We start from the raw sequence: 144,179 nt of genomic DNA on the forward strand, positions 1-144,179 counted from the left end.
AAGAGATTCTTTGAATCCTCCCAATACAGAACACTGTTTCCGTTTGGTTTTCTGTGGATTGCAATCAACATAATAATTTGACACTCACTTGGTCAACCGTGAAGGGTTATTGCCCTCCCTCAACAGCTGGTGCCGTGACTCGGATGTAATCATTGGATGCAGCTTGTATTGTAGGTCCCCCAAATACGACATATCTCTGCAGCTAGCCCCCACCCATGCTGCAGTTTTGCATTTGCTGCGTTTACAATGATCCCAACCTGCTGTTGTGGTATACTCCCCATGCCTATTCTCAGTATAGTGGAGAAATCCGAAGGACCATTCAGTAAAACAGACGCCACCTCCTGGTACTCGCGTCCATGTTCTATTTCCCCAGTTTGGGAGAGGGTGAATAGGGAAGAGTTCAGAGGACCCTGGGTCTCTCTGAATGGAGTATGAACCATGGCAGGGGCAGGTGGGGGTAATGGTTTATAATATCCACCGTCAGCGTTAAGTAATGGGCAGGTTTGTGCTACATTTCCGGGTTTGCATGCTCCACAATTATAGCACATCTTGCTCCATCCTGGATTAGTGGCCCAACACACATTACAGAGCCAACCATCTGGGTTATATGGTGGTGGCTGGCTATCAGTAGGAAGTGCAGGGTATTTAATCTCCTTGGGTATAAATTGCTCAGTTTCCGGATTTAGGGGCTGGGGTACTGCTACACTTGTGGGGGTAGGGGATGCTTCTTTAGGGGCTTTAGATTCGGGTTGTGGACACATAAGTTGGGAAAGGGGACCTACTTCCTCCTGTACTTTTTCCCCATCAGCCTCATTTTGTAGCACAAAACAACCAGTTTTTGTCACAGTGCTAGATAATTTGCCTTTCTTGACATAAAAGTAATTGAAATAACCAGGCTTCATCTCCTCCTCTATTTCAACATATCCTTCATCAGAAATCTCATGTGCCACTTTCCTAAAGTTTTCAGCATCTTCCAACAATCCACAATCAACTAATTTTCCTCTATTGTGGCGAATTCCTTCGTTCCGCAACGCAGGCTTCAGTCTGCCCTGCACGGGAAAGTTTAACACCTTAAATACTTTTGGTGCATGCTTAAATGATCTTTTCCCTTCTCGACTGATCATGATATTCATCACATTCTGCCCCTCCTGCGGGGAAGACAAATTCTTTCTGTTCCACGGAAACATTGATTAATCACTACTGCCGCTTCTCAACCAACAAAGATTCTTAATGCTTGTGCACAGCGGAGTTTGGCCAGACCTCCCAGTTGTTCCACTACTAACTTTTAATTCACCCCTCCCGTCGGGGAAATCGTACAAACGGCTAATGAAAGGAGGAACGCTTTTGCAGCTTTGCAGCCCTCCGGACATTCGATATATGTATATCTACTTGCATGTCCTACCCAATCTTCGATCACCTGCCGCGACTGAAACTAACAATGCTCAGTCTTTTAAGAATCTTTGTCAGAAGTTGAAGAAGGAAAGATTCACACAATATTCACTTGTCAATCCGAGGTGAATATAGTCTCACCTTTTACTATATCCAACCAGGATGTCCGGAGACACTGCAAACAACCACACACCACGTGGAAACCACGCCAAACGGTCAGTATCACTAGTAAAGAACTCGCGCACTTACCGTGGCTTTTTGTGGGAGATGATCAGTCCCAATTCCAGTGGGGGAGGCTGAAAGCAAGTCTCTCTTTGTGGACGTCCAGAGGTGGAGGGGCGTCCCTGGTTAGGGATCCGAGTCACGGCACCAGCTGTTGAGGAAGGGCAATAACCCTTCACGGTTGACCAAGTGAGTGTCAAATTATTATGTTGATTGCAATCCACAGAAAACCAAACGGAAACAGTGTTCTGTATTGGGAGGATTCAAAGAATCTCTGATCCCGTTTATTTTGCTTAGCATTTTATATTGTTTTGAGTATATCAATAGCCAAACAACTCTGCAGCCTTACTACAGTACTACAGGCTAACCAATGTTAGTACAATTATTACGGAAACACATATATGGTCATATTATCATTGTTAGTTCGAAGCACTATGGAAATTTACAAGGTCAATCCTGGCCTAAACTAGTTAGATAACAGGAGCGGAGTGTCTGACAAAATACAAAATGTTCTTGTGAGAACAGTTAGTGTGGGAAAGATGAAGTGACAGAAAAGAAGGAAAGAATGTATGTTATGCAAGGAGTGATAGTAACATGATTTTCTAACAAGTAGACAAAATGGAAGTGCTATAGCATGAATATCAATATGTCCTTTACCCAGGTCACAACACCTGAAAAAACACCATAGCATACGCATCACAGCTTCATGCGGCCCCAACCCTAGCCCTGCCATTCATTTCCACTGGTATCTTTGGATACCCAAAGGAGGATACGGCAAAAATAATAGTCGGGGCTATAAAGCAGTATATTGCCATGCATCCAGCTAAATTGAGAGAGATAAGACTCTTGGCCATCGACAGGATCCTTGTTGATTATGCCGCTCAATCAATCAAACCCACAATCAAACCCGATATCTGGTCTCCCCCAGTGTTCCCCTACCTCCAAGATCTCCCCACAATCAGTACTCATGCTTATTTCCCTCCACCTCCACCCCCTCTGGAGGAAGCGGACCAGAATACAAATACCAGACCACCCAAATACACCCCGTTTACCCCAACACAGACGGATACTCTGTGTAACCGTCTCCCGAACATTCCCCCATGGCTTTTTACAGAGCCATGGCCGCAAATAGAGATATATATTCAACAACAAGGCAAGATCTTTTACATCTGCTCCGTGTAAAAGCCAGTGAAGGATATTATCCGATGATAGAGACTGCTATCCCATATAACAGAACATTAGACTCCAATACGTATGAGAGTGGGGTTGACTTTTGTAAAGCCCTTAAAATATGGGCTCAGGATAAGTTGACTGATCAATCCACTACCCTCACAGATGTCACTCAAGAGAAGGGAGAGTCGGCTGAGAAGTTTTATGGGCGCCTTATGCAGGTCTATAAGGACCTTGGGTTTTCCTTGCATACTAAAACTCATTGCCAGCTGTTGGTATCCGCCTTTATCCAGGGGTTACGGGCTGAAATCAAGGACGCGATATTGGCTGTACGACCAGAAGTTGAGTCGGCCACCCCAGGAGATGCCCTAAAGGTAGCAAAAAGCTTCCAGAAAAGTGTCGTCCGGACCGCTTCTGCGGTTAAGTCTAAATCCAAACCCGCTGCAATGGTAGTTGCTGCACCCCCATTATCCATAGCACAGTATCCACCCTTGCCCCCCCAGTATCCTCCTCCTCCCTTACAGCCCCACTATTACCCCATGGCGGTACCTGATCAGCGAGTAATGTATCCCGAGAGAAGACCAGTAGTGAATTCCCGTCTTCAGTGTTGGAGGTGTGGCCGAGTAGGACACTTCCAAAGGGACTGTCACACCCCTGCTGGTCAGTGCACCACACATGCCCCCGTATCCAGAAATAGGAAGCCCCGGCCCACGGGACTTGTCACGAGAAAATGTCACCCAGGACCGCCCATTCTGAAATGAAGGCTAACCAGAGTCTGCCATCGTGATGCCGTAACCATCCCCGGGCTCTGTTCATCTGTAGTTCTCCCAGTGGGAGGGAATCCGGTGAAGTTCATGGTAGACACTGGGGCGGCCAACTCAATTTTAAAATCCACTGAACTGACCCAGGGTCTCCCAGTCCAATTTTCTAACGACAATCTAATATTGATCGGTGTAGATGGCAGACCTAACAAACACACTCTCACGAAACCTATTCCGATTGGCCCATTTCCAGAAGTAATGGCACAATTTGTCATATCCCCGACCTGCCCGGTAAATCTTTTAGGAGCAGACCTCTTGTCTAAATTCCGATCCCGAATTCAATTCCAGGACAATGGTCAGATGATCCTTACTTTAAAAGATCCAAACTCTGATGCACACATAGAGGAGGTCTGCATCTTAGGGCACTACCCACGGTTATGATTAACATATCAGATACCAATGGAAATCTCCCAAAAGATCCCAGGTTAGCTCCATACATAGAGGAAATCCTTTCCCATCTGTGGTCACAAGGCTCAGACGACATTGGGAGGTTGCCGGTAGAACCAATACAGGTGTACCTCAAGCCTGAAGCTCCCTTTCCCAAGGTTTGCCAGTACCCGCTCACACATGCACAAGAACAAGGTCTACACCAGCTATAGCTCGATTTACCCCACAACAATTATCAGAAGAAACAGATCATGTTGTACAATATGTGATTCAGCTTGCCAAAGCACTAGCTAACACCCATGCGTTAGTATCATCTTCTATTCCAGATCCAGCTAATGCAGAAGGTTGTCATACCCTCAAACCTACAACAGAGTACTGACCCTTTTAATAACAAGTTCATTACTCACCACCAGATTTTGGTACAAGAATTGAGACAATTAGAGAACAACCAGATCAGTGACTGTTGGATATGTACTCACTCACCAGTTTCAGCCGCTAGTATGCCCTTTCTGGCGGTCGCAGTCACTCTGGAAGAAATACTAAACTGGCCCAATTGTAGTGACGCCCTTGCTAATAATGCTACTATGTTTAGTAGATTATGGAACACCACTGTAGGTATACCAGTAGTTGGGTGGGTGGACCTCCCCTGGTGCCAAGGAAATCTTACTGCCACCAGTAAATACCTACAATTTCTTGCCCTTAATGGAAACATATGGGTGCCCAGAAACAAGTCTTCCTTGACTAATTTAGGCTTCATACCAACTGAAGGTTTACAAATTAGTTTTAATGCTACCTCTAGTATGGCAGATGCTTTTAAACCGTCATTGTTGGAAAGATACATTCATAATCACTCATGGGTACATGCAAATCTGTTTATAAAAGGTACCAATGACACATGTTATAAAATATCTGGTAATATCCCTTGTAATGAATCCTCTGAATATAAGCCTAGTGATCCAACATGTGGCAATCCGAATGTTGGATATTGTAGCCCCCTGGGACAAATGCCTTCATGGTGTATGTTATCAAATAACACAGTTTTTATCGATTTGGTACATAAATTAGTATTACAGCACTCTGCTTTATGGGATTTACCATCAGCCACATATTGGGTCTGTAGGAATAATGCGTATAAATGGCTCCCAGTCGGAGTAGGGGGGACTTGTACGTTGGCCCGGCTAACTACAGCCACTTATCTTATTCCCCATAGTAAAGTAGATATGAGAGCCATCCCTCTTCATACCATTTATATACGTGCAAAAGACAACACCCCAAGCCCATCAGGAAGACCTCATTTAGTACAAATGAGTATACCCAATAAGATAGCCAGTACTGTCTTCCTCTACCCTATGGTAACACAAATGTGGGATAAATTAGTGGAGGTCACTGATTACTTAGATGACCAGATTTGGAATATTTTGGAAGTAATTAATACTACTGTTGCGGTGCAGAATTGACGCGCCCCTGGGCCTGCTGTGTCGTGCGGCATCGCGCGCACGGGGGCTTACCCGGAGCCGGATCAGATGGGGGTAGTAGTCTCGTGGCGGTGACCCGGTCCGTGCCCAGGGAGTCAAACTGAGCGGCAGTCTTTAGCAGTAGATGTTAGAATGTTCGACTACGCCACCCGTTGAATGCGGCTATGAAGCCGCCGCTGCAGGGCAGACCGCTGAGGCCGGTGGTAAGGTTGTGCAGCGTAGCTGGTAGAACCCCCAACGGGAGGGGTATGACCTCAGGGCAGCAGATGTGAAAGATTGTGGTAGTGATGGTGCAGCAAGGAAGCTCAGAGACGTGTGGTGCAGTTCAAGGCTTTTACTCACAGGTGTTGCTCCGGTCACTTCGGCCAGCAGTGACCACCCGAGCCGTGCTGCGTCCACCAGGTGCGGGACTCGGCCAACCCCCAGGCAGTTCCAGAGCGTGGTCCCAAGCTCCCTTCTATTCCTTCCTACGGGCCGTCCTCACCAGGGACCCACCTTTGTCCGGCTCCCTCGGGTCTTTTGGTGGCGAAACCTTTCCCGGCTTCCCTGACCCTATGCGTGGTTTGCCTTCCTGGTGGATATGGTAAGGGGTCGCGCCAAAACTTGTCCACGACCTCCGGTTCCTGGCTAAGGATGTTTTGCCTCTACCAGTTTGGGATCCGGTACCCTCTTCTGCCAACCCTTCACCCGTCTTAATTCACTTGTGGGATCTCAGGGTTCCCTCTGCTTGTGTCCCTGGGCCTTTCACTGGGTTTTTCCTCTTCTTCCTCTTTCTCTGCTCTTCAGGCCTGGCCCTGGAGCTGGGCCCAGCCGGAGCCACAGCTCCCTGTCAGCCCTCTCTGGCTGAACTCTCCCTCAGAACAGACCCTGTCTCAAGATGGTGCCCACCTCTTATACTCCCTCTGACACCCGAGCCCAGGTGACTAGCACCCAATGGGCTCCTTCCTATGCCCAGAGTCCCTCCCCTGTCTGCTCCTACACTACTGGGATGTTCCTCCCCCCCTCCCACTCCAGCCAGGGACAGACGCTGTCGTACCTGCACATCTACCTAGTGGGAGTACCGTTGTTCTGTCCCCCGGAAATGGGATGAGTGTAGTGCATGCAGCTAACTGAGCCCGGTCCCACACTCCATCCTTACCCGGGAGTGGAATACCACACCTCTGGTTTGAGGTGCAATACCCCTGTAGCAGCCGAGTCCTCGGGGTGCTACAGAATCAGCTTATCATAGTGGCCAATCAACATACTTTAGTGCTGGACTATTTGACAGCAGCTCAAGGAGGGATGTGTCAGGTTATAGGCCCAGCCTGTTGTCACTATATTGATCCCGACTCTACCATACGGTTAAAGACTAAAATGGAAGACATTAGGAAACTCAGGGAAGAGTATAACAAACATAACAAATTGACCAAAGACAGTTGGTGGTCTGATACGTTCTCCTTTTTGAATCCTGCTAATTGGTTTAAAGGGATTGGTGGGTGGATTGCTGGAATATTACAAGGAGTGTTGCATATTGCTGCTTGCATCTTGTTAATATACGTCTTACTAAAACTAGTCTTTTATTGTATCCCATTTTGCATGAGGAAAACCTGCCAGTCTTCTGAGAGCAAGGAAGACGCTGTTAACCGACATCCAGTGCTACTGTACACGGACCTCCCAGATGTAACCAGCATTGAGGACCTGGATGACAAGGGAATGATGACCTTTACCCGCATGCCCCAACCAACCTCACATCTGAAGATCAGAGCTTTATGATTATATCAACTAACAAGGGGGGATGGACATGCCGCGACAGCCTCAATTGGTAACAAGGCACTAATTGAGTGAAGACCAATGTCCCTCAGGCTCAAAGCATGACCCTGGGATAGCACCTCTAATGTTAATAATAACATAATTTTTAGGGGGGAAAATGTAAAGGACATATTGATATTCATGCTATAGCAACTCCATTTTGTCTGCTTGTTTCAAAATCATGTTATTATCACTCCTTGCATAACATACATTCTTTCCTTCTTTTCTGTCGCTTCATCTTTCCCACACTAACTGTTCTCACAAGAACATTTCGTATTTTGTCAGACACAACTGTTATCTAACTAGTTTAAGCCAGGATTGACCTTGTAAATTTCCATAGTGCTTCGAACTAACAATGATAATATGACCATATATGTGTTTCCGTAATAATTGTACTAACATTGGTTAGCCTGTAGTACTGTAGTAAGGCTGCAAAGTTGATTGGCTATTGATATGCCCAAAACAATATAAAATGCTAAGCAAAATAAACGGGATCAGAGATTCTTTGAATCCTCCCAATACAGAACACTGTTTTCGTTTTGTTTTCTGTGGATTGCAATCAACATAATAATTTGACATTCACTTGGTCAACCGTGAAGGGTTATTGCCCTCCCTCAACAGTAGGACATTATACTGTGTATGGGAGGCTATAGGTGCATTATAGTGTGCATAGAGGCTTTTTGGCCATCATACTCTATAAAGGGACTATGGGCCATAATACTGTGCATAGCTGGGCTGTGGACTATCAAAGTGTCTATAGAGGGGCTATTGTCTATCATCATTTAAATAGTGGCTATGTTCTATCATACTGTGTATGGGAAGCTATAGGCTATAAATCTGTGTAATTAGGGGATATATGGCATCATACTGCATATGGGGGGGTTATAGAGGCATTATGTTGTGTATAGAGGCTTGTGGGCCATCATACTCTAAAAAGGGCTATGGGCAATCATATTGTGTATAGGTTCTTATTAGCTATCATACACTATAGAGGGGCTATGGGGCCATAATACTGTGTATAGCTGGGCTATGTGCTACCATATTGTATAGGGGACTATGGGCTATCATGTTGTGAATAGGCCTCTGCATCTCAATTCTAGACATGTGTGAGACATTTCAAATTTCTTATACCGGTGATCACCTTTCATCTCATCCATGACAGCACTAACACCCAGTGCTGTGTTGGGTAAGAGAGAAATAAATAGGTGAGTGATGGCCAGTTATTAATGGGTGGAGGAGGCTGGACTTTGTATTTTCATCAGCACATGTCTACAATATTTCCACCTTTATGGTACTTTATATAGATTTACACTCTGTATATAATACAGAAAAATACCGGTAATTGAATTTCCCCAAGACCATGAGAATGCATCATAGTTTTGGGGAAAAAGGTGAGTGTTGGCCGGCTATTTAGGGGTGGAGGAGGCCGGATTTTTTTTTTTTTTTTTTAGTTCAGTTTATAGAACATCACATACAATTTGAGAGTAAGCAGTGCACATAGCAGGAAAATTAACCCAGAAGTGGGCAAAAAAGGGCCGTAATTCTGTGTATAGCTGGGCTATGGACTATCAAACTGTCCATAGAGGGGCTATAGTCTATCATTATATATAGGAGCTATGTTCTATCATACTGTGTATAGAAAGCTATAGGCTATAAATCTGTGTAAATAGGGGATATGGAGAATCATACTGTGCATGGGGGCTATAGAGGCATTATACTGTGTATAGGCAGGTATGGGGACATTATACTGTGTATGGGGGACTATGGGTGCATTGTACTGTGTATAGGCAGGTACTAGTACATTATACTGTGTATGGGGGACTAAAGGTGCATTATATAGTCTATTGGCAGCTATGGGGACATTACTGTGTATAGGGGCTAATCGGACATCATACTGTGTATAGCTGGGCTTATGGGCCATAATAATGTGTATCTGGGCTATGGACTATCAAACTGTCCATAGAGGGGCTATAGTCTATCATTATATATAGGAGCTATGTTCTATCATACTGTGTATGGAAAGCTATAGGCTATTGACGCGCCCCCTGGGCCGTGGGGCACTCGGCAGCTGGGCCTCTGTGTACGCCGGCGGGGGATATCACGGTGGCTGGCCAGGTCCGTGACCCAGGGCGGTCAGTAAAAGGGGAAATTTATAGGGGATTTGGAAAGTTCGTGACGCCACCTGTGGAAAGCGGCAAAAGGGTGCCGCTGCTGCGGAGCAGTCCTCTGGAGCTGGTATTACGGCAGCAGGGATGGTGTGGCTCTCCACAGGTAGAGGTAGCTCCAGGGCAGTGTAGGTAGTGTAAGTTGCGCTGGGCGTTGTAGTGCCGGGAGGGAGAGCTGGCGTGGATGAAAGAAGGGACGGAGGCAGTGCGGTGCAGTCATCCGAGTTTTTACTCACAGTTCTTATGACAGTTCCACTGGTGCACTGTACAGGTGTCAGCCTCCCACGTCGCGCTGCGTTCACCAGGCAGGGGTTCAGTACTTCCTCAGGTAGGTTAGGAGAACCTGACAGAACCCCACTTTCTTGTGTTCCTAGCTAGACCGTCTTCACGCTGGGTCTTTCTCCCTCCTGCCCTGCGCTTCCCACTCTCAATCCCGCTCGGGTTCTCTGAAGTCCCTCCTGTCTCGTCGGAGTTCCCGGACCTGCTTGACCCTCACGGGGATTAGAATGAGGCTTCGGCAACTGACTATATAAGCCAGAAGCCTCCGGTTTTCCCAGCCGAGACTTAGAGTAACACGGCTGGACCAGGGACCGGTCCCCTTCTTGCGGCCTACGATCCCTCTGTCTTCTGGCAGATTCGGGGCGTACGGATGCCGTCCTGCACTCGCCGTACCCCCTGGGATTCCTTCCTTAGAATGGAGCCTACTCCTCTGCTCCACTCCTGGGCCTCTAGGACCTGGCCCTACTTAAGGAGCAGAGCTCCTAAAGAGCCTCTGCTCCCAGACTGACTTCCTGAACTGTTCTTCTGGACTGCATTGCCACCCTAAAATGGCCTCCCTTTTTATATCTCAGTCTATAGTGCTCCCCTTAACTGCTTCCTCCACCCACACCCACTACTGGTTCCCCCTACCTTTGGGTTCCCCCCACTCCAGCCAGGGACAGGGCTCAGCAGGAAAACACATTGCATCTTGCCCTTCCAGCCGGCCTGGAGCAGTGTAGTGTTGGATGCAGGTGTTGGGGTTCTGGGTAGCACTCCCTCCTTACCTGAGAGAAGGAGACACCACACCTCTGGGTGAGGCGCAGTATCTCTGTGGCGACTGAACCCTCAGGGGCGCCACACTATAAATCTGTGTAAATAGGGAATATGGAGAATCAAACTGTGTATGGGGGACTATAGGTACATTATACTGTGCATAGGCATGTATTAGGACATTATACTGTGTATGGGGGACTAAAGGTGCATTATACAGTTTATAGGCAGGTATGGGGACATTATACTGTGTATAGGGGCTAATCGGGCATCATACTGTGTATAGGGTCTTATGGGCCATAATAATGTGTATCTGGGGTATGGACTATCAAACTGTCCATAGAGGGGCTATAGTCTATCATTATATATAGGAGCTATGTTCTATCATACTGTGTATGGAAAGCTATAAGCTATAAATCTGTGTAAATAGGGGATATGGAGAATCATACTGTGTATGGGGGCTATAGAGGCATTATACTGTGTATAGGCAGGTATGGGGACATTATACTGTGTATGGGGAACTATAGGTGCATTATACTGTGCATAGGCAGGTATTAGGTCATTATATTGTGTATGGGGGGCTATAGGTGCATTATACTTTGTATAGGCAAATATGGGGACATTATACTGTGTAAAGGGGCTATTCTGGCATCATACTGTGTATAGCTGGGCTATGCACTATCAAACTGTCTATAGAGGGGCTATGGTTTATCATATTGTACATAGGGGGGCTATGTTCTAATATACTGTGTATGGGAAGCTATGGGCTATAAAACTGTGTAAAAAGGGGATATATGGCATCATACTGTGTATGGGGGGCTATAGAGGCATTATAGTGTGAATAGAGGCTTTTTGGCCATCATACTCTATAAAGGGACTATGGGCCATAATGCTGTGCATAGCTGGGCTGTGGACTATCAAAGTGTCTATAAAGGGGCTATTGTCTATCATCATTTATATAGGGGCTATGTTCTATCATACTGTGTATGGGAAGCTATAGGCTATAAATCTGTGTAAATAGGGGATATATGGCATCATACTGCATATGGGGGGGTTATAGAGGCATTATACTGTGTATAGAGGCTTGTGGGCCATCATACTCTATAAAGGGCTATGGACAATCATATTGTGTATAGGTTCTTATGAGCCATCATACACTATAGAGGGGCTATAGGGCCATAATACTGTGCATAGCTGGGCTATGGGCCACCATACTGCGTATAGCTGGGCTATGGGCCAAAATACTGTGTATATCTGGGCTATGCAAAAAAAAGAAGCATGGACCGCACCTCCAAAAATCATACATTTGATCTAATGCCTCTTGGCAAAAATATATATAACTGAACATGAGGTTCTTAGTTTAACATTCTGATCAGACTGTATGAAGCCCACTGCCACGTCACGGCAAACCTCGTAGTGGGTCCTAACATTTCCTACCTGAACGGGAGCGGAGCCGTGTGCCAACCACCGCCACGGTGACAATGCACCAGCAGGGCGGGCGGCCTGGTGCCTCACAGCACCCATGCTGCAAGACCGAGTCCCCATGACTCCAGGCCACGCCGCCCAGCAAGCACAAAACCACAGCAACAATGGCCGACACACTACACCAACACCACATGAAAGGAGCACTGTAGCTCACCTTCCTCAAGCTCTCAAGTGAGAGCAAAAATAGACTAGACCCTCTTTGCAGTCTCCTGCTAATTAAAATCGCCTGTGCCAAATGGGAGGAGTGCTGGTCCAAGAAAGGGGAAAGAATATGCAATGCAAAAAAAAGAAGCATGGACCGCACCTCCAAAAATCATACATTTGATCTAATGCCTCTCTGCAAAAAATAGGAATTATTCCTACCGTTAATTACGTTTCCAGGAGTCCATCATAATGGCACGACAGGAGTTAAGTCCTCTGTTCCTCTAGGGACAGGAAACACATGAGAGGTTAAAAGCCCCCCCCCACCATCACACCCTCAGTGTTTGTACTAATCACCAAACCAGGATGGATGCAACTCTATTTTATTATATACATATACCAATGTTACATTCACATTAGTGTCAAGAGTAGGGGCGGGAAATATGGCGCCGTTATGATGGACTCCTGGAAACGTAATTAACGGTAGGAATAATTCCTATTTTACCAGTACGTCCATCATAACGGCACGACAGGAGACATACCAAATCAAAAGAAATGGAACATTTAGGGCGGGACTACTGCCTGAAGGACTTTACAGCCATAGGAAATTGTTGACTGAACAATACATCCAATTTATAATGTTTACTAAATGTGGATATATTGGACCAGGTTGCTGCCTGGCAAATTTGGCCCACTGATGCTCCAGCTTTCTCCGCCCAAGAAGCGGAGATTGTCCGAGTAGAATGAGCTTTAAGGGAAATTGGTGGATCCTTCCCCTCAGATTCATACGCGAGGGCGATAGTCCTTGTCAACCACCTTGCTAGAGTCGGCTTAGAAGCTTTCTTGCCCTTATTCACACCCGAGAATTGCAGAAAAAGGTTTGAGTCTCTCCTCCAGGGGGCTGTGATTTCTATATACCGAATAATTGCCCTCCTGACGTCCAAGGTATGGAAGGATTTTTCCTTTTCATTTTTGGGAGACTGGCAGAAAGACGGCAGTATTATCTCTTGATTCAGGTTCGAACTGGACACCACCTTAGGGTGAAAGGAGGGATCCAGTTTAAGAACCAATCTGTCCTCCAGAATTTTAAGGTATGGGTCCAGAACTGAGAGAGCCTGGATCTCACCTACCCGCTTCGCTGTAGTAACTGCCACAAGAAAGGCTGATTTCATAGAGAGCAGGTCTACTGATGTTTATTCTAGGGGTTCAAAGGGGGACTTACATAAAGCCCTCAACACCAGGTTCAGATCCCACGGTGGTACTAGACTCCTTATCGTGGGTTTAAAACGAGAAGTTGCTTTTATGAACCTTGATATCCATGGGTGGTCTATTAAGGAGTAGTCCAAAAAAGCACTTAGGGCCGAGATATGAACTTTTAACGTATTTGGCCTCAGTCCCTTATCAAACCCCTCTTGGAGGAAATCCAGTATCTTTGGAATATTGGGACTAGACAAATTTCCCACAGACTGACCTGCAAAGCTACAGAACTGTTTCCAAATCCTAGAATAGATGGCTGACGTTACTGGTTTCCTACAGGCTTGTAGAGTTGTAATTACTCGATGAGAAAGGCCCTTAGAGGCTAGGATCCGCCTCTTAGGTTCCATGCTGTCAGTTGGAGGAATTGGACGTTCGGATGTAACAAGGGACCCTGCAATAGAAGATTTCTCCTGGCTGGGAGTCTGAATGGGAGATCCACCGACATCCGGTGTAGCAGAGGGAACCAGCTCTTTTTGGGCCAGTAGGGCGCTATCAGAATAAGAGCTCCCCTCTCCTGTTGGATTTTCCTTAGTACTCTTGAGATGAGAGGGACTGGAGGAAAGGCGTACACCAGTTTTGTTCCCCATGATTGAGAAAGGGCATCTATTCCTTCTGGGCTGTTGACTGGGTCCAAGGAAAAAAAGCGCTGCAGCTTACTGTTTTTTCTCGCTGCGAACAGGTCTATGAACGGGGTGCCCCATCGTTGAATGATTTGATGAAACACATCCGGATTCAGCTCCCAATCTGAGGGGCCAACTCTTGCTCTGCTGAGAAAATCTGCTAACACATTTTCGGACCCCCTTAGATGAATAGCCGATATTGAAAGAACATTTCTTTCCGCCCAGTAGAAAATTCTTGCCACCAAGGATTGTAACCATTTCCCTCTTGGACCTCCTTGCCGACGAAGAAAAGCGATGGTGGTGCTGTTGTCTGAGAAAATTTTTACGTGATTTCCTGACATCTTTGAAGAGTTTCCCAGACCGCCTTAAGCTCCCTGAAAATTGACGACCTGTGTTGTATCTCTTTGGGCCACATCCCTTGTAGATATCTGCTTCCTATGCTTGCTCCCCAGCCTTTTTCGCTGGCATCCGTATGGATCTGGATTGAAGGAAGAAGGATCCAGTCTACTGCATTTTCTAAGTTTGAAGGGTCTATCCACCAGGAAAGGGAGTTTTTTTGCTCTCTTGACAGTCTCATTTTCTTGTCTAATCCCGATGGTCGTCTGTTCCAAACTGACAGGATCGATTTCTGTAACGGCCTTGAACGAGCCTGTGCCCATTTCACGCTCGGAATGCATGAGGTCATCAGTCCTAAGATCCGCATGGCGTATCTGATTGAGATGGTCTTCCGTTTCTCGAAGTTGTAAATTTCCAGTTTTATTTTTTCTCTTTTCTCCTGGGGCAAGGAGGACTTTTGAAGACTGGAATCTAAGAGTACCCCTAGAAATACTTTTGTAGTACTTGGATGGAGGCTTGATTTTTCCCAATTGATGATACACCCCAAATATTCCAGGGTTTTAATCGTATGATCTTGTTGACTGAGAAGAACAGACTCTGACTCTGCCACTAACAATATATCGTCCAGGTAAGAGATGATTATAATCCCCTGTGTTCTTAAGAAGGCCGCTACTTCTGTCATAATCTTTGTGAATATTCGGGGGGCCGAGGACAGACCGAAGGGTAGGCAAGTGAATTGAAAGTGGTGTACTGTGTCCTCTTGCTCTAGAGCAAACCTTAGGTATTGCTGGTGACTTGTGTGAATTGGAACATGGTAATATGCATCCTTGAGGTCTAGGGTGCACATTACCGATCCCTTCTCTATCAATGGAATGCTGGTTTTTATAGTTTCCATTTTGAACCTTTTGTATTCCACCCACTGGTTTAGGGGCTTGAGGTTTATAACCGTACGGCGTTTGCCTGAGGGTTTTAACACCGAGAAGAGGGAGGAATAATGGCCTAAACCCTGCTCTGAAGGGGGGGGGGGCTGTTTTACCACGTGTAGGGATTGAAGGACTAATATATCCTGCCATAGACTCTTGAGATCTACGGGGGAGTGAGGACGAGTGATTTGGAAACGATGAGGAGGAGCATGGGAGAAGTCTATTTTGTAACCTTCCCCTAAGGAACGTAGGATCCATTGATTTTTTGTAATGGACGCCCACTTGTCCTGAAAGAAAAGAAGCCTGCCCCCTACTCCAATGGCATCATGGTCTAGCTGGGGCTCCAGAGGCGACCTGATCTGTTCTGTCCTTTCCTCCCTTCCGGTAAGACCATCTCCCCGTCTTACCCTTACCCCTGTAATCACGTTTAGGGGATCGACGGGGTCAACGAAAGGGCCGGTATCTTTTAACCCTATCCTCGGGGAATCCTTTTTTCTTGTCGTATGCTCTTTCTAGGATCTCGTCCAACACTGGACCAAAGACCCGAGCACCTGAAAAGGGAATTGAGCACAGTTTATTCTTTGAGTGGCTATCCCCCGACCACGTTTTTAGCCATATTGCCCGTCTAGCGGTATTAGATAATCCACTACATCTAGCTGCAAATCTGACTGATTCGGCCGAGGCATCAGCCATGAATTGCGTTGCCAGCTTTAACATGGGAAGAGAGTCTGATAGCATTTCCACAGGGGAGTCCGACCTAATTTGATCTGACAGCTCGTCCAACCAAAGGCACATGGATCTTGCCACTGAAGTGGCAGCGATATTTGATTTAATTATGGCTGCTGAGGCTTCCCAACTCCTCTTGAGCATGCTCTCTGCCTTCCTATCCATTGCGTCCTTGAGGCAAGACGAATCCTCAAAGGGGATGGAAGTTTTCTTAGCCACTTTCGCTATTGGAACATCTACTTTAGGGATTTCCTCCCAAAGTTTGATGTCCTCCGGATTGAAAGGAAGACGGGATTTAAAGTCTCTTGGCACAATGAGTCTTTTCTCCACTTCTTCCCATTCCTCCATAATCATTGATTTTAAATGCTCATTTACAGGGAACATTCTATTTCTCTGAGTTCTCAGACCTGCGAACATTTCATCTTGTCTGGAATGGGAGACCTGAGTGTCCTCCAAGTTCATAGTATGCCTAACGGACTTTAATAGTTCATCCGTATGTTCTGCAGAGAAGATATATTTCTTTCTCTCTTGTGAGGGTAACTGAGAGAAGCGATCCTCATCTTCTTCTAGACTGTGCTCTGATGCGGAGTCTGAATATTCTCCTTCCTCAGACACCTCTTCCATCTCCCACCTAGGTCTTTTCTGGCGAGGGGAGGGTTGAACTATTTGGGGTGACGGCTGTGTATGGGAAGGCATGAGGCTCAAGACTGTACTCTGGACCTCCTCACGGATCATAGATCTTATATCCGTCAAAAAGGAAGTTTTTTCTTCCTTTAAGACCTCGGCTATACATTTTTTTACACAGCCGCCTTTTATATGAGTCCTGAAGCTTCGTGTTACAGTCTACACATCGTCTTGATGTTTTGGAAGAAGATCCAGACCTCTGGGTTCCCCTCTCCTAATCCATAAAAAAATATAAAAGGACACCGGAGATTTACTATAAAGACCTGTCCTAGAATATTCTGATTTTATCAAGAGAAGGGCCTAAGGCTGTTACTCACACTGCCCAGGGACTCTGAAGGGGCTTCTGACCGTGAAGGATTAGCTTCCATGGTGTCAGAGTGTGTGTGGCTGAGGTGTACCCTTTTATAGGGTCTTACCTGATCCAGGTGGTAGCCACGCCCCCAACGATAACCGCCATTCTTAATGCCCTGGAGGCTCACCACCGACTCCGGACACCTGTGCGTTCTGGGCGCCAGCAGCCCCTCTTCCCAGTGTCGGAAGGAGAAGCCCATGTGCCGTGCGTTCCACCCTGGAGCGCACGCCGGCCAAAGCTGATGTCCGCTCTCCTGACTCCGCCTCCCGGCCGGAAGTCTCGCACAGCGCTCGGCGTGCGCTCCACCCTGGAACGCACGCCGGCCCCAAAGCGGATGTTCGCACTGATGACTCCGCCTCCCAACCGGAAGCCATACACAGCGATCCTCCGTGGAGCGCACGCTGGCCTTTCAGAGCAACGCTCAGAGCCCCCTGTCCGGGGGATACAGCGGCAAGTGGCGGTTTTCTGGCTGAGGGACCCCGCAGAGGGGTATCAGCATGGAGCCTCTGGACCGAAGGAAGGGGAGAGTTCTCAGACCCCCGATCCCCCTGGCTCTCAGGTAACTTCTATCTTCAGAGAACCTCTCCATAGCGTCCTGTCCTGCTAGGGACAGGAAAAACACTGAAGGTGTGATGGGGGGGGGGCTTTTAACCTCTCATGTGTTTCCTGTCCCTAGAGGAACAGAGGACTTAACTCCTGTCGTGCCGTTATGATGGACGTACTGGTAGATATATATAACTGAACATGAGGTTCTGTAACGGGTCTGGGAGGTGGAACCTCTGAGCTACTATACAAAGGGGCAGTCCTTGTAAGGAAGCGGGTGGCTCCCAGGGAAGGCGGGCAGGTAGACACGGCAAGTGACAGGAACAGTCTCTGGGTAGAAGGGCAGGAGGTCACGGCAAGTGACGGGGACAGTCTCTTGACAGGCGGGTGGTCACGGCAAGTGACGGCAGGGTAAGAGTCTCTAGACAGGCAGGAGGTCACGGCCAGTGACAGCAGGGTAAGAGTCTCTAGACAGGCAGGTGGTCACGGCAAGTGACGGCAGGGCCTCCAGGTAGGCTAGCTGGCGGGTAGCAGGTGAGCGCTCCCAGGTGAGCGGAAAGAGTCTCTCGGCTGGCTGGCAGGTGGTCACGGCAAGTGACGGCGGAGCCTCCAGGTAGGCTAGCTGGCGGGAAGCAGGTGAGCGCTCCCAGGTGAGCTGGCAGGTGGTCTCAGGCAGGTATCAAGCAGGTATCAGGCAGGTATCAGGCAGGTATCAGGCAGGTATCAGGCAGGTGCTTCCTGATCCGCAGGCGGACTGGTCCATAGACAGACTGGCGGATGCTGGTAGACAGACTGTCGGACCGCAGGGAATGCAAGCAGGTAGACAGAGCTGGAGAACAGACTGGCAATGGGACCTGAGGGCTGAAGCAGAGGTGATGTTGGTGCAGTGTGTCGGCCATTGTTGCTGTGGTTTTGTGCTTGTGGGGCGGCACGGCCTGGAGTCATGGGGACTCGGTCTTGCAGCATGGGTGCTGTGAGGCACCAGGCCGCCCACCCTGCTGGTGCATTGTCGCTGTGGCGGTGGTTGGCACACGGCTCCGCTCCCGTTCAGGTAGGAAATGTTAGGACCCACTACGAGGTTTGCCGTGACGTGGCAGTGGGCTTCATACAGTCTGATCAGAATGTTAAACTAAGAACCTCATGTTCAGTTTTATATATTTTTGCCGAGAGGCATTAGATCAAATGTATGATTTTTGGAGGTGCGGTCCATGCTTCTTCTTTTTTTTGCATTGCATATTCTTTCCCCTTTCTTGGACCAGCACTCCTCCCATTTTGCACAGGCGAATTTAATTAGCAGGAGACTGCAAAGAGGGTCTAGCCTATTTTTGCTCTCACTTGAGAGCTTGAGGAAGGTGAGCTACAGTGCTCCTTTCATGTGGTGTTGGTGCAGTGTGTCTGCCATTGTTGCTGTGGTTTTGTGCTTGTGGGGCGGCGCGGCGCGGCCTGGAGTCATGGGGACTCGGTCTTGCAGCATGGGTGCTGTGAGGCACCAGGCCGCCCACCCTGCTGGTGCATTGTCGCTGTGGCGGTGGTTGGCACACGGCTCCTCTCCCGTTCAGGTAGGAAATGTTAGGACCCACTACGAGGTTTGCCGTGACGTGGCAGTGGGCTTCATACAGTCTGATCAGAATGTTAAACTAAGAACCTCATGTTCAGTTATATATATTTTAGCCGAGAGGCATTCGATCAAATGTATGATTTTTGGAGGTGCGGTCCATGCTTCTTCTTTTTTTTTGCATATCTGAGCTATGGGCTATAATGCTGTGTATAGCTGGGCTATGGGCTATAATGCTGTGTATAGCTGGGCTATGGGCTACCATATTGTGTATGGGGAGCTATGGGCTATCATGTTGTGAATAGGCCTCTGCATCTCAATTATAGACATGTGTGAGACACTTTAAAATTTTTATACCGGTGATCACCTTTCATCTCATCCATGACAGCACTAACACCCAGTGCTGTGTTGGGTAAGAGAGAAATAAATAGGTGAGTAATGGCCAGCTATTAATGGCTGGAGGAGGCTGGACTTTGTATTTTCATCAGCACATGTCTACAATATTTCCATCTTTATTGTACTATATATAGATTTACACTCTGTATATAATACATAAAAATACCGGTAATTGAATTTCCCCAAGACCATGAGAATGCATCATAGTTTTGGGGAAAAGGTGAGTGTTGGCCGGCTATTTAGGGGTGGAGGAGGCCGGATTTTTTTTTTGTTATTCGGTTTAGAGAACATCACATACAATGTGAGCGTAAGCAGCGTACATAGCAGGAAAATTCACCAGAAATGGACAGAAATGGGGCATAATATTGTGTATAGCTGGGCTATGGACTAACAGACTGTCTATAGAGGAGCTATTGTCTATCATATTGTATATAGGGGGGCTATGCTCTATCTTACTGTGTAAATTGGGGATGTATGGCATCATACTGTGTATGGGGGGCTATAGGTGCATTATACTGTGTATAGGCAGGTGTGGGGACATTATACTGTGTATAGGGGCTTATGGGCCATAATACTGTGAAATCTGGGCTATGGACTATCAAACTGTCTATAGAGGGGTTATTGTCTATCATATTGTATATAGGGGGCTATATTCTACCCTACTGTGTATGGGAAGATATAGGCTATAAAACTGTGTAAATAGGGGATGTATTGCTTCATACTGTGTGTGTGGGGCTATAGGTGCATTATACTGTGTATAGGCAAGTATGGGGACATTATACTATGTATAGGGGCTATTCAAGCATCATACTATGTATAGCTGGGCTATGCACTATCAAACTGTCTATAGAGGGGCTATGGTTTATCATATTGTACATAGTGGGTCTATGTTCTAATATACTGTGTATGGGAAGCTATGGGCTATACAACTGTGTAAAAAGGGGATATATGGCATTATACTGTGTATGGGGGGCTATAGAGGCATTATAGTGTGTGTAGAGGCTTTTTGGCTATCATACTCTATAAATGGACTATGGGCCATAATACTGTGCATAGCTGGGCTGTGGACTATCAAAGTGTCTATAGAGGGGCTATCGTCTATCATATTGTATATAGGGGGTTATGCTCTATCATACTGTGTAAATGGGGTATGTAACTTGACGCGCCCCCTGGGCCGTGTGTGTGGGGGGATACCCGGAGCCGGGTCTCTGTGCAGTGCTAGGGGTTGTAGTCTCCGTGGCGGCGACACAGTCCCGTGGCTCAGGGTGGTCAAACCTGTGGCAGATCTGTTTCTTTGGTTTTGTAATGTTTAAATGTCCGACTACGCCACCTGTGGATTGCAGTCACTGAGAACCGCCGCTGCGGGGCAGACCGCTGAGGCCGATGTTGTGTGCGCAGCAGGGGGTAGTATAACTCTCCACGGGAGGAGTATAGCCTCAGGGCAGTGAGTGCAGATGGTGGGGGTGATGGTGCACGGGAGTAACAGTAATGACTCAGAGTCCAGTGATGCAGTCCAGGGTCTTTACTCACAGTTTTACACTCCAAGCCACTTCTGCAGGTAATGGCTGCCCACGTCGTACTGTGCTCACCAGGTGAGGGGCTCGGCCAACTCCCAGGTACCTTTTGGAATGCTTTTCAGGACCCCCTTCGTGTGTCCTTTCCCTGGCCTGTCGTGCCCCACAATTGACCACGTTTCTGTCCAGCTGCCTCGGGCCTTGGCGGGCAAACGTATGTTCCGTTTCCCTGGGTCCTATATGGTGCCTTCCTAACGGGTGTAGTGAGGGGCCGTACACTTGCAATGCCACGGCCTCCGGTTACTAGCTGAGGGTAGTTGCTCTCCTCCACTAGATGAGGGATCCGGTTCCCTTTCTTGGCCTGACTCCCCCCTACTCTGGTAGCGGCGGGCGTACGGTGGCGACTGGCCGGTCCGCACCCCTGGGGTCCCTTCACTCCACTCCTGGAGCCTTCTCCGTTCCTCTCCTCTCCTTTCTTCTCCTCCAGGCCCAGGCCTAAAGACTTGGCCTGCCTGCGGAGCAGGGCCCATACGAAGCCTCTGCTCCCAGCCTCCTTCTCTCTCTGCTCTTCTCTCTTTCTCTCTGACTCTAAGATGGTGCCCACCTCATATACTCCCTTTTACAGTGCACCCAGATCTACTCTCCCCACCCACACACTACCGGGTTCCCCCTTTCTAGGTGTTCCCTCCCCCCCACTCCAGCCAGGGACAGGGACAGTTGTGCTCACACTTGGGAGCATTGTCACCCTGTCCCCCGGAAATGTGGTGTAGTGCATGTGGGTGTTAGGGTCCTGAGCCACACTCCATGCTTACCTGGAAGTGAGATATCACACCTCTGGGTGAGATGCAATACCTCTGTAGCGACCGAACCCTCGGGGCGCTACAATGGCATCATACTTTGTATGGGGGGCTATAGGTGCATTATACTGTGTATAGGCAGGTGTGGGGACATTATACTGTGTATAGGGGCTATTCGGGCATCATACTATGTATAGGGGCTTATTGGCCATAATACTGTGTATCTGGGCTATGAACTATCAAACGGTCTATAGAGGGGCTATTGTCTATCATATTGTATATAGGGGGCTATGTTCTACCCTACTGTGTATGGGAAGATATAAGCTATAAAACTGTGTAAATAGGGGATGTATTGCTTCATACTGTGTGTGGGGGGGCTATAGGTGCATTATACTGTGTATAGGCAACTATGGGGACATTATACTGTGTATAGGGGCTATTCGGGCATCATACTATGTATAGGGGCTTATGGGCCATAATACTGTGTATCTGGGCTATGGACTATCAAACTGTCTATAGAGGGGGTATGGTTTATCATATTGTACATAGGGGGGTAATATTATAATATACTGTGTATGGGAAGCTATGGGCTATAAAACTGTGTAAAAATGGGATATATGGCATCATACTGTGTATGGGGGGGCTATAGAGGCATTATACTGTGTATAGAGGCTTGTAGGCCATCATACTCTATAAAGGGCTATGGGCAATCATATTGTGTAAAGGGGCTTATGAGCCATTATACACCATAGAGGGACTAAGAGCTATAATACTGTGTATAACTGGGCTATGGGCTACCATACTGGGAAAAGGGCTCTACATCTCAATTCTAGACATGTTTGAGACCTTTCAAAATTTTTAAACCGGTGATCACCTTTCATCTCATCCATGACAGCACTAACACCCAGTGCTGTGTTGGGTAAGAGAAATAAATAGGTGAGTGATGGCCAACTATTAATGGGGGGAGGAGACTGGACGTTTTTTTTTTTTTCAGCAGCACATGTCTACAATAATTCCACCTTTATGGTACTCTATATAGTTTTACATTCTGTATATAATACATAAACATACCGGTAATTGATTCCCCAAGACCATGAAATTGCATCATAATTTTGGGGAAAACGTGAGAGTTGGCCGGCTATTATGGGGTGGAGGAGGCCGGATTTTTTATTTTTTTATTTATTTCAGTTCATAGAACATAACATACAATTTTTGCATAAGCTGTGCACATAGCAGGAAAATTCACCCAGAAGTGGGCAACAAAATGCAACATATTATCAAAGCTGCTATACTGGGCCTTCAAATTTTGAGAATACAGATATGTTAGAACTCCTGTAAGACCGACGCCATAAAGCTTGTTCAACCACTGTTGGTAAGTGGAAGCACCAAAACATTGTGTTGTATCCTGGTACAAACAGGCAACGTGGCAAATCTGGCATATGCCATATGGGCCAATCTGTTAGAATATAGCTCCCTGGTAAAAGTTTTGCTATCACACTGTGTATGGGGACCTATTGGCCAGTGGTGGTGAACTTATGGCACGTGTGCCAGAGGGGGCACGCAGAGCCCTCCTAGTGGGCAAGCGAACCATCCCCTCAGCACTAGTGCTGCTACTGTTAGGGTGAACAGTTTATGTTCACTAGTTGCCTGCTCCTGGCCTAATGGATATGATCAAGTGCATGCAAGAAAGAATAACATCAGACACACACACAGTCGGATGTAAGCTCTCCTTGATCAGCTATGGCACAGCTCCAAGTGTCTTTATTCAACCCGAACATAGACTTATATAAACACTGTCTGTGGGCTCGGTTAGCCCAGAATGTGAAAAACCAGCTGTATTGATTGGTTAGTCCAGGGGGCGTGGTCCATGCGGTCATCAGGGGGGCGTGGTCCATGCGGTCATCAGGGGGGCGTGGTCCATGCGGTCATCAGGGGGGCGTGGTCCATGCGGTCATCAGGGGGGGCGTGGTCCATGCGGTCATCAGGGGGGGGCGTGGTCCATGCGGTCATCAGGGGGGGCGTGGTCCATGCGGTCATCAGGGGGGACGTGGTCCATGCGGTCATCGGGGGGGCGTGGTCCATGCGGTCATCGGGGGGGCGTGGTCCATGCGGTCATCGGGGGGGCGTGGTCCATGCGGTCATCAGGGGGGGCGTGGTCCATGCGGTCATCGGGGGGGCGTGGTCCATGCGGTCATCGGGGGGGCGTGGTCCATGCGGTCATCGGGGGGGCGTGGTCCATGCAGTCATCAGGGGGGCGTAGTCCATGCGGTCATCAGGGGGCGTGGTCCATGCGGTCATCAGGGGGGCGTAGTCCATGCGATGTGATGCTCTGTGGTTGGTTAGTCCTTCTATAGAATGCAGCTTCCTCCCAGAACAGAGCATGGTGTGATGAAACAGGAAATGGCAGCCATCTTTTGATCTAAGCAACCTTATGTAAGGTGAAATAATACACTTTGTGGGTCTTTCCTCTCAATCTCCTATGTCTGGAGGTTAATTAAGTATTTGAGCCTATCGCTCTCCTCAACAGTCCCCCCTAAATACTTTATTAACCTTCTGTCCCTACTGTGGTTCCCTCGCCCATCAGTGTTAAGTGTCACCCCTCTTGCTTCGGTGATTGTGACCTGTTGTCCTCCTACAAATGAGTATAGAATGGCACAACACACAAAGTAAAGGATATGCAACATTATGTAGAAGGTTTTGATGAAGGCAAGAACTTCTTGCAGTGGGAGGCGTATATCCACGTCAGTCTTCCTTCAAGTTTGACTAAAATAGGAGTGGTCAGGAGCACGTGGTAGGGACCCTCAAATCTCAACTCCAGGGATGTCTTTCTGGTGAACTTCTTTACCAGCATGCAGTCACCAGGTTGCAAAGTGTGAGTACCTTCACTAAAATCTGGATCTGGAATGGATGATAAAACTCGAGCATGTGTTACGGAGAATTCTTTAGTAAGGGCAATGACATAATTTACAAGAGTATCACTACCTAAGGCTAGCTGTTGTGGAAAATATTGACCCAACCTTGGAGGCCCCGCAAAAAGAATCTCATATGGTGTAAGTTTATTGGGACCCCTCGGAGTGTTTCTGACTGAATATAAGGCAATGGGCAAAATGTCTGTCCAAGGAAGTTTGACCTCCTGACTGGCTTTCAGTATTTTGTTTTTCAAGGTGCCATTTAGCCTTTCTAGTTTACCACTGCTCTGGGGGTGATATGGAGTATGTAAACCTAAATCGGCCCCTACTAATGTCCATAGTTCCTTAGTCAGTGCTGCAATGAATGCGGGTCCTTGGTCACTCTCAACTAGAGATGAGCGGTGTTCGACTAGAACTGTTCGCCAATCTCAAATTCGAGCTGTTTTGGGCGGTGTTCGAGTTGTTCGACGAACCCGAACGATTTGCAAAAAATTCGGCTGTTCGAGGTTATGTTCGATAACTGTTCGTGCACCAAAAGCGTGTCCTGCATGGCTGGCGCTATTTAGAGCACCAATCATGCAGGGATTGCCTGCCACTCACTGTAATGCCACAGCCATGGTGGTTGTGGCATTACAGTGATTGCCCAAATCGATGGGAACAGTGCCAACAGTGAAACATGAAAAGCGGCAATTCAGCAGCAGCATAGACCGGTACCCGACAATTTAGAACAGAAAGAATAGAGCATCACACATAGATTAGATAGATAGAAACAAGTCAGCCACATATATACGAAGTACAGTGACAGTGTTGCTCATTTAGTGTAAAGGATTTATCAAAAAAAATAATAGTGTTTTCATGCACCGTCTCTTTAAAAAAGCCGGCCGGCAATTCAGTGAAACATGAAAAGCGGCAATTCAGCAGCGGCATAGACCGGTACCTGACAATTTAGAACAGAAAGAATAGAGAATCACACATAGATTAGATAGATATAAACATATCAGTCACATATATGAAGTACAGTGACAGTGTTGCTTACTGTACTTGTCATTTAGTGTTAAAATAAAGGATTTATTTTAAAAAAAATTGGCGTGGGGGTCCCCATAATTTTAGGCTCTAGCGGAGGTTAAGCAGACGGCTGGGGCAGATGTTTGAAGCCTGGGAGGGGGGTAATACCCATGGAGCTTCCCAGGCTACTAATATCAGCCCCCAGCTGAATCCCTAGCCTTTACTAGCTATTAAAATGGGGGACCCCCCCAAAAAAATGACGTTGGGGCCCCCCTATTTTAATAGCTAGCAAAGGCTAGGCAAACAGCTGGGGGCTGATATTAATAGCCCAGGAAGGGTGCCATGAATATTGGCCCCCTCCCTGGCTAGAAATACCAGCCGTCAGCCGCCCCAGAACTGGCGCATCCATAGGATGCGCTAATTCTGGCACTTAGCCTCGCTCTTCCCACTGCCCTGTAGCGGTGGCAGTGGGGTAATGGGGCTGGGGTTGATGTCAGCTTATAATGCCAGCTGACATCAAGCCCAGGTTAGTAATGGAGAGGCGTCTATAAGACACCCCCATTACTAATCCCATAGTCAAAGTTAAAAGAAAACACAAACACCCAGAATAAACTCCTTTAATTGAAATAAAGACAGATTCCTTTATTGTTCTAAATTAAACCATACTTACCATCACGCCCATTCCAGCAGAAGCAAACGATCTCCTGCAATAAAAGTAAAATAATAAAGCAACATCATCCTTACCTTTCCATGGTTCCCACGACAGCTTCAGCTCTGCTACATCGAGATGACAGGCTGGACCGCAGCAGAACGCTGCCATCCAGCTTGCCATGCCGCGGACACTGAGAAGCGCAGGCATGCTTGCGCTCCTCAGTGTCTCGCTGTGACGGCATAAAGATGAGACGAGTTCATGTCCAATGAACTCAGCTCACCTCATGCACGTCACTGACAGCGTGGGAGAATTCTCCTGCACTCAGCGCTACAGCGTGAGAATTTTCCCACGCTGTCAGTGACGTGCATGAGGTGAGCTCATTCATGTCCAAGGATCTCAGCTCACCTCATGCACGTCACTGACAGCGCGGGAGAATTCTCCTGCACTCAGCGCTACAGCGTGAGAATTTTCCCACGCTGTCAGTGACGTGCATGAGGTGAGCTCATTCATGTCCAATGATCTCAGCTCACCTCATGCACGTCACTGACAGCGTGGGAGAATTCTCACGCTGTAGCGCTGAGTGCAGGAGAATTTTCCCACGCTGTCAGTGACGTGCATGAGGTGAGCTGAGTTCATTGGACATGAACTCGTCTCATCTTTATGCCGTCACAGCGAGACACTGAGGAGCGCAAGCATGCCTGCCCTTCTCAGTGTCTGCGGGATGACAGGCTGGATGGCAGCGTTCTGCTGCGGTCCAGCCTGTCATCTCGATGTAGCAGAGCTGAAGCTGTCGTGGGAACCATGGAAAGGTAAGGATGAGGTTGCTTTATTATTTTACTTTTATTGCAGAAGACATTGGCTTCAGCTGGAAAGGGCGTGATGGTAAGTATGGTTTAATTTAGAATAATAAAGAATTGTGTGTTTATTTCAATTAAAGGACTTTATTCTGGGTGTTGTGTTTTTTTTAAATACTTTACTAGAAATTCATGGCGGTCATGTCTAATATTGGCGTGACCCCATGAATTTCGGGCTTAGGGCCAGCTGATAATGCCAAGCTGGCCCTAACCCCTTTATTACCCAGTGAGCCACCGCACCAGGGCCCTGGATGAGTTGGGTACAGCGCCAGAAGATGGCACTTCTATGAACGCGCCATTTTCCGGGGTGACTGCGGACTGCAATTTGCAGCGGGGGGGACCCAGAAAGCTTGGGCCTCCCTGCGCTGCAGATTCCAGCCCCCAGCTGCCTAGTTGTACCTGGCTGGACACAAAAATAGGGCGAAGCCCCACGTATTTTTTTTTTAAATTATTTCATAAAATTCATGAAATAATTAAGAAAAAAAGGGCTTCCCTATATTGTTGTGTCCAACCAGGTACAAATAGGCAGCTGGTGGTTGGGGGCAGCCCGTTCCTGCCTGCTGTACCTGGCTGGACACAAATATAGTGCGAAGCCCCACGTCAATTTTTTTTTAAATTATTTCATGAAACTAGTTGGTGGCCCGATTCTAACGCATCGGGTATTCTAGAATATGTATGCGGCAGACCCGGCGCAATCAGCAGAGCGGTGTTTAAATTTGGCGCCAAAATCACTGACTGGTCACGGCCAGCAACCGCGACCAATCAGCAAAGCGGTGTTGAAATTTGGCGACTATATCGCTGATTGGTCACGGCCGGCGGTTGCGATTAATCAGCAAAGCGGTGTTTAAATTTTGCGCCAATAATGCTGATTGGTTGCGGTTGCGACCAATCAGCAAAGCGGTGTTTAAATTTGGCGCCAATAACGGTGATTGGTCATGACCGTGACCATTCAGCAGGGCGGGGTTTAAATTTGGCGCCAATAATGCTGATTGGTCGCGGCCGGCAACCGTGACCCATCAGCAGAGCGGTGTTTAAATTTGGCGCCAATAATGCTGATTAGTCGCGGCCGGCATCCGCGACCAATTAGCAGAGCGTTGTTTAAATTTGGCGCCAAGATCACTGATTGGTCGCGTGCGGAGAGCGCGACCAATCAGCGAATGGTATTGGTGAGGACCGGGGAGCGCCGCTGCCTGGTCGGATACTTCCGCTGCGAGAAGCCGGGAGATGAGCGACTGCTCGCAGCAGATGTATCCCGACCCGCAGCTCCGCTCCCCGGTCCTCCCTTGACACCCTAGCCGCCGATCTCCCCACAGTATCCGCATGGTGTTACAAAGATCCGGACATTTGTGTTAAAAATCGCTGATTGGTCGCTGGCGCTGCCCGCGACCAATCACCGATTTGGGCGCCAAATTTAAATATCGGCCGCAACCAATCACCAATCTTGGCTCCACATTTAAACACCGCTGTGCTGATTGGTCGCCGACGCTGGGCGCGACCAATCACCGATTTTGGCGCCACATTTAAATAGCGTCCGCGACCAATCAGTACAGCGGTGTTTAAATGTGGAGCCAAGATGGGTGATTGGTCGCGGCCGATATTTAAATTTGGCGCCCAAATCGGTGATTGGTCGCGGGCAGCGCCAGCGACCAATCAGCGATTTTTAACACAAATGTCCGGACCTTTGTAACACCATGCGGATACTGTGGGGACATCAGCGGTTAGGGTGTGAAGGGAGGACCGGGGAGCGGCGCTGCGGGTCGGGATACTTCTGCTCCGAGCGCCCGCTCATGTCCTGGGTTCTCGCAGCGGAAGTATCCGCACAGGCAGCGCCGCTGACATCCATGCGGCTAGGGCGTGAAGGGAGGATCGGGGAGCGGCGCTGACATCCAATTGGTCGCGGCCGCTATTTAAATGTGCCGCACAAATCGGTGATTGGTCGCCGTCTTGACCGCGACCAATCACTGATCTTGCCGCCAAAGTTAAACACTAATGTGCTGATTGGTCGCGGACGCTGCCCGCGACCAATCACCGATTTGTGCGCCAAATTTAAATATCAGCCTCATGCACGTCACTGACAGCGTGGGAAAATTCTCCTGCACTCAGCGCTTCAGCGTGAGAATTCTCCCACGCTGTCAGTGACGTGCATGAGGTGAGCCGAGCTCATTGGACATGACCTCGGCTCATCTTTATGCCATCACAGCCAGACACTGAGGAGCGCAAGCAAGCCTGCGCTTCTCAGTGTCTGCGGGATGACAGGCTGGATGGCAGCGTTCTGCTGCGGTCCAGCCTGTCATCTCGATGTAGCAGAGCTGAAGCTGTCGTGGGAACCATGGAAAGGTAAGGATGATGTTGGTTTATTATTTTACTTTTATTGCAGGAGATCGTTGGCTTCAGCTGGAATGGGCGTGATGGTAAGTATGGTTTAATTTAGAACAATAAAGAATTGTGTGTTTATTTCAATTAAAGGACTTTATTCTGGGTGTTTGTTTTTTTTTTTAACTTTGACTATGGGGTTAGTAATGGGGGTGTCTTATAGACGCCTCTCCATTACTAACCTGGGCTTGATGTCAGCTGGCATTATAAGCTGACATCAACCCCAGCCCTATTACCCCACTGCCACCGCTATAGGGCAGTGGGAAGAGCGAGGCTAAGTGCCAGAATAGGCGCATCCTATGGATGCGCCATTTCTGGGACGGCTGACGGCTGGTGTTTCTAGCCTGGGAGGGGGCCAATATTCATGGCACCCTTCCTGGGCTATTAATATCAGCCCCCAGCTGTCTGCTTAGCCTTTGCTAGCTATTTAAATAGGGGGGAACCCACGTCATTTTTTTGGGGGGGTCCCCCATTTTAATAGCTAGTAAAGGCTAGGTATTCAGCTGGGAGCTGATATTAGTAGCCTGGGAAGCTCCGTGGGTATTACCCCCTTCCCAGGCTTCAAACATCTGCCCCAGCCGTCTGCTTAACCTCCGCTAGAGAATAAAATTACGGGGAACCCCACGCCAATTTTTTTTTTAATAAATCCTTTATTTTAACACTAAATGACAAGTACAGTGATCAACACTATCACTGTACTTCTTATATATGTGACTGACATGTTTCTATCTATCTAATCTATGTGTGATGCTCTATCTTTCTGTTCTAAATTGTCGGGTACTGAGGCTGAATTGCCGGCCGGCTTTTTTAAAGAGGCGGTGCATGAAAACACTATTATTTTTTTAAATAAATCCTTTACACTAAATGACAAGTACAGTAACCAACACTGTCACTGTACTTATTATATATGTGATTGGCATGTTTATATCTATCTATGTGTGATGCTCTATTCTTTCTGTTATAAATTGTCGGGTACCGCTGCTGAATTGCCGGCCGGCTTTTTTAAAGAGACGGTGCACGAAAACACTATTATTTTTTTTAATAAATCCTTTACACTAAATGACAAGTACAGTAAGCAACACTGTCACTGTGCTTCTTATATGTGTGACTGACATGTTTCTATCTATCTAATCTATGTGTGATGCTCTATTCCTTCTTGTCTAAATTGTCGGGTACCGGTGTATGCCGCTGCTGAATTGCCGGCCGGCTTTTTTAAAGAGAGCGTCTTCTGAGCAGTTTGTCAGCTTTTGGACACCTTTGAAGGTGTTTTCTATGTGTTTCTATGTGTTTTTGTTTGCCTGCCATTGGTTTTAACGGTGTTCGACGGTGTTCTAAGGTGTTCGACGAACAGTTCCTCAAACATCCCGGTGTTCGACGAACCGAACCCGAACACTATGGGGGTGGCTCAACACTACTCTCAACTACCTCTGGGATTCCATATCTGCACACTTCCTCAGTCATCAGTCTCTTAACAGTCACTCTGGCAGTAATATTGGTTACTGGATAGGCTTCAGGCCATCCCGAGAACATGTCAGTCACTACCAGTACATACTCGTACTTCCCAACTTTTGTCATTTGAATATGATCGATTTGAATTTTTTGAAAGGGATAGAGTGGTTTAGCCAAATGTTTCTGAGTAACTTTCTGAGGCGGTGCTGGATTGCATGTTGCACATTCAAAGCAGGACTTGCAATATTTTTGGGTGACAGTAGAAATTCCAGGTGCCATATAGGTCTTCCAAATCAAGTCATTCATCTGATTCTTGCCTCTATGGGTGATTCCGTGTGCCCATTCTGTCACCGAGGGGTACAGATTATGAGGTAGACAGATCTTTTTGTTCTTCCTCCAGACTCCATCTTCATCCTTTTTAGCTCCTGCTTCTTGCCACGACTTCTTTTCATCCTCCGGTGTCTTGTCTTGATGTAAATGGATAAACTTCATAAGAGAGCTTTGAGGCCCTTCTTCAGTGTCTTGAGACACGTACACCGGTGCTTTCTCTTTCCTAAGTGAATCCTGGTCATGTGTAACCACGGCATATCCCGTATGGAATCTTCCTGTTTCATCTGCAAGTCTGGAAGTCGGTGAAGAACGTCAGGTCAGCATGCGGGAGTGGATCTTCAGACACATTTCTCTTGGAGGCAGCTTCTTCCGGCATCTATTCGAGACAATCATGATCCTCTGAGTGTGTAAAGACATCTTCATCTAGAGCATCAGTATCATCATCCACATCCCCCCTGGAAAGAGGAAGTAGCGTGGACGGGTTGAGGATGGTGCAGCGGACAAGAGGCAAGGGCCTGAGAGAAATGGCTTGGTGAGTTCTGTGCTCCTTGTGGTAAGACCATCCAGGTATATTGTGATCCGCTGTAAGTGAAGGCAAACAGATACCAATCTTCTAGATGTAGTGGTACGCTGAAGAAAGCATTGGCCAGATCGATGACAGTGAAACGTTTTGCATCTGATGGTATTTCTGACAACAATGTATGTGGATTGGGCACAATGGGACTTTCTAGTACAGTTGCAGCATTAACAGCTCGGAGATCTTGAACCATATGGTACTTCGGGGCTTCTCCCTTTAATGTCCTTTTCTTTACTGGAAACAAGGGCAAGTTAAAGCAAGAGTTACATTTGACTAGTGCCCCATTTTCCAGGAGAGCCTTGATTTGAGTGCCTAAAGACTCTTCCTGGGCAGATTTGAGTGGGTATTGGGGCACCCTAGGGAGTTTAGCTCCAGGTTTAAGAATGTACTGGAGGTACAGCAAGACATCCAATATCTTCAGGGCCAGTAGACCATAGAGTAGATGGGACCTGTGACATCACTTCTGGCGGAACACTTGAGGTGGTGTTAGCAGCTTCGTCCATCATCATGAGCAGAGGTGCGGCTTGAAGTTGACACTCTTCACTCGGATCGAGCCGGTCAGTGATTGTGATGGTGAGACCATCTGATGAATAGGCGATGGTCGCTCTTAACTTTTGAAGAAGGTCTGCTCCCAGAAGGTTAGTAGGACAAGTGGGGAACACCACAAGATGCATAAACACATCTTCGTATGGTCCAACCTGTATTTTGCGGGTGAGCTTGTTAGAAGTAGGCTTGCCATCTACTCCCACGCATGTCACGGCTTCAGAGGATATCAGGTCGGGAAAAGGCAGGTCTTGTAATCTGATAACACTTCTGGCTGCACCGGCGTCCACAAGGAACGGTAAGGGTTTGCCTTGAACGTTGATAGTTACTTTGGCAATTGGACCAGATATAAAAGCCAAAGTAGTAGACACGGGCTTGCCCTTGTCCTATTGGATATTTAGATACATCAGAGCAGCGGTGTGATTGTTATCTGGATGCATCCGAGCTTGTGGTGGTCGTTTGTAGTATTGGTCATTGCATCGAGCATAGTTGAATCTGCGATTATCCTCATTGCGGTTTCTGAATCTGCGTCCTTGAATAGGGGCCCTACAATCCCGTCTTTGGTGACCCGGATTGCCACAATTGAAACAGACATCTTTGGTACGAGATAATGGAGGTTTCTGGGTTTGGTGTTGCACATCAGTCCATAGAATATGGGTCTTTCTGTTTGAGGTTGTCATAGATTTCTCAGGGAGTGTTTTTTTTTAATCCCTTAGCTATCGTTAAGACATCCTTAGGATCCAATGTAGCATATTCAGGTCTAATTGCTTGAAATTGCTTCCTCAGAGCTTCCCGAAGGCCCTCAACAAAAGAGGAAACGAGCAGTGTCCGTTGAACTTTTATTTGGTTACTGAAGCCAAGGTCATTAAACATTTGCGTTAGACGAGCATGATATCTCTCCACCGATTCCCCTTGTTCTGGCGTGACGTCCTTGAAATATGTTGACTGATCAGTCAATTTATCCGAGGCCCATGTCTTAAGTTGTTGGCAGAACTGAACACCAGAGTCCCATGTAGTGTCACTGACAAGTGAGGAATCATTCAATGCAGTGTCCATAACAGGCCAATATGCATCGCCTGCTTTAAGATTTGCCAGGGAAATGAGATCTTGCCATGTGGCTGAGTAATTTCTTTGGATTTGAAGCATGCTTCTATAGAAAGGCATCAGGTGTTTTTCTGGATCTGGGAGTTGGTTCAGCAGAGTAGCAGCTTGCTGGGGTGTAAACTTGACATAAAGGGTGGGCTCCTCAGAAGTGGGCGTTGCCACTGTTGGTGGTGGCATCTGAGGCGGGAGTAGAGATGGCACCGGAAGTACAGGTGTAATTACTTGTGTATGAGGAGCAGGAGGAGGTAACAGTCCTGGAATGAGGGGCTCTATTTGGGCAGCTCCTATATCATGGGGTGGAGTCCAGGTGATGCAGGCAGTCTTAAAAGCTTTAACAGTCCTGTCTAGTGTTGAGCCACCCCCGTAGTGTTCGAGTTCGGTTCGGTTCGTCGAACACCCGTGTGTTCGCCGAACTGTTCGTCGAACTGTTCGTCGAACACCTTTGAACACCGTTAAAACCAATGGCAGGCAAACAAAAACACATAGAAACACATAGAAAACACCTTCAAAGGTGTCCAAAAGCTGACAAACTGCTCAGAAGACACAACTAACACATGGAAAAGTGACAAGTACATATAGTCATGCGAAAAGAAAAGAGGTGGAGGAGTAAAAGGAGGGGGAGACACAGATATAGGCATGTCATGCCCTTCTAAAATCCAAAAAGTGAGAAGCCGACACGGCCAGTCCGCTCCTGCCCGTGCCACCTCCGTGTCGCCGGGTTTGTGCCAGAGCCGCGGTGAACCCTGATGGCCAGCCCCCCTCTCCCAATACTGGTGCCTGTCCGCTGGTGGGTCGAGCGAGCCCCCCTGTGGTGGAGGCAGCTCTAAGCTTTTTAATTTAAATTGTCTCTCTAATTTGAATGAATACACTTTAAATCCATTTACAAGGATCTATTGGAGGGCAAGTCTCATGCCAGCAGCCGCGTAATTCCAGCTCCAGTAGCGTCCACTAAAGCTGCTGCAGTTAAAAAGCTTTTATAAGGATCGAGCTCGGCTGTCCACCGCAAGGCATCCTACTGCCAGTCCCAGCCCCTATGCCTTGGGGTGCCTCCTGATGCTCTTCACTGAGTATCCCATGGTCCCGAAGCATTTCCTTTGAAAAAATTAAGTGTCTAAACTACAGGTGGTGTAGCTTGCTTAACAGCCGGGATAATCCGCTGACTAGCAGACACTGCTACTAGGCACAAAGTATTTCCTGGGCTAGATGCAGTTAAAAATTTGTAATTAGATACTCTCGTTGGATGCTGAGAAAGCATTCCATAGAGTCTCCTGGCACGCCATATATGATTCTCTTAAAAAGCTTGGGGTAGGGGTCTAGGGGACCCTTTTATAGCCAAAATCACGGCCCTGTATCGCAATACGTCACCTAGGCTGAAGATAAATGGAACTGTAGCACCCTGAGGGCTCGGTTGCTACAGACGTATTGCACCTCACCCAGAGGTGTGATATCTCACTCTCAGGTAAGGATGGAGTGTGGATCAGGACCCGACACCTGCATGCATTACACCACATTGCCGTGGGGCAGGGCGACCAATATGCCCCTGAGATGGGCACGACAGTCCCTGTCCCTGGCTGGAGTGGGGGGAGGGAACACTGAGGAAGGGGAACCCTGTAGTGCAGGAGCAGGGAGGAAGCAGTTCCTGGGTGCATTGAGAAGGGAGTATAAAAGGTGGGCACCATCTTAGTTCAGTGCAGAGAAGTCTGAGCAGAAGTGGCAGGGAGCAGGGGCTCTGCATGAGCTCTGCTCCGGAGGCGGGCCTAGTAACAGAGGCCGAGGCCTGGAAGAGGGAGAAGGAAGGAAGAGGAGCGGAGAAGGCTCCAGGAACGAGGAATGAAGGGATCCCAGGGGTGCGGACGGGCGAGTCGCCACCGCACGCCCGAATCCACCTGCGTGGAGGGGTCAGGCCAAAGGGGGAGACTGGTCCCCGAACTAGTGGAGGCAGGAAACGACCCTCAGCTAGAAACCGGAGGCTCTGACATTTTATGTGGCGCAGCCCCTCGCTACACCCGCTAGGAAGGCACCACATAGGGTCAGGGAAACTGGCACCAAGTTTACCAAGAGGAGGCCCGAGGCAGCCGGACAGAAGTGTTGGTAAGAAAGGCCAGACAAAGGACACACAAAGGGGGTCCTGTGAAGTGCTCCAAAGTTATCTGGGAGTTGTCTGAGCCCCTCACCTGGTGAGCACAGTACGACGTGGGCAGCCGTTACCTGCAGACGTGGTCTGGATAATAAGAACTGTGAGTAAAGGCCCTGGACTGCATCACTGACTCCGTGTCGTTACTGCTGCTGCCCTGCACCATCACCCCCATCCTCCGCATACACTGCCCTGAGGCTATACTCCTCCCGTGGGGAGTTATGCTACGCTCTGCTGCACCCACAACACCAGCCTCAGCGGTCTGCCCTGTAGCGGCGGTTCACTCTGACCGCAATCCACGGGTGGCGTAGTCGGACATTTAAACATCAAAACCACATAAATAGTTCCGCCACTGGTTTGACCACCCTGAGCCGCGGAACCGGGTCGCCGCCACGAAGACTACAACCACCAGCATCCACCAAAAAGGGTCCGGCTCCGGGTGTCCCAAGGCCCAGGGGGTGCGTCAGAACATTTTCATCACCTTTCACAATCACCAATGGGACAAGGCAGGGATGTCCTCTGTCCCCTCTCTTATACATCCTAGTGACGGAGCACCTGCTCTCATCAATTCGCCATAACCCCAATATTAGGTGGATTGAGGTGGGAGGCACCGAGTACAAGTGCTCTCTATTTGCTGATGATGTCCTAGTATATATCACTCAATCACATATATCCATCCATGCTGTTATGGCTGAAATAGATCACTTTGTTACATGGTAAAATTTTAAAATCAATGCAGCGAAGTCTGAGGCCCTCGATGTCTCCCTCCCCAAATCCATATAGGATTCCATCCAGTCCAACTTTCCCTTTGCCTGGCCCTCACAGGGTATCAAATACTTAGGAATTCCTATTCATAGAGACCTCTCCCATCTATGTTATCTTAATTTTGGGCCCTTTATTGAACAATTCCATACAGACCACGGTTGGCAAGTTAGAACTGTAAGATTCACTACGTGAACCGCTGGTGTTTTGTGGAAAAGCACATGTACACCGCGTTCCAAATTATTATGCAAAAAGTGTTTAGGAGTGATAAGGGAAGAATTTGTTTGTTTGTCAGTTAAACTCATTGATGGTGATGTGTGTCAGGGCTCTTTATATCACTGTAAGCAATTGCAGACACCTGTGCTAATTAGTTTGGCAGGTGTGTCCAATGAAAGGTAAGACTACTTAAGAAGGCTCTCTCACATTATTAAGCAGCCTACATTTTCTGCCAAAATGGGAAAGAAAAAGGATGTGTCGGCTGCTGAGAAGCAACAAATTGTGGAGTGTTTAGGTCAAGGCATGACTACAATCAACATTGTGCGATGATCAGGATGAAGTGTCTTGGCAATCAAGAAGTATGTAGCTGATTCACAGTACACACGTGTGCGTGCTGATAAGGGCAAATTGAGGACTCTTTCCTACAGGCAATTACGTCAGGTTGAAAGAGCAGCGGCAAAAAAGCCTTGTCATAGCAGCAGACAAGTTTTTGAAGCTGCTTGTGCCTCCAACGTCCCCCGAACAACAAGATGCAGGGTCCTTCAGAGGTTTGCAGCTGTGCATACGCCATCCTGTCGACCTCCTCTATCCACTTCACACAAGCAGAAATGGCTCCAGTGGGCCAAACATTACATGAAGACTGATTTCAAAACTGTTTTGTTCACGGATGAGTGCCGTGCAGCGCTCGATGGTCCAGATGGATGAAGTGGAGGATGGCTGGTTGATGGACACCCCACGCAAACACGGCTACAGCGCCAACAAGGAGGAGGTGGAGTAATGTTTTGGGCTGGAATCATGGGGAGAGAGATTGTCGGCCCCTTTAGGATCCCTGAAGGCGCTAAAGATGAACTCCATAATGTATGTGGATTTTCTCAAACAGCACTTCCTGCCATGGTTCAAGAAGAAGAACCGTGTATTTCACAGCAAGATCATTTTTCTGCATGATAATGCACCATCTCATGCTGCACATAAAACATCTGCATCTCTGGCTGATATGGGCATAAAAGGGGACAAACTTATGGTGTGACCCCCATGCTCCCCTGACCTCTACCCCATTCCGAACCTTTGGAGCATCATTAAAAGGAGTGTCTATGATCGCGGGAGGCAGTTCACATCTAAGCAACAGCTCTGGGAGGGTATTCTGTCCTCATGCAAAACAATTGAAGCAGAAACCATCCAAAACCTGACAAATTCAATGGACGAGAGAGTTCAGAAGCTCCTTTCGAACAAGGGGTCCTATGTGAAAATGTAACATCACCTAGAATAAAGTTTTGAGTTGAAAACTGTTTGATTTCAGTTTCTAACAACCTGCTAATGCTTATAATTTCAAAAATGACCATTTTTTTGGTCTTTATTAAAATGAAAAGGTTGATCGAAAAGTTTGGGGGATCTAAGAGTGTGGCAACCCAGTAGTCATGATTACTTCGAATTCTGACAATATGAGGGTCATGCTGCAGGTAGTGCAGCAAGAAGGCACTTATGTGTCTTGCGCATCTCGGAGCCCCAAAATTATTTTCCGGGCTAGATGCAGCTAAAAATTATTTTTAATTTTAAATCTGGTGGAGCTTATTATAGATGGCCTAATAGGATCAGTGCTGCACACTGCTACAAAGCCCAAATTATTTTCCAGTCAAGATACAGATAAACATGATTAGTAATTTGAAAGCTTAAAACGTTTGGTAGGGTGATTTTAGCCAATCATCAAGCTTTTACTCTCCCCAGGATGACACAGGGGTAGAAAAGTCGTTTCGGATCCATGATTTGTTCATCTTTATGAACGTGAGTCTGTCTACATTATCAGTGGAGAGCCGCGTGCGCTTATCTGTCAGCACACCACCAGCAGCGCTGAACACACGTTCAGACAGAACGCTGGCTGCGGGGCATGACAAGATCTCCAAGGCGTAAGTGGCTAGCTCCGGCCATTTATCCAGATTGGAAGCCCAAAAAGAGCAAGGGTCCAGTGACACAGTCGTGGCTTCAATGTTTACTTGGAGATACTCCTGTACCATCGTCTCTAGGCGTTGACTATGTGTCAGACTTCTTGTCTCCTGTGGCCTTGCAAAGGATGGGCTAAAAAAGTGGTGAAATGATTCCGCAAAATTGATGTTACCAGCAGATACTGTGGTTCTGTTACGGTTTGAGTGCTGAACACTTGACGGTCCCACGGTTGGCAAGTTGGAACTGTGAGATTCACTACGTGCACCACTGGTATTTTGTGGAAAAGCACATGTAAGATTCTGCAACAGTCTCTGCTGATACTCCTGCATGCGTGCATCCCTTTCTATGGCAGGAATAATTTCTGCAAATTTACTTTTGTACCAGGGATCTAACAGTGTGGCAACCCAGTAGTCAGGATTATTTCTAATTCTCACAATTCGAGGGTCATGTTGCAGGTAGTGCAGCAAGAAGGCACTCATGTGTGTTGCGCATCCAGGAGCACCAAGTCCCTGTTGTGTTGGTGGCGAGGTAACAATCATGCTTCCTTCCTCTGTCCTCTCCCCCCAACCTCGCACAACAGAAATGTGATCAAGGTCTCCCTCATCTGATGAGTCTTCCATCAGTTCGTCCTCCACTTCTTCCTGGGCTCCTGCACCTTCCTCACTAGTTTGGCTGCTACCATGCGCCCTGGTAAAACCATCTCCCCCACCCTCACATGCCTGCCGCCTTGGTGCTGCCGACCTTCTGGACCTTGCAGATGTTAGCCCTTCCGCATACAACTCCTCCTCTACTTCCTCCACCTCCTCTTGTGCCACCACCTGACTCCGAATTCTGTTTAACATGTGCTCCAGCATGTAAATCACCGGAATAGTCATGCTGATAATGGCATCGTCAGCACTAAACATCTTCGTCGCCATTTCAAAACTGTGCAGAAGGGTGCATAGGTCCCTGATCTGAGACCACTCCTCCAGCGTGATTTGCCCCACCTCTGAATCTCGTTGGCCCAGGCTATACGTCAGAACGTATTGCACCAGGGCTTGTCGGTGCTGCCACAGTCACTGCAACATGTGCAGAGTTGAATTCCACCGGGTAGGCACATCGCATTTTAGCCGGTGAAGTGGCAGGCCCAACGACTTCTGTAGAGATGTAAGTCGCTGAGCTGCGGGATGCGAACGGCGGAAGTGAGCACACAGCGACCGTGCCCTCTGCAGAAGGCCATCTAGTCTGGGATAGTGGGCTAAAAATTGCTGGACAACCAGGTTCAACACGTGAGCCATACAAGGCACGTGTGTGACATTGCCCCGGCGAAGGGCCACACCCAGGTTTGCAGCATTGTCGCACACGGCCTTCCCTGGTTTCAGGTCCAGTGGAGACAACCATTCATGAAATTGGTTCTCCAGAGCTGACCACAACTCCTCAGCTGTGTGACTCACATTTCCCAGACATTTCAATGTAAAAACCGCCTGATGACGTTGAGCCCTACTGCCAGCATAGTAAGGAGGTGTGCAGGATCCCTTCTGCGCAGTTAGAAAGCTTGTGGCATGACCAGACAGGCTTTGGGTGCAGGTGGAAGACCGAGAGGAGGTTGAGGAGGCAGAAGCAGTGGAGGAACTTTGACATAAAGAGGATTGACGCACAACTCGTGGGGACGGCAAGACTTGGACAGCAGCCCCTTGTCCTGCTGTCACCATAGTTACCCAGTGCCCAGTCAGCGACATGTAACGCCCCTGTCCATGCCTACTCGTCCAAGTGTCTGTGGTGAAATGCACCCTGTCACACACAGAGTTTCTCAAAGAAGCGGTGATGTTGTGTGCGACATGCTGGTGGAGCGCAGGCACACCTTTCTTTGAGAAGTAGTGCCGACTGGGCATCTGGTACTGGGGCACTGCGACGGACATAAGGTCTCGAAAATCCTCTGTGTCCACCAGGCGGAAAGGCAGCATTTCTGTAGCCAAGAGCTTGCAGATGGTGAAATTCAACCTCTTAGCTTTCTCATGGCTAGGAGGAAATGGTCTTTTACTTGTCCACATCTGAGGGACCGAGGGCTGGCTATTGTGCTTAGACGGGGTTGATAAGGGTGTCCCCGGCAAACTGCCGGTCTGTGAGGAAGATGCAGGCGGACATGTTAGGTTGCCTTCATCCAAAGGTGGTGCTATCGATGTCGGACAGCGCTCAACACCAGCTGGTGTTACCACCTCCAAAGAAAATGATGACCTGCCAATCACGCTGGCTGTTGCGGGTAAAGAGGTGGCAGGTCTGCGCCCCAAAACAGGTGTGACTGCTGTCCCCCCAGTCACAGAGGATGAAGAGGCCGCGGATGCACAAGATATGGCAGACGGTGGTTGGCCCGGCCGGCTAGGCCGCATTGTAGCACACTGAGCTTCCCACTGCAACTTATGCTTCATGTCCATGTGCCGGTTCATGCATGAAGTACTCAAACTATGTATTTTTTGGCCTCTGCTTAGCTTTTGCTGACAAATGTTACAGATAACACGAGTTGGGTCATCTTTATCGATCTGAAAAAATGCCCAGGCTATGCAAGGCTTAGTACCCATGCGACCTGAAGAGCCACCACGACTTGTGGTGAGAGGCAGAGTTGTGTTTGAGGATGCAGTTGTTGACGTGCTTCCAGTACTACGTCTCTGTCCAGGAAGGCGCAACCTGACCTCGTCGTCACTAGCATCTTCCTCCACCTCCTCTGCTGACCTCATCTCTTGGCTGACTGTGGGTTGACAGTAAGTGGGATCTCCGACCTCATCATCATCACCCTGTGCGTTATCACACCCGTCGTCCTCAGAGCCAACCTGTTCCTGCCCTGACAAAAAACTAAAGTTGTCGCTCCAATCAGGTATTTGAGTCTTATCATCGTCTTCCTCATTGTCTCCACCAACAGGAGTTACAGTTTGGGAATGAGGGTCTACATTATGGTCAGAACCTTCTGCGTCTGGTCCTGGATCCGACTCATAAAGATTCTGGGCATCAGTGCAGATCATTTCCTCGTCTGGATTCACAGAAGCGCTGGAGTCGACCTCTGATTCCCAGGCTATAGTATGAGTAAACAGCTCTGCAGACTCAACCATCTGTTCTACCTCATACTCAGACGGGCAGCTGGAGATTTGGGAGCTGTGAGGAAGCAAGTGCGATTTGGGTGACACCTTTGAGGACTGGAGTATTTGTGATGTTGAAGTTGATGTGGAGGAGAGCCCACTTAAAGGAGCACTTGATATCCGTTGAAGCACCTGCTGTTTTTGTGCCTCATCTGGAATTTGTAGAGATTGGCGTGGCCGTAAGAAAGGGATCTTATCACATTGTCCGCTAAAAGAAGTAGACATTTTAGTTTGGCTGGAAGATGGTCTTTCTTCTGCAGATGTTACTGTTGCTTTAACACCTACCCCACGGACACAACCTTTTTTCCCCTTCCCAACACGCCTATTCCCCTTTCCACCAGCAGCAGGCCTTTTTCCACTCATTTTGGTGGTTAACTAATTCACAACTCTGGAGTTGTTTGCACAAAAAAACAATGGATGGTAACCGAGCAGAGCTGAGTGGCCAAACTGTGGTATTAGGCCAAAACTATTGGCTGGGTTAGATGCAGAAAAAAATTATTTTGAATTTGCAACCTGATGGAGGTCAGTATAGATGGACTAATAGAGAAAGTCCGACACACTACTAGAAGGCCAAATATTTTTTCAGAGGTAGATGCAGAAAAAAATATATTCAGTTTGCAACCTGATGGAGGTCAGTATAGATGGATTAATAGAACAAGACCCACACACAGCTAGAAGCCCAATATTTTTTCAGAGGTAGATGCAGAAAAAACTATATTCAGTTTGCAACCTGATGGAGGTCAGTATAGATGGACTAATAGAACAAGTCCCACACACTGCTAGAAGCCCAAATATTTTTTCAGAGGTACTGTAGATGCAGATAAAAATTAGTTTTAATTTGCAACCTGATGGAGGTCAGTATAGATGGACTAATAGAGAAAGTCCGACACACTACTAGAAGGCCAAATATTTTTTCAGAGGTAGATGCAGAAAAAAATATATTCAGTTTGCAACCTGATGGAGGTCAGTATAGATGGATTAATAGAACAAGACCCACACACAGCTAGAAGCCCAATATTTTTTCAGAGGTAGATGCAGAAAAAAATATATTCAGTTTGCAACCTGATGGAGGTCAGTATAGATGGACTAATAGAACAAGTCCCACACACTGCTAGAAGCCCAAATATTTTTTCAGAGGTACTGTAGATGCAGATAAAAATTAGTTTTAATTTGCAACCTGATGGAGGTCAGTATAGATGGACTAATAGAGAAAGTCCGACACACTACTAGAAGGCCAAATATTTTTTCAGAGGTAGATGCAGAAAAAAATATATTCAGTTTGCAACCTGATGGAGGTCAGTATAGATGGACTAATACAACAAGTCCCGCACACAGCTAGAAGCCCAAATATTTTTTCAGAGGTACTGTAGATGCAGATAAAAATTATTTTTAATTTGCAACCTGATGGAGGTCAGTATAGATGGACTAATAGAGAAAGTCCGACACACTACTAGAAGGCCAAATATTTTTTCAGAGGTAGATGCAGAAAAAAATATATTCAGTTTGCAACCTGATGGAGGTCAGTATAGATGGACTAATACAACAAGTCCCACACACAGCTAGAAGCCCAAATATTTTTTCAGAGGTACTGTAGATGCAGATAAAAATTAGTTTTAATTTGCAACCTGATGGAGGTCAGTATAGATGGACTAATAGAGAAAGTCCGACACACTACTAGAAGGCCAAATATTTTTTCAGAGCTAGATGCAGAAAAAAATTATATTCAGTTTGCAACCTGATGGAGGTCAGTATAGATGGACTAATAGAGAAAGTCCGACACACTACTAGAAGGCCAAATATTTTTTCAGAGGTAGATGCAGAAAAAAATATATTCAGTTTGCAACCTGATGGAGGTCAGTATAGATGGATTAATAGAACAAGACCCACACACAGCTAGAAGCCCAATATTTTTTCAGAGGTAGATGCAGAAAAAACTATATTCAGTTTGCAACCTGATGGAGGTCAGTATAGATGGACTAATAGAACAAGTCCCACACACTGCTAGAAGCCCAAATATTTTTTCAGAGGTACTGTAGATGCAGATAAAAATTAGTTTTAATTTGCAACCTGATGGAGGTCAGTATAGATGGACTAATAGAGAAAGTCCGACACACTACTAGAAGGCCAAATATTTTTTCAGAGGTAGATGCAGAAAAAAATATATTCAGTTTGCAACCTGATGGAGGTCAGTATAGATGGATTAATAGAACAAGACCCACACACAGCTAGAAGCCCAATATTTTTTCAGAGGTAGATGCAGAAAAAAATATATTCAGTTTGCAACCTGATGGAGGTCAGTATAGATGGACTAATAGAACAAGTCCCACACACTGCTAGAAGCCCAAATATTTTTTCAGAGGTACTGTAGATGCAGATAAAAATTAGTTTTAATTTGCAACCTGATGGAGGTCAGTATAGATGGACTAATAGAAAAGTCCGACACACTACTAGAAGGCCAAATATTTTTTCAGAGGTAGATGCAGAAAAAAATATATTCAGTTTGCAACCTGATGGAGGTTAGTATAGATGGATTAATAGAACAAGACCCACACACAGCTAGAAGCCCAATATTTTTTCAGAGGTAGATGCAGAAAAAAATATATTCAGTTTGCAACCTGATGGAGGTCAGTATAGATGGACTAATAGAACAAGTCCCACACACTGCTAGAAGCCCAAATATTTTTTCAGAGGTACTGTAGATGCAGATAAAAATTAGTTTTAATTTGCAACCTGATGGAGGTCAGTATAGATGGACTAATAGAGAAAGTCCGACACACTACTAGAAGGCCAAATATTTTTTCAGAGGTAGATGCAGAAAAAAATATATTCAGTTTGCAACCTGATGGAGGTCAGTATAGATGGACTAATACAACAAGTCCCGCACACAGCTAGAAGCCCAAATATTTTTTCAGAGGTACTGTAGATGCAGATAAAAATTATTTTTAATTTGCAACCTGATGGAGGTCAGTATAGATGGACTAATAGAGAAAGTCCGACACACTACTAGAAGGCCAAATATTTTTTCAGAGGTAGATGCAGAAAAAAATATATTCAGTTTGCAACCTGATGGAGGTCTGTATAGATGGACTAATACAACAAGTCCCACACACAGCTAGAAGCCCAAATATTTTTTCAGAGGTACTGTAGATGCAGATAAAAATTAGTTTTAATTTGCAACCTGATGGAGGTCAGTATAGATGGACTAATAGAGAAAGTGACGCACCCCCTGGGCCATGTGCAAGGGATACCCGGAGCCGGATCTGGATAGGGGTAGTAGTCCTTGTGGCGGTGACCCGGTCCGTGCCCAGGGTGTCAAACTAAGTGGCAGTCTATGGCAGTAGATGTTAACCTGATTGTCGACTACGCCACCCGTTGATTTGCGGTCACAAGGCCGCCGCTGCAGAAGGGTCCGCTGAGGCTGGTGGTGTGTGTGCAGCTCTGGTAGTATAACCCCCAACGGGAGGGGTATAGCCTCAGGGGGTCAGATGTAGAGGATGGTGGTTGTGAAGGTGCAGGATGAATCAGCAAGAAGACTCAGAGTCGGGCTGTGCAGTTCAGGGGTCTTTACTTACGGGTGTTCTTATGGTCACTCTGGCCTGAAGCGACCACCCGAGCCGTGCTGCGTCCACCAGGTCCTGGACTCGGCTAACCCCCAGGCAGTTCTGGAGCGTGGTCCTGAGCTCCTGTCTGACTTTCCCTCTCTTCTGGCCGTTCTCACCAGGGATCCACCTATGTCCGGCTCCCTCGGGTCTCTTGGTGGGTACACCTCTTCTGGGTTCCCTGACCCTATACTTGGTCTGCCTTCCGGGTGGATTTGGTGAGGGTCGTGGCAGATCCTGCCCATGACCTCCGGTCTCTGGCTAAGGTGTGCTTTTCTCTCTCTGCCAGCTTGGGATCCGGTACCCTAGGTGCCAATCCTTCACCTTGTTGCTTGTATTCTGGGGTCTTGGGGTTCCTTCTCCTTCTCTCTGGGTCTTTCTGACTCCTCTCTCTCTCTTGGCCTTGGAGCTGGGCCCAGCCGGAACCACAACTCCCTGTCAGCCCTTCTGGCTGAGCTTCTCTGCTCTGCTCCTCAGGTTACACTCTGACAGACTGACCCTGATCTAAGATGGTGCCCACCTTATATACTCCCTCTATGTGTGAGCTCAGGTGACCAGCACCCAATGAGCTCCTAGCCTTACCCAGACTGCTCCCCCTATCTGCCCCTACACTACTGGGATGTTCCACCCCCCTCCCACTCCAGCCAGGGACAGACACTATCGTACCTGCACATAAACTGGTGGGAGTACCGTTGGTCTGTCCCCCGGAAATGGGATGTATGTAGTGTATGCAGCTAACTGAGCCCAGTTCCACACTCCATCCTTACCCGGGAGTGGAATACCACACCTCTGGCTTGAGGTGTAATACCCCTGTAGCAGCCGAATCCTCAGGGTTCTACATTCCCCCCTGGTAAATCACAGCACGTCCTCGGGCTGTAAGAGAACAAAAACATCCACAAACATACATTTTTTTTTCATAAAACATAAACATATAAAACAATATATATATCAGCATAAACTTTTCATAAATAACACTCTTGTTCTTCCGGCCACGGTGCAACTTGTGACCGGGTAAAGTGCGACAGTCTCTTCAAGAAAAACACAGTTTCCTATAAAACCGGTAGGGGGCGCCTTAGGAAGCGCAACTATATACAAGGGAAGGTATTAGGAAAGGAATGACCGCTCTCAGTCCTCGGTCAGTGGGATTAAGGGACACACGGGTTAACAGTTCACACTTGTCCCAACGGGGACATATTTAAAGCAGCAACAGTTCACTGTACCCCGACGGGTAACTATTTACAGTCTCTTTACCGTACTTTAACGACGGCGTCCTCCTGCTCCTTCTTTATCTTCAGACCCGTCCGGGTCCTCTTGCTCCTCCTCCGTCAGGCGATGCACATGGAGGGCGTAGGGTCCTTTGGCACACTTGTGCCGGGTGAACGTGACCTCGTCCCCTACGTACAGGTCACGACCTCTGTGTCCCTCCGGCAGATGGCTTTCTACGTCTCTGCGGGTTACAAAGACGTCGCCGGGGGTATGATGGTCTCTTATGAAGCCCCACCCATGCTGCAGGTTGAATTTAATCACAGTCCCGGTGGTACGGGGACCATGAGCTGCACGGGGGTTCCTCCTGGTCCGGCTCTTCTGCCCTGCGCTCTGTTCCTGCAGCCGCTGCTCACGGATCCGCCTCTCTTTCCGCTCTTGCTCAAAGGCTGCCAACTGCTGGCGGCAGCACTCCACTCGCTCTGCTGCAGCTGCCCGCGTTTCTTGAGTGAACCCCATGAGGTCTCCTCCGGTGGGGTCCCACTCGAATTGTGCTTCTTCTAGCGGGAGCGGGGTTCTCCTGACGGGCTTCGGAGCCGGAATCAGGGGCTCGCACAGGGGCCTTGCTCTTTGGAGTTCCAGTTGGTAGTACTCCTGGGGCCATACAAAGGGCTGCCCATCCGGGCACGTGTGCTGGGCAAATAGATCTTCGCCCAGGTGCGGCACTCGAGATGTTGAGGGCGCGTTGATGGTAGCGGCGCCCGGGTTCACTAGGCCTTGCGACCAGGCTTGGGGCACCCTGAAGGTAAAGGGCACCGTAAGGACGGCGGCGCCCGGGGGTACTAGACCTTGCGACCAGGCCGATGGTATTTCCTGTTTCGCCGCGCTCAGGGTCGAGGCGTATGACGTCACAGGGGTCGCGGCCGCGGCTTCTACTTGAGGCCTAGTCCGGCACGGTGACGATGCAGCGACGGGCACGGCAGGGGGAATTTCGGGCTCTGCGACGGGGAGCTGGGACAGGTACACGGTTTCTCGGCTCGGGGTAGAGACGTCCCCTTTACCTGCCTCCGTCCGTTCAGCTCCCTTCTCGGCGCCGTCTCTGGCCTTCACTCCTCCTGCACCATCCTCAGAGGCGGTCTGTCTCCTCGTCTCGGGTGGCGTGCTCCGCTGACGGGTTCCGGTCTGCTGGGCCATCTCACGGCTCCACTCCGTCAGCGTGTCTTGCTGCACCTGGGCTATCCTCCGTGCGAGGCCCTCCAGCGCGGTCTGTGCACGCTCCCGGTCTCGGGGGAGCTGTGCCAGGATCTCCACCAGGTCTTGTGGAGTGGTAGCTTGCATCAGGCTCCTGACCACAGGGTCGGTGCTGCCTGCCTCTCCCTCCATCTCCGGGTATGGCTCCTCCAGACTTCTCCAAGCTGCTCCCATCTTCTCTCTTTTGTTCTGTCTACGCCCACATTGAAGGTGGTCCCGGGGCAACTTTGTGATTGTCAGTTCCAGGGGCAGTTCTCTCACGCTGATGGACATTTCTAGCATCACAGTCTCTGTTGGTGGGGGCGGTTTCCGCTTTTGGCACCATTCCTTGACCTGGCCCACAATGGGAGGTGACCTCTTGCCACCCTCTGGCACGCCCATAATGGCGTCCGCTCTTCCAAGGCGGGAAATCTTCTGGAAATGGCGGGAATCGTCTCCCAGTGGCGGGAAACTCCGTGGATGGCGGGAAAAAGCTGCAGATGGCGGGCAACCGGCGGGAAACAATCCGTGATGGCGTCCCATGGCGGGGACCCTCTGGAACCGGCGGGAGACTTCTTCTTGAGGTAAATGTGAACTTTTCTTCAGGCACGCAGTACCCGGTGGTTGCGGGCACGTTATCCTGCCGACTACGCCAAAGTTGACGCACCCCCTGGGCCATGTGCAAGGGATACCCGGAGCCGGATCTGGATAGGGGTAGTAGTCCTTGTGGCGGTGACCCGGTCCGTGCCCAGGGTGTCAAACTAAGTGGCAGTCTATGGCAGTAGATGTTAACTTGATTGTCGACTACGCCACCCGTTGATTTGCGGTCACAAGGCCGCCGCTGCAGAAGGGTCCGCTGAGGCTGGTGGTGTGTGTGCAGCTCTGGTAGTATAACCCCCAACGGGAGGGGTATAGCCTCAGGGGGTCAGATGTAGAGGATGGTGGTTGTGAAGGTGCAGGATGAATCAGCAAGAAGACTCAGAGTCGGGCTGTGCAGTTCAGAGGTCTTTACTTACGGGTGTTCTTATGGTCACTCTGGCCTGAAGCGACCACCCGAGCCGTGCTGCGTCCACCAGGTCCTGGACTCGGCTAACCCCCAGGCAGTTCTGGAGCGTGGTCCTGAGCTCCTGTCTGACTTTCCCTCTCTTCTGGCCGTTCTCACCAGAGATCCACCTATGTCCGGCTCCCTCGGGTCTCTTGGTGGGTACACCTCTTCTGGGTTCCCTGACCCTATACTTGGTCTGCCTTCCGGGTGGATTTGGTGAGGGTCGTGGCAGATCCTGCCCACGACCTCCGGTCTCTGGCTAAGGTGTGCTTTTCTCTCTCTGCCAGCTTGGGATCCGGTACCCTAGGTGCCAACCCTTCACCCTGTTGCTTGTATTCTGGGGTCTTGGGGTTCCTTCTCCTTCTCTCTGGGTCCTTCTGACTCCTCTCTCTCTCTTGGCCTTGGAGCTGGGCCCAGCCGGAACCACAACTCCCTGTCAGCCCTTCTGGCTGAGCTTCTCTGCTCTGCTCCTCAGGTTACACTCTGACAGACTGACCCTGATCTAAGATGGTGCCCACCTTATATACTCCCTCTATGTGTGAGCTCAGGTGACCAGCACCCAATGAGCTCCTAGCCTTACCCAGACTGCTCCCCCTATCTGCCCCTACACTACTGGGATGTTCCACCCCCCTCCCACTCCAGCCAGGGACAGACACTATCGTACCTGCACATAAACTGGTGGGAGTACCGTTGGTCTGTCCCCCGGAAATGGGATGTATGTAGTGTATGCAGCTAACTGAGCCCAGTTCCACACTCCATCCTTACCCGGGAGTGGAATACCACACCTCTGGCTTGAGGTGTAATACCCCTGTAGCAGCCGAATCCTCAGGGTGCTACAGAAAGTCCGACACACTACTAGAAGGCCAAATATTTTTTCAGAGCTAGATGCAGAAAAAAATTATATTCAGTTTGCAACCTGATGTAGGTCAGTATAGATGGATTAATAGAACAAGACCCACACACAGCTAGAAGCCCAATATTTTTTCAGAGGTAGATGCAGAAAAAAATATATTCAGTTTGCAACCTGATCGAGGTCAGTATAGATGGACTAATAGAACAAGTCCCACACACTGCTAGAAGCCCAAATATGTTTTCAGAGGTACTGTAGATGCAGATAAAAATTAGTTTTAATTTGCAACCTGATGGAGGTCAGTATAGATGGACTAATAGAATGATGCTATGCCCAAAAGATTTTACTTCACTAGGTGCAGTAAAAAAATTGGTATTCTATACACAGGTGGTATATCTTGCAACACAGATAGGCTACTCCACTGACTAACACACTCTGCAATAGGCCAAAAAGGATTAGCTTTGCTAGATTCAGCCAAATGCTGTGAAAAAAACTTGCACAGCACTGGCACAGACCTGCCTGGCAAAAACTGATAGGAACTCATGTAACCTAGTCCTGAAAAGGACTGCAATTACAATTAGTCTTTACTCCCACAACCGATCTATTTAAGAGCACAGACCTCCCTGATAAAAGTCGTAGGAAATGCTGTAACCTTGTCCTTAAAAGGACTGCAATCACAACTATTCCCTACTCCCAAGCTATCTGTATATTTGTGCGAAAATTGGCTTGAAATTAACAAGGAATAGCGCACACAGCAACAGCGGTGCCGTCTAACACGCAGCTGCAGCAGTGAGAAAATGGTGGCGACGGGGAAAATGGCTTGGTCTTATAGGGCAAGGACATGTGACATACACTGCCAATGACACATGCCCTTGCTTGTGTGAAAAAAAGCACTTCGCTCCGTGTGTGGGCTGCTGATAGGCTGACAGATTGCACCTCCCCACTGTAAATGCGGGAAAGAGAAAAAAAAATGGAGATCTTCATTGTTCCTGCAGAGCTCCATCCCCTGCCCCTCCCCCCACCCCGCTGTACACTCAAACTGCGTATTAACATTAATTTTCATCATTACTGAGAAAAAATCCAGTTATGATTTTGGTGCACGAACAGTTATCGAACATAACCTCGAACAGCCGAATTTTTCTCAAATCGTTCGTGTTCACCGAACGGCTCGAACACCGCCCAAAACAGCTCGAATTTGAGATTGGCGAACAGTTCGAGTAGAACAACGCTCATCTCTAGTCCTGTCCTCATTACTAATTAACCTGATTTCAGAGAGGCAGCAAATGCTTGGGGGGGCTACACTTGTTCATTACAATTCCAACAATCTCCCTTGCACACGCATGAACATGGAACCCGAAGATGCCAACACCAATGGCAGGAATTGTCAAAGTCTCAATCTGTTCACTAATATTTGCCGCGCGTAGTTGTCGAGCACTGACATCTGGATGAATAGGGTCAAAAGTAGGGATTACAGCGTGTATGATCATTCTGCAAGGAAGATTGCCAGATTTAGTCACTGCTATGTCCCCAACAGCTATCTGACCACGCAACTCAGCAATGATTCGACTGTCAGTTTGAATAGTCGCCCCTCCTGCCTCCACCATAGCTCTTGCCACACCTCCGTTGTGCTCTAACCGAGGGTTGGCAGCATTAACAATAGCGTCCATTTCCATTGTCGTTATGTCACCCTTACCCACCACTAACAAGGGTCCCTCAGGAAGTTCCTTTTCAAAAATGGGTTGCCAACATTACGTCCCCTTTGTGCTTCCTGTGATGGTGGTGTCCCCTCCCCAGATTGAGCCCCTCCTTGGTTCAGTGGCCACCGTTCCATATAGGTGTGCGCTCGGCTGTGAGAGGGGCTGTGAGGTACTGGGAATAGAGTTAACTAGACTGCCTGAGAGTGCTGTTGTAGCGGAAGTGTTCGGAGGAGAGGTCACTGCTTGAAGTAACTCGTGTGGACGTGAGGCTGAGTTGTCAATGGAAGTGACAGTGGAAAGGGTCGGTGCTGGGGATGATCCAGGTGGGCTCACGATGGGAGTATTAGGTGCAAGGGTCGGTGGCCCACTGGACACCGTTGTGACAGGGAACATGGGTAAAGCCTGTTCACTTCCCGAAGGAGTATAGTACTGGCCATTAGTGGTCATTACTGGGTAAAAAGTATCTGGTCTTGTGGTGTGTGGTAGCATTTGCCTAGTATGTTCACCACCGAAAGTCGTATGTATATTCCTGGATTGTGCCTCACTCGACTTAGCCAGATCTATGTCAGTTACATGATGATATGGCTCAGTTTGTATGATCTGAGGCAACGTTCCAAGATGGCCACCATCAGAGGTAGCACATTTGCCATCCACAAAATGGCTGCCGCCAGAAGAAGCACATGAGCTATCCACAAAATGGCTGCCGCTTGAAACAGCACATTTGCCATCCACCAAATGGCTGCCACCAGAAGGAGCACATGTGCCATCCACCAAATGGCTGCCACCAGAAAGAGCACATGTGCCATCCACCAAATGGCTGCCACCAGAAGGAGCACATGTGCCATCCACCAAATGGCTGCCACCAGAAGGAGCACATGTACCATCCACCAAATGGCTGCCACCAGAAGGAGCACATTGGCCATCCACAAAATGGCTGCCACCATAAACAGCACATTGGCCATCCACAAAATGGCTGCCACCATAAACAGCACATTTGCCATCCACAAAATGGCTGCCACCAGAAACAGCACATTTGCCATCCACAATATGGCTGCCGCCAGAAACAGCACATTTACCATCCAAAAAATGGCTGCCGCCAGAAACAGCACATTTGCCATCCAAAAAATGGCTGCCGCCAGAAACAGCACATTTGCCATCCACAAAATGGCTGCCGCCAGAAACAGCACATGTACCATCCACAAAATGGCCACCACCAGAAACAGCACATGGCAATGTGCCACCATCACCACCCTTATACGGCGGTGGCCGCTCACAGGATACATTTTTTTAAAACACATAACTCAAAACTCTGTCCTTTTTCCTTTCCTCTTCTACCCAATTTTCTCTATACAAACTTTCAGAGACTCTTTCCCATGCCCTAGCAGTAGACAACAATCCATTATCTTCTAAAGTACCTTTTCTTTGTTTTAAGACAGTCTTCCACTCCAGGGGCTGTAACCTCCCCCCTTCTGGCATTCCACACAATTTTATAAGCTTTTTACATTGTTTAGCGTGACTTTTCCCTTCACGAGTCGCGACTAATGCACACGGGTCTAACTTGCCAACTGAATTTGGCTTAGTGCCAATACGACAAAACTTCATTAATTTCTCCATCTTTCTCTATATAGACCAAGATAAACACAAAACAAACAATAAGACGGGGGAGGATGACTCAAACCTGAGATTCTAAAGGAAAACTGAGTCTGCAGCACACACTTTCTATCTGTCTCCGTCCTGCCACGTGGTCCCAGTCTGATTTCCGTATATACAGTGCCTACAAGTAGTATTCAACCCCCTGCAGATTTAGCTGGTTTGATAAGATGCAAATAAGTTAGAGCCTTCAAACTGCAAACGAGAGTAGGATTTATGAACAGAAGCATAAATCTTACAAACCAAAAAGTTATGTTGCTCAGTTGAATTTTATTAAATTTTAAACATAAAAGTGTGGGTCAATTATTATTCAACCCCTATGTTTAATATTTTGTGGAATAACCCTTGTTTGCAATTACAGCTAATAATCGTCTTTTATAAGACCTGATCAGGCCGGCACAGGTCTGTGGAGTTATCTTGGCCCACTCCTCCATGCAGATCTTCTCCAAGTTATCTAGGTTCTTTGGGTGTCTCATGTGGACTTTAATCTTGAGCTCCTTCCACAAGTTTTCAATTGGGTTAAGGTCAGTAGACTGACTAGGCCACTCCAACACCTTGACTTTTTCCCTCTTGAACCAGGCCTTGGTTTTCTTGGCTGTGTGCTTTGGGTCGTTGTCTTGTTGGAAGATGAAATTACGACCCATCTTAAGATCCTTGATGGAGGAGCGGAGGTTCTTGGCCAAAATCTTCAGGTAGGCCGTGCTATCCATCTTCCCATGGATGCGGACCAGATGGCCAGGCCCCTTGGCAGAGAAACAGCCCCACAGCATAATGCTGCCACCACCATGCTTGACTGTAGGGATGGTATTCTTGGGGTCGTATGCAGTGCCATCCAGTCTCCAAACGTCACGTGTGTTGTTGGCACCAAAGATCTCCATCTTGGTCTCATCAGACCATAGAACCTTGAACCAGTCTGTCTCAGAGTCCTCCAAGTGATCATGAGCAAACTGTAGACGAGCCTTGACATGACGCTTTGAAAGTAAAGGTACCTTACGGGCTCGTCTGGAACGGAGACCATTGCGGTGGAGTACGTTACTTATGATATTGACTGAAACCAATGTCCCCACTGCCATGAGATCTTCCCGGAGCTCCTTCCTTGTTGTCCTTGGGTTAGCCTTGACTCTTCGGACAAGCCTGGCCTCGGCAAGGGAGGACACTTTCAAAGGCTGTCCAGGCCGTGGAAGGCTAACAGTAGTTCCATAAGCCTTCCACTTACGGATGATGCTCCCAACAGTGGAGACAGGTGGGCCTAACTCCTTGGAAAGGGTTTTGTACCCCTTGCCAGCCTTGTGACCCTCCACGATCTTGTCTCTGATGGCCTTGGAATGCTCTTTTGTCTTTCCCATGTTGACCATGTCTGAGTGCTGTTCACAAGTTTGGGGAGGGTCTTAAATAGTCAGAAAAGGCTGGCAAAAGAGATCTTTAATCCACACATGTGAAGCTCATTATTCTTGGTGCCTGAACTACTTCTTAATACTTTAGGGGGACCAAACAGAATTCTTGTGGTTTGAGGGGTTGAATAATAAATGACACTCTGAATTAACTTTTAACGTTTTAAAAAAAAAAACAAAAACAAAAAAAAAACAAAAGTTGCTGCAGTGCATTTCCCACTTCCAGGCTGATCTACAGTACAAATGTCACAATGCCAAGTTAATTCCGCATGTGTCAACCAGCTAAATCTGCAGGGGGTTGAATACTACTTGTAGGCACTGTATCTAAATAAATAAATAAATAAATAAAACACCTCGTATTAATCCAATTAACAGGCCCCGCACCGAGTCATTCACTCTAGGCTACGTGCCGAAACTCAATTTACTAGGCTCTGGGCTGAGTCCATCACTCCAGGCTCTGTGCCGGTACCAGGCCAAGTCAAATCACTCTAGGCCACGCCGAGTCCATCACTCCAGGCTAAGTACCCCTACTTTCTCCACCAGAACAGAAATCGTATCACAGGCGACAAACGTGAACTATACCAAAGACAATATCCTTTTATTTCTCCATATACCGCTAAAAAACCCACTTGCTCCCTTTAGATACCAGTCAATCTCTCGTCAACATGACACATAACAGGCAGCAGGCAACTGAGCATGTGACGGTTCTTCCGCAATTAAAATGGCCAGCAGCGGAGAGACCCTTCTGCCGTCTTACAGATACCTATAAAACCGGACACAGTCAGGCAATCTGCACAGGATACCCCGAGGAACACAGGAAAAGACTACAGATTATAAAAATCAGCAGACTTACCGTGTTTGGTTATGGAGGTGATCAGTCTCCTGGCTCGGAGTATTCAGTGCGTCCTGCCGTTCCAATCGCCGTTCCTAAAGGTATAGGGCTTTCCCTCTGCTGGCCCCACGTTGGGCGCCAAAAATGTTAGGGTGAACAGTTTATGTTCACTAGTTGCCTGCTCCTGGCCTAATGGATATGATCAAGTGCATGCAAGAAAGAATAACATCAGACACACACACAGTCGAATGTAAGCTCTCCTTGATCAGCTATGGCACAGCTCCAAGTGTCTTTATTCAACCCGAACATAGACTTATATAAACACTGTCTGTGGACTCGGTTAGCCCAGAATGTGAGAAACCAGCTGTATTGATTGGTTAGTCCAGGGGGCATAGTCCATGAGGTCATCAGGGGGGCGTAGTCCATGCGGTCATCAGGGGGGCGTAGTCCATGAGGTCATCAGGGGGGCGTAGTCCATGCGATGTGTCGCTCTGTGGTTGGTTAGTCCTTCTATAGAATGCAGCTTCCTCCCAGAACAGAGCATGGTGTGATGAAACAGGAAATGGCAGCCATCTTTTGATCTAAACAACTTTATGTAAGGTGAAATAATACACTTTGTGGGTCTTTCCTCTCAATCTCCTATGTCTGGAGGTTAATTAAGTATTTAAGCCTATAGCTCTCCTCAACACTACCACTCTCCTCAGCCTGCGCGCCATCCCCCTCATCACTAGCGCCACTTCGACTCTCCTCTGCACACGCACCCTCCCATCATGCCGCATGCCGAGTGTGTGGGTGGCAGCACTAGTGCTGAGGGGATGGCATGCAGGGCAACAGGTAAGGCTGTGATATGTGAAGAGAAAAGATCAGCATTGGAAATGGTAAAGGTGAGTAGTTATTTCCTTTTTTTAATGTGGGACCATTATATAGTATGGAGCACTATGTGAGGCCATTATACAGTATGGAGCATCATGTGGGGTCATTATTCTGTATGGAGCCCTATATGGGGCCATTATACAGTATGGAGCATCATGCGGGGCCATTATACAGTATGAAGCACTATGTGGGGCCATTATACTGTATGGAGAATCATGTGGGGCCATTACACAGTATGGAGCACTATGTGAGGCTATTATACAGGATGTAGCATGATGTATGGTCATTATACTGTATGGAGTACTATGCGGGGCCATTATACAGTATAGAGCATCATGCACAGCCATTGTACAATATGGAGCATCATGTGGGGCCATTTTACTGTATGGAGCACTATGTGAGGTAATTATTCTGTATGGAGCACTATGTGGGGCCATTATACAATATGGAGCACTATGTGGGGCCATTATACTGTATGGAGCACTATGTGGGGCCATTATACTGTATGGAGCATGATGTGGGGCCATTATACTGTATGGAGCATGATGTGGGGCCATTATACTGTATGAAGCACTATGTGGGGCCATTATACAGTATAGAGCATCATGCACAGCCATTATACAGTATGAAGCATGATGTGGGGTCATTATTCTGTATGGAGCACTATGTGGGGTCATTATACAGTATGGATATTCATGTGGAGCCATTATACAGTATGGAGTATCATGTGGAGCCATTGTACAGTATGAAGCACTATGTGAGGCCATTATACAGTATGGAGAATCATGTGGGGCCATTATACAGTATGAAGCACTATGTGAGGCCATTATACAGTATGTAGCATGATGTGGGGTCATTATACTGTATGGAGCACTATGCAGGGCCAATACACAGTATAGAGCATCATGCACAGCCATTGTACAATATGGAGCATCATGTGGGGCCATTATACTGTATGAAGCTCTCTGTCGGGCCATTATACTGTATGGAGCACTATATGAGGCATTATACAGTATGTAGCATGATGTGGGGTCATTATACAGTTTGAAGCACCATCTGAGGCCATTATACTGTATGTAGGACCATTCAGGGCCATTATACACTATGAGTGCTATATGAGGCCATTATACAGTATGTAGCATGATGTGGGGTCATTATACAGTATGGAACACCATGTGGGGTCATTATACGGTATGTAGCACGATGTGGGTCCGTTATACACTTTGAACCATTATACTGTGTGGAACACCATTTAGGGCCATTATTCTGTATGAAGCACTATCTGAGGCCATTTCATAATATGGAGTACCATGTGGGGCCATTATACAGTATGGAGCATGATGTGGGGCCATTGTACAGTATGGAGCATGATGTGGGGCCATTGTACAGTAGGGAGCAAGATGGGGGGCCATTATACTGTATGGAGCACTATGTGGGGCCATTATACAGTATGGAGCATCTGGGGCCATTATACAGTATGGAGCATCATGTGGGGCCATTATACAGTATGGAGCATCATGTTGGGCCATTATACAGTTTGGAGGATCATTCAGGGCCATTAAACTGCATGGAGCACTATGCAAGGCCATTATACAGTATGGAGAATCATACACAGCCATTATATGGTATGGAGCATCATGTGGGGCCATTTTACTGTATGGAGCACTATGTGGGGCCATTATACAGTATAAAGCATCATGTGGGGTCATTATTCTGTATGGCGCACTATGTGGGGCCATTATACCATATGGCGCATGATGTGGGGCCATTATACTGTATGGAGCACTATGTGGGGCCATTATACAATATGGAGCATCATGTGGGGCCATTATACAGTTTGGAGCATCATGCGGGGCCATTAAACTGTATGGAGTACTACGTAGTGCCATTATACTGTATGGAGCATCATGCACAGCCATTATACAGTATGGAGCATCGTCTGGGGCAATTTTACTGTATGGAGCACTATGTGAGGCCATTTTACAGTATGGAGGCTCATGTGGGGCTGTTATAAAGTTTGGAACACCATCCTGGGCCATTATACTGTATAAAGCACCATGTGAGGCCATTATACTGTATGGACCATTATGTGGGGCCATAGTACAGTATGGAGTATCATGTGGGGTCATTATACAGTAAGGGGCAATATGTTGGACCCATTACACAGTATGGAGCACCATATGGGGCCATTATACAGTATGGAGCATCATATGGGGCCATTATACAGTATGGAGCATCATGTGGAGCCATTATACAGTATGGATCACTATGTGGGGCCATTATACTGTATGGAGGACTATATGTGAGGCCCATTAGACTGTATGGAGGTCTATGTGGGGCCATTATAATGTATGGAGGACTTTTTGTGCCCAATATACTATATAGAGAACTGTGTAGGGCCATTAGGTTAAGTTCACATGATGCGTTTTTGATGAGTTTTCGCGGCGGTTTTCGCTGCAAGAACGCTTGTTAATAGGTCTGCCAGGTATAGCAACGCGAATCTGGATGTGCTGTGCACATGATGCGGAAATTTCCGCTCAATTTGCATTGCTGTAAAAACCACAGCATGACCATTGTTTGGGCTTTTCTGCCGCGAATTCGCGCCCATTGACTTGCATTGAATCGCAGCAAACCCGCAGGTATAATATCTATACCTGCAGATATGCTGCGTTTCAATAAAAGTCAATGGGTGCGAATTAGCACCGGAAACGTGCTGTGAGTGGTACCCGGGTCGGGAGAGGAGGACTACATCTCCTCTCATCCGACTGCCGCTCTCACTGATAACAGCGAGAGGGGCGTGGATGGGAGGAGCAGTAGTCTGCTCTGCCCAGCCTGCATACCCGCTGTAAAAAAAAGTGAAATTAAAAAAATAAACCTCTATACTCACCTGTCCGGCGGCCCCCGGCAGCGATCCTCTCCTCCCGGTGGCCAGTGGTATACTACGGGGAGTGGGCTCGCTCCCCGCAGTATACTGTGCTTCCAGGACCTGAGCTGACGTCACTAATCAGCTGAGCGGTCTCATGACCATCAGCTGATCGGTGACGCCCGCAATCAGCTGATCGGTCACATGACCAATCAGCTGATGCTCACCTGACCCTGGGAACATTCGCAAGAATGTTCCCAGGGTGGTAAGCTCACTGGGGCTGATCAGCTGATCTTCAGTTGATCAACCCCAGTGACCTCCTGCAACATGTATACTGATAGGGGTGATTTTACACCCCTGTCATTATACATTGCTGTCTTCTACAGCAGTGACATCAGTGATGGCTGATGTCACTGCTGTAGAAGTGACCCGGATCATCGTGGGACAATCTTTGGCGGTATGTGGACTACGTCATTGACAGCGGACAGGTGAGGGATAAGGTTGTTTGCTATTTTATGTTTTTTTCAGAAGATCGCTGGCTTCGCGGACGGAGTGTAATAAAAAAAAATTGTAGAACCGTGTATTTTTTATTTCATTAAAATACTTTATTCTGTCCTTCTTTTAGTGAAAAATCTGCGACCATTTTACTACGCGGTTAGTAATGGAGGCGTCTTATAGACACCCTCCATTACTAACTTGAACTTCTCGTCAGCCGCCAATACAAGGCTGACTTGAACCCCAACTCCATTACCCCACTCTCCACCTCTACAGGGCAGTGGGAAGAGCGGAGGATAAGCGCCATATTTGGCGCATCTTATGGCTGCGCCATTTCTGGGACTGCTGAGGGGTGATATTAATAGCCGTGGAGGGGGCTAGTATCAGCTGTTTGTTTAGCCTTTACTGGCTAGATTACCCCATAAAAAATTGTTGTGGGGTCCCCCTATAAAATCTAACCAGCAAAGGCTAAACTAGACAGCTGTGGGCTGATATTAATAGCCAGGGAACATTGTTGGCTAATAGCCCCTTCCCCAGCTACTAATATCAGCCCCCAAAGGTCAGCTTTCCCTCTGCTGGTTATAAAAATGAGGTGGGAGCCCACTCCATTTTTTTTTTTAATTTTTGGCTCTGTGACCATGATGCGGACATAGCAGCGCTTTGGACACATATTTTTTGCAGTGTCCAAAGCGTTGCATTCTATTGAACGCAGGTAAATCCACATATTTCACTGAACCATGCGTATTTACCACATTCTATACATTCTAGTGGTCAAATTTCTGTTGCGGAGACTGGCGACTCCGCAAGAGAATTTGACATGCTTCGGTCCTGAAAGACGCGCTACATGTCAGTGTCCACGGGAGATCTGCAGCCTCAGATGCACGCATAGTGGACATGGTATTTCTAGAGATCCCATCCACTATGCTGTAACATCGGGATGCTACGGGTTTGACGCCGTATAAACACGCAGCGTCAAACCTGCAGCAGCTCCTGATCGTGGCCATGTACCCAAACTCACCCACAGCATGTCAATTTCTGTAGCGGACACGCTAGTCTCCGCTGCAGATTTTGACCGATTGAAGTGTCATTATATGCGGTGGATTCACATGTACCGACAACAAAAGTGTGGCATTAGAACACCGCGTTTTGGATGAAAAATGCTGAGTGCTTATCGGGGGGACATAGCGGCTAACGAACCAGCTGTGAGATGTTATTTAATGGACAGGGACCATGTTTGCAAATAGCACCTCCCCAGGCTAAAAATACCAGCTCACAGCAGCCGCATAAATTACATGAATAGAAATGCTAATGAAGATTGGGTGAATGGGACTAGCTGACACCCAGCTTTTTTGTTTGGTTATGACAAAGTATTAATCAGACCTTTTCATGACCAAAACTAATTAAAGTAAAGTAAAGAGTTAAATAAACAGACATACACAGAGCAAGCACTTTATTTCAAATACAACAGACACATTCTTTAATCATTTAAATTAACCAATATACTCACCCCAATTCTGACGGTAATCCAAGGGTTTAAGCAATGTCCCACCAAATAACTTTATTTAGCTCCAAAAAGCTTTCATTGATGTACAAAAACGCTTCAAAAATCGCACCAAAAAAGGCGTAAAAAATTCAGCAAAAACGCCTAGCGTTTTTCATGCCGAGGAGATGCAGAAACGCTCAGGAAATTTCTGCTTCAAATCCTGATTGTGCGCACATACCCTTATACTGTATTTAGGGCTGTGTGGGGATTACAGTTAGCGTATCATGCTATTTTGGTGTCACAATTCTTTGCTGGGGGAATTGAGGGAGAGGGGTGCAGTAGGGTCATCATACTGTGCGTGTGGAGGAATTCACAGTGGGGGTGTTCTACTGTGTTTGGGGGCACTTTTGTTTACATCATACTATATTCTGTTTTATTCAAGGTTTTTTATTTATTAATTTTATTTATTTTACTCACTTATATAGCGCCATTAATTCCATAGCACTTTACAGACATTATCGGCACGGTCCACACTGGGGCTCACAACCTAAGTTCCCTATCAGTATGTCTTTGGATTGTGTGGGAGGAAACTGGAGAACCCAGAGGAAACCCACGTAAATAAGGGGAGAACATTCAAACTCCTTGCAGGTGTTGTCCATGGTGGGATTTGAATCCAGGACCCCAGCGCTGCAAGACTGCAGTGCTAACCACTGAGCCACTGTGCTGCCCATTTATCCTTTCTTATTACATTTTTAAATTAGGCCATATGCTTTTTACTGCTGCTACATAACATATATTATTCTACTATAATTCCAAAAGTTAATCGTTTTAATTGATAAGGAAAAACTTGCTCAATTGTAGACATTTTTTAAAGAATAACAAGGTTGGCCCGTGACTGTATCTAAGCTTTTAACTTTGCCTCTCTGTGTATTTGAGTTTGACATTCCTGGCTTAAAGGGTTATTCTCATCATGATAAAGAATTACAGTTGCAAAGAGGTTGAAAAAACAAACAACTTTGCAATTTTACTTTTGATTAAAAATCCTCTCCATTCTCAAGAACAGACCTCCACTGCAATCGGTGGCTAGTAGCTTAGGCTTGGAGTGCAGTGCTTACAAGCTCTTAGCTATAGACTCTATAGCGTGCTAATGTATGAGTTGTTTTTCTAAACTAAAATCAACGTATTCAGGTTAAATTGCCGTGTTGGCACTTTTCGATAAATAAGTGGGTTTTGGATTGCAATTTTGGCACAAGGTCTCTAAAAGGATCGTCATTAGTGATGAGCGAGCACTAAAATGCTCGGGTACGCGTTGCTCGGGTCGAGCACATTGGAATACTCGGGTGCTCGACCCGAGCAACGAGCCCAATGTAAGTCTATGGGAAACTCGAGCATTTTTCAGGCGGCTCTCCCCGGCGGTCTGCAGAGGGCCTGAAAATTGTCCAAATCGATGGAAACAGTGCTCAAATGACATGGGAACAGCATGGGGAAGACCCCTGAGACATCTCTGACTCCCAGATCACTGCTGTCACCAACGTTGTCAGAGTATTACACCACTTTTACGGACTCACAATAAAACATACAAAAACGAAACCAAAATGGATTTTTCTGGGAAATATGTTAAGGAACATCCTTTCTAGGGTAATGACTTGTATATAAGGCAAAATAAATAACCAAAAACAAAAATAGTCCTTCACACCTTGGGCTATGTTCATACGTAGTGTTTTTGATGCGTTTCTGCACTTTTGTATTGCTTTCAACCAAGACAAATGCATTCACCAGGAAATGTCATTTTAACATTTTACAACCTTATCTGGTCATGTGGTGTGTGACACATCATCAGACACATGCATACAGTGCTGAAAAGACATGGGAACAGCATGGGGAAGACCTCTGGAAGCATCTCTGACTCCCAGGTCACTGTCTAAAAGTGTGCCCATCATAAGTGATCCGTGGCGCATGCGAAGATGCCTCCCGCCATGCACCTGTCGTTGCAGCCTTGCAAGAATCACCGTCCACGTACTTGTCCCAGTGCAGCGTTCAGTTGTCCCTACCCCATTCCTTGGAATGCAAGCGCAAGTATGCAGGCAGCCTCCCATGCACCCACCCACCCACAGGCTGCAAAACTATACTGCCAAATTTTTGACAGCTGCTTGCACTTGAAATGTGGCCTTTTTGGCTCGTGGAGGCGGAAGCTTTTCACAACCTCATGCCGGCAGCGGACGGGTGTCCATACTCGGTCCCCAGCCACCACTATATTTCCTGGTATCGCCTCCGCCTTCCACAAGCATGGGTTCCACAACATTACCCGTGCCCTCCCCAGTGCACTTACTGGGAAGGACCGCCTAACCACAAACACATGGACAGGTGAATGTGGCCAGGGACGGTACGGAGCCAGTCCACAACTTTTTTTTGCTGAGAGTTATATTTAGCTCGGTGAAAGGACTGGCATAGAGGGAAACCGTATCTACCCTGTGTGTCATTTCTCCCAGAAAGTCCAGTAATTGAGCTTGTTGCAGAAGCAATGGCAGCCCGTCCAACATCAACTCCCAGTTGTCGGTGGTGCTTTGACATACACACATCTTTCTTTGCGCATTTAATTTCTTGAATACAGAGTTGGACAATGGCCTGATCTGTAATGCATTTTGAGAAATAACATGCATAAGCCTGGCCGATCCACATTAAAAAAGCAGCCATAGAGTGTCCGGGAACCTTCCCCCACACTTTTCTTAGCCAGGGCCGCTTTTCGGCAGGGTTGGACGGGACCACCAGAGAACCGGCGGGCCCTGGCTTCTCCTTCAGGAGAGTTCATTTGGCAGAGGTGAGGCCATGATGATGATAGAAGCCGCCATCTGCTTAGCTTTCTGTTACTTGGAATGCAAGTGCAGGTATGCAGCCAGCTACCCACCCACCCACAGGCTGCAATCCTAAACTGCCAAATTTCTAGGCAGATCTTTGCACTTGAAATATGGCCTTTTAAGCTCGTGGAGGCAGAAGCTTTTCACAACCTCATGCCGGCGGCGGTCGAGTGTCCATACTCCGGCCCCATCCGCCACTATATTTTCCGGTATCGCCTTTACCTTCCACAAGCACGGGTCCCACAACATTACCCGTGCCCTCCCCAGCGCACTTACTGGGAAAGACCGCCTAACCACAAACATGTGGACATGTGAATGTGGCCAGGGTATTAGCACTGCCCCCAGTACCAGTAGCGAAGCCATCCCCAATTTCCTTCTCAGGAATTTTATTTGGTAGACTGAGTGGCTACCCAAATACATTTTCTCACAAAGTAGCTGAAGATAGAGTGGCAGTAGGTGCAAGTTTCTCCAGCCTGTTAGATATTAGAGGGTGAACTGCAGCACATTGGATCAGTGGTTAGCCCTGAAGACTTTCAGCACTGGGATCCTGGGTTCAAATCCCAGCAAGGACAACATCTGCAAGGACTTTGTATGCTCTCCCCGTGTTTGCGTGTGTTTCCTCCTCAGTAAAAAAGCAGCCATAGAGTGTCCGGGAACCTTTCCACACACTTTTTTTAGCCAGGACTGCTTCTTGGCAGGGTTGGACGGTCCCAGGTCTACCTCAGGAGAGTTCATGATAGCGCTAACTTTGCAACTGCTATGGGGCTCTTGAGCGGGGGAGAAAGGTTAGCCCTCAGAATCAAATCCTCTGGTGGGCACAATGTTTTTCAATCTGAAACAGCTTCTCAGCGGGAGTTGTATTTCACCACAGCCATATTCTTTAGCTCGGTGAAAGGACTGGCATAGAGGGAAACCGTATATATCCCGGCTGTCATTTCTCCATCACCAGGTTCCGCCCATTGTCACACACGACCATGCCTGGCTGTATGTTCAGCGGTGAGAGCCACAGATCAGGCTGCTGTGTTACAGCTTTCAACAACTCTGCAGTGCTGGGCGGTTTGTCAATTAAGCATTAAGCATGTTATCTTCAGCACAGACTGTTGCCGCTTGGCCTAGGCAGTGCTGAAGTGCTGTCAGCTTGTGACTGATGTGGTCATTTCGGAGATGGAGGAGGAGGTGCATGAGCGGAACAGTGTGATTACATTGTTGTTAAATTGGTGACGCTATTTTTTATACTACAGAAATTTTGTTTTTTTTACGTTTTTTTTTTAGACAAATGCATTCACCGGGAAATGTCATTTTAACATTTTACAACCTTATATGGCAATGTGGTGTGTGACACATCATCAGACACATCCTGTTTAATTTATGATGGAGGGACTCTGAAAGTCATAAAGCCTATTTTTATAGGGACATCAGACTGCCCTTACTATTCTTAAAAGGACAGCAGTCGGCCCTAGCTATTGTTAGAGAGCCATCAGCCGGCTATGTTTTGTTGTTCCCATCATGGGCGTACCCACCGTGGGGCGGGGGGGGCAGCTGCTTCCCCCTAGAAGCAGGCACGCAAGCCGCACACCAGGGCCGGCGTCAGCACCTGGCGCACCCGGGCCAATGCCGGGGCCCTTAGCAGGCGGGGGGGCCCCTCACCATCAGTGTCCGCTCCCCCCCCTCTTGCTCAGGGCCCTGGCACAATACTTACCTCTCCCCGTGCCTCCGCAGCAGCTCCTGCATCCTCCGCGGCTGCTGTACTGTGACGTCTCAGGTCAGAGGGCGCGGTGACGTCTTTACACCGCGCTCTCTCTTGAGCAGTCACAGCACAGAGCGGGATGAGGCCGGCGACGCTGGAGTCCGGATCAGCGGCAGCAGGTGAGATGTGAGGTGAGTATTTGATTTTTTTTTTATTATATAGAGGCCTGTGGCAATATAAGGGAGGGGGGTGAGGTGGGGGTGTGTGACATCCTGCATGGGGCATTATAAGGGGGGGGGTGACATCCTGCATGGGGCATTATAAGGGGGTAACATCCTGCATGGGGCATTATAAGGGGGGGGTGACATCCTGCATGGGGCATTATAAGGGGGGGGGGAGTGACATCCTGCATGAGGCATTATAAGGGGTGGGGGAGTGTGACATCCTTCATGGGGCATTATAAGGAAGGGGGTGTGTCATCCTGCATGGGGCATTATAAGGTGGGGTGACATCCTACATGGGGCATTATATGGGGGGGGAACAGCCTGCATGGGGCATTATGTGGGGGGAACAGCCTGCGTGGGGCATTATGTGGGGGAGGACAGCCTGCATGGAGCGTTATATGGGGGCCAGTGTTCTGTATAGAGCGTTATATGGGGGCCAGTATTCTGTATGGAGCCTTATATGGGGGCCAGTATCCTGTATGGAGCGTTATATGGGAGCCAGTATTCTGTATGAGCGTTATATGGGGGCCAGTATTCTGTATGGAGCATTATATGGGGGCCAGTATCCTGCATGGAGCGTTATATGGGGGCCAGTATCCTGCCTGGAGCGTTATATGGGGGCCAGTATTCTGTATGGAGCGTTATATGGGGGCCGGTATCCTGTATGGAGCATTATATGGGAGCCAGTATTCTGTATGGAGCGTTATATGGGGGCCAGTATTCTGTATGGAGCGTTATATGGGGGTTAGTGTCCTGTATGGAGCGTTACATGGGGACCAGTATCCTGTATGGGGCATTTTATGGCTGCCAGTATACTGTGTGGAACGATTCGCCGGTTTCTGAGCTATTGTGGAATTTACAATAGATATCACTCATGTAATGTAAGAAGTTAAATCTTTGCATTGTACTATATATATATTTCTCTTCGGTATCTGTGACCATGGCTTGCCCCCCCCTAGTTTTGATCCTGGGTACGCCAATGGTTCCCATTATTAAAAATTGGGTCTCCTATACTGTTATTGCATATCCAGTGACTGCAAGGGCTGCCAAAAATTTGGACGCAAACCAATACCCCGTTGAAGAGACATAGAGGAGGGTCTCAGTAATAAAAATGTTCCCATTATAAAAGAGCGGGTCTCCTATAGTGGTAATGCCCATGTTGTGACTGCAAGGGCTGCCAAAATTTGGGAAAAACCCCACTAAGAATTTAAAGACACATGGAGCAGGGCCACAGTAACAAGTATGACATGTTCCCATTAGAAAGGAGAGAGTCTGTTATACAGTTATAGGGTATGCAGTGAGTACAACGGCTGCCAATTTTAGGAAAAACCCCACTAAGAATTTAAAGACACACAGAGCAGGGCCACAGTAACAAGTACGACATGTTCCCAATAGAAAGGAGAGAGTCTGCTATACAGTTATAACGTATGCAGTGAGTCCAACGGCTGACCAATTTTAGGAAAAACACCACTAAGAATTTAAAGACACATAGAGCAGGGCCACAGTAACACGGTACGACATGTTCCCATTAGAAAGGAGAGGGTCTGCTATACAGTTATAGGGTATGCAGTGAGTCCAACGGCTGACCAATTTTAGGAAAAACCCCACTAAGAATTTAAAGACACACAGAGCAGGGCCACAGTAACAAGGTATGACATGTTCCAATTAGAAAGGAAAGAGTCTGCTATACAGTTATAAGGGTATGCAGTGAGTCCAATGGCTGACCAATTTTAGTAAAAACACCACTAAGAATTTAAAGACACATGGAGCAGGGCCACAGTAACAAGTACGACATGTTCCAATTAGAAAGGAGAGAGTCTGCTATACAGTTATAGGGTATGCAGTGAGTCCAATGGCTGACCAATTTTAGGAAAAACCCAATAAGAATTTAAAGACACACAGAGCAGGACCACAGTAACGACAAATTCCCATTAGAAAGGAGAGAGTCTCCCATAGTGTTGGCCTATGCAGTGAATGCAAGGGCTGCCCAAAATTTGGATGCACTTCAATGCCCCTTGGAAGAGACATGGAGGGGGGCCTCATAAAAAAATGTTCCCATTAGAAAGGAGCTGGCCTCCTATACTTGTAATGCCCATGCACTAAGTCTATGGGCTGACAAACATTTACCCCTGGGGGGTACACATGAACATACTGTATAAAAAAAAATTTTTTACGGGCATCATAAACAACACCCTTTAAAAAAATTAAGTGGGTGTTGCATCACGGACCACGGTCACACTGGTGATATGGTGGTGGAGGATGAGGAGAAGGAGGAGGACAAGAGCAAATAGCCAAAATCAGGAAGCGTATACCCATGTGTGGGTGTGAAAAGGTGCATGGGAATACACCTCCCAAGAAAAGACACTGGATTGACGTTTATGTTACGCTGCTATCATTCGGTGGTGTTGAGAAGTCTGGCCCAATCCAGCCCTTGTTCATTTTTATAAGAGTCAGCCTGTCAGCATTTTCAGTTGACAGGCGGATGCGCTTATCAGTTATAATTCCTCCAGCGGCACTAAAAACCCGTTCTGATAAAACGCTGGCGGCAGGGCAGGCCAGGACCTCTAAGGCATAGAGAGCCAGTTCATTCCACGTATCCAGCTTGGATACCCAATAATTATAAGGCCCAGCGGAATCACGGGGGACGTTGGTACGGTCGGCAAGGTACTCCCTCAGCATCTTCCCAAACTTTGCACTCCTTGTGAAAGTACCCCGCGCCTCAGGGCCTGTCTGATGGTAGGGTCTGAGAAAATTCTCCCAGAACTTTGACAGTGTTCCCCTGCCTCTGCTGGATTGAAGTTGTGTCTCTCTCGCCTGTACTCCTTGGTTGTCCAACGAAGTGTGCCCTCTGCCGCCAGCGTTTTCAGATGGGAACTTTTTTAATAGTTCCGCAACAATGGCCTTCTGGTACAGCCCCATTTTTGTAGACCTGTCCACCTCAGGAATAAGAGATATAAAGTTCTCCTTGTAGCGTGGGTCTAGAAGTGTCACAAACCAGTAATGACTGTCACCCAAAATTTTGAGAACGCGAGGGTCATGGGAAAGGCAGCGTAACATAAACTAGGCCATGCGTGCCAGACTACTAACAGGCAAGACTTCCGTGTCCTCACCAACAGGATGACTGACCATGCTCTCCTCCTCCTCTCTGTCCTCTGGCCATCCATGCTGAACAGACGGTATGACAGCTGTGCAGGTAGTACCATCTATAGTGCATGAAACAAGCTCCTGTCCTTCCTCCTCCTCCTCCTCTTCCTCATTGTCACCCAATCCATGTTGGGATGAGATGAGGCTTGACTGTGTGTAATCACCCTGTATGGTTCCTTGCTCCATCTCATCGTGCTCTGCATGCAATGCATCCTCTTTGATTGTGAGCAGAGAGCATTTCAGAAGACAGAGAAGCGGGATGGTGACGCTAATTATGGTGTCATCGCCGCTCACCATCTTGGTGGAGTCCTCAAAGTTTTGGAGGATGGTACATATGTCTGACATCCATGTCCACTCCTGAGGTCTTATGTGTGGAGTGTGAACTGAATACCGACGGCCTTGTTGATGCTGGTACTCAACAACTGCCCTCTTCTGCTCACAAATCCTTCCCAACATCTGCAGTGTAGAGTTCCAACGCGTGGGAACATCACACACCAGTCTGTGAGCCGGAAGCTGCAAACGCTGCTGAAACACTGCAAGGGCAGCGGAAGCTGTAGCTGACTTTCTAAAATGGGCACACTGGTGGCGTACTTTAACACTAGAAGTCCCAGAAATTTCGAGCTCCCCCCTGAAGTCCCGAAAGAGGGTCAAATGACCCTTAGTCCAAACTGACAACTCTGATGGCTCCAATTAGCATCCTTTAATTTGTAAATGTGGCCATTGCCTGAGGGATCTGCAGGGGGCAATTGTGTTGTTTTGATCGACCTCAACAAATGTCTTGTAAGAGAGTGTAAACAAAAGAATGTAAGCTGCTCCTGAGTGTGTCTGCCCACCCCCAGCTGCATTGTTGTGCAGGGGATATGCATAAGGTTGCTAACACCTTAGCTTTGTGCTGTGGGGGATAAATACGTGACTGCTTCACCTATTTTGTTCACAAGAAACAAAATGCAGAGAAGACACACCTTTCAACAGGCATTGGAACTGATCCTGAGCAACACCAACCCTTCTGACTCAGATGGAGAAGACATAGTCCTTCAACCGGATTCGGACTCTGAGCTGTCTTCAGGTTAGATTTTTCAAATTACCTATTTTTATTTCCTGGCTATCTTTTTTATTTAGAACCAAAACAAAATGTTAATTTGAAATTATTTATCTTGCAGATGAGGAGACTCCTCCTCTACCAAAAAAGAGAGCTCGGTTGGCGAGTGAGCCGACAACGACCGCAAAAGATAGCATAGTGTGGCGTGAAGTACAAGTGGGGAAACGTCTCCATTTCACCCCAATAGAACCATACCTTACAGATGGAGAGCCAAGTGCTAAGGCCAGACGAAGTGTCCGGTGTCGCCTTCAGAGCTTCCTCTGTTTTATCACTCTTGACATGCTTCGTAGCATTCAAGAAAGGACTACTCAACATGCACGTCACACGGAGCAGGTGGATTGGTTCATGGGTCTCCCGGAACTAATGGCATTTATTTCAGTCATTATCTTGCGGGGGGGTGACCAAGGTTCCATCACTACGTGACAATTGGTCAGGAAACCTGGCAAATCCAAGGATCATTGCAACTATGACCCGAAACCGCTTCCAAGACATCATGCAACACCTACGCTTTGATGACATGTTCACACGCAGTGAGCAAGTGGAGACCGATAAGTTTGCTGCAATCTCCCATGTTTGGAGATCGTTTGTCACCAACTGCATCACATCCTACAACCCTGGCCGACACATCACTATTGATGAACAGCTTTTCCCATTAAAGACTCACTGCTGTTTTCTGCAATACATTGCAACAAAACCAGACAAATTTGGCATCAAGTTTTGGGTGGCTTGCGACTTGAAATCAAAGTACATCTGTAATGTCCTCCCATATCTTGGCAAGGACCCCAGTCGTCCCAGCGGGGAGAGACTGTCCGAAACTGTTGTGATGAGGCTGATGGAACCATCCATGGACAAAGGCAGAACTGTAACCACGGACAATTTCTTTACATCATTGTCACTTGCACAACGACTGCTTAGCCGGAAAACCACTATCCTCGGCACAGTCAACAAGAGTCGCCGGGAAATTCCTCAATCCGCTAGACAGATGGACCGCACTGAATTCACCACTCAGGTGTTTTCAACAACTGGTGCCACACTGACAGTGTATGTACCCAAACGAAAGAAGGCCATCTACATTCTCAGCAGCATGCACAGCGTGGTTGAGACTGAGGATACTAACAAAAGGAAGCCAAACACGGTCACACAATACAACCACACAAAGTGCGGTGTGGATGTAATGGACCAAATGGTGCGGGAGTACAGCGTGCGTGGCGGAACACGGAGATGGCCAGTCGCCGTGTTCTACAACATGATTGACATGGCAGCACTGAATGCTCATGTTCTTTATCAGGCATGCACTGGGGTGCAGGAGAGACGGGTGGACTTCCTGGTTGAGCTTGCAAAAGAGTTCGGTGGCTCTCATGTGACTGAAAAGAAGGCACGCAAGGAGAAACTCCTTCGGCAACAACCTTCCACACCCAGCCCTGGCAAAAGGGCGAAGTGTCAGGTCAACCATCGATGCACGAACAATTGTGCAACTGAGAGATGTGTTGACTGCTACAAATACACGTGTGGCAAATGTACCAGGGACATACCCAGGCAGTGCCAGGTATGTTCCGACAGTGCAGACAGACTGCTGAGTGAGTGCAGAAATGGTAGTCGCACAAGAAGGACATGCCACTCACACACACACGCAGTCCCCCACTGCAGCCTATTGTAAATATGTGTGGAATTGTTTTATTCCTTGTATTTTTTTTATTATTTTTATAACAAAAATAAAAAGCATCCTTTTATGTGTGCTCCTTTACTCCCCTACCCCCATGTATTTGTCTTTACCCTTCCCCCCCCTCCCCTCTTCCCACTTCTCCTCCCCAACATTCCTCCCTGTTGTATAATTTGATGATATTGTATTCTTGTTCACTGTCTTGTCACATTTGTTTGGCCATGCCGCTTATACACTGCTCTTCTTGAAAATGTGACTATTGTTTGATGTTGGTGTGAAATAACCCTTTATTGAAAATAAAGATAAAAAAAAAATAAAAATCATGGAAACAAATAACAGTTGTTCTTTTGTATATTTTTCACACTGAAATTTCAGTCCTCTTGTGTGAATTTCACGCAAAAAAAAATCGCACGAAAAAAATCGCAGCCCATTCAAGTCAATGGGTGCAAAAATAAAATCGCAAAAAAATTGCAGCTACTTGCGATATTTTTGCGATCTGTTCCATTGGTCATATAGATCACTCCTCTGGAATTTTCTCCCTCGAAAAAAATCGCACAAAAAAAATTGCAGGAAAATTGCTCCTATGAAAAAAATAGCACAAAAAAATCACAGGTGTGCTTGGTGCCATTGAAATACATTGGCAAATCACAGAAAAAAAATCACATCGCATTGCGATGCGATTTTCGCGCGATTTTTTTTCGCTAGTGTGCTTGAGGCCTTAGACACAAATGCTTCTGGTCATTACTCACAGCTGTACCTTGCTCTAAAATTTCTAACTCTCTATTTAAAATGTCTAAAAAATTATTCATTGTTTCAGTGCTTTTTTGCTCAAATAAAACTACACTAAATACAATATGTATAGTCTTTATATTATCAAACTGAATAGAACTAACTAGAAACTAAATGGCTAAACTCAATGGAAAACAACAACCTCCTGTGGTGCGACAGTAATGGCCTTAATTACAGAACAAAAGACGGTGATTATAGGATGTTAGCTAAAATCCTTCAGGTCATTCGACCCGTCTCTGGGTTCCAAAGGTAGAAATGTTAAATGACCCCTCTCTGGGACTTCTAGTGTTAACAAAACATTTTTAATGCCCCTTGGAAGAGACGTGGAGGTCACAGTAGCTTAACAAGACGGTTTTAATGCCCCTTGGAAGAGACGTGGAGTTCAGAGTGGTTTAACAAGACGGTTTTAATGCCCCTTGGAAGAGACGTGGAGGTCACAGTAGCTTAACAAGACAGTTTTATTGCCCCTTGGAAGAGTGGTGGAGGTCGCAGTAGCTTAACAAGATGGTTTTAATGCCCCATGGAAGAGTGGTGGAGGTCGCAATAGCTTAACAAGACGGTTTTATTGCCTCTTGGAAGAGTGGTGAAGGTCGCGGTAGCTTAACAAGACGGTTTTAATGCCCCTTGGAAGAGTGGTGGAGGTCACAGCAGCTTAACAAGATGGTTTTAATGCCTCTTGGAAGAGTGGTGAAGGTCGCAGTAGCTAACAAGACGGTTTTAATGCCCCTTGGAAGAGACGTGGAGGTCACAGTGTAATAAAAAGACAATATCAATGCTCCTTGGAAAAGTGGTGGAGGTCGCAGAAGCTTAGCAAGACGGTTTTATTGCTCCTTGGAAGAGTGGTGGAGGTTGCAGTAGCTTAACAAGACGGTTTTAATGCCCCTTGGAAGAGACAGGGAGTTCAGAGTGGTTTAACAAGATGGTTTTAATGCACCTTGGAAGAGACGTGGAGGTCACAGTGGAATAAAAAGACAATATCAATGCCCCTTGGAAGAGTGGTGGAGGTCGCAGTAGCTTAACAAGTCTGTTTTAATGCCCCTTGGAAGAGTGGTGGAGGTCACAGTAGCTTAACAAGACGGTTTTAATGCCCCTTGGAAGAGACGTGGATGTCACAGTAGCTTAACAAGACGGTTTTAATGCCCCTTGGAAGAGACGTGGATGTCACAGTAGCTTAACAAGATGGTTTTAATGTCCCTTGGAAGAGACGTGAAGTTCAGAGTGATTTAACAAGACGGATTTAATGCCCCTTGGAAGATACATGGAGGTCACAGCAGCGTAACAAGACGGTTTTAATGCCCCTTGGAAGAGTGGTGGAGGTTGCAGTAGCTTAACAAGACGCTTTTAAAACCCCTGGGAAGAGACGTGGAGGTCACAGTGTAATAAAAAGACAATATCAATGCCCCTTGGAAGAGTGGTGGAGGTCGCAGTAGCTTAACAAGATGTTTTTAATGCCCATTGGAAGAGACGTGGAGGTGAGAGTGGTTTAACACGATGGTTTTAATGCCCCTTGGTAGAGACGTGGAGGTCACAGTAGCTTAACAAGATGGTTTTAATGCCCCTTGGAAGAGTGGTGAAGGTCGCAGTAGCTTAACAAGATGGTTTTAATGCCCCTTGGAAGAGACGTTGAGGTCAGAGTGGTTTAACAAGATGGTTTTAATGCCCTTTGGAAGAGACATGGAGGTCACAGTGTAATAAAAAGACAATATCAATGCCCCTTGGAAGAGTGGTGGAGGTCGCAGTAGCTTAACAAGACTGTTTTAATGCCCCTTGGAAGAGTAGTGGAGGTCGCAGTAGCTTAACAAAACTATTTTAATGCCCCTTACAACAGCCCTGCAGTACAGCATATTCAAAACATTATTCCCTTTAGTGGGGAGTGGGTCTCCCATACTCTTTGCCTATGCCTTCCAAGCAAAAGCTGCCAAAAATTAGGACGGTGGAACTTGCAATGCTGGCAAACAAGAGCCATGCAGTACAGCATATTCAAAATATTATGTCAGGACTGCAAATATTTTTAATTACATTTTGGTCCTTTTGCCCTCTTTCAAGATGGTGTCTTTTGTCTCATGTGCCACTTGTCCTCCTGCTTCATCACTCCACCCCAGCCTCTAATCAGTGCTAGAGTATTCTGTCTGTGATCTGCTCCAGGTGGTTTCCTAGTTTCCTGCTCTGCCCTGCAGGCTAGTTTGGATCTTCTGTTACCTGCTCTCAGAGACTCTGCTGCATTCAGTTGTTACCAGTATTCCTCCTTCTCCTAACTGCTCCTGCTGCTACCTCTGAGCCTCAGTCTTCACCTGCATTCTGCTAACAAGTAAGCTGGTTTCTGCTCTGTCTCACCTGCTTTAGATAGCTGCAGAGCACGAGACTGTGCTGCACTATCAGGGACTTCCTATCCAGGCCTCCCTGGATTATCTAAATATTGTATGGACTTCCTTGCATGGACTTGATAAGGACTTCCTTGTTTTCTAGCATCCTCTAGTATGAATTGTGCTTTACAGATTGCTTTGCTGATCACATTTAGAGCACGAGACTGTGCTGCATTATCTGGGACTTCCTACCCAGGCCTCCCTGGATTATATAATAGATATTGTTTGGACTTGATAAAGACTTCCTTGTTTTCTAGCATCCTCTAGTGTGAACAGTGCCTTACAAACTGCTCTGCTAATTGCATTTTCCCCTGAGTGTTTATGGACTTTGTGTTTTCGTCTGCACTTGTTTGAAACACCGTGTGTTTATAATATACACTTTGACACCTATAAGTTGTGTTCTGTTGTATCTTTGTTCCACGCAAAAAGACTCCTGTGGTATCCATTATAATTATTGCAGGATACTCTAGCCAAAAAATAAGGAGTCTGCTGGAACAATGTCTGCAGAAAGCAAATTAGAGCAGGTGTATTCCGTAATTAGATCTCTTCAGAAGGAGGTGGAAGGTCTTCAAAAGAAACTTGGAGGCATTGAATGTAATGAACAAGCATTTGGACAAACTTTACAGGACTTAAATACCCGAATGACGGCCCAGGAAAACAAACTTGCGGGCTTGGACTCCCAGTACGGGCGGGCTTTCCAGGACATTAGTACTCAAATGACTTCACCTTCTGGGATACCGCCACCAGCTAGCCCACCTAAGTTGCCTCCATTCAGATTTAATGGTGAACGTGACAAATTTCGTGGCTTTGTGAATCAGTGTATGCTATATTTTGATGTACATGCTGACCGCTTCCTTACTGATAGATCTAAGGTATTGTGTGTAATTATGCTGCTGACCTCACGAGCACTCGCCTGGGCGAATCCGATGATCGAGTCTCGTGACCCACGGTTAAATAATTTGGATGATTTCTTAGCCGCTATGGCATTAATGTTTGATGACCCTAACCGCCGTGCTACCGCTGAGTCTGCTTTACTATCTTTACGCCAGGGTAAACGTTCTGTTATTGAATATGCTACTGAATTTAGGAGATTAGCGGTAGATACCAACTGGGACAGTTATGCACAATTACCTATTTTTAAGAGAGGTCTGTCTAGCATTGTAAAAGATGAATTGGCCCGCTCTGAGTCACCACAAGAGCTAGAAATGTTTATACAGCATTGTGTACGCATAGACATACGCCTTACTGAACGTAGGCAGGAGAAATTGGCTGTATTCAATCGTATGCCTAACTTTTCCCTTCCTCCCAAAGAGCCTGCAGGTAAAACATCTCGGGAGGTAGAAGAAACGCCCATGCAAATTGATTCTGTGCAGAGGCGTGAAAGTAATGAGCGCCGGGAGCACCACCTGCGAGAGAGGCTATGTTTCTACTGCGGCCAATCTGACCACTTTCTAATCAACTGTCCCAAGCGGCCTAACAAGGTGTTAGCAGCGGTAGGAGAGTATGATAACACTGATGATGAATCTGACATCTCTGAATGTAGCCTGCCATTAAATGCTGTATTCCATTCTCTCTCTATGACTACACCTCCCAAGGAGTAGAAGGAAAAGAACTCTCACTGTTCACTCCCTATTAAGATCCTGTGTTCAGGGCAGTGGATTTCCAGTGCAGCTATGATTGACTCTGGTGCAGGGGGCAACTTTATGGACATTACATTTGCCCAAACACATGGTATTGAGATACAGTGAAGAGCCTCTCCAATTACCATGGAAACAGTGGATGGGTCACCTTTAATCTCCGGGCCTGTGGATCAGGAGACTGTACCTCTTAAGATTTTGTTGGAGCGTAATCATCAGGAGCAACTTTCTTTCTTATTAATTTCTTTTCCTCATTTCCCTGTGATTTTAGGCATCCCTTGGTTGCGTTCTCAGAACCCGACTATCAACTGGGAGACCAAGGAGATTATTTTTCCGACTAGGAGCAACCCAGCGATAACTGAAGCTGTCCCTGAGTCCACAGATACAAAATCTACTGTACAGGTATTCATTTACCTTCAGCGTATAAAGCATTCTCTGACATCTGTGACAAGAAGAAAGCAGATCAGCTTCCTCCACATAGGCATTATGACTGTCCCATTGAGCTGCTTCCTGGGGTGGCTATTCCTTTTAGCAACGTATATCTTTAAGCAGCACCTGAACTTCAAACCTTGAAGGAGTATATTGATGAAAATCTGGCCAAAGGCTTTATACGTCCTTCTTCCTCACCAGCAGGGGCGCCTATATTTTTTGTAAAAAAGAAGGATGGGACCCTAAGACCCTGTATTGACTATCGGGAACTCAATAAGGTAACCATACGGAATCGTTATCCTTTGCCTTTGATTCCAGAATTATTGGACAGAGTCCGCCATGCCAAGGTGTTCTCTAAACTAGATCTTCCTGGGGCTTATAATTTGGTGCTTATTCGTTCCGGTGATGAATGGAAGACAGCATTCAGATGCCGGTATGGACACTTTGAATATCTGGTGATGCCCTTCGGGCTTTGTAACGCCCCTGCGACTTTTCAACATCTGGCTAATGACATTTTTAGAGATTTATTGGATCAGTTTGTGGTGATTTATTTGGATGATATTTTAATTTTTTCTGACTCTCTACAGGAACATGAAGAACGTGTCAAAACTGTTTTGAAACGTCTGAAAGAGAACCATCTGTATATTAAGAAGTGTGAGTTCCATCGTTCTGAGATACAGTTTTTAGGCTATGTCATCTCTCCTCAGGGGCTGAACATGGAATCTGGTAAGATTCAAGCAATCCTTGACTGGCCAGTACCCAGGAACGTTAAAGAGGTCCAACGTTTTATTGGTTTTGAAAATTTATATAGACGTTTTATTAGAAATTTTTCTGACATTGTCCGTCCCATTACTTCCTTGACAAAGAAGGAAAAGCCCTTTAAGTGGTCATCACAGGCTTTTGATCGACTTAAGGTTTGTTTCACCTCAGCACCACTGTTGATCCACCCAGACCCAGCACTTCTTTTCATTGTTGAGGTGGACGCTTCTGATAATGCTTTAGGGGCCATTCTCTCCAAGAACTGGAGAGAAGACTCTGTTACACCCTTGTGCTTTCTTTTCCCGTAGACTTACTTCAGCTGAGAAAAACTACGATGTGGGAGACAAGGAACTGCTAGCTATTATTGTAGCTGTCAAAGAATGGAGGCATCATCTGCAAGGAGCCACACAACAGATCGTAGTGCTGACTGACCATCGCAATTTGGAGTTTCTCAGATCCGCTAGATGTCTTTCTCCTCGTCAGGCTCGTTGGAACCTATTTTTAAATCAATTTAATTTTGTTATTTCGTACCGTCCAGGTTCTCGTAATGGGAAGGCTAATGCTTTATCCCGAATCCATGCTGCGGATTCCGTACCTGGAGCCCCGTCCAAGACCATTCTATCCGATGCCAACTTCATCGGAGTTATCCACGATCAGGACTTGTGGAAGGAGTTCAAGGAGGCCTATGATGGTGATGTATTTCTGGCCAATCCACCTGTTGATATTAATCTTGTCCTTAAGGGTGGCATGTGGTTCAGGGATCGACATATCTACGTCCCTGAGGCCGTTCGTCTGCAGATCCTCAAGTTGGTCCATGACTCCAAGGTGGCTGGTCACAGGGGGGTACAGAAGACACAAGAGTTCCTAAGCCGATTTTTCTGGTGGCTGACTTGCCTGAAGGATACTAAGGACTATGTTCTCTCTTGCGAGGTGTGTGCTCGTTATAAGAATTCTTGTATGTCACTTACGGGTCTTCTTCAACCATTACCTGTTCCGACCCGCCCATGGGGGTCTATCTCAATGGACTTCATTGTGGAGCTGCCTACATCAGGTGGCATGAATACGATCCTGGTGGTAGTGGATCGCCTGACTAAAGCAGCTCATTTTGTTCCTTGCCCCGGTCTTCCCTCAGCTAAGGATACAGTGAACTTGGTTATACAGAATGTTTTTCGGCTGCATGGGGTCCCGGATGAAATCATCTCTGACCGTGGAGTGCAGTTTACCTCAAGACTCTTGGGAACCTGTGGAAAACATCAATGCCCAACAGAAGATTTCTCGTTTCCATCAGAGATTTCCTGAGAAACCGGGTCCAGGATCGTCCTGAGGCCGCTTGTAAGGAGGGAGTAATGTCAGGACTGCAAATATTTTTAATTACATTTTGGTCCTTTTTGCCCTCTTTCAAGATGGTGTCTTTTGTCTCATGTGCCCCTTGTCTTCCTGCTTTATAACTCCACCCCAGCCTCTAATCAGTGCTAGAGTATTCTGCCTGTGATCTGCTCCAGGTGGTTTCCTAGTTTCCTGCTCTGCCCTGCAGACTAGTTTGGATCTTCTGTTACCTGCTCTCAGAGACTCTGCTGCATTCAGTTGTTACCAGTATTCCTCCTTCTCCTGGCTGCTCCTGCTGCTACCTCTGAGCCTCAGTCTTCACCTGCATTCTGCTAACAAGTAAGCTGGTTTCTGCTCTGTCTCACCTGCTTTAGATAGCTGCAGAGCACGGGACTGTGCTGCACTATCAGGGACTTCCTACCCAGGCCTCCCTGGATTATCTAAATATTGTATGGACTTCCTTTCATGGACTTGATAAGGACTTCCTTGTTTTCTAGCATCCTCTAGTGTGAATTGTGCTTTACAGATTGCTTTGCTAATTACATTTAGAGCACGAGACTGTGCTGCATTATCTGGGACTTCCTACCCAGGCATCCCTGGATTATATAATAGATATTGTTTGGACTTGATAAAGACTTCCTTGTTTTCTAGCATCCTCTAGTGTGAACAGTGCTTTACAAACTGCTCTGCTAATTGCATTTTCCCTTGAGTGTTTATGGACTTTGTGTTTTCGTCTACACTTGTTTGAAACACCGTGTGTTTATAATATACACTTTGACACCTATAAGTTGTGTTCTGTTGTATCTTTGTTCCACGCAAAAAGACTCCTGTGGTATCCATTATAATTATTACACATTATTCCCATTATTGGGGAGTGGGTCTCCCATAGTCTTTGCCTATGCCTTCCAATCAAAAGCTGCCAAAAATTAGGATGGAGGAACTTGCAATGCTGGCAAACAAGAGCCATGCAGTACAGCATATTCAAAACATTATTCCCATTATTGAGGAGTGGGTCTCCCATAGTCTTTGCCTACGCCTTCCAAGCAAAAGCTGCATAAAATTAGGACTGAGGAACTTGCAATGCTGGCAAACAAGAGCCATGCAGTACAGCATATTCAAAACATTATTGTTAGAACCCTCTTGTTAGTTTTTGCTATCTTTTGTTTTGCGGTCACGTGACCAGCTGCCTATATATATTCCACGTCCGCCATTCTGGCTTTGCTGGACTTCAGTGTTTTTTGCCTGTCTCTCTAGACAGGTGCTTCGGTGCCTATCTCTGTCTAGTTCACTTGGTCCTCTGGAACCTCTAGTACTTTTTGTCTGTTTGCCTTTTGCTCTGCAACAACTTCTGTTAGGAGGTGCCCCATTTTTGTCCCAGTCCTTAGTTCTTTTAGGGACCCCTCCCTTTATTCTATAGGTCTCCATTCAGACTAGCCGAGGACGAAGGCCGGTCTGTTCACAAGGAACAGGCTGCCCGCTACATCGTAGGGATTCAGCTTAGTCTTACTGTAGGGACAGCTTTCCCCTTTCTTTCCTTAGTTTATGTTGCAGATCATAACAGTAAGTCCAGCCTAAAAATAGCTAAAAGGAAAGAAATTCGAGGATCAGTATGGTTTCCGTCCAGGATTTGGCTCAACGCCTGCAGGGATTGTCTCTGGAGGTGGCTGAGCTTCAACAACACGTGAGTAGGTGTCCTGGAGCGCATTTTGTCGAACCAAAGGTAGGACTGCCTGATGAATTTTATGGTAAACAGCAAGATTTTTTTTCCTTTAAAAATGCTTGTTTGTTATATTTTCATTTGAGACCAAGGTCCTCACAGCGCATTGGTTTTATGTCACTTTTGCGCAATGAACCACAGGGTTGGGCCTTTTCTCTCCAACCTGATGATCCGTGTTTAAGTTCTGTTGAGGAATTTTTTTCTGCTATGGGGCTATTATATGACGATCCTGATTGAATCTCATCTGCTGCATCAGAACTTAGACGTTTGAATCACGGGTCAGATCATGTTGAAATTTATTGCACACATTTCAGGAGATGGGCTTCAGAAGTTAAATGGAATGATTCGGCGTTGAAATGTTTATTTCTTGCTGGTCTGAGTGAAACGGTTAAGGATTTGCTAATTGCATTCCCTGCACCTGAGACTCTGCAAGAAGCTATGCAGTTAGCTGTTCATGTGGACAGGAGAATAAGGTCCAGGGTCAATGATGTAAAAACTCCTGTAACTTCAGGTCCTAGTTTCCAGAAAATCTGCTTTGACAGCGGAGAACCGATGGAGGTTGGGGCGAAGTCGCTCCCCTCTCAAGAAAGAGATCGGAGATTCGCCGAAGGTTTGTGTCTTTATTGTGGTAAAGCTGATCATTTGATTAAGTATTGTGAGCGTCGTTTAAGCAAAGAAAAAAAAAAGTCAGTTACGCCAGTATAGCTTGTTTACGCTCTGCAGGAGTGTTCCTTTCTAGGTGTACTGCTCTGCAGGGAGATTTGATTGAATTTCAGGTATTTGTGGATTGTGGTTCAACATTTTATGTGATTGATAAAGGGTTTTTGGAAAAACTTAAATTGAAATCCAAACCTTTGTCATCTCCTATTTCTGTGGTTGCAATTGATAACACTCCTTTGAAATGTATAACTCACAAGACTGCTGCATTTCCTCTCACTATCAATGGTGTTCACCAAGAAATTTTGGACTTGGTTGTTTTGGACAATTTGCCCTCTCCAGTTGTTCTAGGATTGCCTTGGTTAAAACTGCACAATCCTTTATTGGACTGGTCTACTAATGTGATTACGTCTTGGAGTCCGAAGTGCTATGATAAATGTTGTAATGGTCGCATTGCGGCTGTGGAAAAAGGGGAATTACCAGTACCTATTCAAGATTTTTGGAAGTTTTTTTCGGAGGAGGAGTCGCAAGTTTTACCCACTCATAGGGATTATGATTGTGCCATTGAGTTTGTTCCGGGTGCTACTCTTCCCAAAAGTCGCTTGTGTGGCACCCAGGGGAATGGGGATAACTCGGTGCCCGGGCTTTTGGCCTGACCTTTAGGGATGTCGCGGTGGTCGGCTCCCAGGCCCGTACCCTGGGGTCTCTCCTAAAAAGGGGTTGATATTTGTAAAGTTTATAAAAGAAAGAGTTCGTGACGCCACCTGTGGTTTCTGGTGAGGAACACCAGCGCTGCACAGTTCACTGAGGCTGATGATCCACAGGTAGAGCTGGGCCTCAGGGCAGTATAGGAACGGGGATGCAGGATAAAGAGACTACGCCGGGCCAGAGCAAGAACAGGGACGGACACGATAGTCACTTCAGTACCTTTTACTGGTGGAATTTCAGGCACTCCCCGGAGCACTGTAGGGTGAAGGGTGTATGTCCGGATCCTCCCCAATGAGCAGGTTTTGGGCCTCCTGGTTCTGGCTTCTGCGTAATAAGTTTCTGACCTGCCTGGAGCTAGGCCGAACTTTGTCTCTGTCCTGCGCTGGCTGACCTTGTGGTAGGACCTTCTCTTGGAGTGCACGCTCCCGACTCACGGGGCCTATGTGTCTCCTGGCTCTGGTAGGTATCAGCACTTTAGCGATCCTGGGACCTGTAGTTCTCCAGGGATTCCGGTTTCTCTTACTGGGTCGTAGAGATCCCAGTAAACTTCGGACCCGGTGTCCGGTAACTGATTCTCCTTCGGGGTGAGCCAGTTAAGCTCCTCTGCCCCCTATGTACTAACTCTCTACTCTTTCGCCTTCGGCCTACTCGAGCCCTCAATAGGCCACTCACACAAACGGCGGCGTGCCGCGGTTCACCAATCTTATGGCGCCGGCACACCTACAGCTCCCCTCACTGAGCTACACCGAGTCTTGATCTGGATAAGCTCCACTGCAGGATAGAATGCAGGAGCTAGAACAGGCTTTTGTCCTCTGAGGTAACTCGTCTCAGACTGCACTGTACTCACTGCTAAACCAGACTGAACTCGATCCTAGCCACAGCTAGACTGTAGTCCCAAGACCGACTGCTTTCTGTCGTCTCCAGTCTAGACAGACTCACAGACTCAGACTCATGGCTGCCTGGCTCCACCTTCCCTTATATATCTCCCTAAGAAGCTCCCTCTGGTGGTCTGAGGTGGAAGGTGGAGATGTGTGAATGGTTATGGGGGCCTCTTGTGGAGGAATCCTTCAATACACCCTCCTGGGTCTGTGATACCAAGCACAGCTGGGCTTCACACTTGTTTAATCTGACTATACCTGAAAGAAAGGCCTTGGAGGAGTTCATAGAGACTAGCCTGGCTGCTGGTCACATTAAACCTTCTAAGTCGCCTGTGGCAGTCGGATTCTTCTTTGTTATAAAAAAGGACGGCGGTTTACGTCCATGTCTGGATTTTCGTGAAATTAATAAGATTACTGTCTTCAATTCCTACCCATTGCCGTTAATTCCTGACTTGTTTAACCAGTTAGTGGGAGCCAAGTGGTTCTCAAAAATTGATCTCCGAGGGGCATACAATTTGTTACGTGTGAAGGAGGGTGATGAATGGAAAACTGCTTTTAACACTCCAGTAGGTCATTTTGAGAATCTGGTGATGCCCTTTGGGCTTACCAATGCACCTGCATTTTTTCAGAACCTTATTAATGACATCCTGAGACCTTTGATTGGTAAGAATGTGGTTGTGTATTTGGATGACATTTTGATATATTCACCAGATCTAGAGTCCCATTGACAGAGTGTACGTGAAGTTTTGCAGTTATTGAGTGATAATTCACTCTTTGCTAAGCTGGAGAAATGTGAGTTCGCTGTGCAGAAAATTAGTTTTTTGGGCTACATTGTCTCCAGTGAGGGCTTTGAGATGGACTCTGTGAAGGTTCAGGCTGTGCAGGAATGGCCTAGGCCTGTTGGTTTGAAGTCTATACAGAGATTTTTGGGTTTTGCCAATTATTACAGGAAATTCATTAAGAATTTTTCTGTAATTGTTAAACCTCTAACCGATCTCAACAGGAAAGGTGCGAATACGGCCCAGTGGACTACTGAGTCCATTGAAGCGTTTGAGTATCTCAAAGAGAGGTTCAGTTCTGCCCCTATCCTTATGCAGCCTGATGAGACCAAGCCTTTTTTGGTCGAGGTCGATGCTTCATCAGTGAGGGTCAGAGCAGTTTTGTCTCAAGAGAACGAGGGTGGAGTACATCCTTGTGCCTTCTTTTCGAAAAAATTTTCGGAAACCGAACTGAATTATGATGTTGGAAATCGGGAGTTGCTGGCTATTAAACTTGCGTTTGAACACTGGCGTCATTTTTTGGAAGGCGCTAGATTTCCTATTCAGGTTTTCACAGATCATAAGAATTTGATCTATCTGGATGCTGCCAAGCGCTTGAATGCCCGTCAAGCTAGGTGGGCACCTTTTTTTTCTCGGTTTCATTTTTCTGTTACCTATATCCCTGGTACTAAGAATGTTAAAGCCGATGCTTTATCTCGCAGCTTCTCTCCTATGGTCAGTGCCGAGGAGGAGGAGAGCATTTTGCAGAAAGGAGTTGTGGTGGCGTCATTGGACTCTGATTTGGAGAATGGGATTCTGAATGCTCAGGATGATGCTCCATCTAACACTCCCCATGGGAGGTTGTTCGTGCCTAGAGCCTTTAGGAGAGATTTGTTTGTGGAGTGTCATGAGTCTCGGTTGGCAGGTCATCCAGGAGTTTCGGAGACTAAGAGACTTATCAGTCGCAGTTTTTGGAGGCCTGAATGGCAGAAGGAAGTCATCAAGTGGGTACGTCAGTGTACTGTGTGTGCTAGGTCAAAGGCTTCACATACTCCTGCTAAGGGGTTGCTTTGCCCTCTGGAGGTTCCTAGTGCGCCTTGGACGCATCTCACTATGGATTTTATTACTGATCTTCCTGTGTCTGAGGGTTTTACTGTCATTTGGGTGGTCGTGGACCGTTTTAGTAAGATGTGTCATTTGGTTCCATTCATTAAGTTGCCCTGCGCCAAGACACTCACTAAGGCATTTGTTAAGGAGGTTGTCAAGCTCCATGGCGTCCCGACGGATATTGTTTCTGATAGAGGACCTCAGTTTGTGGCTCGCTTTTGGCGTGCTTTTTGTGACAGGTTGGGAGTCCATTTGTCATTTTCGTCTGGTTATCATCCTGAGTCTAATGGACAGACTGAAAGAAAGAACCAGGATGTGGAACAGTTTTTGCGTTGCTTTGTGGCAGACAATCAAGAGGTGTGGTCTGAGTTTCTGCCTCTCGCAGAATTTGCTCTTAACAATCATACATCCTCCTCTCCTGGGTGTTCTCCTTTTTTTTTATGTACTAGGAGACATCCGTCTTTTGGTTCGTTCTCCAAATTGGGGTCGGCGGTGCCGGAGGAGGAGAATTTTCCCGGTGATTTGGAGAGAGTTTGGAATAATGTACGTTGTAACCTGCAAGAGGCTAACAAGAAGTCCAAGAAGTATTTTGACAAACATAAAGAGGTTTTGTTTACTGTGGGTGACATGGTTTGGTTGTCCTCGAAGAACCTGCGGTTGAGGATTCCCTCTAAAAAACTGGGTCCTAAGTTTGTGGGTCCATTTAAAGTGCTTCAGGTTGTTAACCCATCTGCTGTCAGGTTGGATGTCCCTACTTCCTGGAAGATTAATCCTGTGTTTCATGTTTCCTTGTTGAAAGAGGCTGTCACAGTTCATCCTGTGGTGGAAGACGGTGCATATGAAATTTCTCGTATTTTGAATTGAAGATGGCATAGAGGGAAATTACAGTATCTTGTCTCCTGGAAGGGTTTATGTCCTGAAGACAACTCCTGGGTAAGGATGGATGATGTCTTTGCTCCTAGGCTTGTTAAAGTTTTCCATAGGAGGTTTCCTGATAGGCCTGGGCCTGGAGGATCCGGAGGATCCTCATAGAAGAGGGGGTACTGTTAGAACCCTCTTGTTAGTTTTTGCTATCTTTTGTTTTGCGGTCACGTGACCAGCTGCCTATATATTCCAGGTCCGCCGTTCTGGCTTTGCTGGACTTCAGTGTTTTTTGCCTGTCTCTCTAGCCAGGTGCTTTGGTGCCTATCTCTGTCTAGTTCACTTGGTCCTCTGGGACCGCTAGTACTTTTTGTCTGTTTGCCTTTTGCTCTGCAACAACTTCTGTTAGGAGGTGTCCCATTTTTGTCTCAGTCCTTAGTTCTTTTAGGGACCCCTCCCTTTATTCTATAGGTCTCCGTTCAGACCAGCCGAGGACGAAGGCGGGTCTGTTCACAAGGAACAGGCTGGTCGCTACATCGTAGGGATTCAGTTTAGTATTACTGTAGGGACAGCTTTCCCCTTTCTTTCCTTAGTTTATGTTGCAGATCATAACAATTATTCCCATTATTTGGGAGTGGGTCTCCCATAGTTGTTGCCTATGCCTTCCAAGCAAAAGGTGCCAAAAATTAGGACGGAGGAACTTGCAATGCTGGCAACACGGACCACGGTCACCCTGGTGGTATAGTAGTAGTGGAGGCTGAGGATAAGGAGAAGAGCAAAATACAGCCGAAATGAGGAAGCGTATACCCATGTGTGGGTGTGAAGCGGTGCATGGGAATACACCTCCCGAGATAACACAGTGGATTTAACTTTATGTTACTTTGCTGTCATTTGGTGGTGATGAGAAGTATGGCCCAATCCAGCCCTAGTTCATTTTGATAAGGTCAGATTGTCAGAATTGTCAGTTGACAGGCGAGTGCACTTATCAGTTATAATTCCCCCAGCGGCACTAAAAACACGCTCCGATAACACGCTAGCGGCAGGGCAGGCCAGGACCTCCAAGGCGTACAGAGCGAGTTCATTCCAAGTGTCCAGCTTGGATACCCAATAATTAAAAGGCACAGAGAAATCACGGAGGACGTTGGTACGGTCGGCAAGGTACTCCCTCACCATCTTTTGAAACTTTCCACTCCTTGTGAGAGTACCCCGCGCCTCAGGGCATGTAAGCTGGGCGGGTCTCAGAATACTGTCCCAGAATGTTCACAGTGTTCCCCTGCCTCTGCTGGAATGGAGTTGCGTCTCTATTGCCTGTCCGCCTTGGTTGGTCAACGAACTGTGACCTCTGCTGCTAGCGTGTTCAGATGGGAATTTCTTTAACAGTTCTGCAGCAAGGGCCTTCTGGTACTGCCACATTTTTGTAGACCTTTCCACCTCAGGAATAAGAGAGTGAAAGTTCTCCTTGTAGCGGGGGTCTAAAAGTGTCACCAACCAGTAATGACTGTTACCCAACATTTTCACAACGCGAGGTTCATGGTTAAGGCAGCGTAACATAAAGTTAGCCATGAATGCCAGACTGGTAATGGGCAAGACTTCCGTGTCCACACCAAGATGACGACTGACCATGATCTCCTCCTCCTCCTCCTCCTCCCCCCTGTCCTCAGGCCACCCACGCTGAACGACGGTATGACAGTTGTACAGGTACTACCGTGTAGAGTGCATGATACCAGCTCCTGTTCTTCCTCCTCCTCCTCCTCTCCCTCATTGTCCCCCAATGCACATTGGGATGAGATGAGGCTGGGCTGTGTGTAATCGCCCGTTATGGCTTCTTGATCCATCTCATCATACTCTGGCTGCAATGCCTCCTATTTAATTCTCTGCAGAGAGCGTTGCAGAAGGCAGACAAGTGGGATGCTGACGCTAATGATGGCATCATCGCCACTCACCATCTTGGTGGACTCTTCAAAGTTTGTCAGGATGGTACATATGTCAGACATCCAGGTCCACTCCTGAGGTCTTATGCGTGGATTCTGACCTGAATATCGACGGCCTTGTTGCAGCTGGTACTCCACAACTGCTCTCTTCTGATCACAAATCCTTTGCAACATGTGGAGGGTAGAGTTCCAACGTGTGGGGACATCACACACCAGTTGGTGTGCTGTAAGCTGCAAATCCTGCTGCAATGCAGCAAGGGCGGCGGAAGCTGTAGCCGACTTCCAAAAATGAGCTGACAGGCGGCATACTTTGACGAGCAGATCTGGCAACTCGAGGTATGATTTAAGAAACCGCTGAACCACGAGGTTAAGCACTTGAGCCAGGCATGGTACGTGTGTAATCTCGCCTCGCCTCAGAGCCACCACCAGGTTACGGCCATTATCACACACGACCATGCCGGGATGTAGCGGTGTCAGCCACAGATCTGACTGCTCTTTCACAGCTGTCCACAACTCACAAGCAGTGTGAGGTTTATCACCTAAGCTTATGAGTTTCAGCACAGCCTGTTGCCGCTTGGCTGAGGCAGTACTGCAGTGCTTCCAGCTTGTAACTGATGTGGTGATATCTGAGATGGAGGCTGAACATGAGGAGGAGGAGGAGGATGATGCGCAGCAGCTGTACACTGTGGGGGCAACTCTGACTGACATAGGGCCCGTAATCCTCGGTGTGGGGAGGATGTGTTCCGTCCCAAGGTCCGACTGGGTCCTGGCTTCCACTATGTTTTCCCAGTGTGCCGTCAGGGAGATGTACCGTCCCTGGCCACAAGCACTTGTCCACGTGTCCGTTGTCAGGTGGAGTCTACCAGTAACTGCGTTGTTGAGGGCACGGCAGATGTTTTGGGACACGTGCTTGTGTAGTGCGGGGATGGCACACCGGGCAAAATAGTGTCGGCTGGGGACCGAGTACCGATGGACGGCCACCGCCATAAGGTTGCGGAAGGAGTCCGTCTCCACCAGCTTAAAAGGCAGCATTTCCAACGCAAGCAGTCATGAAATGTGCAAATTTAGGACTGTGGCCTGTGGGGCATTGGCTGCAAATTTGCGCTTTCATTCAAAGGTCTGGGTTATGGACAACTGAACGCTGCGGTGGGACGTGGATGTGGACGTTGATACTGTTTCTTGAGAAACTGCCATAACAAGTGAAGACTGAGAGGAGGCGGCATCTTTGCATGCAGTATGGACAGGGGATTGCCTTGAACGCACAACAGGGGGTTCTCTTACATGCACGACAGCGGAAGAAGCAGTAGTGACACCCGCTGACACTGGTCGTGAATCCTGGGGTTCGCCCCACAAAGTCGGGTGCTTTGCTGACCTGTGCCTGATCATGCTGGTAGTGGTCAGGCTGGTAGTTTTGTCACCCCTGCTGATGCTGGCCTGGCAGGTGGTACAAATGGCCTTTTTGGGGTTATCAGCAGAGTCTTTAAAAAAATTCCAGACTCTGGAAGACATACCAGTTGTACTGGCAACGTCCCTCATGTTGGTGTTACGGGGAACTGTTGCCCGCCTTCTGTGTGCGGCAACCACGCTGCTTCTTCCTGCCTGTTGGGGTACTCTGCCTCCCTCCCCCTGTGTGCTGCTGGCCTCGCTCTGCGTGTCCTCCTGCCACATTGGGTCAGTTACTAGATCATCCACCACCTCCTCCTCTTCCACTTGCGCACCACGATCCTCCTCCTCACTTTGTGGCAATTGTGTCTCGTCATCGTCTACCTCTTGTGACAAATTGCCAGCATCGACTTCTTCTGGCCCTGGCTGTTCATATACTGTATTTGGGCATCGCTACATGGGATCTCCTCTTCCTCCACTTCAAGCGGAGAAGGCGAGGGGCACAAATATGGAAATGGACCAGTGAACAGCTCTTCAGAGTGTCCAAGTGTGGGATCAGATGCTGTCTGACGACACTCGTATTGGTGGGAAGAAGGAGCATCAGGTTGAGGAGGAGTATGCGGTCGAGACTCACGGCTACTAAAATTTGACCATGTGGAAGACAGACCGGAGGTGGTGGTGCCCAGGTAACTGGAAGTATTATCTGCTATCCAATTAATAACCTGTTCACACTGATCAGTTCGCAATACTGGTGTGGTAGTGTGCTTCCCTATTAATTCGGTCAAGAAGTGGAAGCGAGAAGATGTGGCTGTTGGTTGTGGCACATTTTCACCTTGTCCACGGCCCCGTCCTCTACACGCACCATCACCAGAACGTCCAGTTCCACGTCCCTTGCCACGCGCCTTGCCCATTGTAAATGAAGTAAAATAGCTTACACTCACACTATCAATGGAAAAAGGGTAATAAAAAGGAGATTAGAACCGTGGAAGAGGAAAACCACAGTTCTATTTGTCTGGCCTACACCAGAATCTTTTAAACAGATATATTTGTGTCTGAACACTGAGCGAGACACTAAATTTTTATTTTTTATGTAAAAAAGGTCGATAGTACAGAGATTTGAACCGTGGAACTGCAAAACCACAGTTCTAGTTATCTGGCCTACACCAGAATCTTTTAAACAGATATATTTGTGTCTGAACAGTCAGGGAGACACTATTACTGTTTTTTTTTACGGAAAAAATGTCAAAAGCAGGATAATACAGAGATTTTAACCGTGGAACTGCAAAACCACAGTTCTAGTTATCTGGCCTACACCAGAATCTTTTAAACAGATGTATTTGTGTCTGAACAGTCAGGGATACACTATTACTGTTTTTTTTTTTTACGGAAAAAAATGCCAAAAGCAGGATAATACAGAGATTTGAACTGTGGAACTGCAAAACCACAGTTATAGTTATATGGCCTTCACCAGAATCTTTTAAACAGATATATTTGTGTCTCAACAGTCAGGGAGACACTATTACTGTGTTTTTTTATGGAAAAAATGTCAAAAGCAGGATAATACAGATATTTGAACCGTGGAACTGCAAAACCACAGTTCTAGTTATCTGGCCTACACCAGAATCTTTTAAACAGATATATTTGTGTCTGAACAGTCAGCGAGACACTTTTACTGTTTTTTTTTAGGGAAAAAACGGCCAAAAGCTAGATAATACAGAGATTTGAACCGTAGAACTGCAAAACCACAGTTCTGGTTATCTGGCCTACACCAGACTCTTTTAAACAGATATATTGGTGTCCGAACTGTGACAGACACACTCAATTTTTTTTTGGGTGGGGGGAAATACCAAAAGGTTAATAAGACGCGTATTTGTACAGTCTGACTGAGGGAAAAAAAAATACAGGATTTAGATGAAAAGAAAAAGGATTTTTCCTGGCCCCTGAGACCAGGGGATAAGTCTAGCAATTTGACCAACAGGAGCACACAGAACTGTAATGCACTGTTTGTTGGTATAACCACTGCATCTCCTATACAGCCTGCCTTCCTGCCTGATATCTGGGATGGATATTAGTCCTGAGAAGGACTGTTTGATTTGGCAGGCTTTAGAAATCCTACACTACCTATTTCGCACTATATATCTCTCCCTAACTCAGCAGCACTGACCCTACACTGTCTGATCCCGGGCGAGTGTGTCCAAGATGGCGGCACCCGGTTTTAAATACTCGAGGTGACGCTGTGCAGCCAGCCAATCACTGTAATGACCACAAACAACATGGCTGCGGCATTACAGTGACTGACTGTCAATCCCTGCATGTTCATTGGCTCTCTAAAGAACGCCAAATGTACAGGGCGGAGACCAAAGCACCCGCCAGAGTAACCCGGAAATGCTCGGTGCTCGCCGAACATCCCGAGTAGTGAGATGCTCGGGCGAGTACCGAGCAGTGTCGAGCAAGCTCGATCAGCACTACATCTGATGAAGAAAGAAGATTTTAATCGACGAGTATTTTCCGCTTTTTCATATTCCCTTTGGATTACTTCTGATGAAGAAAGATGATTTTTATCGACGAGTATTATCCACTTTTTCATGTTCCTTTTGGATTGATTACATCTGATGAATAAAGAAGATGGTTTTTATCGACGAGTATTATCCGCTTTTTCGTGTTCCTTTTGGATTAATTACATCTGATGAATAAAGAAGATGGTTTTTATTGACCAGCATTTTCCTCTCTTTTGTTTTCCCTTTGGATTACATTTGATGAAGAAAGAAGATGGTTTTTATCGACGAGTATTTTCCGCTTTTTCATGTTCCCTTTGGATTACATCTGATGAAGAAATAAGATGGTTTTTATCGACGAGTATTTTCTGCTTTTTCGTGTTCCCTTTGGATTACATCTGATGAATAAAGAAGATGGTTTTTATCGACGAGTATTTTCTGCGTTTTCGTTTTCCCTTTGAATTACATCTGATGAAGAAAGAAGATGTTTTTATCGTCGAGTATTTTCCACTTGGCGCCGCCATGCTCGTCACAGTCACTCTGGAATCAGACAGTGTAGGGAGAGGTGCTGCTGCGTCAGGGAGAGAGTTGCTTGTGTATTAGGTAGTGTAGGGAGAAAAATCTTACATTACACATATTCATCTTAACAAACAGTCCTTTTGAGGACTAACTAATCCATCTGCAGAGATATCAGGCAGGCGGTGTATATAGGCAGACAGGCAGGCAGGGTATATAGCAGACTGCAGTGCATATAGCACAAGAGGCTTCATTCAAATTCTGCCTTCTGCTGCTGTTAGATATTTCTATACAAAGGCCCAGGTCTCAGGGGCCAGGAATACTTTTCTTTGGATCTTAATCCTCATTATTTGCTTAAAAAACAATCCAGAGAACACCTTTTTTCTGCGCCATTTGCTGGTTGGCACTGCAGAATACAGCCAGGTCCTTTCCATATTACAGAGCTAGAAATTCAGCTATTTGAAACTGTGTTTTCTCCGTCAAACGGATCTGTAGCACCCTGAGGATTCGGCTGCTACAGGGGTATTGCACCTCAACCCAGAGGTGTGATATTCCACTCCCGGGTAAGGAAGGAGTGTGGAACTGAGCTCGGTAGGCTGCATGCACTACATACATCCCATTTCCGAGGAACAGGCCGACGGTACTCCCACTTAGAAATGTGCAGGTACGACCGAGTCTGTTCCTGGCTGGAGTGGGAGGGGGGTGGTACATCCCAAGTAGTGTAGGGGCAGATAGGGGGAGCAGCCTGGGTAAAGATAGGAGCTCATTGGGTGCTGGTCACCTGAGCTCACACATAGAGGGTGTATATAAGGTGGGCACCATCAAAGATCAGGGTCAGTTGCAGAGAGGAAGTCTGAGAGCAGGGAAGAAAGACCCAGAGTGAGAGAGGAGAAGAGAGAGAGAGACCCAGAGGGGGAAACAGCAGAAAAGGACTCCAAGATCCCAACTTAAATCCCCGGGTGAAGAGTCGGCACAGGGTACCGGAACCCAAGCTGGCGGGGGGGCAAAACACACCCCAGCCAGAGACCGGAGACCGTGGGCAGCGTTTGCCACGGTCACCCATCACATCCACCCCGAAGGCACACCACATGAGGGGTCAGGGAACCCAAGGCCAAGGGTGTCCCAACAGAAGGCCCGAGGGAGCTGGACCTAGGTGGATCACTGGTGGGGACGGCCAGAGAACGGGACAGAAGGAGAGCTCAGGGCCACGCTCCGGACTTGTTTGGGGGTTGGCTGGATCCAGGACCTGGTGGACGCAGCACGGCTCGGGTGGTCACTCGAAGCTGGAGTGACCAGTACAACATCTGCAGTAAGTAAACACCCTTAACTGCACAACCCGACTCTGTCTTCATTGCCGGCTGCACTGCACCACCACAACCCCCATCCTCTGCACCTGTCCCCCCTGAGGCTTTACCCCTCCCGTTGGGGGTTATCCCACCAAGCTGCGCACCCACCATCAGCCTCAGCGGACCCTGCTGCAGCGGCGGCCACAGTGACCGCATCACAACGGGTGGCGTAGTCGACACAAAAGAACTCTTAATAACATCTGTAGGACTGCCACATAACACTGAGCTTGACGCCCTGGGCACGGGCCGGGTCACAGCCGCTCGGAGACTACAACCCCCCATCTGATCCGGTGCCGGGTATTCCCCTCAAAAAGGAATATGTCCCAGGGGGCGCGTCAACTTTGGCGTAGTCGGCAGGATTATGTGCCCACAACACCCGGGTACTGCGTGCCTGAAGAAAAGTGCAAGTTTACCTCAGAAAGAAGTCTCCCGCCGGTTCCGGAGGGTCCACGCCATCGGACCCCATCACAGGTCGTTTCCCGCCGATTGTCCGCCATTTCCAGCTTGTTCCCGCCATCTGCAGAGTTTCCCGCCACTGGGCGACGCTTCCCGCCAAATCCGCAGATTTCCCGCCTTGGAAGAGCAGCGGACGCCATTATGGGCGTGCCAAAGGAGGGCAAGAGGCCGCCTCCCATCGTGGGCCAGGACAGAAAATGGCGCCAAAAGTGGAAACCGCCCCCACCAACAGAGACTGTGATGCTGGAGGTGTCTGTCAGCGTGAAAGAACTACCCCTGGAGCTGACAGTCACCGAGTTGCCCCGGGACCGCCCTCGAAGTGGGAGGAGACGAAAGAAAAGAACGAAGATGGGTGTCGCTTGGAGCAGTCTGGAGCGAGCGCACCCGGAGGCAAGAAGTCTAACGAGGAGTAGCGGAGGAGCTTACCCGGATATGGAGAGAAAGCAGAACAGCACCGGCCCGCTGGCCAGGAGTCTGCTAGAGACCGAGGAAGGAGAGCAGAGCAGCACCGGCCCGCTGGCCAGGAGCCTGCTGGAAGAAGAGCAGAGCAGCACCGACCCGTTGGTCAGGAGCCTGCTAGAAACCACGACCCCACTAGGCCTAGTGGAGGTCCTTGCACAGCTCCCCCGAGACCGGGAGTGTGCACAGACTGCCCTGGAGGGCCTCGCAAGGAGGATGGCCCGGGTGCAGCGAGAGACGTTGGCGGAGTGGAGCCGTGAGATGGCCCAGCAGACCGAGACCTGTGAGCGGAGCACGCCACCCGAGACGAGGAGACAGACCGCCTCTGAGGATGGCGCGGGAGGACTGAAGGCCGGAGACGGCGCCGAGAAGGGAGCCGAACGAGTGGAGGCAGGTAAAGGGGACGTCTATACCCCAGACCGGGAAACCGCGTACCTGCCCCAGCTCCCCGTCGCAGAGCCCGAAGTCTATCCTGCCGTGCCCGTCGCTGCAACGTCACCGCCGCAGACTAGGCCTCAAACGGGAGCCGCGACCCCTGTGACGTCACACGCCTCGACCCCGAGCGTGACCAAGCAGAAAGTACCACCAGCCTGGTCGCAAGGCCTAGTACCCCCGGGCGCCGCAATACCAACAGCGCCCCCTACCTCCGCGAAGCCTCCGGCCTGGCCGCAAGGCCAGGTAGCCCAGGGCGCCGCCGTCCTAACGGTGCCCTTCACCTTCCAGGTGCCCCAGGCCTGGCCGCAAGGCCTGGGCAACCCGGGCGCCACCACCACCGCGCCCGCACCCGTAAAACCAAGGGTGCCACACCTGGGGGAGGACTTGTTCAGCCAGCTCACATGGCCGGACGGGCGGCCCTTCATCTGGCCCGAAGAATTCCATGAGCTGGAACGGCAGCAGAGACTAGGGCCCTTGTGTGAGCCCCTGATTCCGGCTCCGACGCCCGTGGCACGGATCTCGCCCCCGCTTGAAGAGGCCCAATTTGAGTGGGACCCCACCGGAGAAGACCTAATGGGGTTCACTCAGGAAACCAGGGCAGCTGCAGCGGAGCGTGCTGAGTGTTGCCGACAGCAGCTCGAAGAGTTTGCGAGGGAGCGGAGAGAGAGGCGGGTCCGGGAACAACAGGCCCAAATAAGGAGCGCCGAGCAGAAGAGCCGGACCAGGAGGGACCCCCGTGCAGCACATTGTCCCCGCACCATCGGGACAGTGATCAAGTTCAACCAGCAGCATGGGTGGGGCTTCATTCGAGACAACAACACCCCCGGCGACGTCTTTGTCACGCGCAGAGACGTGGAGTCCCATCTGCCGGAGGGGCACAGAGGTCGTGACCTCTACATCGGAGACGAGGTCACCTTCACCCGGCACAAGTGTGCCAAAGGACCTTACGCCCTCCACGTACACCGCCTGACGGAGGAGGAGTTGCGGTGCGAGGAGGAGGAGCAAGAGGACCCGGACGGGTCTGAAGTTACAACCAGCTACAAGCAAAGAGCAGGAGGAAGACGCCGTTGAGTGCGGCAGAGCAGTAGATGTAAATAGTTACCCGACCGGGTACTAAAGAAACTGTTGCTACATATATATAGTCCCCGTTGGGACCAGCATGAGTGAACTTTTACCCGTTATTCCGTAATCCATACCAGGCTGAGGACTGTGAGCAGCCATTCCCTTCCCTTTACCTGGCCGAGGACTGAGAGCGGCCAACTTCCCCTGTACATAGTTGCGCTTCCTAAAGCGCCCCCTACTGGTTTTATAGGAGAACCAGTTGTCCAGAGAGACTGTCGCACTTTACCCGGTCACACGTTGCACAGTGACCGGAGGAGGAGCCAGAGGCGACGAGAATGTTTTATTTGCTAATATATGTTGTTTTATATGTTTATGAAAAAAAAAAAAAATAATGTATGTTTTGGTGTTGTTTATGTCTTACAGCCCGAGGACGTGCTGTGATTTACCAGGGGGGAATGTAGCACCCTGAGGATTCGGCTGCTACAGGGGTATTGCACCTCAACCCAGAGGTGTGATATTCCACTCCCGGGTAAGGAAGGAGTGTGGAACTGAGCTCGGTAGGCTGCATGCACTACATACATCCCATTTCCGAGGAACAGGCCGACGGTACTCCCACTTAGAAATGTGCAGGTACGACCGAGTCTGTTCCTGGCTGGAGTGGGAGGGGGGTGGTACATCCCAAGTAGTGTAGGGGCAGATAGGGGGAGCAGCCTGGGTAAAGATAGGAGCTCATTGGGTGCTGGTCACCTGAGCTCACACATAGAGGGTGTATATAAGGTGGGCACCATCAAAGATCAGGGTCAGTTGCAGAGAGGAAGTCTGAGAGCAGGGAAGAAAGACCCAGGGTGAGAGAGGAGAAGAGAGAGAGAGACCCAGAGGGGGAAACAGCAGAAAAGGACTCCAAGATCCCAACTTAAATCCCCGGGTGAAGAGTCGGCACAGGGTACCGGAACCCAAGCTGGCGGGGGGGGCAAAACACACCCCAGCCAGAGACCGGAGACCGTGGGCAGCGTTTGCCACGGTCACCCATCACATCCACCCCGAAGGCACACCACATGAGGGGTCAGGGAACCCAAGGCCAAGGGTGTCCCAACAGAAGGCCCGAGGGAGCTGGACCTAGGTGGATCACTGGTGGGGACGGCCAGAGAACGGGACAGAAGGAGAGCTCAGGGCCACGCTCCGGACTTGTTTGGGGGTTGGCTGGATCCAGGACCTGGTGGACGCAGCACGGCTCGGGTGGTCACTCGAAGCTGGAGTGACCAGTACAACATCTGCAGTAAGTAAACACCCTTAACTGCACAACCCGACTCTGTCTTCATTGCCGGCTGCACTGCACCACCACAACCCCCATCCTCTGCACCTGTCCCCCCTGAGGCTTTACCCCTCCCGTTGGGGGTTATCCCACCAAGCTGCGCACCCACCATCAGCCTCAGCGGACCCTGCTGCAGCGGCGGCCACAGTGACCGCATCACAACGGGTGGCGTAGTCGACACAAAAGAACTCTTAATAACATCTGTAGGACTGCCACATAACACTGAGCTTGACGCCCTGGGCACGGGCCGGGTCACAGCCGCTCGGAGACTACAACCCCCCATCTGATCCGGTGCCGGGTATTCCCCTCAAAAAGGAATATGTCCCAGGGGGCGCGTCAACTTACATATACGTTGGCAGAAAATACTGCCATTTCTGGCCTCCATTAAAAATTTCCTTTAGCGTGTCAGTGAAGCAATTCACAGTAGTTTGCTGTTCAAACTACTTACCTACAGGCCAGGTATTTAAAACTCTGTTTTCTCCATCACACGGATCACATATACGTTGTCAGAAAATACTGCCATTTCTGGCCTAAATTAAAAATTTCCTTTAGTGTGTCAGTGAAGCAATTCACAGCAGTTTGCTGTTCAAACTACTTACCTACAGGCCAGGTATTTAAAACTCTGTTTTTTCCATCACACAGATCACATATAAGTTCGCTCCAAACTCAGTCATTTCTAGTGAGCGTGGAAGATACTGTCCTCCATTTAAAATTGGCAAGGCACGTGGCAAGGGACAGGGAACTGGACGTGCTGGTAATGGTGCATGCAGATGACTCGCCCCCTGGGCCGTGGGGCATGCGGATCCGGGCAATAGGGAAACGATGGGGGTACTAGTGGCAGCCCGGTCCCACGGCTCAGGGTGGTCAGACCAGTGGTAGTCTGCTATGCGCTGTTGGTATGTCCGACTACGCCACCCGTGGATTGCGGTCAGTGCGAACCGCCGCTGCCAGGCAGACCGCTGGGGCTGATGATGTATGCAGCTGGGATAGTGTGACTCCCCACGGGAAGAGTGCGGCCCCAGGGCAGTATAATGGAAGATGGGGGAGATGGTGTAGGGCGTCCCAGTACCGTTAGTGCTGGAGGAGCAAGGAGCACACAGACAACAGGTTGCAGTCCAGGGTCTTTACTAGAACAGGTAAACTGACCCACAAACAGTCCCGGCTAGAAGGGGACCTGGATGTCTGAGAGCAAATGGGAAGTTGGCCCTGGTCAGGGTGAGGGTGTAGGCCTACCGTGCTCTCTGCGCTCCTTCTGGCTATCTCCTCCTTATAAGGTACCAGCCCACGTTCCCAAGCTCACCGTGTCCTCTCGCCCGTATGGTTTGCAACGTGGGTCCCTTTCTATTCTCGGCCTGGTACGGCTTTGCTGGTCCCTTCTGCTGTGGCGGAGCCTCCGGGCTTCTTAGGCCAAGGAACATACAGTCCCCTGCGGACTGGTTATCTGCTGCAGGACGTGGAATCCTCACAGCCTCAGACACCAAAGTCTGGTAAATTTGGTTCTTTGTCTGCCAGGACAGGCGTACTTCACCTCTTGTCCCTGGCTTGTGGCTCTCCTACTGCCACACTTCCTCTTAGGCTGCAACACAACTGTTTCTCTCTGCTCTGGGACACCTCTCAGTCCTGAGACAGGTCGTCCAGTTCTCTCTAACCCTGCCCCCAGTTCCAGCTTTTATAGGGGCAGCCTGCTCCCCCTACTGGCCTGAGACAGGAGGTATTGCATGCTAATGTTCCCCTGACTAGAGAACCTCCCCCTTGCTCTCAGACACAGTTTTATTAGATTTTGTGGCATCCAGGCCAGGGTGACACATTCCCCCCTAGTAGAATTTAGTACTCCGGGACTAAACAGTAAACAAAGATAATATACATGACTATAAAACATTAGTAGACAAACGATGCACAGGTTGAGTTCTTAAGGTCACAGTGTGGTCTGTGACTGGGTGTCCATATCACCAACACAACGGGGAGCCTTAACCAGGTGGGGGTCTGTCCTACCCCAAGTCCTTTACAGTCTTAGTTCATTCCTTGGTCAGGCTCCGAACGCAGTCCATGCAAAGTCCCGGTTATAAAAAGTCCATAACCTTTGAGTCCTTACGGTAACTGCAAGAAACTGAAATACGCTATTAATAATCATGCAGGTAACTTGGCAAACATTTCAACATTTGGCAACAGGGTCATTTACAGTTTTAGTGCACCCTATATTCTCCAGCGAGCGGGTATCTGCCCCTTTGTGCTCCTGGTTGACCTCCTTAACCCACTGTCTGGTGGTGGACCGACCTGGCTTTCCCCACTAGCGTTAGGGGTACAGCTACCAGCTGGGTGTACAGGTAGGGCAGGCAGCTGTCTGCGGGTCCTTTGGCTAACCGCAGGCATGGCAGGCTCACTGTCAGCAGAGGGTTGACTCTCCTGGGCTGCTGGTACAGGCTCTTCTGCCTCTGGAACCGCTTGCTCTTCTTCACCTTCCGGCTCTGTTGTAGGTTGTTGCTGTGCCGGTTGCAGGAAATGCAGGACAGGTACCACTATGGCATCATTTATTCGAGTCCAGGACCGAGGGAACTCTCCGAGAATGGTGCTATCATTTCTTCCTTGTCCTCTGAGGGTTGAAGGTCACTTTGATCCTCTTCTGCACTACGGAGTTGATCGGGGCATCTTTTGAGGTGGTCTCTGGAGACGGTACTAGTGGTTTCTCTTCCATCCATGGTGATCACGCACACCTTCGGGTTGTCGTGGTCAGACTGCAGTATGGTGTAGGGTTCCCTTTCCCACTGGTCGTCCAACTTATGTAGTCTTCTCTTTCGCTTCAGGACTTGCTCACCAGGTTCTAGGGGACCAGCAGGGGCGTGTTGGTTGAAGAGTCTTTCTTGCCTTTCTCTCACCTGGGCCAGGCTCCTCTCCACACTCTCCTGTACCTTCTTGTACTGCAGTTGCCTTTCTGTATCCCAGTCTGCACCCGGGGAGGTGTCCTCAGGTGTTAGGACTCCCATCTCCAGGTCTACGGGCAGCTTACCCGGTCTGGCTCGCATCAGGTAAGCCGGGGTGCAGTTGGTAGCATTCACCGGGATATGATAGACTTATACAATCAGGTCCAGCAGTTTTTCTGGCCACAGGCTGCATTCCTCCAGGGGCAACATCTTCAGGAGATCAATGACTATATTGTTCATCTTCTCACACATCCCGTTGGTTTGTGGGTGGTAAGGCGTTGTCCGAATCTTCTTACAGCCATAGAGGTTGCAGAACTCTTGGAAGATTTCAGCCTTGAACGCTGGACCCTGGTCTGTCAGGACCTGTTCCGGATACCCGTGTGGACGGCAGAAGTAATGCTGGAAGGCTCTGGCCGCCGTTTGGGCTGTCAAGTCTTTTACCGGGACCACCACTAGAAAGCGGGAATAGTGGTCCACGATTGTCAGGGCATAGATGTATCCTGACCGGCTTGGAGCAAATTTGACGTGGTCCAGAGCTACCAGCTCAAGAGGCTGCATGGTGACGATGGGCCTCAAGAGTGTCTTTTGGCTGGTGCGGTCCTTCCTCCTTAAGTGACTAGGGCCACAGTCCCTGCACCACTTCTCTACAGCCCCTCTCATGCCGACCCAAAAGAACCGTCCTCTTAGCAGGAACTCCAGTTTCTTCCAACCGAAGTGCCCCGCTCTGTCATGGTAAGCCCCCAGGACCAGAGCTGCATCCCGCCTTGGGACCACGACTTGCCAGGTCAGCTCGTGCGTCCGGTGGTTGACAAGTCTTCTGCACAGCTTGCCTTCGTAGAGGAACAGCTTGCTCTTCGATTTCAATAGCTGCTTGGCTTCCTCTGGGGCATCCGGATCTAAGCAGGGGTCTTCCCGGGTCAGCAGATCTTTCACCAGGTGGACTGCAGGGTCACTATCTTGGGTCTCAGCCCAGCTGTGGTGAGGCAGGGGGTTGATCATAACGGTGGTCAAATCCTCCTCCTTCACGCGGTGGGAGTACTGTGCGGCCCCATACCGGTGAAACACGGGGAGTTCTACCTCCTCCAGCTCTTCTGGGTCTTCGTCACCTTCAGGTAAGTGAGGCATTCTTGATAGGGTGTCCGCGTTGGCATTGGTTTTGCCTGCCCGGTACTTGATCACAAAGTCATAATTCGAGAGTCGCGCCATCCACCGCTGTTCCAGGGCACCCAGTCTTGCATTGTCCAGGTGTGTCAACGGGTTGTTGTCCGTGTACACGGTGAACTTTGCAGAGGCCAGGTAATGCTTGAAGCGTTCCGTCACAGCCCACACCACCGCCAAGAATTCTAGCTTGAAGGAGCTGTAATTCTCCGGGTTCCTCTCGGTAGGCCTCAGATTCCGGCTGGCGTACGCGATCACCCTTTCTCTGCCCTGTTGGTTTTGGGACAGTACGGCTCCCAGTCCCACATTACTGGCATCTGTGTGGAGAATGAAAGGCTGGCCATAATCAGGGTAGGCCAGGATCTCATCCCCTGTGAGGGCCATCTTTAACTGGCGGAAGGACACCTCTTCCGGTTTATCCCACTTAAAGGGTGGCTTTTGGCTCCTGGACTTAGACTGTCCGATCAGGAGGTCCTGCATAGGAGCTGCCGTCTTAGTGAACCCAGGGATGAACCTTCGGTAGTAGCCTACCAACCCGAGAAACTGTCTCACCTCTTTGATGTTCGAGGGGCTTGGCCAGCTCTTGATTGCCGTGACCTTGTCAGGGTCGGGGGCCACTCCTTCCGCGCTTACCACATGCTCTAGGTACTGGACCTTTGGTTTCAACAGGTGACACTTCGATGGTTTCACCTTCAGGCCATAGCCTGCCAGGGCTTCGAACACCTCAGCCAGGTGCTTTAGATGGTCCTTGTAGGTCTTTGAATAGACGATCACGTCGTCCAGGTAAAGGAGGACCGTCTCGAAGTTTCTTTGCCCTAGACAGCATTCCATCAGCCGCTGGAAGGTCCCTGGTGCGTTGCAGAGCCTGAAAGGCATACAGTTGAATTCGCTCAGTCCCATCGGGGTGGTGAAGGCGGTCTTCTCCTTGTCAGCCTCTGCCACAGGAACCTGCCAGTACCCGCTAGTAAGGTCCAAAGTAGAAAAAAAAGTTAGCTGATTTTAGTGCGGCTAAAGACTCCTCTATTCTAGGCAGCGGGTATGCGTCTTTATGGGTGATACGGTTGATTTGTCTATAGTCTACGCACATTCTCATGGTGCCGTCTTTCTTTTTCACCAGAACCAAGGGGGCTGCCCAGGGGCTACAGCTATCTCTAATGACCCCAGCTTCTTTAATTTCTCTTAGCATGCCCTTTGCGTTCTGATAATGTGCAGGGGGTACAGGTCTGTGTCTCTCTTTTATTGGTGGGTGGCTCCCTGTGGGGATGTGGTGTTCTATCCCTTTTACTCTGCCGAAGTCTAGCGGGTGCTTACTAAAGACTCTCTCGTACTCCTGTACCACCCGGTAGACTCCTTGTTTTTGGTGCAGGGGAGTGGAGTCAGCACCCACATGGAGTTTCTGGCAACAGTCCTCCTTTTGTTTCTGGGAGCCATTACCCTCCGCCTGTGGAGATGGAGGCAAAGGCTCCACGGCCCTGATAGCTTTGTGTTCGACAAGAAACAGTTTGGCAAGTGTAGTGTACCTGGGTAAGTGTACCTCCCTCTCCCCAATGTTGAGAATGCGAACGGGCACCCTCCCATGATGGACATCAACCACCCCCCGGGCTGTCAAAATGGTGGGCCTGCTGTCTGAGTACACGGGTTCTACCATGGCTTGGTAGTCTCTACCTCTCAACCCGATTGCAGTCCGACACCAGATCATCTTTTCACTTTTGGGAGGCATGGAAATGGGGAATGGGTCACTCAGTCTTACGCTACCGATCTCACCACCAGACAGTTCTACCTGCTGCCGTCTCATCAGGGCTTTTATCTCCTTGTTGAGGACACTCTGTTGGCTGGAACTAGCATTCACCGCCACCTGTTGTAGAATTACAATTACTTCTGAAAGACAATTTTCAATCACGTTAGTACCCACAGTTATTTTAGGGTGACTTTCACGACGGTCAATGTCCACAATAATCACTCCCTGTGCCGGTAGTTCAACTTTACCAATTTTAATGGTCATCTCCTTGAACCCCATCTGTGGCACAGGTAAGCCATTACTGGCGATGATGCTCAAGTTACTGTCTGGATACCGTGTGATATCAGCATCAGTCCAACACTGCTTAAAAAGTACATAAGGGATAGTGGTTACTTGCGACCCAGTATCCAGCAAGGCGCTCATGGGGATACCGTCCAGCACCACGGGTAAAACCGGGCGCCCCCCCACGTACTTATCATGCCAATTATAAGGGCCTGGTGATCTTATGCCTGGGGGTTGGCCCTCTGCCCCAGGTTGGACCCATTTAAATTACAGTACCTGCAAATGTGTCCGGGCTGGTTGCATCGACGGCAAATGGGCTGTCCATCCTCTGCGTAGCGGTCTGTGGGCCTCCCTCTGAATGACGGGGTCCTCCTCTGTCGACGCCACGGGACATCCTCCGGACTTGAAGCCAACTCGATGGGTCTTGACGGGTCCACTTGCAATGCCTGTACGGTCCTGGTCATCGCCGCGACGCTCCTGGACTTGGTGGTGCAGGTCTTTCGACGGGGCTTGATTCAGGGCCTGTGCATCAGCCCCCACAGAGTCCATAGGGGAGGGAGCTGCCTCCTGGTGGTAGGTGAGAGCAGGACGCCGGGAGTTTATAGCGCCACTGGTTGCGGGTTCACGGAGCACCCTTATGGCCCTGTCCTTAAATTGGGCAAAGGTCAGATCAGGGTTCTGAAAGAACATGAGGCGCAGTTGGGCCCTGTAGGCGCTAGACAGCAGACCTTCTATGAACTGTTCTGTTAGTAGCTTATCCGTTTCCTGCACACTGCCAGGGTCAGTTTGTTGGATGGCCCTCAAGGCTTCCTGCAAATTTAGGGCATAGTCTCTGATGCTGTCCTGTGCCCGCTGCTTACATCCATAGAACCTCATTTTAATTTCAGCGGAGGTACGTGTGTCAAAGGTACCCCGCAGCCGGGCCAGAATACCCTTCACGGTCCTTTTCTCCTCAGTGGGCCATGACTTTACCTCCCTTTGGGCTGCGCCAGTTAACTGCCCTGTTAGTATGCTAACCTTCTGTTCCTCTGTCAGGGGGTAAACTTGGAACAAACTGTACAGCCTTTCCTTGAAGTCAGTTAGGGCATGGGGCTCCCCTGAATACTTAGGCAGCCAGGCCACTCCAGGGATGTAGGGCAGGGAGAATGGCATCACCGCTGCTGCAGCTGCGCTGGTGGTAGTGGGCGCCTCCGTGTCCGACGTCTTCCTCCTCCCTAGTTAAGCGTGGCCTACCTTCCGACGATCCTCTTCTGTAGGCCGCGGCTCCGCTGATGCTGCTCCGGACGAGGACCTTGCGTCGCGTCCCGGTGACGTCAGCGTCGCTCTCTCTCCCTTCCAGGACCTTGCGCAGCGTGGGTGCGTGGGGCGGAGCTTTGGGTCTCGCGCGGTTTGGACATCCACGCCCCTCTTCTTCCCGCGCGGCGTCCTGAAGATGGCGTCCGATGGCGGGAAAACGGCTGAAGATGGCGGGAGACGGCTGGAAATGGCGGGAAACGGCTCCGGAAGGCGGGAAACCTCTTTTCAGGTACGTGTACAGTCTTTTTCAGGCACGCAATACCCGTTTGTGGTGGGTTGGTTACAATCCTGCCGACTACGCCAAAGCTGACTCGCCCCCTGGACCGTGGGGCACGCGGATCCGGGCAATAGGGAAACGATGGGGGTAGTAGTGGCGGCCAGTTCCCGCGGCTCAGGGTGGTCAGACCAGTGGTAGTCTGCTGTGCGCTGTTGGTATGTCCGACTACGCCACCCGTGGATTGCGGTCAGTGCGAACCGCCGCTGCCAGGCAGACCGCTGGTGCTGATGATGTATGCAGCTGGGATAGTGTGACTCCCCACGGGAAGAGTGCGGCCCCAGGGCAGTATAATGGAAGATGGGGGTGATGGTGTAGGGCGTCCCAGTACAGTTAGTGCACAGAGACAACAGGTTGCAGTCCAGGGTCTTTACTAGAACAAGTAAACTGACCCACAAACAGTCCCGGCTAGGAGGGGACCTGGATGTCTGAGAGCAAATGGGAAGTTGGCCCTGGTCAGGGTGAGGGTGTAGGCCTACCGTGCTCTCTGCGCTCCTTCTGGCTATCTCCTCCTTATAGGGTAACAGCCCACGTTCCCGAGCTCACCGTGTCCTCTCGCCCGTATGGTTTGCAACGTGGGTCCCTTTCTACTCTCGGCCTGGTACGGCTTTGCTGGTCCCTTTTGCTGTGGCGGAGCCTCCGGGCTTCTTAGGCCAAGGAACATACAGTCCCCTGCGGACTGGTTGTCTGCTGCAGGACGTGGAATCCTCACAGTCTCAGACACCAAATTCTGGTAAATTTGATTCTTTGTCTGCCAGGACAGGCGTACTTCACCTCTTGTCCCTGGCTTGTGGCTCTCCTACTGCCACACGTCCTCTTAGGCTGCAACACAACTGTTTCTCTCTGCTCTGGGACACCTCTCAGTCCTGAGACAGGTCGTCCAGTTCTCTCTAACCCTGCCCCCAGTTCCAGCTTTTATAGGGGCAGCCTGCTCCCCCTACTGGCCTGAGACAGGAGGTATTGCATGCTAATGTTCCCCTGACTAGAGAACCCCCCCCTTGATCTCAGACACGGCTTTATTAGATTTTGTGGCATCCAGGCCAGGGTGACACACAGAGGCAGAGGACAAGGCCGTGGGCAAGCTGGAATTGTGCCACAACAAACACCCACATCTTCTCGCCTGACCTTCCTGTCCCAATTTCTCGGTGACCGCAGCACACCACTATTGAACCCAGAGCAGTGTCAAAAGGTTGTTGGTTGGATAGCGGATAATGCTTCCAGTCACTTAGCCACCACCACCACCCTGTCTTCCACACGGTCTAGTCTCAGTAGCCGTGAGTCTTGACCGCATATTCCTCATCCTGATCCTTCTTCCTCCCACCATGCCGAGTACCTAGAGACAACTGATCCCACACTTGGACACTCTGAAGAGCTGTTCACTTTTCCATTTATAGATTCGGGCCTCTCGCCTGGTCCACTTGAAGTGGGGCAAGAGGAGATCGTGTGTAGCGATGCCCAAATATTTGAGCTGCCACGGTCACACGAAGGCAACAGTGGGAAAGTTTCACAAAAGGTGGACGATGATGAGACACAATTGCCAGAAAGTCAGGAGGAGGACCAGGGTGCGGAAGTGGAAGACGAGGTGGTGTATGATATAGTAACTGACCCAACCTGGCAGGAGGACATGCAGAGCGAGGACAGCAGCACACAGGGAGAGGGAGGCAGAGCACCCTTACAGACAGGAAGAAGCAGTGTGGTGGCCGCAGACAAAAGGCAGGCAACCGTTCCCTGTAACACCAACATGAAGGAAGTTGCCAGTACAACTGTTAGGTCTTCCCGAGTCTGGTTGCTTTTTAACCCCTTTACAGCCCAAGGTGGTTTGCACGTTAATGACCAGGCCAATTTTTACAATTCTGACCACTGTCACTTTATGAGGTAATTACTCTGGAACACTTCAACGGATTCCCCTGATTCTGAGATTGTTTTTTCGTGACATATTGTAATTCATGATTGTGGTAAAATTTCTTCGATATCACTTGCGTTTATTTGTGAAAAAAACGGAAATTTGGCGAAAATTTTGAAAATTTTGCAATTTTCAAAATTTTAATTTTTATCCCCTTAAATCAGAGAGATATGTCACACAAAATAGTTAATAAACAACATTTCCCACATGTCTACTTTACATCAGCACAATTTTGGAACCAAAATTTTTTTTTTATAAGGGAACTATAAGGGTTAAAAGCTGTCCAGCGATTTCTCATTTTTCCAACAAAATTTACAAAACCATTTTTTTAGGGACCACATCATATTTGAAGTCACTTTGAGGGGTCTTTATGACAGAAAATACCCAAAAGTGACACCATTCTAAAAACTGCACCCCTCAAGGTGCTCAAAACCACATTCAAGAACTTTATTAACCCTTCAGGTGCTTCGCAGGAATTTTTGGAATGTGGAAGAAAAAAATTAACATTTAACTTTTTTCACAAAAAGGTTACTTTAGACCCAAATTTTTTATTTTCGCAGGGGTAACAGGAAAAAATAGACCCCAAAATTTATTGTGCAATTTCCCCTGGGCACAGAGATACCCCATATGTGGGTAAAAAACACTGTTTGGGCGCACGGCAGGGTTCGGAAGGGAAGGAGCGCTATTTGACTTTTTGAATGTAAAATTTGCTTGAATAATTAGCGGATGTGCCCCTGATGTGCCTAAACTGTGGAAACCCCCCATTTTTGAAACTAGACCCCTCAGGGAACTTATCTAGATGTGTGGTGAGCACCTTGAATCCCCAAGTCCTTTACAGAAGTTTATAACATGGAGCCATGAAAATAAAAAAATCAAACTTTTTCCACAAAAATGTTTTTAGCCCCATTTTGTTTATTTTCACAAGCGTAAGAGGAGAAAATGGACCCCAAAAACTTTTGTGCAATTTCTCCTGAGTACGCCAATACCCCATATGTGGGGAAAATACAGTGTTTGGGCGTATGGCAGAGTTCAGAAGGGAAGGAGCACTGTTTGACTTTTTGAACGCAAAATCGTCTGGAATCGAGAGCGGACGCCATGTCGCGTTTGGAGAGCCCCTGATGTTCCAAAATAGTGGAAACCCCCCACAAGTGACCCCATTTTGGTAACTACACCCCTCAAGGATTTTATCAAGGGGTATAGTGAACATTTTGAACCCAGAGGTACGACACAGAATTTGATAACATTAGGTCATCATATTGAATAAGTTGTCATTAGTCTTGAGCGCAAGTGCTCACTACTTGAGTTTGCATCGGGTACTCAGGTATGCACCATGTATCTCGGGTGCTCGAGTCCCCGCCCGCATGTTTCACTTTTATTAGACACCCAAAAAAAACATGCGGGGATCGCTCGTGCATGGCAGGCAATCCCCACGAGTTTTTTTGGCCGCGAAGCATATGGGGCGGAGACTCGAGCATGTCACTCTAGCACCCGCGATACTCAATGCATACCCAAGCACCCGATGAAAACTCAAGTAGCGAGCACTTGCGCTCAACACTAGTTGCCATATCTTTTGAAAAAAAAAAACAACCCTAACCCTAACCCTAACACCAACCCCAGCCCCAGCCCTAGCATTTATTTTTTACGCCGTTCCTAGTGTGGTATAAGTGATTAGACTACTTTATTCTTCGGGTCGGTGCGACTACAGAGATACCAGAATCATATTGGGTTTTCATGATTGACAGCTGTCACACACTAAAAGACACATATTTTGTAAAATCAAGTTTTTGCATCGCCATAATTTGAGAGCTATAATTTTTCTATATTTTGGCTGACAGTCATGTGACGGCTTGTTTTTTGCGGGATGAGTTTTTTTATTGGTGCCATTTTCAGGCATGTGACATTTTTGATCGCTTTCTATTCCAGTTTTTGGTAGGCAGAATATACAAAAACCAACAATTCAGGAATTGTTTTTCTTAAATTTTTTTATTCTGCTCCGCATGTGGTAAAATGGATAAGGTAGCTTTATTCTTCGGGTCAGTATGTTTACAGCGGTACCACATTTATATCATTTTTCTATGTTTTGGCGCTTTTACACAATAAAAGCTATTTTATAGAAAAAATAGTTTTTTGCATCGCTTTATTCTGAGAGCTATAACTTTTTTATTTCTCAGCTGATGGAGCGGTATGGCGGCTTATTTTTTGCAGGACAAGATGACGTTTTCAGCGGTAGCATTTTTATTTATATTTGTCTTTTTGATCGCGTGTTATTCCATTTTTTGTTTGGCGGTATGATGATAAAGCATTGTTTTTTGCTTCATTTTTTTTTTTTTTACCGTGTTCACTGAAGGGGTTAACTAGTGGGACAATTTTATAGGTCAGGTTGTTCCGGACGCGGAGATTCCAAATATGTGTACTTTTATTGTTTGTTTGTTTTTTTCATAATAATATTTATTGATGGGTACATTATATTTTTATTTTTGGTGGATTCCTTTTTTTTCTTTTTTTTTTAAATATTTTTACAATTTTTTATTTTCTTTCACTTCCTGACAGTTTTTTTATTTGTATACTTTGTCCCACTATAGGACTTTCACTTTTTCTATTCTGATCACCTGCATAGCATAGGGATGGAGCACCATCCCTGTGACTTGCAGGCTGTCAGCGCTGCACAGTGAGAAGATAGTTTGGTCATGTACTGCGCATGACCAAAAAATCTTCCTGCTGTCTAGTGACCCGGATGTTGTCATGACGACATCGGGTCGTCATGGCATAATCCGGGAAGCCGCGGCAGACAGCGCTGGAGGCCGGAAGAGGAGGTGAGTATACCGATCACCTCCCCTTAGTAACCGCAATGCTGCGATCGACTTCGATCGCGCCCGCACAGCCTGTGTGCGCGCGCGATCGCCATGACGTACTAATACGGGTCAGGCTTTTAAAGCCCAGGGAACAGACGCGTATTAGTACGTCTTGGGCTTTAAAGGGGTTAAAGACTCTGCCGACAACCCCAAAAAGGCCATTTGCACCACCTGCCAGGCCAGCATCAGCAGGGTTGGCAAAACGACCAGCCTGACCACCACCAGCATGATCAGATACATGGCAGCAAAGCACCCGACTTTGTGGACCGAACCCCAGGGTCCATGAACAGTGTCTGCAGGTGGCACCATTGCTTCTTCCACTGTTGTGCATGCAAGCCAATCCCCTGTCCATGGTGCATGCGAAGATGCCTCCTGCCCTGCACCTGTCGTTGCACACTCGCAGCGTTCAGTTGTCCATACCCCAGTCCTTGGAACGTAAGCGCAAATATGCAGCCAACGCCCCACAGGCCACACTACTAAATTCTCACATTTCACGACTGCTTGCGCTCGAAATGTTGCCTTTTAGACTCGTGGAGACGGAAGCATTCCGCAACCTGATGGCCGTGCCTCGGTACTCGGTCCCCAGTCGCCACAATTTCTCCCGGTGTGCCGTCCCCGCATTACACGGTACTCGGTCCCCAGCCGCCACAATTTCTCCCGGTGTGCCGTCCCCGCATTACACAAGCACGTGTCCCAAAACATTAGCCCTGCCCTCAACAACGCAGTTCCCGGGAAAGTCCACCTAACCACGGACACGTGTACAAGTGCTTGTGGGCAGGGATGGTTCAGGCTGTGCTGAAGCTAATATGCTTAGGCGACAAACCTCACAATGCTGAAGAGTTGTGGACAGCTCTGAAAGAGCAGGCAGATCTGTGCCTCACACCGCTGAACCTACAGCCAGGCATGGTCGTGTGTGACAATGGCCGGAACCTGGTGGCATCTCTGAGGCAAGGCGAGCTCACACACGTACCATGCCTGGCCCATGTGCTTAACCTCGTGGTTCAGCAGTTTCTCAAAACCTACCTTTTGCTGCCGGATCTGCTTGTTAAAGTACGCCGTCTGTGTGTCCATTTTAGAAAGTCAGCTACAGCTTTCGCTGCCCTTGCCGTTTTTCAGCAGCGTTTGCAGCTTCCGGCTCACAGACTGGTGTGTGATGTCCCCACACGTTGGAACTCTACATTGCAGATGTTGGGAAGGATTTGTGAGCAGAGGAGGGCAGTTGTTGAGCACCAGCATCAACAAGGCTGTTGGTATTCAGTTCAGACTCTACACATAAGACCTCCGGAGTGGACATGGATGTCAGACATATGTACCATCCTCCAAAACCTTGAGGACTCCACCAAGATGGTGAACGGCGATGACGCCATAATTAGTGTCACCATCCCGCTTCTCTGTCTTCTGAAACGCTCTCTGCTCACAATCAAAGAGGATGCATTGCAGGCGGAGCACGATGAGATGAAGCAAGGAACCATATAGGGTGACTACACACAGCCAAGCCTCATCTCATCCCAACATGGATTGGGTGACAATGAAGAAGAGGAGGAGGAGGAAGGACAGGAGCTAGTTTCATGCACTATAGATGGTACTACCTTCGCAACTGTCATACCGTCTGTTCAGCGTTGATGGCCAGAGGACAGAGAGTAGGAGGAGGAGGAGAGCATGGTCAGTGATCCTCTTGGTGAGGACACGGAAGTCTTGCCTATTAGCAGTCTGGCACGCATGGCTGAGTTTATGTTACGCTGCCTTTCCCATGAGTCTCGCGTTCTCAAAATTTTGGGTGACAATCATTACTGGTTGGTGACACTTCTAGACTCACGCTACAAGGAGAACTTTATGTCTCTTATTCCTGAGGCGGACAGGTCTACAAAAATGGGGCTGTACCAGAAGGCCCTTTGTGCGGAACTATTAAAAAAATTCCCATCTGAAAACGCTGGTGGCAGAGGGCACACTTTGTTGGACAACCAAGGAGTACAGGCGAGAGAGACACAACTTCAATCCAGCAGAGGCAGGGGAACACTCTCTAAGTTCTGGGAGAGTTTTCTCAACTCTCCCATCGCACAGGCCCTGAGGCGCGGGGTACTCTCACAAGAAGTGCAAAGTTTTGGAAGATGCTGAGGGAGTACCTTGCTGACTGTACTAACGTCCTCCGTGATTCCTCTGTGCCTTATAATTATTGGGTATCCAAGCTGGATACGTGGAATGAACTGGCTCTCTATGCCTTGGAGGTCCTGGCCTGCACTGATAAGCGCATCCGCCTGTCAACTGAAAATGCTGACAGGCTGACTCTTATAAAAATGAACAAGGGCTGGATTGGGCCAGACTTCTCAACATCACCAAATGATAGCAGCTGTAACATAAACTCAAATCCAGTGTCTTTTCTTGGGAGGTATATTCCCATGCACCTTTTCACACCCACACATGGGTATGCGCTTCCTGATTTTGGCTATTTGCCCTTGTCCTCCTCCTTCTCCTCATCCTCCACCACCATATCACCAGGGTGACCGTGGTCTGTGATGCAACACCCACATAATTTTTTTAAAGGGTGTTTATGATGCCCGTAAAAAAATTTTTTATACAATATGTTCATGTAAACCCCTGAGGGGTAAATGTTTGTCAGCCTATACGCTTGTGCATGGGCATTACAAGTATAGGAGGCCCGCTCCTTTCTAATGGGAATATATTTTTATGAGGCCCTCCTCCACGTCTCTTCCAAGGGGCATTGAAGTGTCTCCAAATTTTTGGCAGCCCTTGCATAAACTGCATAGGCCAACACTATGGGAGACTCACTCCTTCCTAATGGGAATTTGTCGTTACTGTGGCCCTGCACTATGTCTCTTTAAATTGTTAGTGCGATTTTTCCTAAAATTGGTCAGCCGTTGGACTGACTGCAAACCCTATAACTGTATAGCAGACCCTCTCCTTTCTAATGGGAACATGTCGTACCTTGTTACTGTTGCCCTGCTCTATGTTTTTTTAAATTCTTATTGGGGTTTTTCCTAAAATTGGTCAGCCTTTGGACTCACAGCATACCCTATAACTGCATAGCAGACCGTCTCCTTTCTAATGGGAACATGTCGTACTTGTTACTGTGGCCCTGATCTATGTGGCTTTAAATTCTTAGTGGGGTTTTTCCTAAAATTGGTCAGCCGGTGGACTCACTGCATACCCTATAACTGTATAGCAGACCCTCTCCTTTCTAATGGGAACATGTCGTACCTTGTTACTGTGGCCCTGCTCTATGTGTCTTTAAATTCTTAGGTCGGTTTTTCCTAATATTGGTCAGCCGTTGGACTCACTGCATACCCTATAACTGTATAGCAGACCCTCTCCTTTCTAATGGGAACATATCGTACCTTGTTACTGTGGCCCTGCACTATGTGTCTTTAAATTCTTAGTGCAGGTTTTCCTAAAATTGGTCAGCCTTTGTACTCACTGCATACCCTATAACTGTATAGCAGAGGCTCTACTTTCTAATGGGAACATGTCGTGCCTTGTTACTGTGGCCCTGCTCTATGTGTCTCTAAATTCTTAGTGGGGTTTTTCATAAAATTGGTCAGCCGTTGGACTCACTGCATACCTTATAACTGTATAGCAGACTCTCTCCTTTCTAATGGGAACATGTCGTACTTGTTACTGTGGCCCTGCTCTGTGTGTCTTTAAATTCTTAGTGGGGTTTTTCCTAAAATTGGTCAGCCGTTGGACTCACCGCATACCCTATAACTGTATAGCAGACCCTCTCCTTTCTAATGGGAACATGTCGCACCTTGTTAATGTGGCCCTGCTCTATGTGTCTTTAAATTCTTAGTGGGGTTTTTCCTAAAATTGGTCAGCCGTTGGACTCACTGCATACCCTATAACTGTATAGCAGACCCTCTCCTTTCTAATGCGAACATGTCATACGTTGTTACTGTAGCCCTGCTCTATGTGTCTTTAAATTCTTAGTGGGGGTTTTCCTAAAATTGGTTAGCCGTTGGACTCACTGCATACCCTATAACTGTATAGCAGACCCTCTCCATTCTAATGGGAACATGTCGTACCTTGTTACTGTGGCCCTGCTCTATGTGTCTTTAAATTCTTAGTGGGGTTTTTCATAAAATTGGTCAGCCGGTGGACTCACTGAGTACCCTATAACAGCATAGCATACTCTCTCCTTTCTAATGGAAACATATCGCACCTTGTTACTGTGGCCCTGCGCTATGTGTCTTTAAATTCTTAGTGGGGTTTTTCCTAAAATTGGTCAGCCGTTGGACTCACTGCATACCCTATAACTGTATAGCAGACCCTCTCCTTTCTAATGGGAACATGTCGTACCTTGTTACTGTGGCCCTGCTCTATGTGTCTCTAAATTCTTAGTGAGGTTTTTCCTAAAATTGTTCAGCCATTGGACTCACTGCATACCCTATAACTGTATAGCAGACCCTCTCCTTTCTAATGGGAACATGTCGCACCTTGTTACTGTGGCCCTGCTCTATGTGTCTTTAAATTCTTAGTGAGGTTTTTCCTAAAATTGGTCAGCCGTTGGACTCACTGCATACCCTATAACTGTATAGCAGACCCTCTCCTTTCTAATGGGAACATGTCATACCTTGTTACTGTGGCCCTGCTCTATGTGTCTTTAAATTATTAGTGGGGGTTTTCCTAAAATTGGTCAGCCGTTGGACTCACTGCATACCCTATAACTGTATAGCAGACCCGCTCTTTTCTAATGGGAACATGTTGTACCTTGTTTCTGTGGCCCTGCTCTATGTGCCTTTAAATTCTTAGTGGGGTTTTTCCCTAACTTTGGCAGCCCTTGCAGTCACAGTATGGGTATTGCTACTACAGGAGACCCGCTCCTTTATAATGGGAACCTTTTTTTTACTGAGACCAAAGGGTTATTGGGTTGCGTACAAATTCTTGGCAGCCCTTGTAGTCACTGGATATGCAATAACAGTATAGGAGACCCACTTGTTAATAATGGGAACAGCAAAGCATAGCCGGCTGATGGCTCTCTTACAATAGCGAGGGCCGACAGCTGGCCTTTTAAGAATAGTAAGGGCTATCTGATGTCCCTATAAAAATAGGCTTTATGACTTTCAGAGTTCCTCCATCATAAATAAAAAAGGATGTGTCTGATGATGTGTAACACACACTGCCAGATAAGGTTGTAAAATGTTAAAATGACATTTCCCGGTGAATGCATTTGTCTTAAAAAATAACGTAAAAAAAACAAAACAATAGGATCTTTCTTTAGTATAAAAAACAGCGTCACCAATTTAACCTCAATGTAATCACATTGTTCAGCTCCTGCACCTCCTCCTCCATCTCCGAAATGACCACATCAGTCTCAAGCTGACAGCACTGCAGCACTGCCTTGGCCAAGCGGCAACAGGCTGTGCTGAAGATAACATGCTTAATGGACAAACCGCCCAGTGCTGCAGAGATGTTAAAAGCTGTAATACAGCAGCCTGATCTGTGGCTCTCACCGCTGAACATACAGTCAGGCATGGTTGTGTGTGACAATGGGTGGAGCCTGGTGACGGAGAAATGACAGCCGGAGTAGATACGATTTCCCTCTATGCCAGTCCTTTCACCGAGCTAAGTACAACTCTCAGCAAAAAAAGTTGTGGACTGGCTCCGTACAGTCCCTGGCAACATTCACCTGTCCACGTGTTTGTGGTTAGGCGATCCTTCCCGATAAGTGCACTGGGGAGGGCACGGGTAATGTTGTGGGACACGTGCTTGTGGAAGGTGGAGACGACACCGGGAGAAACAGTGGTGGCTGGGGACCGAGTATGGACACCCGGCCCCCGCTGGCATGAGGTTATGAAAAGCTTCCGCCTCCACGGGCCTAAAAGGCCACATTTCAAGTGCAAGCAGCTGTCAAAAATTTGGCAGTATAGTATTGCAGCCTGTGGGTGGGTGACTGGCTGCATACTTGCGCTTGCATTCCAAGGAATGGGGTAGGGACAACTGAACGCTGCACTGGGACAAGGACGTGGACGGTTATGGTTTCAAGTCTGCAACGACAGGTGCATGGCGGGAGGCATCTTCCCATGCGCCAAGGATCACTTATAATGGGCACACTTTTAGGCAGTGACCTGGGAGTCAGAAATGCTTCCAGAGGTCTTCCCCATGCTGTTCCCATGTCTTTTCAGCACTATTTGCATGTGTCTGATGATGTGTCACACACCACATGGCCAGATAAAGTTGTAAAATGTTCAAATGACATTTCCCAGTGAATGCATTTGTCTTTGTTGAAAGCAATGCAAAAGTGCAAAAACGCATTAAAAACGCTGCGCGTGAACATAGCCCAAGGTGTGGAGGAGTATTTTTGGTTTTGGTTATTTATTTTGCCTTATATACAAGTCATTACCCTGGAAAGGATGTTCCTTAATATATTTCCCAAGAAAATCCATTTCGGTTTTGTTTTTGTATGTTTTATTGTGAGTCCGTAAATGTGGCGCAATATTCTGACAACGTTGTTGACAGAAGTGACTTGGAGTCAGAAATGCTTCCAGGAGTCTTCTCCATACTGTTCCCATGTCATTTGAGCACTGTTCCCATCGATTTGAGCAATGTTTAAGCCCTCTGCAGACCACCGGGGGGGGGGAGCCGCTTGAAAAATGCTCGAGTTTCCCATAGACTTACATGGGGCTCGTTGCTCGGGTTGAGCACCCGAGTATTCCAATTTTCTCGACCCGAGCAACAAATACCCAAGCATTTTAGTGCTCGCTCACTAATAACTATCTACCATTATTAATTAGATTCTCTTTCTGATTCACACCTAACATTCACTATGCTTACATATGCCCTTACTGTCTTTGCCCCACTAATCCTCACTCTCCTTCGCTATCACCAAACCCCAGCACCTTCTAACCAAATCATCATCTCTCCTTCCCTCCTACCTCCCCACCTAACCTCATCTACAGACCTGCTCCTCAACCTCAGATCTATCCTACCAAAATATAAAACCAGCCGAACACTCTCCTTCTCCCACCTGCTCTCCCTCTCTCTGCTTCTCTTCACTGCTGACGACATATCTCCCAATCCTGGACCCCCACAGCTTGCACTTTCCACCAATTCCCCCACCTATTCCATCAAAACAACTGCAAACTACATTAACCTCTCTTACGCAAAACCTGATGCCCACCCCGCTGCTCCCTCTCTCTGGAGAACTCTGGAATGCACGCTGTCTGCAACAAGCTCCATTTTGTCCACGACCTCTTTACCTCTCATCATCTCTCCTTCCTGGGCATCACAGAGACATGACTGACACCCTCTGACACTGCCTCCCCTGCTGCGCTGTGTTACGGCAGCCTCCACTTCACCCACACTCCTCGCCCTGGTAACAGACATGGTGGAGGAGTTGGTCTTCTCCTCGCTAACAACTGCACCTTTAGCTCTACTCCTCCTCTTCCCTCCCTTATTCTCCCTTCTTTTGAAGTCCACTCTGTCCGCATTTACGCTCCCTCCAACCTCCAAATGGCTATCATATACTGACCTCCAGGCCCGATCACTGCCTTTATTGACCAATTATCCTCCTGGCTTCTTTACTTTCTCTCTGCTGACATTCCAACAATCATCATGGGCAATTTCAACATCCCCACTGAAACTCGCCAGTCAGCAGCATCCAAACTCTTGTCGCTTACTTCATCCTTTGGACTTACTCAGTGGTCCTCCTCAGCCACCCACACAGACGGACACATACTAGACCTTATCTTCACCCGACTCTGCTCCCTATTTAACCTCACAACCTCCCCCCTACCCCTATCTGAACACCTTCTACTCACATTCTCATCCCTGTCCTCCACAGCAGTCACCCATGTCCAGCAACTAGCACACCCCCGCAGAAACCTTGCACATCTAGACACTCACACACTCTCTGACTCTGTTCTACCACTGACATCCATATCCTCACTCCATGACACAAACAGCGCCACCGCTTTCTACAAGGCCACTCTCGCATCAGCCATTGACTCGGTCGGCCCTCTTGTACATGGCAGAGCGCGAAAAGTCAACAGGCAACCCAGGCACAACAACCTCACTAAACAGCTTCGACAAGCTTTCAGGGTGGCGGAGCGGCGTTGGAATAAAACACATACTCAAGATGACTTCACTGCATTCAAACAAGCAACACTCACATTCAAATCAGCACTCACCTCTGCTAAACAGGCCTACTTCACAACCCTCATATCCTCCCTATCCTACAACCCCAAACAGCTATTCAACACTTTTAACTCTCTCCTCCACCCTCCACTGCCCACTCTGACCTCCGTCATCTCTGCTGAGGAGTTTGCCACACACTTCAAAAACAAGATTGACCAAACACTGCAAGTCTTTACTGTCCGACCACCACAACCCCTTTGTTTTCCACACCATTTCCCTACCCCCATAACCTCTCTTCCCAACATCACGGAAAGAGACCTTAATCGTCTCCTCTCCAAATCACACCTCACCACATGTGCACTCGACCCCATCCTCCTCCCCAACCTCACCCCCACACTCATCCCATCCCTTACCCATCTCTTCAACCTATCACTATCTTCTGGTACTTTCCGCGCTGCCTTCAAACATGCCACAATCATGCCCATCCTCAAAAAGCCATCCCTCGACTCAACCGCCTTGACCAGCTATCGCCCCATATCGTTGCTCCCATTTGCCTCCAAACTCCTTGAGCAACACGCTCACGCTGAACTTTCCTCCCACTTTTCATCTAACTCTCTCTTCGACAACCGACAATCCGGCTTCTGCCCCCACCATTCCACCAAAATTGCCCTTACCCTAATCACCAATGACTTACTTACAGCCAAAGCTAACAGACAATTCTCTGTACTCCTTCTTCTTGACCTGTCCTCTGCTTTCGATACAGTTGACCACTGCCTCCTACTACAGATCTTCTCTTCCTTTGGCATCAAAGACCTTGCCCTATCTTGGATCTCCTCATACCTTTCTAACCGCACATTTAGCGTCTCCCACTCCCACACTACCTCCTCACCCAGCCTCCTCTCTGTTGGAGTCCCTCAAGGCTCTGTCCTAGAACCCCTACTCTTCTCAATCTATACCATGGCGTGGGACACCCCATAAAATCCCATGGCTTCCAGTACCATCTGTACGCTGATGACACCCAGATCTACCTCTCTGGCCCAGATGTCACCTCTCTGCTGTCCAGAATCCCAGCATGTCTATCAGCCATGTCCACTTTCTTCTCCTCCCGCTACCTAAAGCTCAATGTGGACAAAACTGAACTCATTATCTTTCCCTCATCTCGCATATCTTTCCCACCTGATCTTTCTATCACAATAAATGACATCACTCTTTCCACTGTACCGACAATCCATTGCCTCGGAGTAACCCTTGACTCTGCCCTGTCCTTCAAACCCCACATCCAAGCTCTCGCCACCTCTTGTCGCCTCCAGCTCAAAAATATTTCCAGAATCCATCCTTTCCTCAACCCTCAATCTACTAAACTGCTTGTGCATGACCTCATCATCTCCCGCCTAGACTACTGCAACATCCTCCTCTGTGGCCTACCTGCTAATACTCTCTCACCCCTCAACCTACTGTCTCCTCCCCCATTCCTGTATAATGTAAGCCCACAAGGGCAGGGCCCTCTTCCCTCTGTAACGTTCTATCATTGTTAGTTTGTTTACTGTAAGTGATATCTGTATTTGGTATGTAACCCCTTATGTACAGTGCCATGGAATCAATGGTGCTATATAAAATAATAGTAATAATAATAATAATATTTCTGTTTTTATTTTTTAATAAATTTGCAAAAATTTCTACATTTCTGTTTTTTTTCAGTCAAGATGGGGTGTAGAGTGTACTTTAATGAGAAAAAAAAAAGAACTTTTTAGAATTTACCAAATGGCTGCAATGAAACAAAGAGTGAAAAATTGAAAGGGGTCTGAATACTTTCCGTACCCACTGTATATATAGCAGTGTATTTTTATGTCTCTGTATTCAAGAGGGAGAATAAAAGAAAGATTTTTTCTTCCTATAAAACTACTAAAAAATAATGAAAAACAATTATATAATTGTAAATTTTACTGCCCTTTTTTAAAAAATAATAAACATCACAAATCGGCAAATAACATGGACATATTTGGTGTCTCTGTAATCGTAACGATCCACATAGCACAATGATCAGATTATTTACGGGAATCGGTAAATGGCGTAAATATTGATGTGATTGATATTTTTTCTAAATTAAATCCATAAAAAATGTAATAAAAATGTAAATCATTATATTGTATGGAGGACCATGGGGGGTGCATTATATTGTGTGGAGGACCATGGGGGTGCATTATATTATATTGTGTCAAGGAACATGGGGGTGCATTATATTCTGTGGAGGACCATGGTAGTGCATTATCCTATATGGAGGACTATATGGGGCCCATTATACTATATGGAAGGCAATATGGGGCCATTATAATATTTGAAGGGCTATGTGAGAGCCACTATACTGTATGTCAGCAATTATAAAGTGTGAAGGTTTGTGTGGGGTCCATCATACTGTGTGAAGGGCTGTGATGGGGCCATTATACTGTTTGGAGGGCTAATACGGGCAATTATACAGTGTGGAGAGGTGTGGGGCCATTATACTGTATGTAGGTCCATTAAACTGCATGGAGGGCTTTTTTTTAAACTTCTGCTATGGGGCCCCATGATTTCTATGTGCACCTCTGCCAGGTGGATGTGGATATAATGGTCTTAGTTCAAAATTTTGGGAATATAATTGCCACTACTTATAGGGCACATAAGTCACTCCTTGTCTTTGGGTTTCCGGATAGGATACCACTCCTTAAATCCAAGGAATTGAAAAAGAATCCACAGTCCGAAGATATAACATAACCCACCAATACAACTCTTTATTTGTAGTGCAATCCAAAGAATATAGTTTTGGTCTTGAAAGTCAGATTATACACTGTATAAACTTATTTTTCACCAATGTTCTGCTGAAAAATGCAAGCTGAGAGTGGAGATCAAACTGACACATGGACATAGTATCTGTAGTACTGGCTACACGTCCTTTCTTCCTGGCTGCAGGAGGGCACCGGAGATTAGCGGAACTGTGTCATCATTGTGACATCATCTGCTCCATCACCTATGTCACAGTAGCAGTTGTTTTAATATAGCATGATGGAGGTTGTAGTGTGGGTCATTAGTCAGTAGGAGGTCATCGATGTCACTTCTCCAGGTCGGTGCTGACTTGTCATGGATTTGAAGATCTCTATCCTGCTTATCACTGGACATTACATCGCTCGTGATCTGTAAGATATGCCCTCTGCTCCACCTGACCATTTATCGGGCGCCTAAGAGGTTCCATGGACGAAGAGAGCTGTGGTGATTCTGTGAGGAGGAGCCGCCGGTGTGTACAGTGCATACAGATGTGAGGTACTACTGATAGTAATAGTATATAGTAATGATAGTGGTAGTAGTTATAATAATAGTAATATGTGGCCATACTGTAACCTGTCATGGGGGAGAAGCCACAGCATGATAAGCAGCAGTGCCTGGTGTTCCTTGTGGGGTGGCTGACATGTATGATACACCCTGGGTTATATTATACAGGATATAATCTCCGGCTACCTGGAAAGCAGAAGTGCTGCTCCTGTGTACAGTCTGTCTGACGGATGTGGCAGTGTGGTCAGTGGCTTCTCACTGTCTCCATGGCAACAGACTGCAAACCGCCACATTACAATTAATACTTTTATGGAAACTGATTAAATGCTCCAGTTGCAGCATCCCCACAATAGTGCCTGGTACAGTGTTACCATAATATGAACTTGTGGGCCTTCAGTGCCAGAGCCCCCAGAACATGGCCAACCACAGGGCCACAATACCTGGGCTAGCACAGATCCCATGTGCAAGGCCAATATAATGGTGCAGCCACCGGGCCACCATAAATAACAGATACACTGTTCTTTGTAGCACCGGCTACACATCATTTCTTCCTGGCTGCAGGAGGACACTGGAAATAAGCGGCACCGAGTCAACATTGTGACATCATCTGCCCCATTACTATGTCATAGTAGCAGTTTTAGTAATATAGCATGATGGAGGTTGTAGTGCGGGTCATTAGTCAGTAAGGGGTCTTCAATGTCACTTCTCCAAGTTGGTGCTGACATGTTATGAATTTGCATATTTCGCTCGCCTGCCCGTCATCTTCCTCAGCGCCAGGAATGGAGCAGCCGGTAACATGTTCACCAGAAGAGCGAAGCTCGGTCCCCAGAGAGTGACTGCGCCCCCCATCCTGCCCGTCACTGGACGTTACAGAGCACGTGATCTGTGAGCACCCCTCTGCATCAGCTGACCACCATTTATCAGGCGCCTGAGCAGTTCCATGGACAATGAGAGCTGTAGTGATTCTATGAGGAGACATTGTGGCAATGTGTTTTTTTTTCCTGAATGTGTCCGTTTGTTCACAGGGGCATAGAAATGTGGTCTGCAAAGCCTCTGTTTCTGTCCCAACAGATGGACACTGCAGAAATGCAGTATGAACAGAGCCTTACAGATTTATAAAATATGTCCTAAATATCTGAATATGTATTATTATAATTTATTATTATTTATTTATATAGCACCATTGATTCCATGGTGCTGTACATGTGAAGAGGTTACATACAAAATACAGATATCACTTACAGTAACAAATAAACAATGATAGACTGGTACAGTGGGAAGAGGATACTGTTTTATGTATGTAAACACATATAAACACGTACCCTTTTACTTAACACACGCAGCGAAACAAGGATACATAATGACACGCACATACATTAACACACGCAGGTGCACTTTTATGCTGACCCCTTGCAGTTAAGTGATGATTTCCCACTCGAGTATAAACATAATCTATAATATAACGGGAGATGCGTGTCTCTGTCTGAAGCCTTTATAGACTGCACAAGTGTGACACGCCTGCGCAGTCTGGCTCCAGACAGAAGCACGCATGGAGCCGTTACAGGTAAGAGGAGTGTATGGCGCTGAAGATCACGGTATGCGTAGACACTGAACACATGCCGCGATCTCCGGCGCCATGCTTTACATACTTACCTGACGGGGAGGAGCGTTGCTGCGACGCCTCTCTTCGCCAGACACCGGGGCAGGAGTGAGGCGTCGGAATCCGCGCATGCGCATAGTACTATCCGGCGCCATTTTACTGAAGACACATTTGCAGTGTGTATTCAGCAAAATGGCGCCGGTCAGCACAGTATGGGCACGCACGTACTCCGGCGTTGCACTCCTCCCCTGGCCTCCTGCAGGACAGGACACAGCAGCACTGGAGCACAGGGAAGAAAGGTGAGTATAAGTGTTTATTTTTTTGTATGTGCCCAGCGTTAAAGGGATAAGGTGGTCACGCATACCAGGATTGGGGATGAGGGGTGCCATGCATACCAGGATTGGGGATGAGGTGTGCCATGCATACCAGGATTGGGGATGAGGTGTGCCATGCATACCAGGATTGGGGATGAGGGGTGACATGCATACCTGGATTGGGGATGAGGGGTGCCATGCATACCAGGATTGGGGATGAGGGGTGCCATGCATACCAGGATTGGGGATGAGGTGTGCCATGCATACCTGGATTGGGGATGAGGGGTGACATGCATACCTGGATTGGGGATGAGGGGTGCCATGCATACTAGGATTGGGTATGAGGGGTACCATACATGCCAGAATTGGGGATGAGGGGCGCCATACATACCAGGATTGGAGATGAGGGGTGCCTTGTATACCAAGATTGGGGATGAGGGGGCCATGCATACCAGGATAGGGATGAGGGGTACCATGCATACCAGGATAGGTATGTGGGGGGGGCCATGCATACCAGGGTTCGGATGAGGGGCCATGCATACCAGGATAGGGATGAGGGGTACCATGTATACCAGGATAGGGATGAGGGGGATCATGCATACCAGGATGAGGGATGGAGTTCCATGCATACCAGGATAGGGCTGAAGGGTACCATCCATACCAGGATGATGGGTACCAACCATACTAGGATGAGGGGTACCATCCATACCAGGATGAGGGGTACCATACATACCACGATAGGGATAAGGGATGGGGTACCATGCATACCAGGATTGGGGGTGAGGGGTGCCATGCATACCAGGATTGGGGGTGAGGGGTGCCATGCATACCAGGATTGGTGGTGAGGGGTGCCATGCATACCAAGATTGGGGGTGAAGGGTGCCATGCATACCAGGATTGGGGATGAAGGGTGCCATGCTTACCAGGATGGGGATGAGGGGTGCCATGCATACCAGGATGGGAATAAGGGGTGCCATGCATACCAGGATAGGGATGATGGGTGCCATGCATACCAGGATAGGATGGTGGGGACAGGATGGGGGCAGCACAAATACCAGGAGGGGGGCATCACATACCAGCATAGGAGACCATATACCAATAAAAATGCTCGCCACCCGGGCGTAGAACGGGTTCAATAGCTAGTATATTATAATACTCTAGTAAGTGTAATTTTTATTGAAAAATGTGTACATAATTATACTCCCAAGATGTGTGATTTTATCTTTAGGGTATGTGCACATATTAAATATTTGCTGCAGACATTTCTGCATCAAGAGAGTGTTTCTTGGCAGGAAAAAAGGCATGAAAACCACACATTTTTCATTCATTTTTTTCCCCCCATTCATTTCAATGGGTGAAAAAGGCTGCAAAAACTCTGAAAGAATTGAAATGCTGCAGATTTTATACTTCTACGAATCTGCAAAGAAAAAATAAGCAGAGATATGTGCATGAAATCTCAGAACTCTCACTTTGCTGAGAAAGTAAAAGGCTGCACTTTTCATGGCAAAAATGCAACATGTGAATGTACTCATATATTCTAGGGAAGTGTCATTTTATTGCAAAAGGTATATATGAATTACTTACACCCCATGTCATAAAATAAAGCACACCTGGAGTATAATCTTATACACCCCTTGTTGTAAAATTATGCCTTGCTGAATATACTCCAGTGGGCATCATTTCATGATTATACTCTATGGGGGTGTTATTTTATGATCATACACTATGGGTTTGTTATTTTATGACTATCCCATATTGTGGTGATATTTTATATTTACAATCCAGGGGGGCAATTATTTTATGATTGTACTCTATGGGGGCTCTATTTTATGATTATACCCTATGGGGATGTTATGATTATACTTTATGGGAGCATTATTTTATGATTATACTCTACGGGAGCATTATTTTATGATTATACTCTATGGGGGGGGCGTTATTTTATAATTATAAACCAAGGGACGCTAATTTATGATTATACTCTGTGGGGGCAATATTTTATGATTATTCTTAATGGGGGTTCATTTTACTGCTCCCCTAAGGACAGAGCACTGCATACATTTATATTTTGACTGCAATTACCCGCGTGCCCCACCAGTAATAAAAGTTTTCACATCGCACTCTCCCCTGCATCCCCACCAGTCAGATCAATCAACTCAAACCTACTCCACCCCTTCAGTAGTCAGAAATAGTGGCAGAACTCTTCCATCCCAGCTGCCCCACATAATTCTCACTCTGATGGCAAGAAGCTATTTTTGTTAACTGGTAGGAGTAGGGGGCAAGGAGTGCCTCTGATGTGCAGAAAGTGTTTTTGCCTCTCTCCCTTCTGTGCCAAACGGATGCCTTCAAAGTCAAGAATAATATATTCTTTGTATTTATGACTAACAAAATACCTGCGGCTTTGCTCACAGAAATTGATATGTTAAATTGTTGTTACGCTTGCTAAGGTTAAATTTTCACTTTCACCCTGAATTTGACATGTTCATAGTTTAAAATTTGTTTTTTCAACTCTTTTTTTGTTAGTTTGGAATTAACAGTTGTTTATTTTTACAAATTTGTTGTAACACTGAAGCGAACAGCAGCTACTTTTTGAACAAATTTTTATTACCGTATATTCCGGCGTATAAGACGACTTTTGAAGACTGAAAAATCTTCTGTCTAGTCTGGGGTCGTCTTATACGCCGGTAATGCTTTTGAACTTTCAGAAATTGACATGCGGGGATACTCTGGGGGTGTTAATAAGCTGCCGTGGCCGTATCCCTGCCATGTCGGAGTTAATATAAGGTGGAGGGAGTTAAAATACGGCGGCGGTAGGTCCAGACAGTCAGCGCTTCTTTGCTGAAACTGACACATCGCTGCGTATTCCCAGCTCCGGACACAGCGCAGGGCTTCTGTGCCGACAGCTTTCACTTGTCACAGAAGCGCTGCGCTGTGTCCGGAGCAGGGAAGTTCGCATCGCTTCTGTGACAATATATGAAAAGCCGGCAATTCAGCAGCGGCGTAAGCCGGCACCTGACAATTTAGAATAGAAAGAATAGAGCTTCACACATAGATTAGATAGATAGAAACATGTCAGTCACATATATATGAAGTACAGTGATAGTGTTGCTTACTGTACTTGTCATTTAGTGTAAAGGATTTATTAAAACAAATAATAGTGTTTTCATGCACCGTCTCTTTAAAAAAGCCGGCCGGCAATTCAGCAGCGGTACCCGACAATTTATAACAGACAGAATAGAGCTTCACACATAGATTAGATAGATAGAAACATGTCAGTCACATATATATGAAGTACAGTGACAGTGCTGGTTACTGTACTTGTCATCTAGTGTTAAAATAACGGATTTATTAAAAAAAAAATTGGCGTGGGGTTCCCCTTAATTTTAGTCTCTAGCGGAGGTTAAGCAGACGGCTGGGGCAGATGTTTGAAGCTTGGGAAGGGGGTAATACCCACGGAGCTTCCCAGGCTACTAATATCAGCCCCCAGCTGAATACATAGCCTTTACTAGCTATTAAAATGGGGGACCCCCCAAAAAAAATGACGTGGGGTCCCCCCTAATTTAATAGCTAGCAAAGGCTAGGCAGACAGCTGGGGGCTGATATTAATAGCCCAGGAAGGGAGCCATGAATATTGGCCCCCTCCCAGGCTAGAAACACCAGCCGTCAGCCGCCCCAGAAATGGCGCATTCATAGGATGCGCCAATTCTGGCACTTAGCCTCGCTCTTCCCACTGCCCTGTAGCGGTGGCAGTGGGGTAATAGGGCTGGGGTTGATGTCAGCTTATAATGCCAGCTGACATCAAGCCCAGGTTAGTAATGGAGAGGCGTCTATAAGACACCCCCATTACTAACCCCATAGTCAAAGTTAAAAAAAACACAAACACCCAGAATAAAGTCCTTTAATTGAAATAAAGACACAAATCTTTATTGTTCTAAATTAAACCATACTTACCATCACGCCCATTCCAGCTGAAGCCAACGATCTCCTGTAATAAAAATAAAATAATAAAGCAACCTCATCCTTACCTTTCCATGGTTCCCAGGACGGGTCCAGCTCTGCTACATCGAGATGACAGGCTGGACCGCAGCAGAACGCTGCCATCCAGCCTGTCATCCCGCAGACACTGAGAAGCGCAGGCATGCTTCCGCTCTGCAGTGTCTGGCTGTGACGGCATCCAGATGAGCCGACAATGAACTCAGCTCACCTCCTGGACGTCCGTCACTGACAGCGTGGGAAACTTCTACTGCGCATGCGGGGAGCAGGAGAATTTTCCCACGCTGTCAGTGACGTGCATGAGGTGAGCCGAGTTCATTGGACATGATCTCGGCTCATCTGGATGCCGTCACAGTCAGACACTGAGGAGCACAAGTATGCCTGCGCTTCTCAGTGTCTGCCGCATGGCAAGCTGAACGGCAGCGTTCTGCTGCGGTGCAGCCTGTCATGTGAATGTAGCAGAGCTGGACCGGTCCTGGGAACCATGGAGAGGTAAGGATGAGGTTGCTTTATTATTTTACTTTTATTGCAGGAGATCGTTGGCTTCAGCTGGAATGGGCGTGATGGTAAGTATGGTTTAATTTAGAACATTAAAAAATTGTGTCTTTATTTCAATTAAAGGACTTTTTTCTGGGTGTTTGTGTTTTTTTTAATTACTTTACTAGAAATTCATGGTGGTCATGTCTAATATTGGCGTGACCCCATGAATTTCGGGCTTAGGGCCAGCTGATAATGCCAAGCTGGCCCTAACCCCTTTATTACCCAGTGAGCCACCGCACCAGGGCCCTGGATGAGTTGGGTACAGCGCCAGAAGATGGCGCTTCTATGAACGCGCCATTTTCCGGGGTGGCTGCGGACTGCAATTTGCAGCGGGGGGGGCCCAGAAAGCTTGGGCCTCCCTGCGCTGCGGATTCCAGCCCCCAGCTGCCTAGTTGTACCTGGCTGGACACAAAAATAGGGCGAAGCCCCACGTATTTTTTTTTTAAATTATTTCATGAAATAATTTAAAAAAAAAGGGCTTCCCTATATTGTTGTGTCCGGCCAGGTACAAATAGGCAGCTGGTGGTTGGGGGCAGCCCGTTCCTGCCTGCTGTACCTGGCTGGACACAAAAATATGGCGAAGCCCCACGTCAACATTTTTGGGAAAAATTAATTACAAAATTAATAATTTAGGGACTGCATCTTTATTAACCCCTCAATTGTCATTTAGTGTTAAAATAAAGGATTTTTTAAAAAGAAAATTGGCGTGGGATCCACCATCATTATAGTCTCTAGCGGAGGTTAAGCAGACGGCTGGGGCAGATGTTTGAAGTCTGGGAAGAGGGTAATACCCACGGAGCTTCCCAGGCTACTAATATCAGCCCCCAGCTGAATACCTAGCCTTTACTAGCTATTAGAATGGGGGACCCCCCCAAAAAATGACTTGGGGTCCCCCCTATTTTAATATGTTTATGAGTGACAGTTTTCCTGCTATATACCTGCATGTCATAAGAATTTAAATTAAAAAAAGGACAATGTTAAATTCAAATCTGTTTTTTTTTAATTTTTACCGGTGTTTGGTATGCGTTGGAAAAGGGGTAGTCTTATACGGTGAATATATCCTAAACTCGATATTTTAACAGGAAAGTAGGGGGGTCGTCTTATACACCAGGTCGTCTTATACGCCGGAATATACGGTAAATATTAAAATCTACTCTCCTTTCACAAACACGTAAAAAAATGACTGCAGAGACCCCAAAGCAAAACATCGGGTACTTCCCTCCCCACCAATACCCTGTGGAACAAATAAAGGCCCTCAGATGAATTGGTGGTGGAGGTCGGTCACAGCTATACTTATTAATAAATATTTTTTATGGTATAATAATAACAAGGAAGGCACTTAAAACTTTTGAAGAACTGGACTAGTAGCCAAATGCCCTGCAGCACTTTAACAGGCAAGTCAGCCTGCATAATCAAAACATTCAGGGGCTTCCTTTCTTTAATTAAACAGCCAAGGAGGATCCTGTGTAATCCTAAACAGGACTCCGACCCTCCCCCATCAGAAACAATGCTTTCTCAACACCGTCTTGAATGCCAGATAAGAAAATATCAAGGTCAATGTCTTTAAGATGCAAGCCGTCTGACCTTAGGAGGGATGAATTGTCTCTTTCAAGCTGCAGATGTCTTACTACGACACCAAATTTATCACAAACCGACTTGGACATACGAGCATATATAGTACACTGGATTCACTCCACCGCCATACCATCCTGAGCCTCCTGCCATACAGCTCAGAGAACTATCTCGAACCAAACCAGAAGAAGTTCAAAGAAGAAACTGAGGAAAAGATCCAGGTCTGATCTCATCATCGTTATCAATTCGGTCACTTTGTTGGAACAAAGGTCGTTACCACCCACATGTAAAATCAATATCACTGGACCAGTAACATCTCTCCCAATATCGACGACTTCACGCTAGACTTAAGATCATTCCAAACCTCTCATGATTCACTATTTTACTTCAATGCCTTTCACCCCACTGTGCTGCCCAGAATATGCAATGATAACCTAACAACCACACAAATGGCCCGACAGAACCTAAAAATCCAAAATGAAGAAAAATGTAATTGATCAATCAAGTCTGATATATATACCAAACAAGCCGAACGCCACCTCCAAATCCTTTGAACCTCTGCTTCAGAAAAATACACACTGGCGGCCTCAGTAGCAACCCCAATTTGACAAGAATGTGTCCCATAATCCCCTGGCTGAACTCCCGCAGCCTCTAAACACCTACAAAAAATTGCCTGCATTTGAAATTTGTTTAGGGAGATCCATCTGTATATCACAAGTAAAATTTACCCCCTACAACCTAAATAATTGTAAACTAATTTAACTGGGCAAACCGAACCCAAAACCGAGTGTAAGGGAACTCAAATGCCCCTACCACTGGGTATTATCCCTAACAGCAACGGCGTCATATAGTATGACACCCACGGATCTGTTTTTGAAGTTAGAATCAATTCACTAATGCGCAAGGCGCCAAAATTGGAATTGCAAATGCAGCTGAAAAAAAAAGAGATGACTCAATGTGGAAACAACAACAAACCAAAGGCGTAAGAAAAATCACATGACCCAGCAAGAGGGAGAAATCGGGCGTGTACATTCTGTACTGGGTTGAGACCTCTTCCACCCTTAAACAACCTGTCTAACAAAAAAAGGCCTTAGTAATGCCATCCTATTAATTGAAAATAAAAATCCAAACCAACCCAAATTCCCCCGTCTTATGAAGCTGCAAATTAAACTCGATTTTTACTTCAGCAAGGACTGGCAGCAAGAGGCACCACCGTTCCCAAGCCTTACCATAAGATTGCCATGTTGTAGGTGTAATGGGAGATCAAACTAAAGGCATCAGCTGTTTGCCACTCTCTGACATCCTTTCAATTAAAACGCGATAATGCATCAGCAATACTATTAGCGATTCCTGGGATTTGGAGGTCCTTAAACTAGATATTTTGGTGGTGAAGAAAGCTAAGTACCAGGAGAGAGGATGTAAATGAACAATTTATGCAATGAACCACACTAAGGTTGTCACTGCAAAAACAAACTTTTTATTGGCAAAATGGTCACCCCATATTTCAACCGCTACAACAATAGGAAGAAGTTCAAGCAAAGTATGGTTTTTGAAAATCCTTGGTCCATCCGTGAATTGTGCCACACATCTGCACTCCACTGAACACCAAAGATTGTACCAAAACCCTAAGATCAGCCGTCTCAGTAAAGATTGCATTTGTTGGAGTGTATTTTTTTTTTCTTGGTGATTAAGGGACACTGAAACAATGAGTGATAGTTTTAAAATGCTCTAATAACCATTGACATGATTTTGAATCTTTTGAACCCATGAATAGAAATTATCCAAACAATGGGTAGCAGACCTGTTATCAGTCTAAAATCCAACAACCCAATCCAGGAAGCAACTAAAAAGTTCAAAATAATGACATGAAATGGAACAACCCATTGGGACAGATTTCATATTGGATTTTGCTAAAAGAGCCCAGGCTCCAGCCAAGTAGACAAAGGAGCCCAATGCATCTTCCAAAAAGACCCCATCATCAACAGAATCACTGATGGTGTATAATTCAGAATGTGCTCATTTTTTTTTTAACTATTCCCAATGACGAAACTCTAAACTCTCTTTTAGAGGTCCAACAATCCTTCCTAATGCAACCTCTTTATTGATTTTATTAAGGAGGATCTCGTTTTGTTTTCGGGCTGATATCTAGGGGGTGTTCTCTGGTTGATTTTAAATTACGAGTGAAACATGGGGTCTTACTAAATTTACACAGGATCTTTGTTAGTATATTGGTCTAACCAGGATTTAGCTGGTAATTTACTTGATGGGCGGGGTGCTGAATGAGCTCCCCCGTAGGAACAGAACTACTCAAGTTTTTATTTGCATAGCTCAAAAAATGTCTGTGTCCCTCATTAAATAACCAGAATGCTCCAGGTCTATAGACAACCACTGCGCGGGGTCCTGCTCCTGAGAAATGGCCAGTGGCCGCTGTTGAAAAGGAGGGCTTTTTTTAAGAAAACATGAACTTGAGCCAAACATCAGTTGCTTTGACCCCCCCAACCCATTTTAGGTTGCAAGGCCTGCCACGTCCGGAAATCATCATCATAGAGCCACCGAGCAGTACTGCCATGTGCTTTATAAGAATTATATATCATATCTTGATATATAAATAACTCAGAACTTCGTTCCAAATGCTTCTGTCCTATAACGCACATAAAACAGTGATAGTCTGTAACCAATTAATCATGACTTTTGAAGACTTTTACTTGCTTCTATCAAAAGGTCTATCAACTGGTCTCCTATCCTTATCAACTGTGTGTTGATCCACCAATACTAATGACCAGGTGTCACTATAGCTATTTTTCCAATTTTTTTTCCTAATTTTGTCATCTAGATGAAACCCTAGGGGACTAATCCCACAGAAAAGGAATCTTTACGCTAGCTAAGGGACATACAACTTTACCTTCAGGGATTACAGTACTAGTCGGCTGAGAAAACTGTTCCCACAAAGCTTTCAGGGCAGATAAAGAACTGGAATAATCACTTTGCCCCTTTCTCAATAAGTTACATACACCTCCTGTAGGATTTGCACCTAGGACGCAAATGCGTGAAGCGCTTGGTGCGCTGACCTGAATAATGGTGCCCATGGTGGTGATATGATGAACCAGAAGATGAGGAGCTGGACCCATAGCGTTTACATCTGCCACGTCTGACTCTGTGGGAAGGGGCCATAGGGAAACTGCCACTAGAGCGTTAACCAGTGGGCTCCAATGCATGGAAGTACAGGGGTTAAAGAATCTCTGTTCACCTCACAAAGCTGTGCTCAGCAGCTGTTGGAGTGACCAATGTGCTGATGGGCTGCTGGGGGTTAATTTCATTGGGGGGGGAGTTTCTTCTGCAGATGCAGAACTACTACTTCTGGCACCCCTGGGAAAATTTGTCGGGTGCAGAGACACAGGCTGGTGCAAGGTGGCTGTATGGATGTGTGTGGGCAATTGGTGCAGAGACTAATGGAGGAATTGAAAAGGCGACAGTTGAGGGGCAGGGTGGTAACAATGGTGGTTAGCTAATGGTGCCACGCTATGAGAAGGATGTGGGGAAAGAGTGGGTGGGGCTAAACTGTCTGCCCAGCATACGTCTAAGCGGCAGGCAGTTACTGGAGCAGGAGAGCTGGGGCTTAGCCATGCTGGAGGGCAGGAACACCTTGTGGACCACTCGCCTCTGGACATTGCTGCAGCAGGAGCAGGGAGAAGACTGTTGAGCCCAGAAATAAGGGCTTGTAGCCAGTGCTCACCTTACTGTGCTGTCCGGGCACATACTGCTTGGATGAGGGGGTGAGACATCTCTCTTGCCAGACAGCACTACAGAACGAGCAACTCCGGGTTCCAAATTGAGAAGAGGAGGAGACTGGCTCTGAGGGAACATTTAGGTTAGAGGAAGGGGGTTTACTAGCCATTCCTGTTCTCACTGTCCACATTAGAGGGAACATACCACTCTTCCAGATAATAGAGGGGTGGGGAGGGAGAAATCATAAAGCATCAAAAAAGGGGGGAAGAGCATGCAGTTAGTGCCACATGCCATCCATAAGAGGGGGACAGCATAGTGCAACCCTTCACCCCTCTCTTTGTCCGTTAACCTATCAATGGTTAACGGACAAAGGAGTAAGTTTGATTTACAAATACATAGCTCTCTATTGTAGTGCTTTTTGGCAAACAACATTTTTCATTTTACCTTCAGGTGCATATATGAAAAGATTTTTGGGGTTACCCACCCTAGAGCAAGCAATGTAGAGTTGACCATGTGAAAAACAAGGGCTCTCCAAATTAATGTCGACTACTTTAAGTGATTGACCTTGTGCTTTGTTTATAATCATAGCAAATGCACATTGAATTGGGAACTGCACATGCTTAAAATGGAAAGGCATGTCGCTTGCTAGAAAGGAGATATGCGGAATGTGAACATTTTCTCCCTTAAGGTTTTCCATAAGAATAGTGGCTTCAATAACATTGGGCATGAGACTCTTAACTCACATCCTTGTGCCGTTACACAATTTTGGTGGGTCAAAGTTCCTGAGCAACATTATCGGAGCTTGTATTGTTAAAGTGAGCCTATGCAGTGGCATTTCAGGAGGCTCCAAAGAATTCAGGAACTCCAATGGGTACATTACGGCTTGTTCACTATCCATGACTGAATCAATGGACATGTAAGTGGTTGCTGGACCCGGCACTCTCCCCTGTATTTGTAGATTTATGGAGCTGACGCTATCATTTTTAGGTGCTAGTATTGCGAGTTTGCAAAACCACTGATGGTTGTTAAAATTGTTTCAAATATCAGGGAAAATATCCACATGGATACATATATGGCACTTCCTAATAATAGAATTCAAAACATCAACTCAGACTTAAAGTGCTAAAGCCAGAGTACTGAAGAGATCCATAGGTTAAAAATACATTTTTACTGAGACACTGTAAAAACAACAATAATAAAAAGCAGAATGTCCTACAGGGAAACTCCTGTGGCCAATACAATAATGATATATGCATCCAAAAGGTATAGAAGGTATGCAAAAAACATGGATAGGGTAATAAATATATGAGTAATGTGATGCCCCGTCTACAATAGAAAATCTATACACTGAACCTGAAGTGACAAAATTAACAAGTAAAGTCCATATATAAAAATTGAAGGATATATGCACAGTATTGGTAGGCATAAAAGGCTGTAAATAGGCCTTAAGATGGTCTAATTAGCACCTCTCTCATTCACACAATATGACAACAAGCACAGAGAAATATTGCTGCACATGGGCTTGGATATTGGCAGAGGCGACTGCCTGATGCAAGGTAAAGCAGGTAGTGTCGTGTATCCTAATATAATAAGTCATTTATACAATACCTGATGGATGATGTACAGCACCATTTAACTGTGCCTGATTTCATATAACCCTTTAAGACTCCAATATACTAACACCCCAAATTTTTACATATATTATATACCTACTGTGGTAAAGCGGCTTGCTCGGCTGTACACGGAGGTAGACACGGAACACTGTCTCTTTAAGTTTCGGGTTGGTTTATTAAAAACATCATAAACCAACCTAGAGTTCATAAAGTAAACACAGCCCATTCGGCATAACGGCAAAGCAAAATAAAAAGATACAGCACAGTCTGTATATCGGCCGTGGTCCGGCCACTCAGGGTTAACCACACACAGTTTAGTTTTAGCACAACACATGCAAGCTCCTCTCTGGAGCAAGAATCTCCAGATACTGAACCACACCTGAGTCACAAGGCTGTCTATTTACAGCCAGACCACACGCTGGAGTGGAGATATGGTGAATGGCCTACCACCCGCACTATAGCCATGTATATATGAATATATATATATATATATACGTACATCCAGATATTTATTATATATACACACAGTATACATATGTACACATAACTCTCAGACATCTTGCATTTAACACATTAGCATGTAACAGGCATATTGACAAAATATAGATACACATAGAAAAAATAAGGCTGTTTTTTTCCTGAAGAATCTCCTGCTTCAAAAATGATGCGGGTACACCAGTGTCTAAAAACACTGTGTGCACATACCCTTCAAGGTTTTCTTGACCTTATGAAAAATATACAAAAGGAAGGGATAAAAACAAAATGAAAGATTGTGTACTTACCCTCTCCAACACCCATGGCTTCAGTGCAAGGTGCTATAGTGGTCTCTGGCGGGACAGGAAGGTATGATTTACTGTTCCTATCACCTGATATCTGCAGCCAATCTTAGCGCACACTGAAGAATACTTTGTCCTGACAGAGACCACTAGAGCAGCTTGTGCTAAAGGTGCCTGCTTTTTCTATCCCTAATTAAAGTTAGGGTTAGAATTAAGGAAATAATATATACACATAAAAACACCAAAAATGTAATAAAAAGTAAAAAAAAATAATATGTATAACTTTTTATTTTATGTCAAATTTCACCACAAAGCAGAAAAAATAGAGGGCCATTAGGCAGACTATAATAACATTATTTTTTTTAAATACAATACATGTGCTTCGGGGATAAGTGGTTCAATAATGGACTGGTGGAAAGGACTTAAGGAATGCTAATAGTCCACGGGTGAGGGTGCTCAAAATACTTTTCCAGACACTGGCAACCCATATTATGCCACCATATGGGTCCATACTAAAGTTTGCTATGGGCACTATGATTTCTCTCTGAACACCTATAGATATATTTTATGGCATTAAAGGATAATTCCCACCTTATTAAGTGAAAGCATATTGCAATGCTATTCCATCACATTATGATTGTAGCCATCTGAGTCTTGGAACTGTCACAGGTGTGAGAAGGGAAGAAGCGTGTACTCATGCCAAACAGCTAACCCTGTGACTGAAATAAAGTGCATTTTACTGAAATTGCCAGTGGTGAGTGCTGCTCCTCCTGTTTTGGTTAATCCTATTTTTCCTTGTAACTGGGTGTGGTGATAGTGCCAGTATTTTTTCTTTTGGTCATTGTGACCATGTGTGCATAGCACTCTGTCACGATTCAGCAGTCTGCAATCACAAAGAGTGACTCAAGAAATTTGTCTAGAACTCAGTGTTACAAATAAAAGTGTGTGGCTAAGAAATTGCATGTTGTCCTCATAGAACTGATTCATATATACTCGCCTCCATTTGTAAAATAGACAAAACAGTCCTCCTAAAGAAGTGCTGACATTAACGTTTTTCTCCAAACCTGTGTAAATATTAGTGTACTGTAGTGTCAGTGTGTTAATATACTCACCGATCGCCGTCTTCTCAGGCATCCAGTGCCGATGTGCTCCTCTTCCGAGTCACCTGATGGCTATTCAGACTATCTGGGTCACACTGTGCTCTGTGTGATCCAGAAGTGACTTTATGGCCATAGCCACACTATCAGTATTTGGTCAGTATTTTTTCTCAGAAGTGGGAGCCAAAACCAGGTGAGGAACAATCAGAAAAAAGGTATAATAGAAACAAGTACACCAATTCTGCATTTATCACCCACTCCTGGTTTTGGGTCCCACTACTGAGAAAAAATACTGACCAAATACTGGCCAAATACTGATATTGGGGCCATGGCCTTACAATGTAAGTCTATGGAGCATCAGAACGAGGCTCAGAGCGAGGCTCCATAGGCTTACATTGTAATATAGACTTCCAGGTCACATACAGAGCAGTGTGACCCCAGTCTGCAGAGCGGTGACGTCACTCAGAAGAGAAGAAGAACGGTGCTGGATACTGGAGAATACGGTGATCAGTGAGTATATTAACACACTGACACTACGCTAACAGTTACACAGGATTAGGTGTTAGGGGAAAAAGGTTGATTAAAGTGCTTTTTTAAAGCAAAATATCAGTGACATACAGTTAAATCCTTTTTTTGTAGTGGACCTGGTTATATTTAGGAATATGAATACAGGAGAATATGTGACTGGTAAATTATATATCAGTGACATATTATGTATGCAAAGCGCTGCGGAATATGTTGGCGCTATATAAAAATAAAGATTATATTGTATTATGCTGTACCACATATACCATCAAAAGTCTGTGCACATATTATAACACATAAAGTATGGAAGTTTCCCCTTGAAGACGTGTATTATTGCAGTGTATTTTGATGCGTAATGTGTTTAGTAATCTACGTTATTAGTGATTGATTGTGTTCTGCCCAGAAGCAGGGCATTAACAGGGGAAGTCAGGGTTAATTTGCGGGACTAGCCCAGAGTGTGAGGGGATAAAAGTGAAGGGACAGAGATGGTTTCCTGTTAGGAAGTCAGATAGAACCCAGAATGCAGTAGAAACAGACCTATTGTTTGACTAGCGAGCAGAACCACATGAAGTGGCTGTCCCTGAAGTGAGTGAAGACCGAGGCAATGAATCGTGATCCAGGGTAGAGACAAGGAAAAGAGATAGAAGGAGTGAGTGATTCTCCGAAGACGGGATCCGGGGCAGGAAGCCTAGCGGGACTGTTCCTATTTCTTAAGCCAAAGAGGAAACGGGACGAATCAGAGCAGGGAATGCGAGATGAAGAGAATGCCCCGAGTGGTAGTTCCGAGGCATCGGCAAGCAGAGAAGCTAAATAAAGGCCATAGTGGCAGAAGTAGCTCCTCTAAAGGGAAAAGAATGCAGACTCTTGCTTACTGAACTGTAGTGCCATTATTGGGGACAAGGGAAGCTCCCGAAACACTGTTCTGAGTTGTAGTGAAGGCAGAGGAACTAACTGAGGCAGAACCGTGTGAGTTTAGGAAATAAAGAGAGAATGTGTATAAAGATGTTCCTTATGTGAACAGAAACGTCCTTGAAGATCTGCACCCGCTATCCACTGTACATACTCCACCTCACGTTATGGTTCAGTAAAACACAGTTTATTTTCTCCCTCATTGAAGTCTATAACATCCAGTCGTGGCCAGCCTAAGTCCCCGGCACCATGCTGCCTGCAAAGACGAAGCGTCCCCGTAGGTAAAGTCCACACACCCAGCCAGGACCTCCATTTTCATGTAGCTTGCCGGGGTGTGAAACACAAGTAGCTTGCCCACGGCTATCTTCCTGCGCCACATTACAACTATACAGGAGAACATGTGCCTGGTATATGATACACTGTGACTACAGACATCAGATATTATACCAGTCGCGTATTATCCTGTATATAACAGTGGATGTCTGTGCACAACATAGTACAATATATTACATCAAGTATACAGGAGAATATGTGACTATATGTCATATACTGTGATACAGACATCAGATGTCATAGTCAGATAATATGTGATGGTATGTATTATACAATATCTGATGTCTGTACTGATATTATCAGTGACATATTATCCTGTATGTAACATTGGATGTCTATGTACATAGTATGCTATATCCAGTGTACAGATTTGTATATGATATTCTGTAACTACAGACATCAGATGTGTTATATACAGAAGAATATGTGTCTAGTATATATTATACTATGAGTACAGACACAGCAGATATTACACCAGCCACATATTTTCATCTATGTAACATCTGATGTCTGAACACACATTATATCACATTCAGTGTGCAGGATAATATATGACTGATGTATGTCATCTGATGCCTGTAGCCACAGTATATCATACACCAGTCATATATTATCCTGTATACTGGATGTGGTATATTGTGCACAGCCATCTGATGTCATATACAGGTATATTATTTATACTATACTGCATCATTTATTATACCTTCATATATTATCCTCTATATAATATCTAGTGTCTGTAGTCACGCTTTATCATATACCAGTCACATATTATCCTGTATACTGTATATATTATAATATATACACAGACATCTGATGTTATATACAAGATAATATATGACTGGTATAAAATCTGATATCTATAGTCATAGTATAATATATAATGTCACATATTATCCTGTATATGATGTCTGATGTCTGTGTATACGGTATACCACATATAGTATATGGATTAATATATGATATACAGTGACTACAGACATGAAATGTCATATACAGGAAATATGTCATGGTATATATTATACTATGACTACAGACATCAGATATTATAGCAGCTGCATATTATCCTGTATATATCAGATATCTGTGCACACAATATACTACCTCGAGTATACAGAATAATATATGACTGGTATATGATAAAATATGACAATAGACAGCCAATATTATACTATAAGTAAATAACATAACATATTATACCATCACATATTGTATATCGATGATTTTTTCCGCTTTTTTGTGTTCCCCTTGGATTACATCTGATGAAGAAAGAAGATCGTTTTTATCGATGCGTATTTTCCGCTTTTACGTGTTCTCTTTGAATTACATCTGATGAAGAAAGAAGATGCTTTTTATCGACGGGTATTTTCTGCTTTTTCGTGCTTCCTTTTGATTACATCTAATGAAGAAAGAAGATGGATTTTATCGACAAGTATTTTCCTTTTTGTTTTCCCTTTGGATTACATCTGATGAAGAAGGAAAATGTTTTTCATCGACTGGTATTTTCCACTTTTTCATGCTCCTGTGGATTACATCTGATGAAGAAAGAAGTTGTTTTTTATCGGCAAGTATTTTTCGCTTTTCCATTTTCCCTTTGGATTACATCTGATGAAGAAAGAAGATGGTTTTTATCGACGAGCATTTTCCGATTTTTCGTTTTTGCTTTGGATTACATCTGATGAAGAAAGAAGATGGTTTTTATTGACCAGTATTTTCCGCTTTTTCGTGTTCCTTTGGATTACATCTGATGAATAAATATGTTTTTTTTCGACGAGCATTTTCCACTTTTTCGTTTTCCCCTTTGGATTACATCTGATGAATAAAGAAGATGGTTTTTATCGACGAGTATTTTCTACTTTTTCGTTTTCCCTTTGGATTACATCTGATGAAGAAAGAAGAAGGTTTTTATCGACGAGTATTTTCTGCTTTTTCGTGTTACCTTTGGATTACATCTGATGAAGAAAGAAGATGATTTTTATCGATGAGTATTTTTCGCTTTTTCGTTTTCCTTTTATATTACATCTGATGAAGAAAGAAGATGGTTTTTATCGAAGAGTATTTTCCTCTTTTTTGCTTTCCCTTTCGATTACATCTAATGAAGAAAGAAGATGGTTTTTATCGACGAGTATTTTCCACTGTTTCGTTTTCCCTTTGGATTACATCTGATGAAGAAAGAAGATGGTTTTTATCGACGAGTATTTTTCGCTTTTTCATTTTCCCTTTGGATTACATCTGATGAAGAAAGAAGATGGTTTTTATCGAAGAGTATTTTCCACTGTTTCATTTTCCCTTTGGATTACATCTGATGAACAAAGAAGATGGTTTTTATGGACGAGTATTTTCCGCTTTTTCGTTTTCCCTTTGGATTACATCTGATGAACAAAGAAGATGGCTTTTATCGACGAGTATTTTCCGCTTTTCGTATTCCTTTTATATTACATCTGATGAAGAAACAAGATGGTTTTTATCGACGAGTATTTTCTGCCTTTTCGTTTTCTCTTTGGATTACATCTGAAGAAGAAAGAAGATGTTTTTATCGTCGATTCTTTTCCGTTTTTTCATGTTCCCTTTGGATTATATCTGATGAAGAAAGAAAATGATTTTTATCGACGAGTATTATCCGCTTTTTCGTGTTCCTTTTGGATTGATTACATCTGATGAATAAAGAAGATGGCTTTTATCGACGAGCATTTTCGGCTTTTTCGATTTCCCTTTGGATTACATCTGATGAAGAAAGATGATGAATTTTATCGACCAGTATTTTCCGCTTTTTCATGTTCCCTTTGGATTACATCTGATGAATATAGAAGATGGTTTTTATCAACGAGTATTTTCTGCTTTTTCGTGTTCCCTTTGGATTACATCTGATGAAGAAAGATGGGTTTTATCTATCGATATTCATCACTTCTTCATGTTCCATTTGGATTACATCTGATGAAGAAAGAAGATGGTTTTTATCGACGAGTATTTTCTGCTTATTCGTTTTCCCTTTGGATTACATCTGATGAAGAAGGAAGATGGTTTTCATCGACGAGTATTTTCCGCTTTTTCGTTTTCCCTTTGGATTACATCTGATGAAGAAAGAATATGGTTTTAATCGACGAGTTTTTTCCGCTTTTTCGAGTTCCATTTGGATTACATCTGATGAAGAAAGAAGATGGGTTTTATCGATGGATATTCATCACTTTTTCATGTTCCCTTTGGATTACAACTGATGAAGAAAGAAGATGGTTTTTAATCGATGAGTATTTTCCGATTTTTTGTTTTCCCTTTGGATTACATCTGATGAAGAAAGAAGATGGTTTTTATCGATGAGTATTTTCCGCTTTTTCGTTTTCCTTTTGGATTACATCTGATGAAGAAAGAAGATGATTTTTATCGACGAGTATTTTCCGCTTTTTCATGTTACCTTTGGAGTACTTCTGATGAAAAAAGAAGATGGCTTTTATCAATGAGTATTTATCGCTTTTTCTTGTTCCCTTTGGATTACATATGATGAAGAAAGAAGATGGTTTTTTATCGACGACTATTTTCTGCTTTTCGTTTTCCCTTTGGATTACATCTGATGAAGAAAGAAGATGGTTTTTATTGACGAGTATTATCCGCTTTTTCGTGTTCCTTTTGGATTGATTACATCTGATGAATAAAGAAGATGGCTTTTATCGACGAGCATTTTCGGCTTTTTCGATTTCCCTTTGGATTACATCTGATGAAGAAAGATGATGAATTTTATCGACCAGTATTTTCCGCTTTTTCATGTTCCCTTTGGATTACATCTGATGAATATAGAAGATGGTTTTTATCAACGAGTATTTTCTGCTTTTTCGTGTTCCCTTTGGATTACATCTGATGAAGAAAGATGGGTTTTATCTATCGATATTCATCACTTCTTCATGTTCCATTTGGATTACATCTGATGAAGAAAGAAGATGGTTTTTATCGACGAGTATTTTCTGCTTATTCGTTTTCCCTTTGGATTACATCTGATGAAGAAGGAAGATGGTTTTTATCGACGAGTATTTTCCGCTTTTTCGTTTTCCCTTTGGATTACATCTGATGAAGAAAGAATATGGTTTTAATCGACGAATTGTTTCCGCTTTTTCGAGTTCCATTTGGATTACATCTGATGAAGAAAGAAGATGGGTTTTATCGATGGATATTCATCACTTTTTCATGTTCCCTTTGGATTACAACTGATGAAGAAAGAAGATGGTTTTTAATCGATGAGTATTTTCCGATTTTTTGTTTTCCCTTTGGATTACATCTGATGAAGAAAGAAGATGGTTTTTATCGATGAGTATTTTCCGCTTTTTCGTTTTCCTTTTGGATTACATCTGATGAAGAAAGAAGATGATTTTTATCGACGAGTATTTTCCGCTTTTTCATGTTCCCTTTGGAGTACTTCTGATGAAAAAAGAAGATGGCTTTTATCAATGAGTATTTATCGCTTTTTCTTGTTCCCTTTGGATTACATATGATGAAGAAAGAAGATGGTTTTTTATCGACGACTATTTTCTGCTTTTCGTTTTCCCTTTGGATTACATCTGATGAAGAAAGAAGATGGTTTTTATCGACGAGTATTTTCCACTTTTTCGTTTTCCCTTTGTGTTACATCTGATGAAGAAAGAAGATGGGTTTCATCGATGGATATTCATCACTTTTTCATGTTCCCTTTTGATTACAACTGATGAAGAAAGAAAATGTTTTTTATCGACCAGTATTTTCCGCTTTTTCATGTTCTCTTTGGATTACATCTGATGAAGAAAGAAGATGGTTTTTATCGACGAGTATTTTCCGCTTTTTTGTTTTCCTTTTGGATTACATCTGATGAAGAATGAAGATGGTTTTTATCGACGAGCATTTTCTGCTTTTTCGTATTCCTTTTATATTACATCTGATAAAGAAAGAAGTTGGTTTTTATAGACAAGTATTTTCCGCTTTTTCGTTTTCCCTCTGGATTGCTTCTGATGAAGAAAGAAGATGGTTTTTATCGATGAGTATTTTCATTTTTATCCGGATATTCATCACTTTTTTATGTTCCCTTTGGATTACAACTGATGAAGAAAGAATATGGCTTTTATCGACCAATATTTTCCACTTTTTTATGTTCCCTTTGGATTACATCTGATGAAGAAAGAAGATGGTTTTTATCGACGAGCATTTTCCGCTTTTTCGTTTGCCCTTTGGATTACATCTGATGAAGAAAGAAAATGTTTTTATCATCGATTATTTTCTGTTTTTTCGTGTTCCCGTTGGATTATATCTGATGAAGAAAGAAGATGATTTTTATCGACGAGTATTATCCGCTTTTTCGTGTTCCTTTTGGATTGATTACATCTGATGAATTTAGAAGATGGTTTTTATCGATGAGCATTTTCCGCTTTTTCGTTTTCCCTTTGGTTTACATCTGATGAAGAAAGAAGATGTTTTTTTTCGACCAGTATTTTCCGCTTTTTCATGTTCCCTTTGGATTACATCTGATGAATAAAGAAGATGGTTTTTATCGACGAGTATTTTCTGCTTTTTCGTGTTCCCTTTGGATTACATCTGATGAAGAAAGAAGATGATTTTTATCGATGAGTATTTTTCGCTTTTTCGTTTTCCTTTTATATTACATCTGATGAAGAAAGAAGATGGTTTTTATCGAAGAGTATTTTCCTCTTTTTTGCTTTCCATTTGGATTACATCTAATGAAGAAAGAAGATGTTTTTTATCGACGAGTATTTTCCACTGTTTCGTTTTCCCTTTGGATTACATCTGATGAACAAAGAAGATGGTTTTTATCCATGAGTATTTTCCGCTTTTTCGTTTTCCCTTTGGATTACATCTGATGAACTAAGAAGTTGGTTTTTATCAACGAGTATTTTCCGCTTTTCGTATTCCTTTTATATTACATCTGATGAAGAAACAAGATGGTTTTTATCAACGAGTATTTTCTGCTTTTTCGTTTTCCCTTTGGATTACATCTGATGAAGAAAGAAGTTGTTTTTATCGTCGATTCTTTTCCGTTTTTTCGTGTTCCCTTTGGATTATATCTGATGAAGAAAGAAAATGATTTTTATCGACGAGTATTATCCGCTTTTTCGTGTTTCTTTTGGATTGATTACATCTGATAAATAAAGAAGATGGTTTTTATCGAAGAGCATTTTCCGCTTTTTCGATTTCCCTTTGGATTACATCTGATGAAGAAAGATGATGATTTTTATCGACCAGTATTTTCCGCTTTTTCATGTTCCCTTTGGATTACATCTGATGAATATAGAAGATGGTTTTTATCAACGAGTATTTTCTGCTTTTTCGTGTTCCCTTTGAATTACATCTGATGAGGAAAGAAGATGATTTTTGTCGATGAGCATTTTCCGCTTTTTCCTGTTCCC

This window comes from Phyllobates terribilis, unplaced genomic scaffold, assembly GCF_046119375.1.
Source record: "Phyllobates terribilis strain yellow unplaced genomic scaffold, ASM4611937v1 Scaffold_11__3_contigs__length_659146591, whole genome shotgun sequence".
Taxonomy (NCBI): domain Eukaryota; kingdom Metazoa; phylum Chordata; class Amphibia; order Anura; family Dendrobatidae; genus Phyllobates; species Phyllobates terribilis.